General features: G+C 45.0%; 1 protein-coding gene and 1 pseudogene across 3 annotated transcripts; both read left to right on the top strand.

Moving 5' to 3' along the window:
- Positions 1 to 39,258: 39,258 nt before the first annotated feature.
- On the top strand, positions 39,259 to 124,958 carry LOC148345720 (uncharacterized). 3 transcript variants are annotated; one of them, XM_088325826.1, is made up of 7 exons: positions 39,259 to 39,372; positions 96,806 to 96,966; positions 110,208 to 110,390; positions 110,849 to 110,996; positions 111,096 to 111,142; positions 111,301 to 111,422; positions 124,659 to 124,958. In XM_088325826.1, exons 1-7 carry the CDS (start codon positions 39,324 to 39,326, stop codon positions 124,771 to 124,773), a joined length of 825 nt encoding a protein of 274 aa, XP_088181952.1. In that variant the 5' UTR covers positions 39,259 to 39,323; the 3' UTR covers positions 124,774 to 124,958. The 3 variants fall into 3 exon arrangements, with proteins under 3 accessions (XP_088181952.1, XP_088181951.1, XP_088181953.1); XM_088325825.1 differs by having other exon boundaries at positions 111,093 to 111,142; XM_088325827.1 differs by lacking the exon at positions 124,659 to 124,958 and adding an exon at positions 111,526 to 111,940 and having other exon boundaries at positions 111,093 to 111,142.
- LOC148345721 (uncharacterized) lies at positions 96,979 to 99,636 on the top strand (annotated as a pseudogene).
- Positions 124,959 to 144,179: the final 19,221 nt, after the last annotated feature.

Genomic DNA, 144,179 nt, shown 5'->3' with positions numbered 1-144,179 from the left:
CTAGATTGCCCCAAAAACGCAACCGAAGTGCACTCATTAAATCGGTGGGCGTTAATTTCGAACGGCTGCATGTATTTCCAGTGGTAGATGCATTGCCGCAAGAACGCCACCGGAGGGCACTCATTAAATTGGCGGCCGTTCTTTTCCAACGGCTGGATGTATTTCCAATGGTAGCTGCATTGCCGCAAAAACGCCACCGGAGGGAGCTCATTAAATCGGCGGCCGTTCATTTCCAATGGCTCAATGTATTTTCAATGGTAGCTGCATTGCCCCAACAACACCACCGGAAGGCACTCTTTTAGTCGGCAGCCATCCATTTCGAACGGCTGGATGTATTTCCAATGGTAGCTGCATTGCCACGAAAACGCCAACTGAGGGGACTCATTAAATCGGTGGCCGTTAATTTTGAATGGCTGGATATATATCCAATGGTAGCTGCATTGCTGCGAAAACGCCACCGGAGGGAGCTCATTAAATCGACGGCCGTTCATTTCCAACGGCTCTATGTATTTTCAATGGTAGCTGCATTGCCCAAACAACACCTCCAGAGGGCACTCTAAGTCAGCTGCCATTCATTGTGAACGGCTGGATGTATTTGCAATGGTTGCTGCATTGCCGCAAAAACGCCACTGGAGGGCACTCATTGAATTGGCGGCCGTTCATTTCCAACGGCTGGATGTATTTCAAATGGTTGCTGCATTTCCACAGAAACGCCACCGGAGGGTACTCATTAAATTGGCGGCCGTTCATTTTGAACGGCTAAATGTATTACCAATGGTAACTGCATTGCCGCAAAACGCCACCGTAGGACACTCAAAAAATTGGCGGTTGTTCATTTCGAACGGCGGGATGTACTTCCAATGGACGCTGCATTGCCGCAAAAACACCACCTGAGGGCACTCATTAAATTGGCAGGCATTCATATCCAACGGCTGGATGTATTTCCGATGATAGCTGCATTGCCGCAAAAACTCCACCGGAGGACAGTCATTAAATCGGCGGCCGTTAATTTCCAAAGGCTGGATGAATTTCCATAGGTAGCTACATTGCCGCAAAAACGCCACCGGAGGGCACTCATTAAATCGTCGGCCGTTCATCTTGAACGGCTGGATGTTTTTCCAATGGTAGCTGCATTTCCTCAAACACGCCACCGAAGTGAACTCATTAAATCGGCAGCTGTTCATTTCCGACGGCTGGATGTATTTCCAATGGTACCTGTATTGGGGCAAATATGCCAACAGAGGGCACTCATTAAATCGATGGCCGTTAATTTCCAACGGCTCAATGTATTTCCAATGGTAGCTGCATTGCCACAAAAACGCCAACTGAGGGGACTCATTAAACTGGTGGCCGTTCATTTTGAATGGCTGGATGTATTTCCGATGGTAGCTGCATTGCTGCAAAAACGCCACCTGAGGGCACTCATTAAATTGGCGAGCATTCATTTCCAACGGCTGGATGTATATAATAATAATAATAATAATAATAATTTCCTTGTATTGTCATTCTGTGTAACAATGTACACAGAACGAAATGTCGATTGCACCTGACCCGTTGTAGCGAGCCGATGCAGCCGCAGCCAACAGAGGGCGCCGCCGACCACGTTATCCAATGGTAGCTGCATTGCCACAAAAACGCCACCGGAGGAGACTCTTTAAATCGGCGGCTGTTCATTTCCGACGGTTGGATGTATTTCCAATGGTAGCTGTATTGGGGCAAAAATGCCAACGGATGGCACTCAATAAATCGGAACCGTTAATTTTTAACGGCTCAATGTAATTCCAATTGTAGCTGCATTGCCACAAAAACGCCAACTGAGGGGACTCATTAAATCGGTGGCCGTTCAATTCGAATGGCTGGATGTATTTGCAATGGTTGCTGCATTGCCGCAAAAACGCCACCGGAGGGCACTCATAAAAATGGCGGCCGTTTAATTCCAACGGCGGGATTATTTCAAATGGTTGCTGCATTTCCGCAAAAACGCCACCGAAGGGTACTCATTAAATCGGCGGCCGTTCATTTCGAACGGTTTGATATATTACCAATGGTAGCTGCATTGCCGCAAGAACACCACTGGAGGGCACTCAGTAAATTGGCGGCCGTTCATTTCCAAAGGCTAAATGTATTTTTAAAGCTAGCTAGATTGCCCCAAAAACGCAACCGAAGTGCACTCATTAAATCGGTGGGCGTTAATTTCGAACGGCTGCATGTATTTCCAGTGGTAGATGCATTGCCGCAAGAACGCCACCGGAGGGCACTCATTAAATTGGCGGCCGTTCTTTTCCAACGGCTGGATGTATTTCCAATGGTAGCTGCATTGCCGCAAGAACGCCACCGGAGGGCACTCATTAAATCGGCGGCTGTTCTTTTCGAACAGCTTGACGAATTTCCAATGGTAGTTTCATTGCCCCAAAAACGCCACCGGAGGGCACTCATTAAATCGGCGGCGGTTAATTTCAAACGGCTCGATGTATTTCCAATGGTAGCTGCATTGCCGCAAGAACGCCACCGGAGGGCACTCATTAAATCGGCGGTCGTTCATTTCCAACGGCTCGATGTAATTCCAACAGTAGCTGCATTGCCGCAAAAACGCCACCGGAGGGCACTCATTAAGTCGGCGGCCGTTCATTTTGAATGGCTGGATGTATTTCAAATGGTAGCTGCATTGCCGCAAGAACGCCACCGGAGGGCACTCATTCAATTGGCGGCCATTCATTTCCAACGGCTTATTACATTTCCAATGGTAGCTGCATTGCTGCAAAAACGCCACCAGAGACACTCATTAAAATGGCTGCCATTCATTTTCAACGGCTCGATGTAGTTCCAATGGTAGCTGCATTGCCGCAAAAAGCGACCGGAGGGCAGTCATTAAATCGGCAGATGTTCATTTCCAACAGCTCGATGTATTTCCAATGGTAGCTGCATTGCCGCAAAAACGCCACCGGAGGGCACTCACTAAATCGGCGGGCGTTCATTTCGAATGGCTGGATGTATATCCAATTGTACCTGCATTGCCGCAAAAAGGCCACCGGAGAGCACTCATTAAATCGGCGGCTGTCCATTTCGGATGACTGGATGTATTTCCAATGGTAGCTGCATTGCCGCAAAATACCACTATAGGGAACACATTGAATGGGCAGGTGTTCATTTCGAAAGGTTGGATGTATTTCCAATGGTAGCTGCATTGCCACAAAAACGCCACCGGAGGGCACTCATTAATTCGGCGGCCGTTCATTTCAAATGGCTAGATGTATTTCCAATGGTAGCTGCATATCCGCAAAAACACCACCGCAGGGAGCTTATTAAATCGGCGGCCGTTCATTTCCAACGGCTCAATGTATTTTTAACGGTGGCTGCATTGCCCCAACAACGCCACCGGAAGGCAATCTTTTAGTCAGCAGCCATTCATTTCGAACGGCTGGATGTATTACCAATGGTAGCTGCATTGCCCCAAAAACGCCACCGGAGGGCACTCATTAAATCGGCAGACGTTCATTTCCAACAGCTCGATGTATTACCAATGGTAGTTGCATTGCCCCAAAAACGCCACCGGAGGGCACTCATTAAATCAGCAGCGATTCATTTCCAACTCCTCGATGTATTTCCAATGGTAGCTGCATTGCCGCAAAAACAAAACCGGAGGGCACTCATTAAATCGGCGGCCGTTCATTTCGAATGGCTGGATGTATTTCCAATGGTAGCTGCATTGCCGCAAAAACGCCACCGGAGGGAACTCACTAAATCGGTGGGCGTTGATTTCGAATGGCTGGATGCATTTCCAATGGTAGCTGCATTGCCGCAAAAACGCCACCGGATGGAACTCACTAAATCGGCGGGCGTTCATTTCCAACGTCTCAATGTATTTTCAATGGTAGCTGCATTGCAGGAAAAAGGCAACCGGGGGGCTCTCATTAAATTGGCGGCCGTTCATTTCCAACGGCTGGATGTATTTCCATTGGTAGCTGCATTGCCGCATAAACGCCACCCGAGGGCACTCATTTAATCGGCGGGCGTTCATTTCGAACGGCTGCATGTATTTCCAATGGTAGCTGCATTGCCGCAAAAACGCCACCGGATGGAACTCACTAAATCGGCGGGCGTTCATTTCCAACGTCTCAATGTATTTTCAATGGTAGCTGCATTGCAGGAAAAAGGCAACCGGGGGGCTCTCATTAAATTGGCGGCCGTTCATTTCCAACGGCTGGATGTATTTCCATTGGTAGCTGCATTGCCGCATAAACGCCACCCGAGGGCACTCATTTAATCGGCGGGCGTTCATTTCGAACGGCTGGATGTATTTCCGATGATAGCTGCATTGACGCAAAAACTCCACCGGGGGGCAGTCATTAAATCGGCGGCCGTTATTTTCCAACTGAGGGGACTCATTAAACTGATGGCTGTTCATTTTGAATTGCTGGATGTATTTCAAACGGTAGCTGCAATGACGCAAAAACGCCACCTGAGGGCACTCATTAAATCGGCTGGCATTCATTTCCAACGGCTGGATGTATATCCAATGGTAGCTGCATTGCCACAAAAACGCCACCGGAGGGCAGTCATTAAATCGGCGGCCATTAATTTCCAACGGCTGGATGAATTTCCAATAGTAGCTGCATTGCCGCAAGAACGCCACCGGGGGGCACTCATTAAATCGGCGGCCGTTCATTTTGAACGGCTTGATGTATTTCCATATGTAGCTGCAATGCCGCAAAAACGCCACCGGAAGGCACTCTTTAAATCGGCGGCTGTTCATTTCCGACGGCTGGATGTATTTCCAATGGTAGCTGTTTTTGGGCAAAAATGCCAACGGATGGCACTCATTAAATGGCGGCCGTTCATTTCCATCGGCTCAATGTATTTTTAATGGTAGTTGCATTGCCCCAACAAAGCCACCGGAGGGCACTCATTAAATCGGCGGCTGTTCATTTCCGACGGCTGGATGTTTTCCAGTGGTAGCTGATTTGGGGCAAAAATGCCAACGGAGGGCAAACATTAAATGGGCGGTTGTTCATTTCCAAAGGCTGGTTGTTATTCCAATGGTAGCTGCATTGCCGCAAAACGCCACCGGAGGACACTCATTGAATTGGCGGTTGTTCATTTCGAACGGCGGGATGTACTTCCAATGGTAACTGCATTGCTGCAAAAACGCCACCTGAGGGAACTCATTAAATGGGCAGGCGTTCATTTCGAAAGATTGGATGTATTTCCAATGGTAGCTGCATTTCCCTAACAATGCCACAGAGGGCACTCATTATATAGGCGGCCATTTATTTCGAATGGCTGGATGTATTTCCAATGGTAGCTGCATTGCCGCAAAAACACCACGAAAAGGTCACTCATTAAATCAGCGGCCGTTCATTTCGAACGGCTGGATGTATTTCCAATGGTAGCTGCATTGCCACAAAAACGCCAACTGAGGGGACTCATTAAATCGGTGGCCGTTCATTTTGAATGGCTGGATGTATTTCCAATGGTAGCTGCATTGCTGCGAAAACGCCACGGGAGGGAGTTCATTAAATCGGCGGCCGTTCATTTCCAACGGCTCTATGTATTTTCAATGGTAGCTGCATTGCCCAAACAACGCCACCAGAGGGCACTCTTTAAGTCAGCTGCCATTCATTTCGAACGGCTGGATGTATTTGCAATGGTTGCTGCATTGCCGCAAAAACGCCACCGGAGGGCACTCATTAAATTGGCGGCCGTTCAATTCCAACGGCTGGATGTATTTCAAATGGTTGCTGCATTTCCGCAAAAACGCCACCGGAGGATCCTCATTAAATCGGCGGCCGTTCATTTCGAACGGCTGGATGTTATTTCAATGGTAGCTGCATTGCCGCAAAACGCCATCGGAGGACACTCATTGAATTGGTGGTTGTTCATTTCGAACGGCGGGATGTACTTCCAATGGTAACTGCATTGCCGCAAAAATGCCACCTGAGGGAACTCATTAAATTGGCAGGCATTCATTTCCAACGGCTGGATGTATTTCCAATGGTAGTTCTATTTGGGCAAAAATGCCAACGGATGGCACTCATTAAATCGGAGCCGTTCATTTCCAACGGCTCAATGTATTTCCAATGGTAGCTGCATTGCCACAACAACGCCAACTAAGGGGACCCATTAAATCGGTGGCCGTTCATTTTGAATGACTGGATGTATTTCCAATGGTAGCTGCATTGCCGCAAAAAAGCCACTGGAGGGAGCTCATTAAATGGCGGCCATTCATTTCCAACAACTCAATGTATTTTTAATGGTAGCTGCATCGCCCCAACAATGCCACCGGAGGGCACTCATTAATTCGGCTGCCGTTCATTTCCAACGGCTCATTGTATTTCCGATGGTAGCTGCATTGCCGCAAATACGCCACCCAGGGCACTCATTAAATCGGCTGCCGTTCATTTAAAACGGCTCGATGTATTTCCGATGCTAGCTGCATTTCCGCAAATACGCCACCCAGGGCACTCATTAAATTGGCTGCCGTTCATTTACAACGGCTCGATGTATTTCCAATGGTAGCTGCATTGCTGCAAAAACGCCATCGGAGGGCACTCATTAAATCAAATGCCGTTCATTTCCAACGGCTCGATGTATTTCCATTGGTAGCTGCATTGCCGCAATAATGCAACCGAAGTGCACTCATTAAATCGGTGGGCGATAATTTCGAACGGCTGGATGTATTTCCAATGGAAGCTGCATTGCCGCAAGAACACCACTGGAGGGCACTCAGTAAATTGGCGGCCGTTCATTTCCAAAGGCTAAATGTATTTTTAAAGCTAGCTAGATTGCCCCAAAAACGCAACAGAAGTGCACTCATTAAATCGGTGGGCGTTAATTTCGAACGGCTGCATGTATTTCCAGTGGTAGATGCATTGCCGCAAGAACGCCACCGGAGGGCACTCATTAAATTGGCGGCCGTTCTTTTCCAACGGCTGGATGTATTTCCAATGGTAGCTGCATTGCCGCAAGAACGCCACCGGAGGGCACTCATTAAATCGGCGGCTGTTCTTTTCGAACAGCTTGACGAATTTCCAATGGTAGTTTCATTGCCCCAAAAACGCCACCGGAGGGCACTCATTAAATCGGCGGCGGTTAATTTCAAACGGCTCGATGTATTTCCAATGGTAGCTGCATTGCCGCAAGAACGCCACCGGAGGGCACTCATTAAATCGGCGGTCGTTCATTTCCAACGGCTCGATGTAATTCCAACAGTAGCTGCATTGCCGCAAAAACGCCACCGGAGGGCACTCATTAAGTCGGCGGCCGTTCATTTTGAATGGCTGGATGTATTTCAAATGGTAGCTGCATTGCCGCAAGAACGCCACCGGAGGGCACTCATTCAATTGGCGGCCATTCATTTCCAACGGCTTATTACATTTCCAATGGTAGCTGCATTGCTGCAAAAACGCCACCAGAGACACTCATTAAAATGGCTGCCATTCATTTTCAACGGCTCGATGTAGTTCCAATGGTAGCTGCATTGCCGCAAAAAGCGACCGGAGGGCAGTCATTAAATCGGCAGATGTTCATTTCCAACAGCTCGATGTATTTCCAATGGTAGCTGCATTGCCGCAAAAACGCCACCGGAGGGCACTCACTAAATCGGCGGGCGTTCATTTCGAATGGCTGGATGTATATCCAATTGTACCTGCATTGCTGCAAAAACGCCACCGGAGAGCACTCATTAAATCGGCGGCTGTCCATTTCGGATGACTGGATGTATTTCCAATGGTAGCTGCATTGCCGCAAAATACCACTATAGGGAACACATTGAATGGGCAGGTGTTCATTTCGAAAGGTTGGATGTATTTCCAATGGTAGCTGCATTGCCACAAAAACGCCACCGGAGGGCACTCATTAATTCGGCGGCCGTTCATTTCAAATGGCTAGATGTATTTCCAATGGTAGCTGCATATCCGCAAAAACGCCACCGCAGGGAGCTTATTAAATCGGCGGCCGTTCATTTCCAACGGCTCAATGTATTTTTAACGGTGGCTGCATTGCCCCAACAACGCCACCGGAAGGCAATCTTTTAGTCAGCAGCCATTCATTTCGAACGGCTGGATGTATTACCAATGGTAGCTGCATTGCCCCAAAAACGCCACCGGAGGGCACTCATTAAATCGGCAGACGTTCATTTCCAACAGCTCGATGTATTACCAATGGTAGTTGCATTGCCCCAAAAACGCCACCGGAGGGCACTCATTAAATCAGCAGCGATTCATTTCCAACTCCTCGATGTATTTCCAATGGTAGCTGCATTGCCGCAAAAACAAAACCGGAGGGCACTCATTAAATCGGCGGCCGTTCATTTCGAATGGCTGGATGTATTTCCAATGGTAGCTGCATTGCCGCAAAAACGCCACCGGAGGGAACTCACTAAATCGGTGGGCGTTGATTTCGATTGGCTGGATGCATTTCCAATGGTAGCTGCATTGCCGCAAAAACGCCACCGGATGGAACTCACTAAATCGGCGGGCGTTCATTTCCAACGTCTCAATGTATTTTCAATGGTAGCTGCATTGCAGGAAAAAGGCAACCGGGGGGCTCTCATTAAATTGGCGGCCGTTCATTTCCAACGGCTGGATGTATTTCCATTGGTAGCTGCATTGCCGCATAAACGCCACCCGAGGGCACTCATTTAATCGGCGGGCGTTCATTTCGAACGGCTGCATGTATTTCCAATGGTAGCTGCATTGCCGCAAAAACGCCACCGGATGGAACTCACTAAATCGGCGGGCGTTCATTTCCAACGTCTCAATGTATTTTCAATGGTAGCTGCATTGCAGGAAAAAGGCAACCGGGGGGCTCTCATTAAATTGGCGGCCGTTCATTTCCAACGGCTGGATGTATTTCCATTGGTAGCTGCATTGCCGCATAAACGCCACCCGAGGGCACTCATTTAATCGGCAGGCGTTCATTTCGAACGGCTGGATGTATTTCCGATGATAGCTGCATTGACGCAAAAACTCCACCGGGGGGCAGTCATTAAATCGGCGGCCGTTATTTTCCAACTGAGGGGACTCATTAAACTGATGGCTGTTCATTTTGAATTGCTGGATGTATTTCAAACGGTAGCTGCAATGACGCAAAAACGCCACCTGAGGGCACTCATTAAATCGGCTGGCATTCATTTCCAACGGCTGGATGTATATCCAATGGTAGCTGCATTGCCACAAAAACGCCACCGGAGGGCAGTCATTAAATCGGCGGCCATTAATTTCCAACGGCTGGATGAATTTCCAATAGTAGCTGCATTGCCGCAAGAACGCCACCGGGGGGCACTCATTAAATCGGCGGCCGTTCATTTTGAACGGCTTGATGTATTTCCATATGTATCTGCAATGCCGCAAAAACGCCACCGGAAGGCACTCTTTAAATCGGCGGCTGTTCATTTCCGACGGCTGGATGTATTTCCAATGGTAGCTGTTTTTGGGCAAAAATGCCAACGGATGGCACTCATTAAATGGCGGCCGTTCATTTCCATCGGCTCAATGTATTTTTAATGGTAGTTGCATTGCCCCAACAAAGCCACCGGAGGGCACTCATTAAATCGGCGGCTGTTCATTTCCGACGGCTGGATGTTTTCCAGTGGTAGCTGATTTGGGGCAAAAATGCCAACGGAGGGCAAACATTAAATGGGCGGTTGTTCATTTCCAAAGGCTGGTTGTTATTCCAATGGTAGCTGCATTGCCGCAAAACGCCACCGGAGGACACTCATTGAATTGGCGGTTGTTCATTTCGAACGGCGGGATGTACTTCCAATGGTAACTGCATTGCTGCAAAAACGCCACCTGAGGGAACTCATTAAATGGGCAGGCGTTCATTTCGAAAGATTGGATGTATTTCCAATGGTAGCTGCATTTCCCTAACAATGCCACAGAGGGCACTCATTATATAGGCGGCCATTTATTTCGAATGGCTGGATGTATTTCCAATGGTAGCTGCATTGCCGCAAAAACACCACGAAAAGGTCACTCATTAAATCAGCGGCCGTTCATTTCGAACGGCTGGATGTATTTCCAATGGTAGCTGCATTGCCACAAAAACGCCAACTGAGGGGACTCATTAAATCGGTGGCCGTTCATTTTGAATGGCTGGATGTATTTCCAATGGTAGCTGCATTGCTGCGAAAACGCCACGGGAGGGAGTTCATTAAATCGGCGGCCGTTCATTTCCAACGGCTCTATGTATTTTCAATGGTAGCTGCATTGCCCAAACAACGCCACCAGAGGGCACTCTTTAAGTCAGCTGCCATTCATTTCGAACGGCTGGATGTATTTGCAATGGTTGCTGCATTGCCGCAAAAACGCCACCGGAGGGCACTCATTAAATTGGCGGCCGTTCAATTCCAACGGCTGGATGTATTTCAAATGGTTGCTGCATTTCCGCAAAAACGCCACCGGAGGATCCTCATTAAATCGGCGGCCGTTCATTTCGAACGGCTGGATGTTATTTCAATGGTAGCTGCATTGCCGCAAAACGCCATCGGAGGACACTCATTGAATTGGTGGTTGTTCATTTCGAACGGCGGGATGTACTTCCAATGGTAACTGCATTGCCGCAAAAATGCCACCTGAGGGAACTCATTAAATTGGCAGGCATTCATTTCCAACGGCTGGATGTATTTCCAATGGTAGTTCTATTTGGGCAAAAATGCCAACGGATGGCACTCATTAAATCTGAGCCGTTCATTTCCAACGGCTCAATGTATTTCCAATGGTAGCTGCATTGCCACAACAACGCCAACTAAGGGGACCCATTAAATCGGTGGCCGTTCATTTTGAATGACTGGATGTATTTCCAATGGTAGCTGCATTGCCGCAAAAAAGCCACTGGAGGGAGCTCATTAAATGGCGGCCATTCATTTCCAACGGCTCAATGTATTTTTAATGGTAGCTGCATCGCCCCAACAATGCCACCGGAGGGCACTCATTAATTCGGCTGCCGTTCATTTCCAACGGCTCATTGTATTTCCGATGGTAGCTGCATTGCCGCAAATACGCCACCCAGGGCACTCATTAAATCGGCTGCCGTTCATTTAAAACGGCTCGATGTATTTCCGATGCTAGCTGCATTTCCGCAAATACGCCACCCAGGGCACTCATTAAATCGGCTGCCGTTCATTTACAACGGCTCGATGTATTTCCAATGGTAGCTGCATTGCTGCAAAAACGCCATCGGAGGGCACTCATTAAATCAAATGCCGTTCATTTCCAACGGCTCGATGTATTTCCATTGGTAGCTGCATTGCCGCAATAATGCAACCGAAGTGCACTCATTAAATTGGCGGCCGTTCTTTTCCAACGGCTGGATGTATTTCCAATGGTAGCTGCATTGCCGCAAGAACGCCACCGGAGGGCACTCATTAAATCGGCGGCTGTTCTTTTCGAACAGCTTGACGAATTTCCAATGGTAGTTTCATTGCCCCAAAAACGCCACCGGAGGGCACTCATTAAATCGGCGGCGGTTAATTTCAAACGGCTCGATGTATTTCCAATGGTAGCTGCATTGCCGCAAGAACGCCACCGGAGGGCACTCATTAAATCGGCGGTCGTTCATTTCCAACGGCTCGATGTAATTCCAACAGTAGCTGCATTGCCGCAAAAACGCCACCGGAGGGCACTCATTAAGTCGGCGGCCGTTCATTTTGAATGGCTGGATGTATTTCAAATGGTAGCTGCATTGCCGCAAGAACGCCACCGGAGGGCACTCATTCAATTGGCGGCCATTCATTTCCAACGGCTTATTACATTTCCAATGGTAGCTGCATTGCTGCAAAAACGCCACCAGAGACACTCATTAAAATGGCTGCCATTCATTTTCAACGGCTCGATGTAGTTCCAATGGTAGCTGCATTGCCGCAAAAAGCGACCGGAGGGCAGTCATTAAATCGGCAGATGTTCATTTCCAACAGCTCGATGTATTTCCAATGGTAGCTGCATTGCCGCAAAAACGCCACCGGAGGGCACTCACTAAATCGGCGGGCGTTCATTTCGAATGGCTGGATGTATATCCAATTGTACCTGCATTGCCGCAAAAACGCCACCGGAGAGCACTCATTAAATCGGCGGCTGTCCATTTCGGATGACTGGATGTATTTCCAATGGTAGCTGCATTGCCGCAAAATACCACTATAGGGAACACATTGAATGGGCAGGTGTTCATTTCGAAAGGTTGGATGTATTTCCAATGGTAGCTGCATTGCCACAAAAACGCCACCGGAGGGCACTCATTAATTCGGCGGCCGTTCATTTCAAATGGCTAGATGTATTTCCAATGGTAGCTGCATATCCGCAAAAACGCCACCGCAGGGAGTTTATTAAATCGGCGGCCGTTCATTTCCAACGGCTCAATGTATTTTTAACGGTGGCTGCATTGCCCCAACAACGCCACCGGAAGGCAATCTTTTAGTCAGCAGCCATTCATTTCGAACGGCTGGATGTATTACCAATGGTAGCTGCATTGCCCCAAAAACGCCACCGGAGGGCACTCATTAAATCGGCAGACGTTCATTTCCAACAGCTCGATGTATTACCAATGGTAGTTGCATTGCCCCAAAAACGCCACCGGAGGGCACTCATTAAATCAGCAGCGATTCATTTCCAACTCCTCGATGTATTTCCAATGGTAGCTGCATTGCCGCAAAAACAAAACCGGAGGGCACTCATTAAATCGGCGGCCGTTCATTTCGAATGGCTGGATGTATTTCCAATGGTAGCTGCATTGCCGCAAAAACGCCACCGGAGGGAACTCACTAAATCGGTGGGCGTTGATTTCGAATGGCTGGATGTATTTCCAATGGTAGCTGCATTGCCGCAAAAACGCCACCGGATGGAACTCACTAAATCGGCGGGCGTTCATTTCCAACGTCTCAATGTATTTTCAATGGTAGCTGCATTGCAGGAAAAAGGCAACCGGGGGGCTCTCATTAAATTGGCGGCCGTTCATTTCCAACGGCTGGATGTATTTCCATTGGTAGCTGCATTGCCGCATAAACGCCACCCGAGGGCACTCATTTAATCGGCGGGCGTTCATTTCGAACGGCTGCATGTATTTCCAATGGTAGCTGCATTGCCGCAAAAACGCCACCGGATGGAACTCACTAAATCGGCGGGCGTTCATTTCCAACGTCTCAATGTATTTTCAATGGTAGCTGCATTGCAGGAAAAAGGCAACCGGGGGGCTCTCATTAAATTGGCGGCCGTTCATTTCCAACGGCTGGATGTATTTCCATTGGTAGCTGCATTGCCGCATAAACGCCACCCGAGGGCACTCATTTAATCGGCGGGCGTTCATTTCGAACGGCTGGATGTATTTCCGATGATAGCTGCATTGACGCAAAAACTCCACCGGGGGGCAGTCATTAAATCGGCGGCCGTTATTTTCCAACTGAGGGGACTCATTAAACTGATGGCTGTTCATTTTGAATTGCTGGATGTATTTCAAACGGTAGCTGCAATGACGCAAAAACGCCACCTGAGGGCACTCATTAAATCGGCTGGCATTCATTTCCAACGGCTGGATGTATATCCAATGGTAGCTGCATTGCCACAAAAACGCCACCGGAGGGCAGTCATTAAATCGGCGGCCATTAATTTCCAACGGCTTGATGAATTTCCAATAGTAGCTGCATTGCCGCAAGAACGCCACCGGGGGGCACTCATTAAATCGGCGGCCGTTCATTTTGAACGGCTTGATGTATTTCCTTATGTAGCTGCAATGCCGCAAAAACGCCACCGGAAGGCACTCTTTAAATCGGCGGCTGTTCATTTCCGACGGCTGGATGTATTTCCAATGGTAGCTGTTTTTGGGCAAAAATGCCAACGGATGGCACTCATTAAATGGCGGCCGTTCATTTCCATCGGCTCAATGTATTTTTAATGGTAGTTGCATTGCCCCAACAAAGCCACCGGAGGGCACTCATTAAATCGGCGGCTGTTCATTTCCGACGGCTGGATGTTTTCCAGTGGTAGCTGATTTGGGGCAAAAATGCCAACGGAGGGCAAACATTAAATGGGCGGTTGTTCATTTCCAAAGGCTGGTTGTTATTCCAATGGTAGCTGCATTGCCGCAAAACGCCACCGGAGGACACTCATTGAATTGGCGGTTGTTCATTTCGAACGGCGGGATGTACTTCCAATGGTAACTGCATTGCTGCAAAAACGCCACCTGAGGGAACTCATTAAATGGGCAGGCGTTCATTTCGAAAGATTGGATGTATTTCCAATGGTAGCTGCATTTCCCTAACAATGCCACAGAGGGCACTCATTATATAGGCGGCCATTTATTTCGAATGGCTGGATGTATTTCCAATGGTAGCTGCATTGCCGCAAAAACACCACGAAAAGGTCACTCATTAAATCAGCGGCCGTTCATTTCGAATGGCTAAGTGTATTTCCAATGGTAGCTGCATTGCCGCAAAAACGCCACCGGAGGGAGCTCATTAAATCGGCGGCCGTTCATTTCCAACAGCTCAATGTATTTTCAATGGTAGCTGCATTGCCCCAACAACACCACCGGAAGGCACTCTTTTAGTCGGCAGCCATCCATTTCGAACGGCTGGATGTATTTCCAATGGTAGCTGCATTGCCACAAAAACGCCAACTGAGGGGACTCATTAAATCGGTGGCCGTTCATTTTGAATGGCTGGATGTATTTCCAATGGTAGCTGCATTGCTGCGAAAACGCCACGGGAGGGAGTTCATTAAATCGGCGGGCGTTCATTTCCAACGGCTCTATGTATTATCAATGGTAGCTGCATTGCCCAAACAACGCCACCAGAGGGCACTCTTTAAGTCAGCTGCCATTCATTTCGAACGGCTGGATGTATTTGCAATGGTTGCTGCATTGCCGCAAAAACGCCACCGGAGGGCACTCATTAAATTGGCGGCCGTTCAATTCCAACGGCTGGATGTATTTCAAATGGTTGCTGCATTTCCGCAAAAACGCCACCGGAGGATCCTCATTAAATCGGCGGCCGTTCATTTCGAACGGCTGGATGTTATTTCAATGGTAGCTGCATTGCCGCAAAACGCCATCGGAGGACACTCATTGAATTGGTGGTTGTTCATTTCGAACGGCGGGATGTACTTCCAATGGTAACTGCATTGCCGCAAAAATGCCACCTCAGGGAACTCATTAAATTGGCAGGCATTCATTTCCAACGGCTGGATGTATTTCCAATGGTAGTTCTATTTGGGCAAAAATGCCAACGGATGGCACTCATTAAATCGGAGCCGTTCATTTCCAACGGCTCAATGTATTTCCAATGGTAGCTGCATTGCCACAACAACGCCAACTAAGGGGACCCATTAAATCGGTGGCCGTTCATTTTGAATGACTGGATGTATTTCCAATGGTAGCTGCATTGCCACAAAAAAGCCACTGGAGGGAGCTCATTAAATGGCGGCCATTCATTTCCAACGGCTCAATGTATTTTTAATGGTAGCTGCATCGCCCCAACAATGCCACCGGAGGGCACTCATTAATTCGGCTGCTGTTCATTTCCGACGGCTGGATGTATTTCCAATGGTAGCTGCATTGCCCTAACAACGCCACAGAGGTCAATCATGATATAGGCGGCCATTCATTTCGAATGGCTGGATGTATTCCCAATGGTAGCCACATTGCCGCAGAAACGCAACCGGAGGGCACTTATTAAATAAGCAGCCGTTCATTTCCAACGGCTGGATGTATTTTCAATGGTAGCTGCATTGCCCCAAAATACCACTGGAGGGAACACATTAAAAGGGCAGGCGTTCATTTCGAAAGGCTGGATGTTTTTCCAATGGTAGCTGCATTGCCGCAAAAACGCCACCGGAGGGCACTCATTAATTCGGCGGCTGTTCATTTCGAATGGCTAGATGTATTTCTAATGTTAGCTGCATTGCCGCAAAAACGCCACCGGAGGGAGCTCATTAAATCGGTGGCCATTCATTTCCAACGGCTCAATGTATTTTTAATGGTGGCTGCATTGCCCCAACAACGCCACCAGAGGGCACTCTTTAAGTCAGCTGCCATTCATTTCGAACGGCACGATGTAATTGCAATGGTTGCTGCATTGCCGCAAAAACGCCACCGGAGGGCACTCATTAAATTGGCGGCCGTTTAATTCCAACGGCTGGATGTATTTCAAATGGTTGCTGCATTTCCGCAAAAACGCCACCCGAGGGTACTCATTAAATTGGCGGCCGTTCATTTCGAACGGCTTGATATATTACCAATGGTAGCTGCATTGCCGAAAAACGCCACCGTAGGACACTCAAAAAATTGGCGGTGTTTCATTTTGAACGGCGGGATGTACTTCCAATGGACGCTGCATTGCTGCAAAAACGCCACCTGAGGGCGCTCATTAAATTGGCAGGCATTCATTTCCAACGGCTGGATGTATTTCCGATGATAGCTGCATTGCCGCAAAAACTCCACCGGAGGACAGTCATTAAATTGGCGGCCGTTAATTTCGAATGGCTAGATGTATTTCCAATGGTAGCTGCATTGCCGCAAAAACGCCACCGGAGGGAGCTCATTAAATCGGCGGCCGTTCATTTCCAATGGCTCAATGTATTTTCAATGGTAGCTGCATTGCCCCAACAACACCACCGGAAGGCACTCTTTTAGTCGGCAGCCATCCATTTCGAACGGCTGGATGTATTTCCAATGGTAGCTGCATTGCCACGAAAACGCCAACTGAGGGGACTCATTAAATCGGTGGCCGTTAATTTTGAATGGCTGGATATATTTCAATGGTAGCTGCATTGCTGCGAAAACGCCACCGGAGGGAGCTCATTAAATCGACGGCCGTTCATTTCCAACGGCTCTATGTATTTTCAATGGTAGCTGCATTGCCCAAACAACACCTCCAGAGGGCACTCTAAGTCAGCTGCCATTCATTGTGAACGGCTGGATGTATTTGCAATGGTTGCTGCATTGCCGCAAAAACGCCACTGGAGGGCACTCATTGAATTGGCGGCCGTTCAATTCCAACGGCTGGATGTATTTCAAATGGTTGCTGCATTTCCACAGAAACGCCACCGGAGGGTACTCATTAAATTGGCGGCCGTTCATTTTGAACGGCTAAATGTATTACCAATGGTAACTGCATTGCCGCAAAACGCCACCGTAGGACACTCAAAAAATTGGCGGTTGTTCATTTCGAACGGCGGGATGTACTTCCAATGGACGCTGCATTGCCGCAAAAACACCACCTGAGGGCACTCATTAAATTGGCAGGCATTCATATCCAACGGCTGGATGTATTTCCGATGATAGCTGCATTGCCGCAAAAACTCCACCGGAGGACAGTCATTAAATCGGCGGCCGTTAATTTCCAAAGGCTGGATGAATTTCCATAGGTAGCTACATTGCCGCAAAAACGCCACCGGAGGGCACTCATTAAATCGTCGGCCGTTCATCTTGAACGGCTGGATGTTTTTCCAATGGTAGCTGCATTTCCTCAAACACGCCACCGAAGTGAACTCATTAAATCGGCAGCTGTTCATTTCCGACGGCTGGATGTATTTCCAATGGTACCTGTATTGGGGCAAATATGCCAACAGAGGGCACTCATTAAATCGATGGCCGTTAATTTCCAACGGCTCAATGTTTTTCCAATGGTAGCTGCATTGCCACAAAAACGCCAACTGAGGGGACTCATTAAACTGGTGGCCGTTCATTTTGAATGGCTGGATGTATTTCCGATGGTAGCTGCATTGCTGCAAAAACGCCACCTGAGGGCACTCATTAAATTGGCGAGCATTCATTTCCAACGGCTGGATGTATATAATAATAATAATAATAATAATAATTTCCTTGTATTGTCATTCTGTGTAACAATGTACACAGAACGAAATGTCGATTGCACCTGACCCGTTGTAGCGAGCCGATGCAGCCGCAGCCAACAGAGGGCGCCGCCGACCACGTTATCCAATGGTAGCTGCATTGCCACAAAAACGCCACCGGAGGAGACTCTTTAAATCGGCGGCTGTTCATTTCCGACGGTTGGATGTATTTCCAATGGTAGCTGTATTGGGGCAAAAATGCCAACGGATGGCACTCAATAAATCGGAACCGTTGATTTTCAACGGCTCAATGTAATTCCAATTGTAGCTGCATTGCCACAAAAACGCCAACTGAGGGGACTCATTAAATCGGTGGCCGTTCAATTCGAATGGCTGGATGTATTTGCAATGGTTGCTGCATTGCCGCAAAAACGCCACCGGAGGGCACTCATAAAAATGGCGGCCGTTTAATTCCAACGGCGGGATTATTTCAAATGGTTGCTGCATTTCCGCAAAAACGCCACCGAAGGGTACTCATTAAATCGGCGGCCGTTCATTTCGAACGGTTTGATATATTACCAATGGTAGCTGCATTGCCGCAAAACGCCACCGTAGGACACTCAAAAAATTGGCGGTTGTTCATTTCGAACGGCGGGATGTACTTCCAATGGACGCTGCATTGCCGCAAAAACGCCACCTGAGGGCACTCATTAAATTCGCAGGCATTCATTTCCAACGGCTGGATGTATTTACGATGATAGCTGCATTGCCGCAAAAACTCCACCGGAGGACAGTCATTAAATCGGCGGCCGTTAATTTTCAAAGGCTGGATGAATTTCCAAAGGTAGCTACATTGCCGCAAAAACGCCACTAAAAGGTCACTAATTAAATCAGCGGCCGTTCATTTCGAATGGCTAGATGTATTTTCAATGGTAGCTGCATTGCCCCAACAACACCACCGGAAGCCACTCTTTTAGTCGGCAGCCATCCATTTCGAACGGCTGGATGTATTTCCAATGGTAGCTGTATTGGGGCAAAAATGCCAACGGATGGCACTCATTAAATCGGAACCGTTGATTTTCAACGGCTCAATGTAATTCCAATGGTAACTGCATTGCCGCAAAACGCCACCGTAGGACACTCAAAAAATTGGCGGTTGTTCATTTCGAACGGCGGGATGTACTTCCAATGGACGCTGCATTGCCGCTAAAACGCCACCTGAGGGCACTCATTAAATTGGCAGGCATTCATTTCCAACGGCTGGAAGTATTTCCGATGATAGCTGCATTGCCGCAAAAACTCCACCGGAGGACAGTCATTAATTTGGCGGCCGTTAATTTCCAAAGGCTGGATGAATTTCCAAAGGTAGCTACATTGCCGCAAAAACGCCACCGGAGGGCATTCATTAAATCGGCGGCCGTTCATTTTGAACGGCTGGATGTATTTCCAATGGTAGCTGCATTTCCGCAAACACGCCACCAAAGTGCACTCATTAAATCGGCAGCTGTTCATTTCCGACGGCTGGATGTAATTCCAATGGTACCTGTATTGGGGCAAAAATGCCAACAGAGGGCACTCATTAAATCGGTTGCCGTTAATTTCCAACGGCTCAATGTATTTCCAATGGTAGCTGCATTGCCACAAAAACGCAACCGAAGGGCACTCATTAAATCGGCGGCCGTTCATTTTGAACTAATTAAATAAGCAGCCGTTTATTTCCAACGGCTGACTGTATTTCCAATGGTAGCTGCATTGCCCCAAAATACCACTGGAGGGAACACATTGAATGGGCAGGCGTTCATTTCCAACGGCTGGATGTATTTCCAATAGTAGCTGCATTGCCGCAAAAACTCCACCGGAGGGCACTCATTGAATTGGGCGCTGTTCATCTCCAAAGGATCGATTTATTTCCAATGGTAGCAGTGTGGCCGCAAAAACGCCACCAGAGGGCACTCATTAAATAGGCGGTTGTTCATTTCAAACGGCGGGATGTACTTCCAAGGGTAGCTGCACTGCCGCAAAAACGCCACCTGAGGGCACTCATTAAATTGGCGGGCGTTCATTTCCAACGGCTGGATGTATTTCCAATGGTAGCTGCATTGCCGCAAAAACGCCACCGGAGGGAGCTCATTAAATCGGCAGCCGTTCATTTCCAACGGTTCAATATATTTCCAATGGTAGCTGCATTGCCCCATCAACGCCAACAGAGGGAACTCTTTAAGTCAGCTGCCATTCATTTCGAAACGGCTGGATGTATTTGCAATGGTAGCTGCATTGCCACAAAAATGCCACCGGAGGGCACTCATTAAATTGGCGGTCGTTCAATTCCAACGGCTGGATGTTTTTCCAATGGTTGCTGCATTTCCGCAAAAACGGCATCAGAGGGCACACATTAAATGGGCGGGCGTTCATTTCGAAAGATTGGATGTATTTCCAATGGTAGCTGCATTGCCCCAACAACACCACAGAGGGCACTCATTATATGGGCGGCCATTCATTTCGAATGGCTGGATGTATTTCCAATGGTAGCTGCATTGCCCCAAAAACGTCACCGGAGGGCACTCATTAAATAAGCAGCCGTTCATTTCCAATGGATGGATGTATTTCCAATGGTAGCTGCATTGCCCCAAAATACCACTGGAGGGAACACATTAAATGGGTAGGCGTTCATTTCGAAAGGCTGGATGTATTTCCAATGGTAGCTGCATTGCCGCAAAAACGCCACCGAAAGGCACTCTTTTAGTCGGCAGCCATTCATTTCGAACGGCTGGATGTATTTCCAATGGTAGCTGCATTGCCACAAAAATGCCAACTGAGGGGACTCTTTAAATCGGCGGCTGTTCATTTCCGACGGTTGGATGTATTTCCAATGGTAGCTGTATTGGGGCAAAAATGCCAACGGATGGCACTCATTAAATCGGAACCGTTGATTTTCAACGGCTCAATGTAATTCCAAATGTAGCTGCATTGCCACAAAAACGCCAACTGAGGGGACTCATTAAATCGGTGGCCGTTCATTTCGAATGGCTGGATGTATTTGCAATGGTTGCTGCATTGCCGCAAAAACGCCACCGGAGGGCACTCATTAAAATGGCGGCCGATTAATTCCAACGGCTGGATGTATTTCAAATGGTTGCTGCATTTCCGCAAAAACGCCACCGAAGGGTACTCATTAAATCGGCGGCCGTTCATTTCGAACGGCTTGATATATTACCAATGGTAGCTGCATTGCCGCAAAAACACCTCCGGAGGGCACACATTAAATGGGCGGGCGTTCATTTCCGAAGGCTGGATGTATTTCCAATGGTAGCTGCATTGCCGCAAAGCGCCACCGTAGGACACTCAAAAAATTGGCGGTTGTTCATTTCGAACGGCGGGATGTACTTCCAATGGACGCTGCATTGCCGCAAAAATGCCACCTGAGGGCACTCATTAAATTCGCAGGCATTCATTTCCAACGGCTGGATGTATTTACGATGATAGCTGCATTGCCGCAAAAACTCCACCGGAGGACAGTCATTAAATCGGCGGCTGTTAATTTTCAAAGGCTGGATGAATTTCCAAAGGTAGCTACATTGCCGCAAAAACTCCACCAAAAGGTCACTCATTAAATCAGCGGCCGTTCATTTCGAATGGCTAGATGTATTTTCAATGGTAGCTGCATTGCCCCAACAACACCACCGGAAGGCACTCTTTTAGTCGGCAGCCATCCATTTCGAACGGCTGGATGTATTTCCAATGGTAGCTGTATTGGGGCAAAAATGCCAACGGATGGCACTCATTAAATCGGAACCATTGATTTTCAACGGCTCAATGTAATTCCAATGGTAACTGCATTTCCGCAAAACGCCACCGTAGGACACTCAAAAAATTGGCGGTTGTTCATTTCGAACGGCGGGATGTACTTCCAATGGACGCTGCATTGCCGCAAAAACGCCACCTGAGGGCACTCATTAAATTGGCAGGCATTCATTTCCAACGGCTGGATGTATTTCCGATGATAGCTGCATTGCCGCAAAAACTCCACCGGAGGACAGTCATTAAATCGGCGGCCGTTAATTTCCAAAGGCTGGATGAATTTACAAAGGTAGCTACATTGCCGCAAAAACGCCACCGGAGGGCATTCATTAAATCGGTGGCCGTTCATTTTGAACGGCTGGATGTATTTCCAATGGTAGCTGCATTTCCGCAAACACGCCGCCGAAGTGCACTCATTAAATCGGCAGCTGTTCATTTCCGACGGCTGGATATATTTCCAATGGTACCTGTATTGGGGCAAAAATGCCAACAGAGGGCACTCATTAAATCGGTTGCCGTTAATTTCAAACGGCTCAATGTATTTCCAATGGTAGCTGCATTGCCACAAAAACGCAACCGAAGGGCACTCATTAAATCGGCGGCCGTTCATTTTGAACGGCTTGATGTATTTCCAATGATAGCTGCATTGCCGCAAAAATGCCACTGGAGGAGACTCTTTAAATCGGCGGCTGTTCATTTCCGACGGCTGGATGTATTTCCAATGGTAGCTATATTGGGGCAAAAATGCCAACGGATGGCACTCATTAAATCGAAACCGTTGATTTTCAACGGCTCAATGTAATTCCAATTCTAGCTGCATTGCCACAAAAACGCCAACTGACTGGACTCATTAAATCGGTGGCCGTTCATTTCGAATGGCTGGATGTAATTCCAATGGTAGCTGCATTGCCGCAAACAGGCCACCGGAGGGAGCTCATTAAATGGCGGCCGTTCATTACCATCGGCTCAATGTATTTTTAATGGTAGCTGCATTGCCCAAACAAAGCCACCGGAGGGCACTCATTTAATCGGCGGCTGTTCATTTCCGATGGCTGGATGTATTTCCAATGGTAGCTGTATTGGGGCAAAAATGCCAACGGATGGCACTCAATAAATCGGAACCGTTGATTTTCAACGGCTCAATGTAATTCCAATTGTAGCTGCATTGCCACAAAAACGCCAACTGAGGGGACTCATTAAATCGGTGGCCGTTCAATTCGAATGGCTGGATGTATTTGCAATGGTTGCTGCATTGCCGCAAAAACGCCACCGGAGGGCACTCATAAAAATGGCGGCCGTTTAATTCCAACGGCGGGATTATTTCAAATGGTTGCTGCATTTCCGCAAAAACGCCACCGAAGGGTACTCATTAAATCGGCGGCCGTTCATTTCGAACGGTTTGATATATTATCAATGGTAGCTGCATTGCCGCAAAACGCCACCGTAGGACACTCAAAAAATTGGCGGTTGTTCATTTCGAACGGCGGGATGTACTTCCAATGGACGCTGCATTGCCGCAAAAACGCCACCTGAGGGCACTCATTAAATTCGCAGGCATTCATTTCCAACGGCTGGATGTATTTACGATGATAGCTGCATTGCCGCAAAAACTCCACCGGAGGACAGTCATTAAATCGGCGGCCGTTAATTTTCAAAGGCTGGATGAATTTCCAAAGGTAGCTACATTGCCGCAAAAACGCCACCAAAAAGTCACTAATTAAATCAGCGGCCGTTCATTTCGAATGGCTAGATGTATTTTCAATGGTAGCTGCATTGCCCCAACAACACCACCGGAAGCCACTCTTTTAGTCGGCAGCCATCCATTTCGAACGGCTGGATGTATTTCCAATGGTAGCTGTATTGGGGCAAAAATGCCAACGGATGGCACTCATTAAATCGGAACCGTTGATTTTCAACGGCTCAATGTAATTCCAATGGTAACTGCATTGCCGCAAAACGCCACCGTAGGACACTCAAAAAATTGGCGGTTGTTCATTTCGAACGGCGGGATGTACTTCCAATGGACGCTGCATTGCCGCAAAAACGCCACCTGAGGGCACTCATTAAATTGGCAGGCATTCATTTCCAACGGCTGGAAGTATTTCCGATGATAGCTGCATTGCCGCAAAAACTCCACCGGAGGACAGTCATTAATTTGGCGGCCGTTAATTTCCAAAGGCTGGATGAATTTCCAAAGGTAGCTACATTGCCGCAAAAACGCCACCGGAGGGCATTCATTAAATCGGCGGCCGTTCATTTTGAACGGCTGGATGTATTTCCAATGGTAGCTGCATTTCCGCAAACACGCCACCAAAGTGCACTCATTAAATCGGCAGCTGTTCATTTCCGACGGCTGGATGTAATTCCAATGGTACCTGTATTGGGGCAAAAATGCCAACAGAGGGCACTCATTAAATCGGTTGCCGTTAATTTCCAACGGCTCAATGTATTTCCAATGGTAGCTGCATTGCCACAAAAACGCAACCGAAGGGCACTCATTAAATCGGCGGCCGTTCATTTTGAACTAATTAAATAAGCAGCCGTTTATTTCCAACGGCTGACTGTATTTCCAATGGTAGCTGCATTGCCCCAAAATACCACTGGAGGGAACACATTGAATGGGCAGGCGTTCATTTCCAACGGCTGGATGTATTTCCAATGGTAGCTGCATTGCCGCAAAAACTCCACCGGAGGGCACTCATTGAATTGGGCGCTGTTCATCTCCAAAGGATCGATTTATTTCCAATGGTAGCAGTGTGGCCGCAAAAACGCCACCAGAGGGCACTCATTAAATAGGCGGTTGTTCATTTCAAACGGCGGGATGTACTTCCAAGGGTAGCTGCACTGCCGCAAAAACGCCACCTGAGGGCACTCATTAAATTGGCGGGCGTTCATTTCCAACGGCTGGATGTATTTCCAATGGTAGCTGCATTGCCGCAAAAACGCCACCGGAGGGAGCTCATTAAATCGGCAGCCGTTCATTTCCAACGGTTCAATATATTTCCAATGGTAGCTGCATTGCCCCATCAACGCCAACAGAGGGAACTCTTTAAGTCAGCTGCCATTCATTTCGAAACGGCTGGATGTATTTGCAATGGTAGCTGCATTGCCACAAAAATGCCACCGGAGGGCACTCATTAAATTGGCGGTCGTTCAATTCCAACGGCTGGATGTTTTTCCAATGGTTGCTGTATTTCCGCAAAAACGCCATCAGAGGGCACACATTAAATGGGCGGGCGTTCATTTCGAAAGATTGGATATATTTCCAATGGTAGCTGCATTGCCCCAACAACACCACAGAGGGCACTCATTATATGGGCGGCCATTCATTTCGAATGGCTGGATGTATTTCCAATGGTAGCTGCATTGCCCCAAAAACGTCACCGGAGGGCACTCATTAAATAAGCAGCCGTTCATTTCCAATGGATGGATGTATTTCCAATGGTAGCTGCATTGCCCCAAAATACCACTGGAGGGAACACATTAAATGGGTAGGCGTTCATTTCGAAAGGCTGGATGTATTTCCAATGGTAGCTGCATTGCCGCAAAAACGCCACCGAAAGGCACTCTTTTAGTCGGCAGCCATTCATTTCGAACGGCTGGATGTATTTCCAATGGTAGCTGCATTGCCACAAAAATGCCAACTGAGGGGACTCTTTAAATCGGCGGCTGTTCATTTCCGACGGTTGGATGTATTTCCAATGGTAGCTGTATTGAGGCAAAAATGCCAACGGATGGCACTCATTAAATCGGAACCGTTGATTTTCAACGGCTCAATGTAATTCCAAATGTAGCTGCATTGCCACAAAAACGCCAACTGAGGGGACTCATTAAATCGGTGGCCGTTCATTTCGAATGGCTGGATGTATTTGCAATGGTTGCTGCATTGCCGCAAAAACGCCACCGGAGGGCACTCATTAAAATGGCGGCCGATTAATTCCAACGGCTGGATGTATTTCAAATGGTTGCTGCATTTCCGCAAAAACGCCACCGAAGGGTACTCATTAAATCGGCGGCCGTTCATTTCGAACGGCTTGATATATTACCAATGGTAGCTGCATTGCCGCAAAAACACCTCCGGAGGGCACACATTAAATGGGTGGGCGTTCATTTCCGAAGGCTGGATGTATTTCCAATGGTAGCTGCATTGCCGCAAAACGCCACCGTAGGACACTCAAAAAATTGGCGGTTGTTCATTTCGAACGGCGGGATGTACTTCCAATGGACGCTGCATTGCCGCAAAAATGCCACCTGAGGGCACTCATTAAATTCGCAGGCATTCATTTCCAACGGCTGGATGTATTTACGATGATAGCTGCATTGCCGCAAAAACTCCACCGGAGGACAGTCATTAAATCGGCGGCTGTTAATTTTCAAAGACTGGATGAATTTCCAAAGGTAGCTACATTGCCGCAAAAACTCCACCAAAAGGTCACTCATTAAATCAGCGGCCGTTCATTTCGAATGGCTAGATGTATTTTCAATTGTAGCTGCATTGCCCCAACAACACCACCGGAAGGCACTCTTTTAGTCGGCAGCCATCCATTTCGAACGGCTGGATGTATTTCCAATGGTAGCTGTATTGGGGCAAAAATGCCAACGGATGGCACTCATTAAATCGGAACCATTGATTTTCAACGGCTCAATGTAATTCCAATGGTAACTGCATTCCCGCAAAACGCCACCGTAGGACACTCCAAAAATTGGCGGTTGTTCATTTCGAACGGCGGGATGTACTTCCAATGGACGCTGCATTGCCGCAAAAACGCCACCTGAGGGCACTCATTAAATTGGCAGGCATTCATTTCCAACGGCTGGATGTATTTCCGATGATAGCTGCATTGCCGCAAAAACTCCACCGGAGGACAGTCATTAAATCGGCGGCCGTTAATTTCCAAAGGCTGGATGAATTTCCAAAGGTAGCTACATTGCCGCAAAAACGCCACCGGAGGGCATTCATTAAATCGGTGGCCGTTCATTTTGAACGGCTGGATGTATTTCCAATGGTAGCTGCATTTCCGCAAACACGCCGCCGAAGTGCACTCATTAAATCGGCAGCTGTTCATTTCCGACGGCTGGATATATTTCCAATGGTACCTGTATTGGGGCAAAAATGCCAACAGAGGGCACTCATTAAATCGGTTGCCGTTAATTTCAAACGGCTCAATGTATTTCCAATGGTAGCTGCATTGCCACAAAAACGCAACCGAAGGGCACTCATTAAATCGGCGGCCGTTCATTTTGAACGGCTTGATGTATTTCCAATGATAGCTGCATTGCCGCAAAAATGCCACTGGAGGAGACTCTTTAAATCGGCGGCTGTTCATTTCCGACGGCTGGATGTATTTCCAATGGTAGCTATATTGGGGCAAAAATGCCAACGGATGGCACTCATTAAATCGAAACCGTTGATTTTCAACGGCTCAATGTAATTCCAATTGTAGCTGCATTGCCACAAAAACGCCAACTGACTGGACTCATTAAATCGGTGGCTGTTCATTTCGAATGGCTGGATGTAATTCCAATGGTAGCTGCATTGCCGCAAACAGGCCACCGGAGGGAGCTCATTAAATGGCGGCCGTTCATTTCCATCGGCTTAATGTATTTTTAATGGTAGCTGCATTGCCCAAACAAAGCCACCGGAGGGCACTCATTTAATCGGCGGCTGTTCATTTCCGATGGCTGGATGTATTTCCAATGGTAGCTGTATTGGGGCAAAAATGCCAACGGAGGGCACTCATTAAATCGGTGGCCGTTACTTTCCAACGGCTCAATGTATTTCCAATGGTAGCTGCATTGCCACAAAAACGCCAACTGAGGGGATTCATTAAATCGGTGGCCGTTCATTTCGAATGGCTGGATGTATTTCCAATGGTAGCTGCATTGACCCAAAAACGCCACCTGAGAGCACTCATTAAATGGGCGGCTGTTCATTTCGAATGGCTGGATGTATTTCCAATGGTAGCTGCATTGCCGCAAAAACGCCACCGGGGGGGTATCATTCAATCGGCTGCCGTTCATTTCCAACGGCTGGATGTATTTCCAATGGTAGCTGCATTGCCCCAAAATACCACTGGAGGGAACACATTGAATGGGCAGGCGTTCATTTCCAACGGCTGGATGTATTTCCAATGGTAGCTGCATTGCCGCAAAAACTGCACCGGAGGGCACTCATTGAATTGGGCGCTGTTCATCTCCAAAGGCTCGATTTATTTCCAATGGTAGCAGTGTGGCCGCAAAAACGCCACCAGAGGGCACTCATTAAATAGGCGGTTGTTCATTTCAAACGGCGGGATGTACTTCCAAGGGTAGCTGCACTGCCGCAAAAACGCCACCTGAGGGCACTCATTAAATTGGCGGGCGTTCATTTCCAACGGCTGGATGTATTTCCAATGGTAGCTGCATTGCCGCAAAAACGCCACCGGAGGGAGCTCATTAAATCGGCAGCCGTTCATTTCCAACGGTTCAATATATTTCCAATGGTAGCTGCATTGCCCCATCAACGCCAACAGAGGGAACTCTTTAAGTCAGCTGCCATTCATTTCGAAACGGCTGGATGTATTTGCAATGGTAGCTGCATTGCCACAAAAATGCCACCGGAGGGCACTCATTAAATTGGCGGTCGTTCAATTCCAACGGCTGGATGTTTTTCCAATGGTTGCTGCATTTCCGCAAAAACGCCATCAGAGGGCACACATTAAATGGGCGGGCGTTCATTTCGAAAGATTGGATGTATTTCCAATGGTAGCTGCATTGCCCCAACAACACCACAGAGGGCACTCATTATATGGGCGGCCATTCATTTCGAATGGCTGGATGTATTTCCAATGGTAGCTGCATTGCCCCAAAAACGTCACCGGAGGGCACTCATTAAATAAGCAGCCGTTCATTTCCAATGGATGGATGTATTTCCAATGGTAGCTGCATTGCCCCAAAATACCACTGGAGGGAACACATTAAATGGGTAGGCGTTCATTTCGAAAGGCTGGATGTATTTCCAATGGTAGCTGCATTGCCGCAAAAACGCCACCGAAAGGCACTCTTTTAGTCGGCAGCCATTCATTTCGAACGGCTGGATGTATTTCCAATGGTAGCTGCATTGCCACAAAAATGCCAACTGAGGGGACTCTTTAAATCGGCGGCTGTTCATTTCCGACGGTTGGATGTATTTCCAATGGTAGCTGTATTGGGGCAAAAATGCCAACGGATGGCACTCATTAAATCGGAACCGTTGATTTTCAACGGCTCAATGTAATTCCAAATGTAGCTGCATTGCCACAAAAACGCCAACTGAGGGGACTCATTAAATCGGTGGCCGTTCATTTCGAATGGCTGGATGTATTTGCAATGGTTGCTGCATTGCCGCAAAAACGCCACCGGAGGGCACTCATTAAAATGGCGGCCGATTAATTCCAACGGCTGGATGTATTTCAAATGGTTGCTGCATTTCCGCAAAAACGCCACCGAAGGGTACTCATTAAATCGGCGGCCGTTCATTTCGAACGGCTTGATATATTACCAATGGTAGCTGCATTGCCGCAAAAACACCTCCGGAGGGCACACATTAAATGGGTGGGCGTTCATTTCCGAAGGCTGGATGTATTTCCAATGGTAGCTGCATTGCCGCAAAACGCCACCGTAGGACACTCAAAAAATTGGCGGTTGTTCATTTCGAACGGCGGGATGTACTTCCAATGGACGCTGCATTGCCGCAAAAATGCCACCTGAGGGCACTCATTAAATTCGCAGGCATTCATTTCCAACGGCTGGATGTATTTACGATGATAGCTGCATTGCCGCAAAAACTCCACCGGAGGACAGTCATTAAATCGGCGGCTGTTAATTTTCAAAGACTGGATGAATTTCCAAAGGTAGCTACATTGCCGCAAAAACTCCACCAAAAGGTCACTCATTAAATCAGCGGCCGTTCATTTCGAATGGCTAGATGTATTTTCAATTGTAGCTGCATTGCCCCAACAACACCACCGGAAGGCACTCTTTTAGTCGGCAGCCATCCATTTCGAACGGCTGGATGTATTTCCAATGGTAGCTGTATTGGGGCAAAAATGCCAACGGATGGCACTCATTAAATCGGAACCATTGATTTTCAACGGCTCAATGTAATTCCAATGGTAACTGCATTCCCGCAAAACGCCACCGTAGGACACTCCAAAAATTGGCGGTTGTTCATTTCGAACGGCGGGATGTACTTCCAATGGACGCTGCATTGCCGCAAAAACGCCACCTGAGGGCACTCATTAAATTGGCAGGCATTCATTTCCAACGGCTGGATGTATTTCCGATGATAGCTGCATTGCCGCAAAAACTCCACCGGAGGACAGTCATTAAATCGGCGGCCGTTAATTTCCAAAGGCTGGATGAATTTCCAAAGGTAGCTACATTGCCGCAAAAACGCCACCGGAGGGCATTCATTAAATCGGTGGCCGTTCATTTTGAACGGCTGGATGTATTTCCAATGGTAGCTGCATTTCCGCAAACACGCCGCCGAAGTGCACTCATTAAATCGGCAGCTGTTCATTTCCGACGGCTGGATATATTTCCAATGGTACCTGTATTGGGGCAAAAATGCCAACAGAGGGCACTCATTAAATCGGTTGCCGTTAATTTCAAACGGCTCAATGTATTTCCAATGGTAGCTGCATTGCCACAAAAACGCAACCGAAGGGCACTCATTAAATCGGCGGCCGTTCATTTTGAACGGCTTGATGTATTTCCAATGATAGCTGCATTGCCGCAAAAATGCCACTGGAGGAGACTCTTTAAATCGGCGGCTGTTCATTTCCGACGGCTGGATGTATTTCCAATGGTAGCTATATTGGGGCAAAAATGCCAACGGATGGCACTCATTAAATCGAAACCGTTGATTTTCAACGGCTCAATGTAATTCCAATTGTAGCTGCATTGCCACAAAAACGCCAACTGACTGGACTCATTAAATCGGTGGCTGTTCATTTCGAATGGCTGGATGTAATTCCAATGGTAGCTGCATTGCCGCAAACAGGCCACCGGAGGGAGCTCATTAAATGGCGGCCGTTCATTTCCATCGGCTTAATGTATTTTTAATGGTAGCTGCATTGCCCAAACAAAGCCACCGGAGGGCACTCATTTAATCGGCGGCTGTTCATTTCCGATGGCTGGATGTATTTCCAATGGTAGCTGTATTGGGGCAAAAATGCCAACGGAGGGCACTCATTAAATCGGTGGCCGTTACTTTCCAACGGCTCAATGTATTTCCAATGGTAGCTGCATTGCCACAAAAACGCCAACTGAGGGGATTCATTAAATCGGTGGCCGTTCATTTCGAATGGCTGGATGTATTTCCAATGGTAGCTGCATTGACCCAAAAACGCCACCTGAGAGCACTCATTAAATGGGCGGCTGTTCATTTCGAATGGCTGGATGTATTTCCAATGGTAGCTGCATTGCCGCAAAAACGCCACCGGGGGGGTATCATTCAATCGGCTGCCGTTCATTTCCAACGGCTGGATGTATTTCCAATGGTAGCTGCATTGCCCCAAAATACCACTGGAGGGAACACATTGAATGGGCAGGCGTTCATTTCCAACGGCTGGATGTATTTCCAATGGTAGCTGCATTGCCGCAAAAACTGCACCGGAGGGCACTCATTGAATTGGGCGCTGTTCATCTCCAAAGGCTCGATTTATTTCCAATGGTAGCAGTGTGGCCGCAAAAACGCCACCAGAGGGCACTCATTAAATAGGCGGTTGTTCATTTCAAACGGCGGGATGTACTTCCAAGGGTAGCTGCACTGCCGCAAAAACGCCACCTGAGGGCACTCATTAAATTGGCGGGCGTTCATTTCCAACGGCTGGATGTATTTCCAATGGTAGCTGCATTGCCGCAAAAACGCCACCGGAGGGAGCTCATTAAATCGGCAGCCGTTCATTTCCAACGGTTCAATATATTTCCAATGGTAGCTGCATTGCCCCATCAACGCCAACAGAGGGAACTCTTTAAGTCAGCTGCCATTCATTTCGAAACGGCTGGATGTATTTGCAATGGTAGCTGCATTGCCACAAAAATGCCACCGGAGGGCACTCATTAAATTGGCGGTCGTTCAATTCCAACGGCTGGATGTTTTTCCAATGGTTGCTGCATTTCCGCAAAAACGCCATCAGAGGGCACACATTAAATGGGCGGGCGTTCATTTCGAAAGATTGGATGTATTTCCAATGGTAGCTGCATTGCCCCAACAACACCACAGAGGGCACTCATTATATGGGCGGCCATTCATTTCGAATGGCTGGATGTATTTCCAATGGTAGCTGCATTGCCCCAAAAACGTCACCGGAGGGCACTCATTAAATAAGCAGCCGTTCATTTCCAATGGATGGATGTATTTCCAATGGTAGCTGCATTGCCCCAAAATACCACTGGAGGGAACACATTAAATGGGTAGGCGTTCATTTCGAAAGGCTGGATGTATTTCCAATGGTAGCTGCATTGCCGCAAAAACGCCACCGAAAGGCACTCTTTTAGTCGGCAGCCATTCATTTCGAACGGCTGGATGTATTTCCAATGGTAGCTGCATTGCCACAAAAATGCCAACTGAGGGGACTCTTTAAATCGGCGGCTGTTCATTTCCGACGGTTGGATGTATTTCCAATGGTAGCTGTATTGGGGCAAAAATGCCAACGGATGGCACTCATTAAATCGGAACCGTTGATTTTCAACGGCTCAATGTAATTCCAAATGTAGCTGCATTGCCACAAAAACGCCAACTGAGGGGACTCATTAAATCGGTGGCCGTTCATTTCGAATGGCTGGATGTATTTGCAATGGTTGCTGCATTGCCGCAAAAACGCCACCGGAGGGCACTCATTAAAATGGCGGCCGATTAATTCCAACGGCTGGATGTATTTCAAATGGTTGCTGCATTTCCGCAAAAACGCCACCGAAGGGTACTCATTAAATCGGCGGCCGTTCATTTCGAACGGCTTGATATATTACCAATGGTAGCTGCATTGCCGCAAAAACACCTCCGGAGGGCACACATTAAATGGGCGGGCGTTCATTTCCGAAGGCTGGATGTATTTCCAATGGTAGCTGCATTGCCGCAAAACGCCACCGTAGGACACTCAAAAAATTGGCGGTTGTTCATTTCGAACGGCGGGATGTACTTCCAATGGACGCTGCATTGCCGCAAAAATGCCACCTGAGGGCACTCATTAAATTTGCAGGCATTCATTTCCAACGGCTGGATGTATTTACGATGATAGCTGCATTGCCGCAAAAACTCCACCGGAGGACAGTCATTAAATCGGCGGCCGTTAATTTCCAAAGGCTGGATGAATTTCCAAAGGTAGCTACATTGCCCCAAAAACGCCACCGGAGGGCATTCATTAAATCGGTGGCCGTTCATTTTGAACGGCTGGATGTATTTCCAATGGTAGCTGCATTTCCGCAAACACGCCGCCGAAGTGCACTCATTAAATCGGCAGCTGTTCATTTCCGACGGCTGGATATATTTCCAATGGTACCTGTATTGGGGCAAAAATGCCAACAGAGGGCACTCATTAAATCGGTTGCCGTTAATTTCAAACGGCTCAATGTATTTCCAATGGTAGCTGCATTGCCACAAAAACGCAACCGAAGGGGACTCATTAAATCGGCGGCCGTTCATTTTGAACGGCTTGATGTATTTCCAATGATAGCTGCATTGCCGCAAAAATGCCACTGGAGGAGACTCTTTAAATCGGCGGCTGTTCATTTCCGACGGCTGGATGTATTTCCAATGGTAGCTATATTGGGGCAAAAATGCCAACGGATGGCACTCATTAAATCGAAACCGTTGATTTTCAACGGCTCAATGTAATTCCAATTGTAGCTGCATTGCCACAAAAACGCCAACTGACTGGACTCATTAAATCGGTGGCCGTTCATTTCGAATGGCTGGATGTAATTCCAATGGTAGCTGCATTGCCGCAAACAGGCCACCGGAGGGAGCTCATTAAATGGCGGCCGTTCATTTCCATCGGCTCAATGTATTTTTAATGGTAGCTGCATTGCCCAAACAAAGCCACCGGAGGGCACTCATTTAATTGGCGGCTGTTCATTTCCGATGGCTGGATGTATTTCCAATGGTAGCTGTATTGGGGCAAAAATGCCAACGGAGGGCACTCATTAAATCGGTGGCCGTTACTTTCCAACGGCTCAATGTATTTCCAATGGTAGCTGCATTGCCACAAAAACGCCAACTGAGGGGATTCATTAAATCGGTGGCCGTTCATTTCGAATGGCTGGATGTATTTCCAATGGTAGCTGCATTGACCCAAAAACGCCACCTGAGAGCACTCATTAAATGGGCGGCTGTTCATTTCGAATGGCTGGATGTATTTCCAATGGTAGCTGCATTGCCGCAAAAACGCCACCGGGGGGGTATCATTCAATCGGCTGCCGTTCATTTCCAACGGCTGGATGTATTTCCAATGGTAGCTGCATTGCCCCAAAATACCACTGGAGGGAACACATTGAATGGGCAGGCGTTCATTTCCAACGGCTGGATGTATTTCCAATGGTAGCTGCATTGCCGCAAAAACTGCACCGGAGGGCACTCATTGAATTGGGCGCTGTTCATCTCCAAAGGCTCGATTTATTTCCAATGGTAGCAGTGTGGCCGCAAAAACGCCACCAGAGGGCACTCATTAAATAGGCGGTTGTTCATTTCAAACGGCGGGATGTACTTCCAAGGGTAGCTGCACTGCCGCAAAAACGCCACCTGAGGGCACTCATTAAATTGGCGGGCGTTCATTTCCAACGGCTGGATGTATTTCCAATGGTAGCTGCATTGCCGCAAAAACGCCACCGGAGGGAGCTCATTAAATCGGCGGCCGTTCATTTCGAATGGCTGGATGTATTTCCAATGGTAGCTGCATTGACCCAAAAACGCCACCTGAGAGCACTCATTAAATGGGCAGCTGTTCATTTCGAATGGCTGGATGTATTTCCAATGGTAGCTGCATTGCCGCAAAAACGCCACCGGGGGGGTATCATTCAATCGGCTGCCGTTCATTTCCAACGGCTGGATGTATTTCCAATGGTAGCTGCATTGCCCCAAAATACCACTGGAGGGAACACATTGAATGGGCAGGCGTTCATTTCCAACGGCTGGATGTATTTCCAATGGTAGCTGCATTGCCGCAAAAACTGCACCGGAGGGCACTCATTGAATTGGGCGCTGTTCATCTCCAAAGGCTCGATTTATTTCCAATGGTAGCAGTGTGGCCGCAAAAACGCCACCAGAGGGCACTCATTAAATAGGCGGTTGTTCATTTCAAACGGCGGGATGTACTTCCAAGGGTAGCTGCACTGCCGCAAAAACGCCACCTGAGGGCACTCATTAAATTGGCGGGCGTTCATTTCCAACGGCTGGATGTATTTCCAATGGTAGCTGCATTGCCGCAAAAACGCCACCGGAGGGAGCTCATTAAATCGGCGGCCGTTCATTTCCAACGGCTCAATATATTTCCAATGGTAGCTGCATTGCCCCATCAACGCCAACAGAGGGCACTCTTTAAGTCAGCTGCCATTCATTTCGAAACGGCTGGATGTATTTGCAATGGTAGCTGCATTGCCCCATCAACGCCAACAGAGGGCACTCTTTAAGTCAGCTGCCATTCATTTCGAAACGGCTGGATGTATTTGCAATGGTAGCTGCATTGCCGCAAAAACGCCACCGGAGGGCACTCATTAAATAAGCAGCCGTTCATTTCCAACGGATGGATGTATTTCCAATGGTAGCTGCATTGCCCCAAAATACCACTGGAGGGAACACATTAAATGGGCAGGCGTTCATTTCGAAAGGCTGGATGTATTTCCAATGGTAGCTGCATTGCCGCAAAAACGCCACCGAAAGGCACTCTTTTAGTCGGCAGCCATTCATTTCGAACGGCTGGATGTATTTCCAATGGTAGCTGCATTGCCACAAAAATGCCAACTGAGGGGACTCATTAAATCGGTGGCCGTTCATTTTGAATGGCTGGATGATTTCCAATGGTAGCTGCATTGCTGCGAAAACGCCACCGAAGGGAGTTCATTAAATCGGCGGCCGTTCATTTCCACCGGCTCAATGTATTTTCAATGGTAGCTGCATTGCCCCAACAACGCCACCAGAGGGCACTCTTTAAGTAGCTGCCATTCATTTCGAACGGCTGGATGTATTTGCAATGGTTGCTGCATTGCCGCAAAAACGCCACCGGAGGGCACTCATTAAATTGGCAGCCATTCAATTCTAACGGCTGGATGTATTTAAAATGGTTTCTGCATTTCCGCGAAAACGCCACCGGTGGGTCCTCATTAAATCGGCGGCCGTTAATTTCGAACGGCTGGATGTATTACCAATGGTAGCTGCATTGCCGCAAAAACGCCTCCGGAGGACACACATTAAATGGGCGGGCGTGTATTTCCAATGGCTGGATGCATTTCCAATTGTAGCTGCATTGCCGCAAAATGCCACCGGAGGGCACTCATTAAATTGGGGGTTGTTCATTTCGAACGGCGGGATGTACTTCCAATGTTAGCTGCATTGCCGCAAAAACGCCACCTGAGGGCACTCATTAAATTGGCGCGCAATAATTTCCAACGGCTGGATGTATTTCCAATGGTAGCTGCATTGCTAAAAACGCCACCGGAGGGCAGTCATTAAATCGGCGGCCGTTAAATTCCAACGGCTGGATATATTTCCAATGGTAGCTACATTACCAGAAAATACGCCACCGGAGGGCACTCATTAAATCGGCGGCTGTTCATTTCCGACGGCTGGATGTATTTCCAATGAAGCTGTATTGGGGCAAAAATGCTAACGGAGGGCACTCATTAAATCGGTGGCTTATAATTTCCAACGGCTCAATGTATTTCCAATGGTAGCTGCATTGCCACAAAAACGCCAACTGAGGGCACTGATTAAATCGGTGGCCGTTCATTTCGAACGGCTGGATGTATGCTAATGGTAGCTGCATTGCCGCAAAAACGCCACCGGAGGGCACTCATTAAATCGGCGGCCGTTCATTTTGAATGGCTGGATGTCTTTCCAATGGTAGCTGCATTGCCGCAAAAACGCCACCGGAGGGAACTCATTGGTGGCCGTTGTTTGCCCAATTCCGACTCCCGTACAGAATCCCACCTCTCGCGTGAACGCACATTCTGCTCCGCTTCCAACAAAAGCGATCGTATTCTATATAAAACGCTTATTAAAACAATAAAGCGAGCTATTCATAACAATGGGGGTTGTCTAGATAACGCGTTTATTTAAACATTAAAGCGTGATCGTATTCTACAAAATGCGTTTGTTCATGCGGATGAAAAAGTCACCAACGTCAATGGACGCTTCCGACAAATGCAATCGTATTCTATATAATACGCTTTTTAAAAAAATAAAGCGAGCTAATTGTAATAATTGGGAGATCCTAGTCTATATAACGCGTGTATTCAAATAATAAAGTGCGATCGTATTCTACAAAATGCGATTGTTATCGTGGATGAAAAATTCACCAACGTCAATGTACGCTATGATTTCCGCAATCACAACTAATTGTACACAAATAGCATTTATTTGATGTACTATAATAGCCTTATGTAATGTCTTTTTTATTGTGAATGAAACCGTGGTTGCATTGGATCCCGCGGTGTAAACAAATGGTTGTTGTTTTTTTCATTTAAAATTGGACTTCCCTGCCTATACTGTTTGCAAAATAAGACACGCTTTAAACCTTATGTTTTGGGGTTTTGGGATCCAACTACAGAGGAATACCTCCACTTTGCGATGTGTTACTGAATAGGTGTTCGACAGATCTAGTTCGTTTTTATTACTACTATTAATAATAATAATAGTAGTATTATGAGAAACGTCTGAAAGTTTTCAAATTCACTGTGCTGACATATTGATGCCACAGAAGGTTACTCTACAAGTTACAAGTCTGTATCTCCAACAGAGTCTATTTTAGCAAGGTAGTCAGATTTTTGCCTGCCCAAATTCCCCCCGCTAACTCCTGAATAAAAACTCCAAATGACCACAAATTCACTGTGATGACTTATTGATGCCACAGGAGGTTGCTCTTGAAAGTACAAGTCTGTATCTCCAACAGAGTCTATTTTAGCAGGGGAGTCAGATTTTGGTGGGTATGATGCCTGCCCATCCCCCCCCCTGCTAACTCCTGAATTAAAACTCCAAATGACCCCAAATTCACTGTGCTGACTTATTGATGCCACAGAAGGTTACTCTAGAAATTACAAGTCTGTATCTCCAACAGAGTCTATTTTAGCAGGGGAGTCAGATTTTGGTAGGTAAGATGCCTGCCCATCCCCCCCCCCCCTGCTAACTCCTGAATTAAAACTCAAAATGACCCCAAATTCACTGTGCTGACTTATTGATGCCACAGAAGGTTACTCTAGAACAGGGGTCGGGAACCTATGGCTGGCGAGCCATATATGGCTCTTTCTATGAGTATCTGTGGCTCAGAGACCAATTTGATTGCATGCAAAATTTCTCCATCTTGTTCAAAACCGGAGTTGTCTATCCTATTCAGGTACACGTAGACCAAATCAAAACTAAATCCGAAGGTAACACTTCACAGTATATATAGGGCACGTTTTTCACTACAATTTACAGTCAAAGTGTCACACAAAAAAAGGGGGAAAAAAAACTCGTTTTGGCTGTACAACGCTAAAGAATCCTTTATTTAAAAGTTCACTATACAATCTGTGTTCAGTGTTCAGATACTTTATGATGAATCCACAGAACTGTAAATACGCCAAAACACCGGAAGAGAACTTAGTCATTTGATTGGGTGAGTGGGAGGGATGGGTGGAGCTATGCAAAAAGTACAAGCATTCCCTCCCATCTCTCGCCAAAGGTAAGCACATAAGGCTCCCTATTCTCAGAATGTTGTGACGTTTTTACAAAATAAATGCTTGCATCTGGTTTTGAAACCAATATGTATGAAAAAAAAAGGTCAAAAGGAGTTGAACCGATCTTGAGTAATTGCAAGAAAGAGACAAGTTTAAAGTGGTCTGTTTGTTGAATTTGGGACAGGGGCTCTGGCATTATTCTCTTTTCATAATTTTTATCAAATCATCAAAAATAAATGTGCTGAAGACTAAGCTTTTGTCTGGGGCGCCAGTTTAGCAATTTAGTAAATTTGTCTTATAATATATGGTGTGGCTCTTTCCCAAAATAAAATTAATATTTTTTGCTTTTATGGCTCTTTGAGTCAAAAAGGTTCCCGACCCCTGCTCTAGAAGTTACAAGTTTGTATCTCCAACAGAGTCTATTTTAGCAGGGGTGTCAGATTTTTTTGCCTGCCCAAATCCTACCACCAATGCTAACTCCTGACTAAAAACTCCAAATGACCCCAAATTCACTGTGCTTACTTATTTATGCCACAGAAGGTTACTCTTCAAGTCACAAGTCTGTATCTCAAACAGGATCTATTTTAGCAGGGGAGTCAGATTTTGGCAGGTAAAATGCCTGCCCAATTTCTCCCCCCCCATGCTAACTCCTGAATTAAACCTCGGAATGACCCCAAGTGTGGTGTCGTGTAATACACTTCCTTTCCTGCGGTGTCGCTGTATACTAATGTGCAGCCTTGTACTTGTGCTTGAGAACTACCGAGGAAGAAGTTAAGTAGACACTCTATGGATGTACCGTCCGTGCCTGTCCTGAATCTATTACTACAATCCTACTACATAAACAACATATCGGCGACGAAGATGACTTGGATCAGAATCTCACAACCACTTGCTTTGCTTGAAACCCCAGGTGAGCGTACAATGTTGTACATCACGTGGATTTAGATGTTCGAAAATTAGCTGCTAGCATTGACTGCAAACAACATACCGGACAAACGAAAACGTGCACTACTGCTGCACTGTTCAGGCACAGAAGGTCAGAGAATTTTTCTTTCCCTTCCCGACACTGGCACTTCTTACAAATCCGCCTGTGATGCGCCAGAAAACTTTCTTTGTACCGAAGATGAATGTCGTGGCTGAGAGTAGCAAGTTCCGTCAGCGTGTTCAGAGACCGGGCGAGACGACTGGTCAGTTCATTGCTGCATTGAGGGAATTAATTACAAACTGTGACTTGGCACGTTTGCTGATGATATGATTAGGGATCAATTCATTGATCGAGGATCAGAGAACGCTTGCATTGCAGCAAAAACGCCACCGGAGGGCACTCATTAAATCGGCAGCCATTCATTTCCAACGGCTGGATCTATTTCCAATGGTAGCTGCATAGCAGCATAAACGCCACCGGAGGGATCTCATTAAATCGGTGGCCATTCATTTCAAACGGCTGGATGTATTTCCAATGGTAGCTGGCATGCCGCAAAAACGCCACCAGAAGGCACTCATCAAATTGGGCGCCGTTGATTTCCAGAGGCTCGATGTATTTCGAATGGTAGCTGCATTGCCGCAAAACGCCACCGAAGGGCACTCATTAAATCCGCGGTTGTTCATTTCGAACGGCGGGATGTACTTTCAATGGTAGCTGCATTGTAGCAAAAACGCCACCTGAGGGCACTCATTAAATCAGCGGTTGTTCATTTCCAGCGGCTGGATGTAATTCCAATGGTAGCTGCATTGCCGCAAAAACGCCACCGGAGGGCACTCATTAAATCGGCGGTTGTTCATTTCGAACGGCGGGATGTACTTCCAATGGTAGCTGCATTGCCGCAAAAACGCCACCTGAGGGCACTCATTAAATTGGCGGGCATTTATTTCCAACGGCTGGATGTATTTCCAATGGTAGCTGCATTGCCGCAAAAACGCCACCGGAGGGCAGTCATTAAATCGGAGGCCGTTAATTTCCAACGGCTGGTTGAATTTCCAATTGTAGCTGCATTGCCGCAAAAACACCACCGGAGGGTACTCATTAAATTGGTGGCCGTTCATTTCGAATGGCTGGATGTATTTCCAATGTTAGCTGCATTGCCGCGAAAACGCAACCGGAGGGAGCTCATTAAATAGCGGCCGTTCATTTCCAACGGCTCAATGTATTTTCAATGCTACCTGCATTTCCCCAACAACACCACCGGAGGGCACTCTTTAAGTCAGCTGCCATTCATTTCGAATGGCTGGATCTATTTCCAATGGCAGCTGCATTGCCGCAAAAACGTTACCGGAGGGCACTCATTAAATCGGCGGCCGTTCATTTCGAACGGCTGGATCTATTTCCAATGGTAGTTGCATTGCCGCAAAGACGCCACCGGAGGGCATACATTACATGGGCGGGCGTTCATTTCGAAAGATTGGATGTATTTCCAATGGTAGCTGCATTGCCCCAAAAATGCCACCGGAGGTACCTCATTATAGAGGCGGCCGTTCATTTCGAATCGCTGGATGTATTTCCAATGGTAGCTGTATTGCCAAAAAACGCCACCGGAGGGCACTCATTAAATAGGCGGCCGTTCATTTCGAAAGCCTGGATGTATTTCCAATGGTAGCTGCATTGCCTCAAAAACGTCACCGGAGGGCACTCATTAAATTGGTGGGTGTTCATTTCCAACAGCTCAATGTAGTTCCAAAGGTAGCTGCATTGCTGCAAAAACGCCACCGGGGGGTCTCATTCAATCGGTTGCTGTTAGTTTCCAACGGCTTGATGTATTTCCAATTGTAGCTGCATTGCAACAAAAACGCCACCGGAGGGAACTCATTAAAACGGCAGCTGTTCATTTCCAACGGCTGGATGTATTTCCAATGGTTGCACAGCATTGCCGCAAAAACTCCACCGGAGGGAACACATTAAATAGGCGGGCGTTCATTTCGAATCGCTGCATGCATTTCCAATGGTAGCTGCATTATCGCAAAAACGCCCCCGAAGGGCACTCATTAAATCGGCGGCCGTTCATTTCGAATGGCTGGATGTATTTCCAATGGTAGCTGCATTGCTGCAAAAATGCCACCGGAGGGCACTCATTAAATCGGCTGCCGTTCATTTCCAACGGATGGATGTATTTCCAATGGTAGCTGCATTGCCGCAAAAATGCCACCGGAGGAAACTGATTAAATTGACGGCCGTTCATTTCGAACGGCTGGATGTATTTCCAATGGTATCTGCATTGCTTCAAAAACGCCAACAGAGGGCACTCATAAAATCGACGGCTGTTTATTTCCAACGGCTGGATGTATTTCCAATGGTCGCTGTATTGCCACAAAACGCCACCGGAGGGCACTCATTAAATCGGCGGTTGTTCATTTCGAACGGCGGGATGTACTTCCAATGGTAGCTGCATTGCCGCAAAAACGCCACCTGAGGGCACTCATTAAATTGGCGGTTGTTCATTTCCAACGGCTGGATGTATTTCCAATGGTAGCTGCATTGCCGCAAAAACACCACCGGGGGCACTAATTAAATCGGCGGCAGTTCATTTTGAATGGCTGGATGTATTTCCAATGGTGGCTGAATTGACGCAAAAACGCCACCTGAGGGCACTCATTAAATCGACGGTTGTTCATTTCCAACGGCTCAATGTATTTCCAATGGTAGCTGGCATGCCGCAAAAACGCCACCAGAAGGCACTCATCAAATTGGGCGCCGTTGATTTCCAGAGGCTCGATGTATTTCGAATGGTAGCTGCATTGCCGCAAAACGCCACCGAAGGGCACTCATTAAATCCGCGGTTGTTCATTTCGAACGGCGGGATGTACTTTCAATGGTAGCTGCATTGTAGCAAAAACGCCACCTGAGGGCACTCATTAAATCAGCGGTTGTTCATTTCCAGCGGCTGGATGTAATTCCAATGGTAGCTGCATTGCCGCAAAAACGCCACCGGAGGGCACTCATTAAATCGGCGGTTGTTCATTTCGAACGGCGGGATGTACTTCCAATGGTAGCTGCATTGCCGCAAAAACGCCACCTGAGGGCACTCATTAAATTGGCGGGCATTTATTTCCAACGGCTGGATGTATTTCCAATGGTAGCTGCATTGCCGCAAAAACGCCACCGGAGGGCAGTCATTAAATCGGAGGCCGTTAATTTCCAACGGCTGGTTGAATTTCCAATTGTAGCTGCATTGCCGCAAAAACACCACCGGAGGGTACTCATTAAATTGGTGGCCGTTCATTTCGAATGGCTGGATGTATTTCCAATGTTAGCTGCATTGCCGCGAAAACGCAACCGGAGGGAGCTCATTAAATAGCGGCCGTTCATTTCCAACGGCTCAATGTATTTTCAATGCTACCTGCATTTCCCCAACAACACCACCGGAGGGCACTCTTTAAGTCAGCTGCCATTCATTTCGAATGGCTGGATCTATTTCCAATGGCAGCTGCATTGCCGCAAAAACGTTACCGGAGGGCACTCATTAAATCGGCGGCCGTTCATTTCGAACGGCTGGATCTATTTCCAATGGTAGTTGCATTGCCGCAAAGACGCCACCGGAGGGCATACATTACATGGGCGGGCGTTCATTTCGAAAGATTGGATGTATTTCCAATGGTAGCTGCATTGCCCCAAAAATGCCACCGGAGGTACCTCATTATAGAGGCGGCCGTTCATTTCGAATCGCTGGATGTATTTCCAATGGTAGCTGTATTGCCAAAAAACGCCACCGGAGGGCACTCATTAAATAGGCGGCCGTTCATTTCGAAAGCCTGGATGTATTTCCAATGGTAGCTGCATTGCCTCAAAAACGTCACCGGAGGGCACTCATTAAATTGGTGGGTGTTCATTTCCAACAGCTCAATGTAGTTCCAAAGGTAGCTGCATTGCTGCAAAAACGCCACCGGGGGGTCTCATTCAATCGGTTGCTGTTAGTTTCCAACTGCTTGATGTATTTCCAATTGTAGCTGCATTGCAACAAAAACGCCACCGGAGGGAACTCATTAAAACGGCAGCTGTTCATTTCCAACGGCTGGATGTATTTCCAATGGTTGCACAGCATTGCCGCAAAAACTCCACCGGAGGGAACACATTAAATAGGCGGGCGTTCATTTCGAATCGCTGCATGCATTTCCAATGGTAGCTGCATTATCGCAAAAACGCCCCCGAAGGGCACTCATTAAATCGGCGGCCGTTCATTTCGAATGGCTGGATGTATTTCCAATGGTAGCTGCATTGCTGCAAAAATGCCACCGGAGGGCACTCATTAAATCGGCTGCCGTTCATTTCCAACGGATGGATGTATTTCCAATGGTAGCTGCATTGCCGCAAAAATGCCACCGGAGGAAACTGATTAAATTGACGGCCGTTCATTTCGAACGGCTGGATGTATTTCCAATGGTATCTGCATTGCTTCAAAAACGCCAACAGAGGGCACTCATAAAATCGACGGCTGTTTATTTCCAACGGCTGGATGTATTTCCAATGGTCGCTGTATTGCCACAAAACGCCACCGGAGGGCACTCATTAAATCGGCGGTTGTTCATTTCGAACGGCGGGATGTACTTCCAATGGTAGCTGCATTGCCGCAAAAAGGCCACGTGAGGGCACTCATTAAATTGGCAGTTGTTCATTTCCAACGGCTGGATGTATTTCCAATGGTAGCTGCATTGCCGCAAAAACACCACCGGGGACACTAATTAAATCGGCGGCAGTTCATTTTGAATGGCTGGATGTATTTCCAATGGTGGCTGAATTGACGCAAAAACGCCACCTGAGGGCACTCATTAAATCGACGGTTGTTCATTTCCAACGGCTCAATGTGTTTCCAATGGTAGCTGCATTGCCGCAAAAACGCCACCGGAGGGTTATCATTAAATCGGTGGGCATTCATTTCCAAATACTGAATGTATTTCCAATGTTAACTGCATTGCCGCAAAAACGCCACTGAGGGCATTCATTAAATTGGCGTCCGTTCATTTCCAACGGCTCAATGTATTTCCAATGGTAGCTGCATTGCCGCAAAAACACCACCAGAGAGCACTCATTAAATCGGTGGGCGTTCATTTCCAACGGCTCAATGAATTTCCAATGGTAACTGCATTGCCACAAAAATGCCACCAGGGGGCACTCATTCAATTGGCTGCCGTTCATTCCGAACGGCTGGAGGTATTTCAGTTGGTAGCTGCATTGCCGCATAATGCCACCGGAGGGCACTCATTAAATCGGCGGTTGTTCATTTCGAACGGCGGGATGTACTTCCAATAATAATAATAATAATAATAATTTCCTTGTATTGTCATTCTGTGTAACAATGTACACAGAACGAAATGTCGATTGCACCTGACGTTGTAGCGAGCCGATGCAGCCGCAGCCAACAGAGGGCGCCGCCGACCACTTTTTAAGTCTTAGGAATGACTCGGCCGGGGCGCGAACCACCGACCTCCCAGTCTCAAAGCGGGCGCCTTACCATCTAGGCTACTGAGCTGGTATAGCTGCATTGCCGCAAAAACGCCACGGGAGGGCACTCATTAAATCGGCGGGCGTTCATTTCAAGCGGCGGGATGTACTTCCAATGGTAGCTGCATTGCCGCAAAAACGCCACCGGAGGGCACTCATTAAATCGGTGGCCGTTAATTTCCAACGGCTCAATGTATTTCCAATGGTAGCTGCATTGCCGCAAAAACGCAAATTGAGGGCACTCATTAAATTGGTGGCCGTTCATTTCGAATGGCTGGATGTATTTCCATGGTAGCTGCATTGCCGCAAAGACACCACCGAGGGCACTCATTAAATAGGCAGGCGTTCATTTCCAACAATTCAATGTATTTCCAATGGTATCTGCATTGCCGCAAAAACGCCACCGGAGGGAACTCATTAAATCGGCGGCCGGTCATTTCCAACGACTCAATGTATTTCCAACGGTAGCTGCATTGCCGCAAAGACGCCACCTGAGGGCACTCATTAAATCGGTCGCCGTTCTTTTCGAACGGCTCAATGTGTTTCCAAACGTAGCTGCATTGCCGCAAAAACGCCACCTAAGGGCACTCATTAAATCGGCGGTTGTTCATTTCCAACGGCAGGATGTATTTCCAATGGTAGCTGCATTGCCGCAAAAACGCCAATGGAGGGCAGTCATTAAATCGGCAGCCGTTCATTTCCAACGGCTCAATGTATTTCCAATGGTTGCTGCATTGCCCCAAAAACGCCAACTGAGGGAACTCATTAAATCGGCAGACGTTCATTTCGAATGGCTGGATGTATTTCAGATGGTAGCTACATTGCCGCAAAAACGCCACCTGAGGGAGCTCATAAGTCGGCAGACGTTCATTTCCTACGGCTCAATGTATTTTCAATGGTAGCTGCATTGCCTCAAAAACGCCATCGGAGGGCACTCATTAAATAGGCGGCTGTTCGGTTTCAAACGGCTGGATGTATTTCCAATGGTAGCTGCATTGCTGCAAAAATGCCACCGGAGAGCACTCATTAAATCAGTGGGCGTTCATTTCCAACAGTTCAATGTATTTCCAATGGTAGCTGCATTGCCACAAAAACTTCACCGGGGGGCACTCATTCAATTGGCTGCCGTTCATTTCGAACGGCTGGAGGTATATCAGTTGGTAGCTTCATTGCCGCAAAATGCCACCGGAGGGCACTCATTAAATCGGCGGTTGTTCATTTCGAACGGCGGGATGTACTTCCAATGGTAGCTGCATTGCCGCAAAAACGCCACCTGAGGGCACTCATTAAATTGTCGGTTGTTCATTTCCAGCGGCTGGATGTATTTCCAATGGTAGCTGCATTGCCGCAAAAACGCAACGGAGGGCATTTATTTAATTGGCTGTCATTGATTTCCAACGGCTCAATGTGTTTCCAATGATAGCTGCATTGCCGCAACAAGGCCACCGGTGGGCACTCATTAAATCGGCGGCCGTTCATTTCCAACGGCTTAATGTATTTCCAATGGTAGCTGCATTGCCACAAAAACGCCACCGGAGGGCACTTATTAAATCGGCCGCCCTTCATTTCCAAAGGCTCGATATATTTCCAATGGTAGCTGCATTGCAACAAAAACACCACCGGAGGCACTATTAAATCGGCAGCCGTTCATTTCAAACGGCTGGATGTATTTCCAATGGTAGCTGCATTGCCGCAAAAACGCCAATGGAGGGCAGTCATTAAATCGGCAGCCGTTCATTTCCAACGGCTCAATGTATTTCCAATGGTAGCTGCATTGCCCCAAAAACGCCAACTGAGGGAACTCATTAAATCGGCAGACGTTCATTTCGAATGGCTGGATGTAATTCAGATGGTAGCTACATTGCCGCAAAAACGCCACCTGAGGGAGCTCATAAGTCGGCAGACGTTCATTTCCTACGGGTCAATGTATTTTCAATGGTAGCTGCATTGCCTCAAAAACGCCATCGGAGGGCACTCATTAAATAGGCGGCTGTTCGGTTTCAAACGGCTAGATGTATTTCCAATGGTAGCTGCATTGCTGCAAAAATGCCACCGAGAGCACTCATTAAATCAGTGGGCGTTCATTTCCAACGGTTCAATGTATTTCCAACGGTAGCTGCATTGCCACAAAAACTTCACCGGGGGGCACTCATTCAATTGGCTGCCGTTCATTTCGAACGGCTGGAGGTATATCAGTTGGTAGCTGCATTGCCGCAAAATGCCACCGGAGGGCATTTATTTAATTGGCTGTCATTGATTTCCAACGGCTCAATGTGTTTCCAATGATAGCTGCATTGCCGCAACAAGGCCACCGGGGGGCACTCATTAAATCGGCGGCCGTTCATTTCCAACGGCTCAATGTATTTCCAATGGTAGCTGCATTGCCACAAAAACGCCACCGGAGGGCACTTATTAAATCGGCCGCCTTTCATTTCCAAAGGCTCGATATATATCCAATGGTAGCTGCATTGCAACAAAAACACCACCGGAGGCACTATTAAATCGGCAGCCGTTCATTTCAAACGGCTGGATGTATTTCCAATGGTAGCTGCATTGCCGCAAAAACGCCACCGGGGGCTCTCATTAAATCGGCGGCAGTTCATTTTCAATGGCTGGATGTGTTTCCAATGGTAGCTGCATTGCCTCAAAAACGCCACCGGAGGGTTCTCATTAAATCGGTGGGCATTCATTTCCAAAAGCTGAATGTATTTCCGATGTTAGCTGCATTGCCGCAAAAACGCCACCGAGGGCATCTATTAAATTGGCGGCCGTTCATTTCCAACGGCTCAATGTATTTCCAATGGTAGCTGCATTGCCGCAAAAATGCCACCGGAGGGCACTGATTAAATCAGCCGCCTTTCATTTCCAAAGGTTAGATATATTTCCAATGGTAGCAGCATTGCCCCAACAACGCCACCGGAGGGCACTCTTTAGGTCAGCGGCTATTCATTTCGAGCGGCTGGATGTATTTCCAATGGTAGCTGCATTGCCGCAAAAACACCACCGGAGATTAATCATTAAATCGGCAGCCGTTCATTTCGAACGGCTGAATGTATTTCAAATGGTAGCTGCATTAGCGCAAAAACGCCACCAGAGAGCACTCATTAAATCGGTGGGCGTTCATTTCCAACGGCTCAATGTATTTCCAATGGTAGCTGCATTGCCACAAAAATGCCACCAGGGGGCTCTCATTCAATTGGCTGCCGTTCATTTCGAACGGCTGGAGGTATTTCAGTTGGTAGCTGCATTGCCGCTTAATGCCACCGGAGGGCACTCATTAAATCGGCGGTTGTTCATTTCGAACGGCGGGATGTACTTCCAATGGTAGCTGCATTGCCGCAAAAACGCCACCGGAGGGCACTCATTAAATCGGCGGGCGTTCATTTCAAGCGGCGGGATGTACTTCCAATGGTAGCTGCATTGCCGCAAAAACTTCACCGGAGGGCACTCATTAAATCGGTGGCCGTTAATTTCCAACGGCTCAATGTATTTCCAATGGTAGCTGCATTGCCGCAAAAACGCAAACTGAGGGCACTCATTAAATTGGCGGCCGTTCATTTCGAATGGCTGGATGTATTTCCAATGGTAGCTGCATTGCCGCAAAGACGCCACCTGAGGGCACTCATTAAATCGGTCGCCATTCTTTTCGAACGGCTCAATGTGTTTCCAATGGTAGCTGCATTGCCGCAACAACGCCACCGGGGGGCACTCATTAAATCGGCGGCCGTTTATTTTGAATGGCTGGATGTATTTCCAATGGTGGCTGAATTGCCGCAAAAACGCCACCAGGGGCACTCATTAAATAGGCAGGCGTTCATTTCCAACAATTCAATGTATTTCCAATGGTATCTGCATTGCCGCAAAAACGCCACCGGAGGGAACTCATTAAATCGGCGGCCGGTCATTTTGAATGGCTGGATGTATTTCAGATGGTAGCTACATTGCCGCAAAAACGCCACCTAAGGGAGCTAATAAGTCGGCAGACGTTCATTTCCTACGGCTCAATGTACTTTCAATGGTAGCTGCATCGCCGCAAAAACGCCATCGGAGGGCACTCATTAAATAGGCGGCTGTTCGGTTTCAAACGGCTGGATGTATTTCCAATGGTAGCTGCATTGCTGCAAAAATGCCACCGGAGAGCACTCATTAAATCAGTGGGCGTTCATTTCCAACGGTTCAATGTATTTCCAATGGTAGCTGCATTGCCACAAAAACTTCACCGGGGGGCACTCATTCAATTGGCTGCCGTTCATTTCAAACGGCTGGAGGTATATCAGTTGTTAGCTGCATTGCCGCAAAATGCCACCGGAGGGCACTCTTAAATCGGCGGTTGTTCATTTCGAACGGCGGGATGTACTTCCAATGGTAGCTGCATTGCCGCAAAAACGCCACCTGAGGGCACTCATTAAATTGGCGGTTGTTCATTTCCAACGGCTGGATGTATTTCCAATGGTAGCTGCATTGCCGCAAAAACGCCACCTGAGGGTACTCATTAAATCGACGGTTGTTCATTTCCGACGGCTGGATGTATTTCCAATGGTAGCTGAATTGCCGCAAAAACGCAACCGGAGGGCACTCATTAAATTGGCGGCCGTTCATTTCGAAAGGCTGGATGTATTTCCAATGGTAGCTGCATTGCAGCAAAAACGCAACGGAGGGCATTTATTTAATTGGCTGTCATTGATTTCCAACAGCTCAATGTGTTTCCAATGATAGCTGCATTGCCGCAACAAGGCCACCGGGGGGCACTCATTAAATCGGCGGCCGTTCATTTCCAACGGCTCAATTTATTTCCAATGGTAGCTGCATTGCCACAAAAACGCCACCGGAGGGCACTTATTAAATCGGCCGCCTTTCATTTCCAAAGGCTCGATATATATCCAATGGTAGCTGCATTGCAACAAAAACACCACCGGAGGCACTATTAAATCGGCAGCCGTTCATTTCAAACGGCTGGATGTATTTCCAATGGTAGCTGCATTGCCGCAAAAACGCCACCGGGGGCTCTCATTAAATCGGCGGCAGTTCATTTTCAATGGCTGGATGTGTTTCCAATGGTAGCTGCATTGCCTCAAAAACGCCACCGGAGGGTTCTCATTAAATCGGTGGGCATTCATTTCCAAAAGCTGAATGTATTTCCGATGTTAGCTGCATTGCCGCAAAAACGCCACCGAGGGCATCTATTAAATTGGCGGCCGTTCATTTCCAACGGCTCAATGTATTTCCAATGGTAGCTGCATTGCCGCAAAAATGCCACCGGAGGGCACTGATTAAATCAGCCGCCTTTCATTTCCAAAGGTTAGATATATTTCCAATGGTAGCAGCATTGCCCCAACAACGCCACCGGAGGGCACTCTTTAGGTCAGCGGCTATTCATTTCGAGCGGCTGGATGTATTTCCAATGGTAGCTGCATTGCCGCAAAAACACCACCGGAGATTAATCATTAAATCGGCAGCCGTTCATTTCGAACGGCTGAATGTATTTCAAATGGTAGCTGCATTAGCGCAAAAACGCCACCAGAGAGCACTCATTAAATCGGTGGGCGTTCATTTCCAACGGCTCAATGTATTTCCAATGGTAGCTGCATTGCCACAAAAATGCCACCAGGGGGCTCTCATTCAATTGGCTGCCGTTCATTTCGAACGGCTGGAGGTATTTCAGTTGGTAGCTGCATTGCCGCTTAATGCCACCGGAGGGCACTCATTAAATCGGCGGTTGTTCATTTCGAACGGCGGGATGTACTTCCAATGGTAGCTGCATTGCCGCAAAAACGCCACCGGAGGGCACTCATTAAATCGGCGGGCGTTCATTTCAAGCGGCGGGATGTACTTCCAATGGTAGCTGCATTGCCGCAAAAACTTCACCGGAGGGCACTCATTAAATCGGTGGCCGTTAATTTCCAACGGCTCAATGTATTTCCAATGGTAGCTGCATTGCCGCAAAAACGCAAACTGAGGGCACTCATTAAATTGGCGGCCGTTCATTTCGAATGGCTGGATGTATTTCCAATGGTAGCTGCATTGCCGCAAAGACGCCACCTGAGGGCACTCATTAAATCGGTCGCCATTCTTTTCGAACGGCTCAATGTGTTTCCAATGGTAGCTGCATTGCCGCAACAACGCCACCGGGGGGCACTCATTAAATCGGCGGCCGTTTATTTTGAATGGCTGGATGTATTTCCAATGGTGGCTTAATTGCCGCAAAAACGCCACCAGGGGCACTCATTAAATAGGCAGGCGTTCATTTCCAACAATTCAATGTATTTCCAATGGTATCTGCATTGCCGCAAAAACGCCACCGGAGGGAACTCATTAAATCGGCGGCCGGTCATTTTGAATGGCTGGATGTATTTCAGATGGTAGCTACATTGCCGCAAAAACGCCACCTGAGGGAGCTAATAAGTCGGCAGACGTTCATTTCCTACGGCTCAATGTATTTTCAATGGTAGCTGCATCGCCGCAAAAACGCCATCGGAGGGCACTCATTAAATAGGCGGCTGTTCGGTTTCAAACGGCTGGATGTATTTCCAATGGTAGCTGCATTGCTGCAAAAATGCCACCGGAGAGCACTCATTAAATCAGTGGGCGTTCATTTCCAACGGTTCAATGTATTTCCAATGGTAGCTGCATTGCCACAAAAACTTCACCGGGGGGCACTCATTCAATTGGCTGCCGTTCATTTCGAACGGCTGGAGGTATATCAATTGTTAGCTGCATTGCCGCAAAATGCCACCGGAGGGCACTCTTAAATCGGCGGTTGTTCATTTCGAACGGCGGGATGTACTTCCAATGGTAGCTGCATTGCCGCAAAAACGCCACCTGAGGGCACTCATTAAATTGGCGGTTGTTCATTTCCAACGGCTGGATGTATTTCCAATGGTAGCTGCATTGCCGCAAAAACGCCACCTGAGGGTACTCATTAAATCGACGGTTGTTTATTTCCGACGGCTGGATGTATTTCCAATGGTAGCTGAATTGCCGCAAAAACGCAACCGGAGGGCACTCATTAAATTGGCGGCCGTTCATTTCGAAAGGCTGGATGTATTTCCAATGGTAGCTGCATTGCAGCAAAAACGCAACGGAGCGCATTTATTTAATTGGCTGTCATTGATTTCCAACGGCTCAATGTGTTTCCAATGATAGCTGCATTGCCGCAACAAGGCCACCGGGGGGCACTCATTAAATCGGCGGCCGTTCATTTCCAACGGCTCAATGTATTTCCAATGGTAGCTGCATTGCCGCAAAAACGCCACCTGAGGGCACTCATTAAATTGGCGGTTGTTCATTTCCAACGGCTGGATGTATTTCCAATGGTAGCTGCATTGCCGCAAAAACGCCACCTGAGGGTACTCATTAAATCGACGGTTGTTCATTTCCGACGGCTGGATGTATTTCCAATGGTAGCTGAATTGCCGCAAAAACGCAACCGGAGGGCACTCATTAAATTGGGGGCCGTTCATTCCGAACGGCTGGAGGTATTTCAGTTGGTAGCTGCATTGCCGCATAATGCCACCGGAGGGCACTCATTAAATCGGCGGTTGTTCATTTCGAACGGCGGGATGTACTTCCAACAATAATAATAATAATAATAATTTCCTTGTATTGTCATTCTGTGTAACAATGTACACAGAACGAAATGTCGATTGCACCTGACCCGTTGTAGCGAGCCGATGCAGCCGCAGCCAACAGAGGGCGCCGCCGACCACTTTTTAAGTCTTAGGAATGACTCGGCCGGGGCGCGAACCACCGACCTCCCAGTCTCAAAGCGGGCGCCTTACCATCTAGGCTACTGAGCTGCTATAGCTGCATTGCCGCAAAAACGCCACGGGAGGGCACTCATTAAATCGGCGGGCGTTCATTTCAAGCGGCGGGATGTACTTCCAATGGTAGCTGCATTGCCGCAAAAACGCCACCGGAGGGCACTCATTAAATCGGTGGCCGTTAATTTCCAACGGCTCAATGTATTTCCAATGGTAGCTGCATTGCCGCAAAAACGCAAATTGAGGGCACTCATTAAATTGGTGGCCGTTCATTTCGAATGGCTGGATGTATTTCCATGGTAGCTGCATTGCCGCAAAGACACCACCGAGGGCACTCATTAAATAGGCAGGCGTTCATTTCCAACAATTCAATGTATTTCCAATGGTATCTGCATTGCCGCAAAAACGCCACCGGAGGGAACTCATTAAATCGGCGGCCGGTCATTTCCAACGACTCAATGTATTTCCAACGGTAGCTGCATTGCCGCAAAGACGCCACCTGAGGGCACTCATTAAATCGGTCGCCGTTCTTTTCGAACGGCTCAATGTGTTTCCAAACGTAGCTGCATTGCCGCAAAAACGCCACCTAAGGGCACTCATTAAATCGGCGGTTGTTCATTTCCAACGGCAGGATGTATTTCCAATGGTAGCTGCATTGCCGCAAAAACGCCAATGGAGGGCAGTCATTAAATCGGCAGACGTTCATTTCCTACGGCTCAATGTATTTTCAATGGTAGCTGCATTGCCTCAAAAACGCCATCGGAGGGCACTCATTAAATAGGCGGCTGTTCGGTTTCAAACGGCTGGATGTATTTCCAATGGTAGCTGCATTGCTGCAAAAATGCCACCGGAGAGCACTCATTAAATCAGTGGGCGTTCATTTCCAACAGTTCAATGTATTTCCAATGGTAGCTGCATTGCCACAAAAACTTCACCGGGGGGCACTCATTCAATTGGCTGCCGTTCATTTCGAACGGCTGGAGGTATATCAGTTGGTAGCTTCATTGCCGCAAAACGCCACCGGAGGGCACTCATTAAATCGGCGGTTGTTCATTTCGAACGGTGGGATGTATTTCCAATGGTAGCTGCATTGCCGCAAAAACGCAACGGAGGGCATTTATTTAATTGGCTGTCATTGATTTCCAACGGCTCAATGTGTTTCCAATGATAGCTGCATTGCCGCAACAAGGCCACCGGGGGGCACTCATTAAATCGGCGGCCGTTCATTTCCAACGGCTCAATGTATTTCCAATGGTAGCTGCATTGCCACAAAAACACCACCGGAGATTAATCATTAAATCGGCAACCGTTCATTTCGAACGGCTGAATGTATTTCAAATGGTAGCTGCATTAGCGCAAAAACGCCACCAGAGAGCACTCATTAAATCGGTGGGCGTTCATTTCCAACGGCTCAATGTATTTCCAATGGTAGCTGCATTGCCACAAAAATGCCACCAGGGGGCTCTCATTCAATTGGCTGCCGTTCATTTCGAACGGCTGGAGGTATTTCAGTTGGTAGCTGCATTGCCGCTTAATGCCACCGGAGGGCATTCATTAAATCGGCGGTTGTTCATTTCGAACGGCGGGATGTACTTCCAATGGTAGCTGCATTGCCGCAAAAACGCCACCGGAGGGCACTCATTAAATCGGCGGGCGTTCATTTCAAGCGGCGGGATGTACTTCCAATGGTAGCTGCATTGCCGCAAAAACTTCACCGGAGGGCACTCATTAAATCGGTGGCCGTTAATTTCCAACGGCTCAATGTATTTCCAATGGTAGCTGCATTGCCGCAAAAACGCAAACTGAGGGCACTCATTAAATTGGCGGCCGTTCATTTCGAATGGCTGGATGTATTTCCAATGGTAGCTGCATTGCCGCAACAACGCCACCGGGGGGCACTCATTAAATCGGCGGCCGTTTATTTTGAATGGCTGGATGTATTTCCAATGGTGGCTGAATTGCCGCAAAAACGCCACCAGGGGCACTCATTAAATAGGCAGGCGTTCATTTCCAACAATTCAATGTATTTCCAATGGTAGCTTCATTGCCGCAAAACGCCACCGGAGGGCACTCATTAAATCGGCGGTTGTTCATTTCGAACGGTGGGATGTATTTCCAATGGTAGCTGCATTGCCGCAAAAACGCAACGGAGGGCATTTATTTAATTGGCTGTCATTGATTTCCAACGGCTCAATGTGTTTCCAATGATAGCTGCATTGCCGCAACAAGGCCACCGGGGGGCACTCATTAAATCGGCGGCCGTTCATTTCCAACGGCTCAATGTATTTCCAATGGTAGCTGCATTGCCACAAAAACACCACCGGAGATTAATCATTAAATCGGCAACCGTTCATTTCGAACGGCTGAATGTATTTCAAATGGTAGCTGCATTAGCGCAAAAACGCCACCAGAGAGCACTCATTAAATCGGTGGGCGTTCATTTCCAACGGCTCAATGTATTTCCAATGGTAGCTGCATTGCCACAAAAATGCCACCAGGGGGCTCTCATTCAATTGGCTGCCGTTCATTTCGAACGGCTGGAGGTATTTCAGTTGGTAGCTGCATTGCCGCTTAATGCCACCGGAGGGCATTCATTAAATCGGCGGTTGTTCATTTCGAACGGCGGGATGTACTTCCAATGGTAGCTGCATTGCCGCAAAAACGCCACCGGAGGGCACTCATTAAATCGGCGGGCGTTCATTTCAAGCGGCGGGATGTACTTCCAATGGTAGCTGCATTGCCGCAAAAACTTCACCGGAGGGCACTCATTAAATCGGTGGCCGTTAATTTCCAACGGCTCAATGTATTTCCAATGGTAGCTGCATTGCCGCAAAAACGCAAACTGAGGGCACTCATTAAATTGGCGGCCGTTCATTTCGAATGGCTGGATGTATTTCCAATGGTAGCTGCATTGCCGCAACAACGCCACCGGGGGGCACTCATTAAATCGGCGGCCGTTTATTTTGAATGGCTGGATGTATTTCCAATGGTGGCTGAATTGCCGCAAAAACGCCACCAGGGGCACTCATTAAATAGGCAGGCGTTCATTTCCAACAATTCAATGTATTTCCAATGGTATCTGCATTGCCGCAAAAACGCCACCGGAGGGAACTCATTAAATCGGCGGCCGGTCATTTTGAATGGCTGGATGTATTTCAGATGGTAGCTACATTGCCGCAAAAACGCCACCTAAGGGAGCTAATAAGTCGGCAGACGTTCATTTCCTACGGCTCAATGTACTTTCAATGGTAGCTGCATCGCCGCAAAAACGCCATCGGAGGGCACTCATTAAATAGGCGGCTGTTCGGTTTCAAACGGCTGGATGTATTTCCAATGGTAGCTGCATTGCTGCAAAAATGCCACCGGAGAGCACTCATTAAATCAGTGGGCGTTCATTTCCAACGGTTCAATGTATTTCCAATGGTAGCTGCATTGCCACAAAAACTTCACCGGGGGGCACTCATTCAATTGGCTGCCGTTCATTTCAAACGGCTGGAGGTATATCAGTTGTTAGCTGCATTGCCGCAAAATGCCACCGGAGGGCACTCTTAAATCGGCGGTTGTTCATTTCGAACGGCGGGATGTACTTCCAATGGTAGCTGCATTGCCGCAAAAACGCCACCTGAGGGCACTCATTAAATTGGCGGTTGTTCATTTCCAACGGCTGGATGTATTTCCAATGGTAGCTGCATTGCCGCAAAAACGCCACCTGAGGGTACTCATTAAATCGACGGTTGTTCATTTCCGACGGCTGGATGTATTTCCAATGGTAGCTGAATTGCCGCAAAAACGCAACCGGAGGGCACTCATTAAATTGGCGGCCGTTCATTTCGAAAGGCTGGATGTATTTCCAATGGTAGCTGCATTGCAGCAAAAACGCAACGGAGGGCATTTATTTAATTGGCTGTCATTGATTTCCAACGGCTCAATGTGTTTCCAATGATAGCTGCATTGCCGCAACAAGGCCACCGGGGGGCACTCATTAAATCGGCGGCCGTTCATTTCCAACGGCTCAATTTATTTCCAATGGTAGCTGCATTGCCACAAAAACGCCACCGGAGGGCACTTATTAAATCGGCCGCCTTTCATTTCCAAAGGCTCGATATATATCCAATGGTAGCTGCATTGCAACAAAAACACCACCGGAGGCACTATTAAATCGGCAGCCGTTCATTTCAAACGGCTGGATGTATTTCCAATGGTAGCTGCATTGCCGCAAAAACGCCACCGGGGGCTCTCATAAAATCGGCGGCAGTTCATTTTCAATGGCTGGATGTGTTTCCAATGGTAGCTGCATTGCCTCAAAAACGCCACCGGAGGGTTCTCATTAAATCGGTGGGCATTCATTTCCAAAAGCTGAATGTATTTCCGATGTTAGCTGCATTGCCGCAAAAACGCCACCGAGGGCATCTATTAAATTGGCGGCCGTTCATTTCCAACGGCTCAATGTATTTCCAATGGTAGCTGCATTGCCGCAAAAATGCCACCGGAGGGCACTGATTAAATCGGCCGCCTTTCATTTCCAAAGGTTAGATATATTTCCAATGGTAGCAGCATTGCCCCAACAACGCCACCGGAGGGCACTCTTTAGGTCAGCGGCTATTCATTTCGAGCGGCTGGATGTATTTCCAATGGTAGCTGCATTGCCGCAAAAACACCACCGGAGATTAATCATTAAATCGGCAGCCGTTCATTTCGAACGGCTGAATGTATTTCAAATGGTAGCTGCATTAGCGCAAAAACGCCACCAGAGAGCACTCATTAAATCGGTGGGCGTTCATTTCCAACGGCTCAATGTATTTCCAATGGTAGCTGCATTGCCACAAAAATGCCACCAGGGGGCTCTCATTCAATTGGCTGCCGTTCATTTCGAACGGCTGGAGGTATTTCAGTTGGTAGCTGCATTGCCGCTTAATGCCACCGGAGGGCATTCATTAAATCGGCGGTTGTTCATTTCGAACGGCGGGATGTACTTCCAATGGTAGCTGCATTGCCGCAAAAACGCCACCGGAGGGCACTCATTAAATCGGCGGGCGTTCATTTCAAGCGGCGGGATGTACTTCCAATGGTAGCTGCATTGCCGCAAAAACTTCACCGGAGGGCACTCATTAAATCGGTGGCCGTTAATTTCCAACGGCTCAATGTATTTCCAATGGTAGCTGCATTGCCGCAAAAACGCAAACTGAGGGCACTCATTAAATTGGCGGCCGTTCATTTCGAACGGCTGGATGTATTTCCAATGGTAGCTGCATTGCCGCAACAACGCCACCGGGGGGCACTCATTAAATCGGCGGCCGTTTATTTTGAATGGCTGGATGTATTTCCAATGGTGGCTGAATTGCCGCAAAAACGCCACCAGGGGCACTCATTAAATAGGCAGGCGTTCATTTCCAACAATTCAATGTATTTCCAATGGTATCTGCATTGCCGCAAAAACGCCACCGGAGGGAACTCATTAAATCGGCGGCCGGTCATTTTGAATGGCTGGATGTATTTCAGATGGTAGCTACATTGCCGCAAAAACGCCACCTGAGGGAGCTAATAAGTCGGCAGACGTTCATTTCCTACGGCTCAATGTATTTTCAATGGTAGCTGCATCGCCGCAAAAACGCCATCGGAGGGCACTCATTAAATAGGCGGCTGTTCGGTTTCAAACGGCTGGATGTATTTCCAATGGTAGCTGCATTGCTGCAAAAATGCCACCGGAGAGCACTCATTAAATCAGTGGGCGTTCATTTCCAACGGTTCAATGTATTTCCAATGGTAGCTGCATTGCCACAAAAACTTCACCGGGGGGCACTCATTCAATTGGCTGCCGTTCATTTCGAACGGCTGGAGGTATATCAGTTGTTAGCTGCATTGCCGCAAAATGCCACCGGAGGGCACTCTTAAATCGGCGGTTGTTCATTTCGAACGGCGGGATGTACTTCCAATGGTAGCTGCATTGCCGCAAAAACGCCACCTGAGGGCACTCATTAAATTGGCGGTTGTTCATTTCCAACGGCTGGATGTATTTCCAATGGTAGCTGCATTGCCGCAAAAACGCCACCTGAGGGTACTCATTAAATCGACGGTTGTTCATTTCCGACGGCTGGATGTATTTCCAATGGTAGCTGAATTGCCGCAAAAACGCAACCGGAGGGCACTCATTAAATTGGCGGCCGTTCATTTCGAAAGGCTGGATGTATTTCCAATGGTAGCTGCATTGCAGCAAAAACGCAACGGAGGGCATTTATTAAATTGGCTGTCATTGATTTCCAACGGCTCAATGTGTTTCCAATGATAGCTGCATTGCCGCAACAAGGCCACTGGGGGGCACTCATTAAATCGGCGGCCGTTCATTTCCAACGGCTCAATGTATTTCCAATGGTAGCTGCATTGCCGCAAAAACGCCACCTGAGGGCACTCATTAAATTGGCGGTTGTTCATTTCCAATGGCTGGATGTATTTCCAATGGTAGCTGCATTGCCGCAAAAACGCCACCTGAGGGTACTCATTAAATCGACGGTTGTTCATTTCCGACGGCTGGATGTATTTCCAATGGTAGCTGAATTGCCGCAAAAACGCAACCGGAGGGCACTCATTAAATTGGCGGCCGTTCATTCCGAACGGCTGGAGGTATTTCAGTTGGTAGCTGCATTGCCGCATAATGCCACCGGAGGGCACTCATTAAATCGGCGGTTGTTTATTTCGAACGGCGGGATGTACTTCCAACAATAATAATAATAATAATAATTTCCTTGTATTGTCATTCTGTGTAACAATGTACACAGAACGAAATGTCGATTGCACCTGACCCGTTGTAGCGAGCCGATGCAGCCGCAGCCAAAAGAGGGCGCCGCCGACCACTTTTTAAGTCTTAGGAATGACTCGGCCGGGGCGCGAACCACCGACCTCCCAGTCTCAAAGCGGGCGACTTACCATCTAGGCTACTGAGCTGGTATAGCTGCATTGCCGCAAAAACGCCACGGGAGGGCACTCATTAAATCGGCGGGCGTTCATTTCAAGCGGCGGGATGTACTTCCAATGGTAGCTGCATTGCCGCAAAAACGCCACCGTAGGGCACTCATTAAATCGGTGGCCGTTAATTTCCAACGGCTCAATGTATTTCCAATGGTAGCTGCATTGCCGCAAAAACGCAAATTGAGGGCACTCATTAAATTGGTGGCCGTTCATTTCGAATGGCTGGATGTATTTCCATGGTAGCTGCATTGCCGCAAAGACACCACCGAGGGCACTCATTAAATAGGCAGGCGTTCATTTCCAACAATTCAATGTATTTCCAATGGTATCTGCATTGCCGCAAAAACGCCACCGGAGGGAACTCATTAAATCGGCGGCCGGTCATTTCCAACGACTCAATGTATTTCCAACGGTAGCTGCATTGCCGCAAAGACGCCACCTGAGGGCACTCATTAAATCGGTCGCCGTTCTTTTCGAACGGCTCAATTGTTTCCAAACGTAGCTGCATTGCCGCAAAAACGCCACCTAAGGGCACTCATTAAATCGGCGGTTGTTCATTTCCAACGGCAGGATGTATTTCCAATGGTAGCTGCATTGCCGCAAAAACGCCAATGGAGGGCAGTCATTAAATCGGCAGCCGTTCATTTCCAACGGCTCAATGTATTTCCAATGGTTGCTGCATTGCCCCAAAAACGCCAACTGAGGGAACTCATTAAATCGGCAGACGTTCATTTCGAATGGCTGGATGTATTTCAGATGGTAGCTACATTGCCGCAAAAACGCCACCTGAGGGAGCTCATAAGTCGGCAGACGTTCATTTCCTACGGCTCAATGTATTTTCAATGGTAGCTGCATTGCCTCAAAAACGCCATCGGAGGGCACTCATTAAATAGGCGGCTGTTCGGTTTCAAACGGCTGGATGTATTTCCAATGGTAGCTGCATTGCTGCAAAAATGCCACCGGAGAGCACTCATTAAATCAGTGGGCGTTCATTTCCAACAGTTCAATGTATTTCCAATGGTAGCTGCATTGCCACAAAAACTTCACCGGGGGGCACTCATTCAATTGGCTGCCGTTCATTTCGAACGGCTGGAGGTATATCAGTTGGTAGCTTCATTGCCGCAAAATGCCACCGGAGGGCACTCATTAAATCGGCGGTTGTTCATTTCGAACGGCGGGATGTACTTCCAATGGTAGCTGCATTGCCGCAAAAACGCCACCTGAGGGCACTCATTAAATTGTCGGTTGTTCATTTCCAGTGGCTGGATGTATTTCCAATGGTAGCTGCATTGCCGCAAAAACGCAACGGAGGGCATTTATTTAATTGGCTGTCATTGATTTCCAACGGCTCAATGTGTTTCCAATGATAGCTGCAATGCCGCAACAAGGCCACCGGGGGGCACTCATTAAATCGGCGGCCGTTCATTTCCAACGGCTCAATGTATTTCCAATGGTAGCTGCATTGCCACAAAAACGCCACCGGAGGGCACTTATTAAATCGGCCGCCCTTCATTTCCAAAGGCTCGATATATTTCCAATGGTAGCTGCATTGCAACAAAAACACCACCGGAGGCACTATTAAATCGGCAGCCGTTCATTTCAAACGGCTGGATGTATTTCCAATGGTAGCTGCATTGCCGCAAAAACGCCAATGGAGGGCAGTCATTAAATCGGCAGCCGTTCATTTCCAACGGCTCAATGTATTTCCAATGGTAGCTGCATTGCCCCAAAAACGCCAACTGAGGGAACTCATTAAATCGGCAGACGTTCATTTCGAATGGCTGGATGTATTTCAGATGGTAGCTACATTGCCGCAAAAACGCCACCTGAGGGAGCTCATAAGTCGGCAGACGTTCATTTCCTACGGGTCAATGTATTTTCAATGGTAGCTGCATTGCCTCAAAAACGCCATCGGAGGGCACTCATTAAATAGGCGGCTGTTCGGTTTCAAACGGCTAGATGTATTTCCAATGGTAGCTGCATTGCTGCAAAAATGCCACCGAGAGCACTCATTAAATCAGTGGGCGTTCATTTCCAACGGTTCAATGTATTTCCAATGGTAGCTGCATTGCCACAAAAACTTCACCGGGGGGCACTCATTCAATTGGCTGCCGTTCATTTCGAACGGCTGGAGGTATATCAGTTGGTAGCTGCATTGCCGCAAATTGCCACCGGAGGGCATTTATTTAATTGGCTGTCATTGATTTCCAACGGCTCAATGTGTTTCCAATGATAGCTGCATTGCCGCAACAAGGCCACCGGGGGGCACTCATTAAATCGGCGGCCGTTCATTTCCAACGGCTCAATGTATTTCCAATGGTAGCTGCATTGCCACAAAAACGCCACCGGAGGGCACTTATTAAATCGGCCGCCTTTCATTTCCAAAGGCTCGATATATATCCATTGGTAGCTGCATTGCAACAAAAACACCACCGGAGGCACTATTAAATCGGCAGCCGTTCATTTCAAACGGCTGGATGTATTTCCAATGGTAGCTGCATTGCCGCAAAAACGCCACCGGGGGCTCTCATTAAATCGGCGGCAGTTCATTTTCAATGGCTGGATGTGTTTCCAATGGTAGCTGCATTGCCTCAAAAACGCCACCGGAGGGTTCTCATTAAATCGGTGGGCATTCATTTCCAAAAGCTGAATGTATTTCCGATGTTAGCTGCATTGCCGCAAAAACGCCACCGAGGGCATCTATTAAATTGGCGGCCGTTCATTTCCAACAGCTCAATGTATTTCCAATGGTAGCTGCATTGCCGCAAAAATGCCACCGGAGGGCACTGATTAAATCGGCCGCCTTTCATTTCCAAAGGTTAGATGTATTTCCAATGGTAGCAGCATTGCCCCCACAACGCCACCGGAGGGCACTCTTTAGGTCAGCGGCTATTCATTTCGAGCGGCTGGATGTATTTCCAATGGTAGCTGCATTGCCGCAAAAACACCACCGGAGATTAATCATTAAATCGGCAGCCGTTCATTTCGAACGGCTGAATGTATTTCAAATGGTAGCTGCATTAGCGCAAAAACGCCACCAGAGAGCACTCATTAAATCGGTGGGCGTTCATTTCCAACGGCTCAATGTATTTCCAATGGTAGCTGCATTGCCACAAAAATGCCACCAGGGGGCTCTCATTCAATTGGCTGCCGTTCATTTCGAACGGCTGGAGGTATTTCAGTTGGTAGCTGCATTGCCGCTTAGTGCCACCGGAGGGCACTCATTAAATCGGCGGTTGTTCATTTCGAACGGCGGGATGTACTTCCAATGGTAGCTGCATTGCCGCAAAAACGCCACCGGAGGGCACTCATTAAATCGGCGGGCGTTCATTTCAAGCGGCGGGATGTACTTCCAATGGTAGCTGCATTGCCGCAAAAACTTCACCGGAGGGCACTCATTAAATCGGTGGCCGTTAATTTCCAACGGCTCATTGTATTTCCAATGGTAGCTGCATTGCCGCAAAAACGCAAACTGAGGGCACTCATTAAATTGGCGGCCGTTCATTTCGAATGGCTGGATGTATTTCCAATGGTAGCTGCATTGCCGCAAAGACGCCACCTGAGGGCACTCATTAAATCGGTCGCCATTCTTTTCGAACGGCTCAATGTGTTTCCAATGGTAGCTGCATTGCCGCAACAACGCCACCGGGGGGCACTCATTAAATCGGCGGCCGTTTATTTTGAATGGCTGGATGTATTTCCAATGGTGGCTGAATTGCCGCAAAAACGCCACCAGGGGCACTCATTAAATAGGCAGGCGTTCATTTCCAACAATTCAATGTATTTCCAATGGTATCTGCATTGCCGCAAAAACGCCACCGGAGGGAACTCATTAAATCGGCGGCCGGTCATTTTGAATGGCTGGATGTATTTCAGATGGTAGCTACATTGCCGCAAAAAGGCCACCTGAGGGAGCTAATAAGTCGGCAGACGTTCATTTCCTACGGCTCAATGTATTTTCAATGGTAGCTGCATCGCCGCAAAAACGCCATCGGAGGGCACTCATTAAATAGGCGGCTGTTCGGTTTCAAACGGCTGGATGTATTTCCAATGGTAGCTGCATTGCTGCAAAAATGCCACCGGAGAGCACTCATTAAATCAGTGGGCGTTCATTTCCAACGGTTCAATGTATTTCCAATGGTAGCTGCATTGCCACAAAAACTTCACCGGGGGGCACTCATTCAATTGGCTGCCGTTCATTTCGAACGGCTGGAGGTATATCAGTTGTTAGCTGCATTGCCGCAAAATGCCACCGGAGGGCACTCTTAAATCGGCGGTTGTTCATTTCGAACGGCGGGATGTACTTCCAATGGTAGCTGCATTGCCGCAAAAACGCCACCTGAGGGCACTCATTAAATTGGCGGTTGTTCATTTCCAACGGCTGGATGTATTTCCAATGGTAGCTGCATTGCCGCAAAAACGCCACCTGAGGGTACTCATTAAATCGACGGTTGTTCATTTCCGACGGCTGGATGTATTTCCAATGGTAGCTGAATTGCCGCAAAAACGCAACCGGAGGGCACTCATTAAATTGGCGGCCGTTCATTTCGAAAGGCTGGATGTATTTCCAATGGTAGCTGCATTGCAGCAAAAACGCAACGGAGGGCATTTATTTAATTGGCTGTCATTGATTTCCAACGGCTCAATGTGTTTCCAATGATAGCTGCATTGCCGCAACAAGGCCACCGGGGGGCACTCATTAAATCGGCGGCCGTTCATTTCCAACGGCTCAATGTATTTCCAATGGTAGCTGCATTGCCGCAAAAACGCCACCGGAGGGCACTCATTAAATCGGCCGCCTTTCATTTCCAAAGGCTCGATATATTTTCAATGGTAGCTGCATTGCAACAAAAACACCACCGGAGGCACTATTAAATCGGCAGTCGTTCATTTCAAACGGCTGGATGTATTTCCAATGGTAGCTGCATTGCCGCAAAAACGCCACCGGGGGCACTCATTAAATCGGCGGCAGTTCATTTTGAATGGCTGGATGTGTTTCCAATGGTAGCTGCATTGCCTCAAAAACGCCACCGGAGGGTTCTCATTAAATCGGTGGGCATTCATTTCCAAAAGCTGAATGTATTTCCAATGTTAGCTGCATTGCCGCAAAAACGCCAACGAGGGCATCTATTATATTGGCGGCCGTTCATTTCCAACGGCTCAATGTATTTCCAATGGTAGCTGCATTGCCGCAAAAATGCCACCGGAGGGCACTGATTAAATCGGCCGCCTTTCATTTCCAAAGGTTAGATATATTTCCAATGGTAGCAGCATTGCCCCAACAACGCCACCGGAGGGCACTCTTTAGGTCAGCGGCTATTCATTTCGAGCGGCTGGATGTATTTCCAATGGTAGCTGCATTGCCGCAAAAACACCACCGGAGATTAATCATTAAATCGGCAGCCGTTCCTTTCGAACGGCTGAATGTATTTCCAATAGTAGCTGCATTAGCGCAAAAACGCCACCAGAGAGCACTCATTAAATCGGTGGGCGTTCATTTCCAACGGCTCAATGTATTTCCAATGGTAGCTGCATTGCCACAAAAATGCCACCAGGGGGCTCTCATTCAATTGGCTGCCGTTCATTTTGAACGGCTGGAGGTATTTCAGTTGTTAGCTGCATTGCCGCTTAATGCCACCGGAGGGCACTCATTAAATCGGCGGTTGTTCATTTCGAACGGCGGGATTTACTTCCAATGGTAGCCGCATTGCCGCAAAAACGCCACCAGAGAGCACTCATTAAATCGGTGGGCGTTCATTTCCAACGGCTCAATGTATTTCCAATGGTAGCTGCATTGCCCCAAAAACGCCAACTAAGGGGACCCATTAAATCGGTAGACGTTCATTTCGAATGGCTGGATGTATTTCAGATGGTAGCTACATTGCCGCAAAAACGCTACATGAGGGAGCTCATAAGTCGGCAGACGTTCATTTCCTACGGCTCAATGTATTTTCAATGGCAGCTGCATTGCCGCAAAAACGCCATCGGAGGGCACTCATTAAATAGGCGGCTGTTCGGTTTCAAACGGCTGGATGTATTTCCAATGGTAGCTGCATTGCTGCAAAAATGCCACCGGAGAGCACTCATTAAATGAGTGGGCGTTCATTTCCAACGGTTCAATGTATTTCCAATGGTAGCTGCATTGCCACAAAAACTTCACTGGGGGCACTCATTCAATTGGCTGCCGTTCATTTCGAACGGCTGGAGTTATATCAGTTGGTAGCTGCATTGCCGCAAAATGCCACCGGAGGGCACTCATTAAATCGGCGGTTGTTCATTTCGAACGGCGGGATGTACTTCCAATGGTAGCTGCATTGCCGCAAAAACGCCACCTGAGGGCACTCATTAAATTGGCGGTTGTTAATTTCCAACGGCTGGATGTATTTCCAATGGTAGCTGCATTGCCGCAAAAACGCCACCTGAGGGTACTCATTAAATCGACGGTTGTTCATTTCCGACGGCTGGATGTATTTCCAATGGTAGCTGAATTGCCGCAAAAACGCAACGGAGGGCATTTATTTAATTGGCTGTCATTGATTTCCAACGGCTCAATGTGTTTCCAATGATAGCTGCATTGCCGCAACAAGGCCACCGGGGGGCACTTATTAAATCGGCGGCCGTTCATTTCCAACGGCTCAATGTATTTCCAATGGTAGCTGCATTGCCGCAAAAACGCCACCGGAGGGCACTCATTAAATCGGCCGCCTTTCATTTCCAAAGGCTCGATATATTTCCAATGGTAGCTGCATTGCAACAAAAACACCACCGGAGGCACTATTAAATCGGCAGCCGTTCATTTCAAACGGCTGGATGTATTTCCAATGGTAGCTGCATTGCCGCAAAAACGCCACCGGGGGCACTCATTAAATCGGCGGCAGTTCATTTTGAATGGCTGGATGTGTTTCCAATGGTAGCTGCATTGCCGCAAAAACGCCACCGGAGGGTTCTCATTAAATCGGTGGGCATTCATTTCCAAAAGCTGAATGTATTTCCAATGTTAGCTGCATTGCCGCAAAAACGCCAACGAGGGCATTTATTAAATTGGCGGCCGTTCATTTCCAACGGCTCAATGTATTTCCAATGGTAGCTGCATTGCCGCAAAAATGCCACCGGAGGGCACTGATTAAATCGGCCGCCTTTCATTTCCAAAGGTTAGATATATTTCCAATGGTAGCAGCATTGCCCCAACAACGCCACCGGAGGGCACTCTTTAGGTCAGCGGCTATTCATTTCGAGCGGCTGGATGTATTTCCAATGGTAGCTGCATTGCCGCAAAAACACCACCGGAGATTAATCATTAAATCGGCAAACGTTCCTTTCGAACGGCTGAATGTATTTCCAATAGTAGCTGCATTAGCGCAAAAACGCCACCAGAGAGCACTCATTAAATCGGTGGGCGTTCATTTCCAACGGCTCAATGTATTTCCAATGGTAGCTGCATTGCCACAAAAATGCCACCAGGGGGCTCTCATTCAATTGGCTGCCGTTCATTTTGAACGGCTGGAGGTATTTCAGTTGGTAGCTGCATTGCCGCTTAATGCCACCGGAGGGCACTCATTAAATCGGCGGTTGTTCATTTCCAACGACTCAATGTATTTCCAATGGTAGCTGCATTGCCACAAAAACGCCACCGGGGGGCACTCATTCAATTGGCTGCCGTTCATTTCGAACGGCTGGATGTATTTCAGTTGGTAGCTGCATTCCGCAAAATGCCACCGGAGGGCACTCATTAAATTGGAGGTTGTTCATTTCCAATGGCTCGATGTATTTCCAATGTTAGCTGCAGTGCCGCAAAAACGCCACCAGAGAGCACTCATTAAATCGGTGGGCGTTCATTTCCAACGGCTCAATGTATTTCCAATGGTAGCTGCATTGCCCCAAAAACGCCAACTGAGGGAACTCATTAAATCGGTAGACGTTCATTTCGAATGGCTGGATGTATTTCAGATGGTAGCTACATTGCCGCAAAAACGCCACCTGAGGGAGCTCATAAGTAGGCAGACGTTCATTTCCTACGGCTCAATGTATTTTCAATGGAAGCTGCATTGCCGCAAAAACGCCATCGGAGGGCACTCATTAAATAGGCGGCTGTTCGGTTTCAAACGGCTGGATATATTTCCAATGGTAGCTTCATTGCTGCAAAAATGCCACCGGAGAGCACTCATTAAATCAGTGGGCGTTCATTTCCAACGGTTCAATGTATTTCCAATGGTAGCTGCATTGCCACAAAAACTTCACCGGGGGGCACTCATTCAATTGGCTGCCGTTCATTTCGAACGGCTAGAGGTATATCAGTTGGTAGCTGCATTGCCGCAAAATGCCACCGGAGGGCACTCATTAAATCGGCGGTTGTTCATTTCGAACGGCGGGATGTACTTCCAATGGTAGCTGCATTGCCGCAAAAACGCCACCTGAGGGCACTCATTAAATTGGCGGTTGTTCATTTCCAACGGCTGGATGTATTTCCAATGGTAGCTGCACTGCCGCAAAAACGCCACCTGAGGGTACTCATTAAATCGACGGTTGTTCATTTCCGACGGCTGGATGTATTTCCAATGGTAGCTGAATTGCCGCAAAAACGCAACTGGAGGGCACTCATTAAATTGGCGGCCGTTCATTTCCAACGGCTCAATGTATTTCCAATGGTAGCTGCATTGCCGCAAAAATGCCACCGGAGGGCACTGATTAAATCGGCCGCCTTTCATTTCCAAAGGTTAGATATATTTCCAATGGTAGCAGCATTGCCCCAACAACGCCACCGGAGGGCACTCTTTAGGTCAGCGGCTATTCATTTCGAGCGGCTGGATGTATTTCCAATGGTAGCTGCATTGCCGCAAAAACACCACCGGAGATTAATCATTAAATCGGCAGCCGTTCATTTCGAACGGCTGAATGTATTTCCAATGGTAGCTGCATTAGCGCAAAAACGCCACCAGAGAGCACTCATTAAATCGGTGGGCGTTCATTTCCAACGGCTCAATGTATTTCCAATGGTAGCTGCATTGCCACAAAAATGCCACCAGGGGGCTCTCATTCATATGGCTGCCGTTCATTTCGAACGGCTGGAGGTATTTCAGTTGGTAGCTGCATTGCCGCTTAATGCCACCGGAGGGCACTCATTAAATCGGCGGTTGTTCATTTCGAACGGCGGGATGTACTTCCAATGGTAGCTGCATTGCCGCAAAAACGCCACCGGAGGGCACTCATTAAATCGGCAGGCGTTCATTTCAAGCGGCGGGATGTACTTCCAATGGTAGCTGCATTGCCGCAAAAACTTCACCGGAGGGCACTCATTAAATCGGTGGCCGTTAATTTCCAACGGCTCAATGTATTTCCAATGGTAGCTGCATTGCCGCAAAAACGCAAACTGAGGGCACTCATTAAATTGGCGGCCGTTCATTTCGAATGGCTGGATGTATTTCCAATGGTAACTGCATTGCCGCAAAAACGCCACCGAGGGCACTCATTAAATAGGCATGCGTTCATTTCCAACAATTCAATGTATTTCCAATGGTATCTGCATTGCCGCAAAATGCCACCAGAGAGCACTCATTAAATCGGTGGGCGTTCATTTCCAACGGCTCAATGTATTTCCAATGGTAGCTGCATTGCCCCAAAAACGCCAACTGAGGGAACTCATTAAATCGGTAGACATTCATTTCGAATGGCTGGATGTATTTCAGATGGTAGCTACATTGCCGCAAAAACGCCACCTGAGGGAGCTATTAAGTCGGCAGACGTTCATTTCCTACGGCTCAATGTATTTTCAATGGCAGCTGCATTGCCGCAAAAACGCCATCGGAGGGCACTCATTAAATAGGCGGCTGTTCGGTTTCAAACGGCTGGATGTATTTCCAATGGTAGCTGCATCGCTGCAAAAATGCCACCGGAGAGCACTCATTAAATCAGTGGGCGTTCATTTCCAACGGTTCAATGTATTTCCAATGGTAGCTGCATTGCCACAAAAACTTCACCGGGGGGCACTCATTCAATTGGCTGCCGTTCATTTCGAACGGCTGGAGGTATATCAGTTGGTAGCTGCATTGCCGCAAAATGCCACCGGAGGGCACTCATTAAATCGGCGGCAGTTCATTTTGAATGGCTGGATGTGTTTCCAATGGTAGCTGCATTGCCGCAAAAACGCCACCGGAGGGTTCTCATTAAATCGGTGGGCATTCATTTCCAAAAGCTGAATGTATTTCCAATGTTAGCTGCATTGCCGCAAAAACGCCAACGAGGGCATCTATTAAATTGGCGGCCGTTCATTTCCAACGGCTCAATGTATTTCCAATGGTAGCTGCATTGCCGCAAAAATGCCACCGGAGGGCACTGATTAAATCGGCCGCCTTTCATTTCCAAAGGTTAGATATATTTCCAATGGTAGCAGCATTGCCCCAACAACGCCACCGGAGGGCACTCTTTAGGTCAGCGGCTATTCATTTCGAGCGGCTGGATGTATTTCCAATGGTAGCTGCATTGCCGCAAAAACACCACCGGAGATTAATCATTAAATCGGCAAACGTTCCTTTCGAACGGCTGAATGTATTTCCAATAGTAGCTGCATTAGCGCAAAAACGCCACCAGAGAGCACTCATTAAATCGGTGGGCGTTCATTTCCAACGGCTCAATGTATTTCCAATGGTAGCTGCATTGCCACAAAAATGCCACCAGGGGGCTCTCATTCAATTGGCTGCCGTTCATTTTGAACGGCTGGAGGTATTTCAGTTGGTAGCTGCATTGCCGCTTAATGCCACCGGAGGGCACTCATTAAATCGGCGGTTGTTCATTTCCAACGACTCAATGTATTTCCAATGGTAGCTGCATTGCCACAAAAACGCCACCGGGGGGCACTCATTCAATTGGCTGCCGTTCATTTCGAACGGCTGGATGTATTTGAGTTGGTAGCTGCATTCCGCAAAATGCCACCGGAGGGCACTCATTAAATTGGAGGTTGTTCATTTCCAATGGCTCGATGTATTTCCAATGTTAGCTGCAGTGCCGCAAAAACGCCACCAGAGAGCACTCATTAAATCGGTGGGCGTTCATTTCCAACGGCTCAATGTATTTCCAATGGTAGCTGCATTGCCCCAAAAACGCCAACTGAGGGAACTCATTAAATCGGTAGACGTTCATTTCGAATGGCTGGATGTATTTCAGATGGTAGCTACATTGCCGCAAAAACGCCACCTGAGGGAGCTCATAAGTAGGCAGACGTTCATTTCCTACGGCTCAATGTATTTTCAATGGAAGCTGCATTGCCGCAAAAACGCCATCGGAGGGCACTCATTAAATAGGCGGCTGTTCGGTTTCAAACGGCTGGATATATTTCCAATGGTAGCTTCATTGCTGCAAAAATGCCACCGGAGAGCACTCATTAAATCAGTGGGCGTTCATTTCCAACGGTTCAATGTATTTCCAATGGTAGCTGCATTGCCACAAAAACTTCACCGGGGGGCACTCATTCAATTGGCTGCCGTTCATTTCGAACGGCTAGAGGTATATCAGTTGGTAGCTGCATTGCCGCAAAATGCCACCGGAGGGCACTCATTAAATCGGCGGTTGTTCATTTCGAACGGCGGGATGTACTTCCAATGGTAGCTGCATTGCCGCAAAAACGCCACCTGAGGGCACTCATTAAATTGGCGGTTGTTCATTTCCAACGGCTGGATGTATTTCCAATGGTAGCTGCACTGCCGCAAAAACGCCACCTGAGGGTACTCATTAAATCGACGGTTGTTCATTTCCGACGGCTGGATGTATTTCCAATGGTAGCTGAATTGCCGCAAAAACGCAACTGGAGGGCACTCATTAAATTGGCGGCCGTTCATTTCCAACGGCTCAATGTATTTCCAATGGTAGCTGCATTGCCGCAAAAATGCCACCGGAGGGCACTGATTAAATCGGCCGCCTTTCATTTCCAAAGGTTAGATATATTTCCAATGGTAGCAGCATTGCCCCAACAACGCCACCGGAGGGCACTCTTTAGGTCAGCGGCTATTCATTTCGAGCGGCTGGATGTATTTCCAATGGTAGCTGCATTGCCGCAAAAACACCACCGGAGATTAATCATTAAATCGGCAGCCGTTCATTTCGAACGGCTGAATGTATTTCCAATGGTAGCTGCATTAGCGCAAAAACGCCACCAGAGAGCACTCATTAAATCGGTGGGCGTTCATTTCCAACGGCTCAATGTATTTCCAATGGTAGCTGCATTGCCACAAAAATGCCACCAGGGGGCTCTCATTCATATGGCTGCCGTTCATTTCGAACGGCTGGAGGTATTTCAGTTGGTAGCTGCATTGCCGCTTAATGCCACCGGAGGGCACTCATTAAATCGGCGGTTGTTCATTTCGAACGGCGGGATGTACTTCCAATGGTAGCTGCATTGCCGCAAAAACGCCACCGGAGGGCACTCATTAAATCGGCAGGCGTTCATTTCAAGCGGCGGGATGTACTTCCAATGGTAGCTGCATTGCCGCAAAAACTTCACCGGAGGGCACTCATTAAATCGGTGGCCGTTAATTTCCAACGGCTCAATGTATTTCCAATGGTAGCTGCATTGCCGCAAAAACGCAAACTGAGGGCACTCATTAAATTGGCGGCCGTTCATTTCGAATGGCTGGATGTATTTCCAATGGTAACTGCATTGCCGCAAAAACGCCACCGAGGGCACTCATTAAATAGGCATGCGTTCATTTCCAACAATTCAATGTATTTCCAATGGTATCTGCATTGCCGCAAAATGCCACCAGAGAGCACTCATTAAATCGGTGGGCGTTCATTTCCAACGGCTCAATGTATTTCCAATGGTAGCTGCATTGCCCCAAAAACGCCAACTGAGGGAACTCATTAAATCGGTAGACATTCATTTCGAATGGCTGGATGTATTTCAGATGGTAGCTACATTGCCGCAAAAACGCCACCTGAGGGAGCTATTAAGTCGGCAGACGTTCATTTCCTACGGCTCAATGTATTTTCAATGGCAGCTGCATTGCCGCAAAAACGCCATCGGAGGGCACTCATTAAATAGGCGGCTGTTCGGTTTCAAACGGCTGGATGTATTTCCAATGGTAGCTGCATCGCTGCAAAAATGCCACCGGAGAGCACTCATTAAATCAGTGGGCGTTCACTTCCAACGGTTCAATGTATTTCCAATGGTAGCTGCATTGCCACAAAAACTTCACCGGGGGGCACTCATTCAATTGGCTGCCGTTCATTTCGAACGGCTGGAGGTATATCAGTTGGTAGCTGCATTGCCGCAAAATGCCACCGGAGGGCACTCATTAAATCGGCGGTTGTTCATTTCGAACGGCGGGATGTACTTCCAATGGTAGCTGCATTGCCGCAAAAACGCCACCTGAGGGCACTCATTAAATCGACGGTTGTTCATTTCCGACGGCTGGATGTATTTCCAATGGTAGCTGAATTGCCGCAAAAACGCAACCGGAGGGCACTCATTAAATTGGCGGCCGTTCATTTCGAATGGCTGGATGTATTTCCAATGGTAGCTGCATTGCCGCAAAAACGCAACGGAGGGCATTTATTTAATTGGCTGTCATTGATTTCCAACGTCTCAATGTGTTTCCAATGATAGTTGCATTGCCGCAACAAGGCCACCGGGGGGCACACATTAAATCGGCGGCCGTTCATTTCCAACGGCTCAATGTATTTCCAATGGTAGCTGCATTGCCGCAAAAACGCCACCGGAGGACACTCATTAAATCGGCCGCCTTTCATTTCCAAAGGCTCGATATATTTCCAATGGTAGCTGCATTGCAACAAAAACACCACCGGAGGCACTATTCAATCGGCAGCCGTTCATTTCAAACGGCTGGATGTATTTCCAATGGTAGCTGCATTGCCGCAAAAACGCCACCGGGGGCACTCATTAAATCGGCGGCAGTTCATTTTGAATGGCTGGATGTGTTTCCAATGGTAGCTGCATTGCCGCAAAAACGCCACCGGAGGGTTCTCATTAAATCGGTGGGCATTCATTTCCAAAAGCTGAATGTATTTCCAATGTTAGCTGCATTGCCGCAAAAACGCCACCGAGGATATCTATTAAATTGGCGGCCGTTCATTTCCAACGGCTCAATGTATTTCCAATGTTAGCTGCATTGCCGCAAAAACGCCACCGAGGGCATCTATTAAATTGGCGGCCGTTCATTTCCAACGGCTCAATGTATTTCCAATGGATAGATAGATAGATAGATAGATAGATAGATAGATAGATAGATAGATAGATAGATAGATACTTTATTCATCCCCGAAGGGAAAGTAGCAGCATTGCCCCAACAACGCCACCGGAGGGCACTCTTTAGGTCAGCGGCTATATTCATTTCGAGCGGCTGGATGTATTTCCAATGGTAGCTGCATTGCCGCAAAAAAACCACCGGAGATTAATCATTAAATCAGCAGCCGTTCATTTCGAACGGCTGAATGTATTTCCAATGGTAGCTGCATTAGCGCAAAAACGCCACCAGCGAGCACTCATTAAATCGGTGGGCGTTCATTTCCAACGGCTCAATGTATTTCCAATGGTAGCTGCTTTGCCACAAAAATGCCACCAGGGGCCTCTCATTCAATTGGCTGCCGTTCATTTCGAACGGCTGGAGGTATTTCAGTTGGTAGCTGCATTGCCGCTTAATGCCACCGGAGGGCACTCATTAAATCGGCGGTTGTTCATTTCGAACGGCGTGATGTACTTCCAGTGCTAGCTGCATTGCCGCAAAAACGCCACCGGAGGGCACTCATTAAATCGGCGGGCGTTCATTTCAAGCGGCGGGATGTACTTCCAATGGTAGCTGCATTGCCGCAAAAACGCAACCGGAGGGCACTCATTAAATTGGCGGCCGTTCATTTCGAATGGCTGGATGTATTTCCAATGGTAGCTGCATTGCCGCAAAAACGCAACGGAGGGCATTTATTTAATTGGCTGTCATTGATTTCCAACGTCTCAATGTGTTTCCAATGATAGCTGCATTGCCGCAACAAGGCCACCGGGGGGCACACATTAAATCGGCGGCCGTTCATTTCCAACGGCTCAATGTATTTCCAATGGTAGCTGCATTGCCGCAAAAACGCCACCGGAGGACACTCATTAAATCGGCCGCCTTTCATTTCCAAAGGCTCGATATATTTCCAATGGTAGCTGCATTGCAACAAAAACACCACCGGAGGCACTATTAAATCGGCAGCCGTTCATTTCAAACGGCTGGATGTATTTCCAATGGTAGCTGCATTGCCGCAAAAACGCCACCGGGGGCACTCATTAAATCGGCGGCAGTTCATTTTGAATGGCTGGATGTGTTTCCAATGGTAGCTGCATTGCCGCAAAAACGCCACCGGAGGGTTCTCATTAAATCGGTGGGCATTCATTTCCAAAAGCTGAATGTATTTCCAATGTTAGCTGCATTGCCGCAAAAACGCCACCGAGGGCATCTATTAAATTGGCGGCCGTTCATTTCCAACGGCTCAATGTATTTCCAATGTTAGCTGCATTGCCGCAAAAACGCCACCGAGGGCATCTATTAAATTGGCGGCCGTTCATTTCCAACGGCTCAATGTATTTCCAATGGATAGATAGATAGATAGATAGATAGATAGATAGATAGATAGATAGATAGATACTTTATTCATCCCCGAAGGGAAAGTAGCAGCATTGCCCCAACAACGCCACCGGAGGGCACTCTTTAGGTCAGCGGCTATATTCATTTCGAGCGGCTGGATGTATTTCCAATGGTAGCTGCATTGCCGCAAAAAAACCACCGGAGATTAATCATTAAATCAGCAGCCGTTCATTTCGAACGGCTGAATGTATTTCCAATGGTAGCTGCATTAGCGCAAAAACGCCACCAGCGAGCACTCATTAAATCGGTGGGCGTTCATTTCCAACGGCTCAATGTATTTCCAATGGTAGCTGCTTTGCCACAAAAATGCCACCAGGGGCCTCTCATTCAATTGGCTGCCGTTCATTTCGAACGGCTGGAGGTATTTCAGTTGGTAGCTGCATTGCCGCTTAATGCCACCGGAGGGCACTCATTAAATCGGCGGTTGTTCATTTCGAACGGCGTGATGTACTTCCAGTGCTAGCTGCATTGCCGCAAAAACGCCACCGGAGGGCACTCATTAAATCGGCGGGCGTTCATTTCAAGCGGCGGGATGTACTTCCAATGGTAGCTGCATTGCCGCAAAAACTTCACCGGAGGGCACTCATTAAATCGGTGGCCGTTAATTTCCAACGGCTCAATGTATTTCCAATGGTAGCTGCATTGCCGCAAAAACGCAAACTGAGGGCACTCATTAAATCGATCGCCATTCTTTTCGAACGGCTCAATGTGTTTCCAATGGTAGCTGCATTGCCGCAACAACGCCACCGGGGGGCACTCATTAAATCGGCGGCCGTTTATTTTGAATGGCTGGATGTATTTCCAATGGTGGCTGAATTGCCGCAAAAACGCCACTGAGGGCACTCATTAAATAGGCAGGCGTTCATTTCCAACAATTCAATGTATTTCCAATGGTATCTGCATTGCCGCAAAAACGCCACCGGAGGGAACTCATTAAATCGGCGGCCGGTCATTTCCAACGACTCAATGTATTTCCAATGGTAGCTGCATTGCCACAAAAACGCCACCGGGGGGCACTCATTCAATTGGCTGCCGTTCATTTCGAACGGCTGGATGTATTTCAGTTGGTAGCTGCATTGCCGCAAAATGCCACCGGAGGGCACTCATTAAATTGGAGGTTGTTCATTTCCAATGGCTGGATGTATTTCCAATGGTAGCTGCATTGCCGCAAAAACGCCACCAGAGAGCAGTCATTAAATCGGTGGGCGTTCATTTCCAACGGCTCAATGTATTTCCAATGGTAACTGCATTGCCACAAAAATGCCACCAGGGGGCACTCATTCAATTGGCTGCCGTTCATTCCGAACGGCTGGAGGTATTTCAGTTGGTAGCTGCATTGCCGCATAATGCCACCGGAGGGCACTCATTAAATCGGTGGTTGTTCATTTCGAACGGCGGGATGTACTTCCAATGGTAGCTGCATTGCCGCAAAAACGCCACCAGAGGGCACTCATTAAATCGGCGGGCGTTCATTTCAAGCGGCGGGATGTACTTCCAATGGTAGCTGCATTGCCGCAAAAACGCCACCGGAGGGCACTCATTAAATCGGTGGCCGTTCATTTCCAACGGCTCAATGTATTTCCAATGTTAGCTGCATTGCCCCAAAAACGCCAACTGAGGGAACTCATTAAAACGGTAGACGTTCATTTCGAATGGCTGGATGTATTTCAGATGGTATCTACATTGCCGCAAAAACGCCACCTGAGGGAACTCATAAGTCGGCAGACGTTCATTTCCTACGGCTCAATGTATTTTCAATGGCAGCTGCATTGCCGCAAAAACGCCATCGGAGGGCACTCATTAAATAGGCGGCTGTTCGGTTTCAAACGGCTGGATGTATTTCCAATGGTAGCTGCATTGCTGCAAAAATGCCACCGGAGAGCACTCATTAAATCAGTGGGCGTTCATTTCCAACGGTTCAATGTATTTCCAATGGTAGCTGCATTGCCACAAAAACTTCACCGGGGGGCACTCATTCAATTGGCTGCCGTTCATTTCGAACGGCTGGAGGTATATCAGTTGGTAGCTGCATTGCCGCAAAATGCCACCGGAGGGCACTCATTAAATCGGCAGTTGTTCATTTCGAACGGCGGGATGTACTTCCAATGGTAGCTGCATTGCCGCAAAAACGCCACCTGAGGGCACTCATTAAATTGGCGGTTGTTCATTTCCAACGGCTGGATGTATTTCCAATGGTAGCTGCATTGCCGCAAAAACGCCACCTGAGGGTACTCATTAAATCGACGGTTGTTCATTTCCGACGGCTGGATGTATTTCCAATGGTAGCTGAATTGCCGCAAAAACGCAACAAAGGGCACTCATTAAATTGGCAGCCGTTCATTTCAAATGGCTGGATGTATTTCCAATGGTAGCTGCATTGCCGCAAAAACGCAACGGAGGGCATTTATTTAATTGGCTGTCATTGATTTCCAACGTCTCAATGTGTTTCCAATGATAGCTGCATTGCCGCAACAAGGCCACCGGGGGGCACTCATTAAATCGGCGGCCGTTCATTTCCAACGGCTCAATGTATTTCCAATGGTAGCTGCATTGCCGCAAAAACGCCACCGGAGGGCACTCATTAAATCGGCCGCTTTTCATTTCCAAAGGCTCGATATATTTCCAATGGTAGCTGCATTGCAACAAAAACACCAAAGGAGGCACTATTAAATCGGCAGCCGTTCATTTCAAACGGCTGGATGTATTTCCAATGGTAGCTGCATTGCCGCAAAAACGCCACCGGGGGCACTCATTAAATCGGCGGCAGTTCATTTTGAATGGCTGGATGTGTTTCCAATGGTAGCTGCATTGCCGCAAAAACGCCACCGGAGGGTTCTCATTAAATCGGTGGGCATTCATTTCCAAAAGCTGAATGTATTTCCAATGTTAGCTGCATTGCCGCAAAAACGCCACCGAGGGCATCTATTAAATTGGCGGCCGTTCATTTCCAACGGCTCAATGTATTTCCAATGTTAGCTGCATTGCCGCAAAAACGCCACCGAGGGCATCTATTAAATTGGCGGCCATTCATTTCCAACGGCTCAATGTATTTCCAATGGTAGCAGCATTGCCCCAACAACGCCACCGGAGGGCACTCTTTAGGTCAGCGGCTATATTCATTTCGAGCGGCTGGATGTATTTCCAATGGTAGCTGCATTGCCGCAAAAAAACCACCGGAGATTAATCATTAAATCGGCAGCCGTTCATTTCGAACGGCTGAATGTATTTCCAATGGTAGCTGCATTGCCGCAAAAACGCAAATTGAGGGCACTCATTAAATCGATCGCCATTCTTTTCGAACGGCTCAATGTGTTTCCAATGGTAGCTGCATTGCCGCAACAACGCCACCGGGGGGCACTCATTAAATCGGCGGCCGTTTATTTTGAATGGCTGGATGTATTTCCAATGGTGGCTGAATTGCCGGAAACACGCCACTGAGGGCACTCATTAAATAGGTAGGCGTTCATTTCCAACAATTCAATGTATTTCCAATGGTATCTGCATTGCCGCAAAAACGCCACCGGAGGGAACTCATTAAATCGGCGGCCGGTCATTTCCAACGACTCAATGTATTTCCAATGGTAGCTGCATTGCCACAAAAACGCCACCGGGGGGCACTCATTCAATTGGCTGCCGTTCATTTCGAACGGCTGGATGTATTTCAGTTGGTAGCTGCATTGCCGCAAAATGCCACCGGAGGGCACTCATTAAATTGGAGGTTGTTCATTTCCAATGGCTGGATGTATTTCCAATGGTAGCTGCATTGCCGCAAAAACGCCACCAGAGAGCAGTCATTAAATCGGTGGGCGTTCATTTCCAACGGCTCATCGTATTTCCAATGGTAACTGCATTGCCACAAAAATGCCACCAGGGGGCACTCATTCAATTGGCTGCCGTTCATTCTGAACGGCTGGAGGTATTTCAGTTGGTAGCTGCATTGCCGCATAATGCCACCGGAGGGCACTCATTAAATCGGCGGTTGTTCATTTCGAACGGCGGGATGTACTTCCAATGGTAGCTGCATTGCCGCAAAAACGCCACCAGAGGGCACTCATTAAATCGGCAGGCGTTCATTTCAAGCGGCGGGATGTACTTCCAATGGTAGCTGCATTGCCGCAAAAACGCCACCGGAGGGCACTCATTAAATCGGTGGCCGTTCATTTCCAACGGCTCAATGTATTTCCAATGGTAGCTGCATTGCCCCAAAAACGCCAACTGAGGGAACTCATTAAATCGGTAGACGTTCATTTCGAATGGCTGGATGTATTTCAGATGGTAGCTACATTGCCGCAAAAACGCCACCTGAGGGAGCTCATAAGTCGGCAGACGTTCATTTCCTACGGCTCAATGTATTTTCAATGGCAGCTGCATTGCCGCAAAAACGCCATCGGAGGGCACTCATTAAATAGGCGGCTGTTCGGTTTCAAACGGCTGGATGTATTTCCAATGGTAGCTGCATTGCTGCAAAAATGCCACCGGAGAGCACTCATTAAATCAGTGGGCGTTCATTTCCAACGGTTCAATGTATTTCCAATGGTAGCTGCATTGCCACAAAAACTTCACCGGGGGGCACTCATTCAATTGGCTGCCGTTCATTTCGAACGGCTGGAGGTATATCAGTTGGTAGCTGCATTGCCGCAAAATGCCACCGGAGGGCACTCATTAAATCGGCGGTTGTTAATTTCGAACGGCGGGATGTACTTCCAATGGTAGCTGCATTGCCGCAAAAACGCCACCTGAGGGCACTCATTAAATTGGCGGTTGTTCATTTCCAACGGCTGGATGTATTTCCAATGGTAGCTGCATTGCCGCAAAAACGCCACCTGAGGGTACTCATTAAATCGACGGTTGTTCATTTCCGACGGCTGGATGTATTTCCAATGGTAGCTGAATTGCCGCAAAAACGCAACCGGAGGGCACTCATTAAATTGGCGGCCGTTCATTTCGAATGGCTGGATGTATTTCCAATGGTAGCTGCATTGCCGCAAAAACGCAACGGAGGGCATTTATTTAATTGGCTGTCATTGATTTCCAACGTCTCAATGTGTTTCCAATGATAGCTGCATTGCCGCAACAAGGCCACCGGGGGGCACTCATTAAATCGGCGGCCGTTCATTTCCAACGGCTCAATGTATTTCCAATGGTAGCTGCATTGCCGCAAAAACGCCACCGGAGGTCACTCATTAAATCGGCCGCCTTTCATTTCCAAAGGCTCGATATATTTCCAATGGTAGCTGCATTGCAACAAAAACACCACCGGAGGCACTATTAAATCGGCAGCCGTTCATTTCAAACGGCTGGATGTATTTCCAATGGTAGCTGCATTGCCGCAAAAACTTCACCGGGGGCACTCATTAAATCGGCGGCAGTTCATTTTGAATGGCTGGATGTGTTTCCAATGGTAGCTGCATTGCCGCAAAAACGCCACCGGAGGGTTCTCATTAAATCGGTGGGCATTCATTTCCAAAAGCTGAATGTATTTCCAATGTTAGCTGCATTGCCGCAAAAACGCCACCGAGGGCATCTATTAAATTGGCGGCCGTTCATTTCCAACGGCTCAATGTATTTCCAATGTTAGCTGCATTGCCGCAAAAACGCCACCGAGGGCATCTATTAAATTGGCGGCCGTTCATTTCCAACGGCTCAATGTATTTCCAATGGTAGCAGCATTGCCCCAACAACGCCACCGGAGGGCACTCTTTAGGTCAGCGGCTATATTCATTTCAAGCGGCTGGATGTATTTCCAATGGTAGATAGATAGATAGATAGATAGATAGATAGATACTTTATTCATCCCCGAAGGGAAATTCACTTTTCCAGCAGCATCCCTAAGCTGAGAACAATCGAAAATAACTGAGAACAATCGAAAATAACACGGGAGCTGCTGGAGTGGCTGCCATTCGTGACGGCGCCGGAGAAACGATTCAATTTGAATCATGTACAAACAAACAATTGAATCATGTACAAGAAACGATTCAATCTGAATCATGTACAAACAAACAAACAATTGAATCATGTACAACAAACAAACAAAATATTTATGTTTCAATAAGTGGAGTGTTAATAAAATGGGGGGAAAATAATTTCTGATACTGAGCTGCATTGCCGCAAAAAAACCACCGGAGATTAATCATTAAATCAGCAGCCGTTCATTTCGAACGGCTGAATGTATTTCCAATGGTAGCTGCATTAGCGCAAAAACGCCACCAGAGAGCACTCATTAAATCGGTGGGCGTTCATTTCCAACGGCTCAATGTATTTCCAATGGTAGCTGCTTTGCCACAAAAATGCCACCAGGGGGCTCTCATTCAATTGGCTGCCGTTCATTTCGAACGGCTCGAGGTATTTCAGTTGGTAGCTGCATTGCCGCTTAATGCCACCGGAGGGCACTCATTAAATCGGCGGTTGTTCATTTCGAACGGCGTGATGTACTTCCAGTGCTAGCTGCATTGCCGCAAAAACGCCACCGGAGGGCACTCATTAAATCGGCGGGCGTTCATTTCAAGCGGCGGGATGTACTTCCAATGGTAGCTGCATTGCCGCAAAAACTTCACCGGAGGGCACTCATTAAATCGGTCGCCTTTCTTTTCGAACGGCTCAATGTGTTTCCAATGGTAGATGCATTGCCACAAAAATGCCACCAGGGGGCTCTCATTCAATTGGCTGCCGTTCATTTAAACGGCTGGAGGTATTTCAGTTGGTAGCTGCATTGCCGCTTAATGCCACCGGAGGGCACTCATTAAATCGGCGGTTGTTCATTTCGAACGGCGGGATGTACTTCCAATGGTAGCTGCATTGCCGCAAAAACGCCACCGGAGGGCACTCATTAAATCGGCGGGCGTTCATTTCAAGCGGCGGGATGTACTTCCAATGGTAGCTGCATTGCCGCAAAAACTTCACCGGAGGGCACTCATTAAATCGGTGGCCGGTAATTTCCAACGGCTCAATGTATTTCCAATGGTAGCTGCATTGCTGCAAAAAACGCAAACTGAGGGCACTCATTAAATTGGCGGCCGTTCATTTCGAATGGCTGGATGTATTTCCAATGGTAGCTGCATTGCCGCAAAGACGCCACCGGGGGACACTCATTAAATCGGCGGCCGTTTATTTTGAATGGCTGAATGTATTTCCAATGGTGGCTGAATTGCCGCAAAAACGCCACTGAGGGCACTCATTAAATAGGCAGGCGTTCATTTCCAACAATTCAATGTATTTCCAATGGTATCTGCATTGCCGCAAAAACGCCACCGGAGGGAACTCATTAAATCGGCGGCCGGTCATTTCCAACGACTCAATGTATTTCCAATGGTAGCTGCATTGCCACAAAAACGCCACCGGGGGGCACTCATTCAATTGGCTGCCGTTCATTTCGAACGGCTGGATGTATTTCAGTTGGTAGCTGCATTGCCGCAAAATGCCACCGGAGGGCACTCATTAAATTGGAGGTTGTTCATTTCCAATGGCTGGATGTATTTCCAATGGTAGCTGCATTGCCGCAAAAACGCCACCAGAGAGCAGTCATTAAATCGGTGGGCGTTCATTTCCAACGGCTCAATGTATTTCCAATGGTAACTGCATTGCCACAAAAATGCCACCAGGGGGCACTCATTCAATTGGCTGCCGTTCATTCCGAACGGCTGGAGGTATTTCAGTTGGTAGCTGCATTGCCGCATAATGCCACCGGAGGGCACTCATTAAATCGGCGGTTGTTCATTTCGAACGGCTGGATGTACTTCCAATCGTAGCTGCATTGCCGCAAAAACGCCACCGGAGGGCACTCATTAAATCGGCGGGCGTTCATTTCAAGCGGCGGGATGTACTTCCAATGGTAGCTGCATTGCCGCAAAAACGCCACCGGAGGGCACTCATTAAATCGGTGGCCGTTGATTTCCGACGGCTCAATGTATTTCCAAGGGTAGCTGCATTGCCGCAAAAACGCAAACTGAGGGCACTCATTAAATTGGTGGCCGTTCATTTCGAATGGCTGGATGTATTTCCATGGTAGCTGCATTGCCGCAAAGACGCCACCTGAGGGCACTCATTAAATCGGTCGCCTTTCTTTTCGAACGGCTCAATGTGTTTCCAATGGTAGCTGCATTGCCACAAAAATGCCACCAGGGGGCTCTCATTCAATTGGCTGCCGTTCATTTAAACGGCTGGAGGTATTTCAGTTGGTAGCTGCATTGCCGCTTAATGCCACTGGAGGGCACTCATTAAATCGGCGGTTGTTCATTTCGAACGGCGGGATGTACTTCCAATGGTAGCTGCATTGCCGCAAAAACGCCACCGGAGGGCACTCATTAAATCGGCGGGCGTTCATTTCAACCGGCGGGATGTACTTCCAATGGTAGCTGCATTGCCGCAAAAACTTCACCGGAGGGCACTCATTAAATCGGTGGCCGGTAATTTCCAACGGCTCAATGTATTTCCAATGGTAGCTGCATTGCTGCAAAAACGCAAACTGAGGGCACTCATTAAATTGGCGGCCGTTCATTTCGAATGGCTGGATGTATTTCCAATGGTAGCTGCATTGCCGCAAAGACGCCACCGGGGGACACTCATTAAATCGGCGGCCGTTTATTTTGAATGGCTGGATGTATTTCCAATGGTGGCTGAATTGCCGCAAAAACGCCACTGAGGGCACTCATTAAATAGGCAGGCGTTCATTTCCAACAATTCAATGTATTTCCAATGGTATCTGCATTGCCGCAAAAACGCCACCGGAGGGAACTCATTAAATCGGCGGCCGGTCATTTCCAACGACTCAATGTATTTCCAATGGTAGCTGCATTGCCACAAAAACGCCACCGGGGGGCACTCATTCAATTGGCTGCCGTTCATTTCGAACGGCTGGATGTATTTCAGTTGGTAGCTGCATTGCCGCAAAATGCCACCGGAGGGCACTCATTAAATTGGAGGTTGTTCATTTCCAATGGCTGGATGTACTTCCAATCGTAGCTGCATTGCCGCAAAAACGCCACCGGAGGGCACTCATTAAATCGGCGGGCGTTCATTTCAAGCGGCGGGATGTACTTCCAATGGTAGCTGCATTGCTGCAAAAACGCCACCGGAGGGCACTCATTAAATCGGTGGCCGTTGATTTCCGACGGCTCAATGTATTTCCAAGGGTAGCTGCATTGCCGCAAAAACGCAAACTGAGGGCACTCATTAAATTGGTGGCCGTTCATTTCGAATGGCTGGATGTATTTCCATGGTAGCTGCATTGCCGCAAAGACGCCACCTGAGGGCACTCATTAAATCGGTCGCCTTTCTTTTCGAACGGCTCAATGTGTTTCCAATGGTAGCTGCATTGCCACAAAAATGCCACCAGGGGGCTCTCATTCAATTGGCTGCCGTTCATTTAAACGGCTGGAGGTATTTCAGTTGGTAGCTGCATTGCCGCTTAATGCCACCGGAGGGCACTCATTAAATCGGCGGTTGTTCATTTCGAACGGCGGGATGTACTTCCAATGGTAGCTGCATTGCCGCAAAAACGCCACCGGAGGGCACTCATTAAATCGGCGGGCGTTCATTTCAACCGGCGGGATGTACTTCCAATGGTAGCTGCATTGCCGCAAAAACTTCACCGGAGGGCACTCATTAAATCGGTGGCCGGTAATTTCCAACGGCTCAATGTATTTCCAATGGTAGCTGCATTGCTGCAAAAACGCAAACTGAGGGCACTCATTAAATTGGCGGCCGTTCATTTCGAATGGCTGGATGTATTTCCAATGGTAGCTGCATTGCCGCAAAGACGCCACCGGGGGACACTCATTAAATCGGCGGCCGTTTATTTTGAATGGCTGGATGTATTTCCAATGGTGGCTGAATTGCCGCAAAAACGCCACTGAGGGCACTCATTAAATAGGCAGGCGTTCATTTCCAACAATTCAATGTATTTCCAATGGTATCTGCATTGCCGCAAAAACGCCACCGGAGGGAACTCATTAAATCGGCGGCCGGTCATTTCCAACGACTCAATGTATTTCCAATGGTAGCTGCATTGCCACAAAAACGCCACCGGGGGGCACTCATTCAATTGGCTGCCGTTCATTTCGAACGGCTGGATGTATTTCAGTTGGTAGCTGCATTGCCGCAAAATGCCACCGGAGGGCACTCATTAAATTGGAGGTTGTTCATTTCCAATGGCTGGATGTACTTCCAATCGTAGCTGCATTGCCGCAAAAACGCCACCGGAGGGCACTCATTAAATCGGCGGGCGTTCATTTCAAGCGGCGGGATGTACTTCCAATGGTAGCTGCATTGCCGCAAAAACGCCACCGGAGGGCACTCATTAAATCGGTGGCCGTTGATTTCCGACGGCTCAATGTATTTCCAAGGGTAGCTGCATTGCCGCAAAAACGCAAACTGAGGGCACTCATTAAATTGGTGGCCGTTCATTTCGAATGGCTGGATGTATTTCCATGGTAGCTGCATTGCCGCAAAGACGCCACCTGAGGGCACTCATTAAATCGGTCGCCTTTCTTTTCGAACGGCTCAATGTGTTTCCAATGGTAGCTGCATTGCCACAAAAATGCCACCAGGGGGCTCTCATTCAATTGGCTGCCGTTCATTTAAACGGCTGGAGGTATTTCAGTTGGTAGCTGCATTGCCGCTTAATGCCACCGGAGGGCACTCATTAAATCGGCGGTTGTTCATTTCGAACGGCGGGATGTACTTCCAATGGTAGCTGCATTGCCGCAAAAACGCCACCGGAGGGCACTCATTAAATCGGCGGGCGTTCATTTCAACCGGCGGGATGTACTTCCAATGGTAGCTGCATTGCCGCAAAAACTTCACCGGAGGGCACTCATTAAATCGGTGGCCGGTAATTTCCAACGGCTCAATGTATTTCCAATGGTAGCTGCATTGCTGCAAAAACGCAAACTGAGGGCACTCATTAAATTGGCGGCCGTTCATTTCGAATGGCTGGATGTATTTCCAATGGTAGCTGCATTGCCGCAAAGACGCCACCGGGGGACACTCATTAAATCGGCGGCCGTTTATTTTGAATGGCTGGATGTATTTCCAATGGTGGCTGAATTGCCGCAAAAACGCCACTGAGGGCACTCATTAAATAGGCAGGCGTTCATTTCCAACAATTCAATGTATTTCCAATGGTATCTGCATTGCCGCAAAAACGCCACCGGAGGGAACTCATTAAATCGGCGGCCGGTCATTTCCAACGACTCAATGTATTTCCAATGGTAGCTGCATTGCCACAAAAACGCCACCGGGGGGCACTCATTCAATTGGCTGCCGTTCATTTCGAACGGCTGGATGTATTTCAGTTGGTAGCTGCATTGCCGCAAAATGCCACCGGAGGGCACTCATTAAATTGGAGGTTGTTCATTTCCAATGGCTGGATGTATTTCCAATGGTAGCTGCATTGCCGCAAAAACGCCACCAGAGAGCAGTCATTAAATCGGTGGGCGTTCATTTCCAACGGCTCAATGTATTTCCAATGGTAACTGCATTGCCACAAAAATGCCACCAGGGGGCACTCATTCAATTGGCTGCCGTTCATTCTGAACGGCTGGAGGTATTTCAGTTGGTAGCTGCATTGCCGCATAATGCCACCGGAGGGCACTCATTAAATCGGCGGTTGTTCATTTCGAACGGCGGGATGTACTTCCAATGGTAGCTGCATTGCCGCAAAAACGCCACCGGAGGGCACTCATTAAATCGGCGGGCGTTCATTTCAAGCGGCGGGATGTACTTCCAATGGTAGCTGCATTGCCGCAAAAACGCCACCGGAGGGCACTCATTAAATCGGTGGCCGTTGATTTCCAACGGCTCAATGTATTTCCAAGGGTAGCTGCATTGCCGCAAAAACGCAAACTGAGGGCACTCATTAAATTGGTGGCCGTTCATTTCGAATGGCTGGATGTATTTCCATGGTAGCTGCATTGCCGCAAAGACGCCACCTGAGGGCACTCATTAAATCGGTCGCCTTTCTTTTCGAACGGCTCAATGTGTTTCCAATGGTAGCTGCATTGCCACAAAAATGCCACCAGGGCGCTCTCATTCAATTGGCTGCCGTTCATTTAAACGGCTGGAGGTATTTCAGTTGGTAGCTGCATTGCCGCTTAATGCCACCGGAGGGCACTCATTAAATCGGCGGTTGTTCATTTCGAACGGCGGGATGTACTTCCAATGGTAGCTGCATTGCCGCCAAAACGCCACCGGAGGGAGCTCATTAAATCGGCGGGCGTTCATTTCAAGCGGCGGGATGTACTTCCAATGGTAGCTGCATTGCCGCAAAAACTTCACCGGAGGGCACTCATTAAATCGGTGGCCGGTAATTTCCAACGGCTCAATGTATTTCCAATGGTAGCTGCATTGCTGCAAAAACGCAAACTGAGGGCACTCATTAAATTGGCGGCCGTTCATTTCGAATGGCTGGATGTATTTCCAATGGTAGCTGCATTGCCGCAAAGACGCCACCTCAGGGCACTCATTAAATCGGTCGCCGTTCTTTTCGAACGGCTCAATGTGTTTCCAATGGTAGCTGCATTGCAGCAACAACGCCACCGGGGGGCACTCATTAAATCGGCGGCCGTTTATTTTGAATGGCTGGATGTATTTCCAATGGTGGCATAATTGCCGCAAAAACGCCACCGAGGGCACTCATTAAATAGGCAGGCGTTCATTTCAACAATTCAATGTATTTCCAATGGTATCTGCATTGCCGCAAAAACGCCACCGGAGGGAACTCATTAAATCGGCGGCCGGTCATTTCCAACGACTCAATGTATTTCCAATGGTAGCTGCATTGCCACAAAAACGCCACCGGGGGGCACTCATTCAATTGGCTGCCGTTCATTTCGAACGGCTGGATGTATTTCAGTTGGTAGCTGCATTGCCGCAAAATGCCACCGGAGGGCACTCATTAAATTGGAGGTTGTTCATTTCCAATGGCTGGATGCAATTCCAATGGTAGCTGCATTGCTGCAAAACGCCACCGGATTGCACTCATTAAATCGGCGGTTGTTTATTTCCAACGGCAGGATCTATTTCCAATGGTAGCTGCATTGCCGCAAAAACGCCACCGGAGGGCACTCATTAAATCGGCGGGCGATCATTTCGAGCGGCGGGATGTACTTCCATTGGTAGCTGCATTGCCGCAAAAACGCCACCGGAGGGCACTCATTAAATCGGTGGCCGTTAATTTCCAACAGCTCAATGTATTTCCAATGGTAGCTGCATTGCCGCAAAAACGCAAACCGAGGGCACTCATTAAATTGGCGGCCGTTCATTTCGAATGGCCTGATGTATTTCCAATGGTAGCTGCATTGCCGCAAAGACGCCACCCGAGGGCACTCATTAAATCGGTCGCCGTTCATTTAGAACGGCTCAATGTGTTTCCAATGGTAGCTGCATTGCCGCAAAGACGCCACCTGAGGGCACTCATTAAATCGGTCGCCGTTCATTTAGAACGGCTCAATGTATTTCCAATGGTGGCTGAATTGCCGCAAAAACGCCACCGAGGGCACTCATTAAATAGGCAGGCGTTCATTTCCAACAATTCAATGTATTTCCAATGGTATCTGCATTGCCGCAAAAACGCCACCGGAGGGAACTCATTAAATCGGCGGCCGTTTATTTCCAACGACTCAATGAATTTCCAATGGTAGCTGCATTGCCACAAAAACGCCACCGGGGGGCACTCATTCAATTGGCTGCCGTTCATTTCGAACGGCTGGATGTATTTCAGTTGGTAGCTGCATTGCCGCAAAATGCCACCGGAGGGCACTCATTAAATTTGAGGTTGTTCATTTCCAATGGCTGGATGCAATTCCAATGGTAGCGGCAATGCCGCAAAACGCCACCGGATTGCACTCATTAAATCGGCGGTTGTTCATTTCGAACGGCGGGATGTACTTCCAGTCGTAGCTGCATTGCCGCAAAAACACCACCTAAGGGCACTCATTAAATCAGCGGTTGTTCACTTCCAACGGCAGGATGTATTTCCAATGGTAGCTGCATTGCCGCAAAACGCCACTGGAGGGCACTCATTAAATCGGCGGGCGATCATTTTGAGCGGCGGGATGTACTTCCAATGGTAGCTGCATTGCCGCAAAAACGCCACCGGAGGGAACTCATTAAATCGGTGGCCGTTAATTTCCAACGGCTGAATGTATTTCCAATGGTAGCTGCATTGCCGCAAAAACGCCAACTGAGGGAACTCATTAAATCGGTGGCCCTTCATTTCGAATGGCTGGATGTTTTTCCAATGGTAGCTGCATTGCCGCTAAAACGCCACCTGAGGGAGCTCATAAGTCGGCGGCCGTTCATTTCCAACGGCTCAATGTATTTTTTAATGGTAGCTTCATTGCCGCAAAAACGCCACCGGAGGGCACTCATTAAATCGTCGGCCGTTAATTTCCAACAGCTGGATGTATTTCCAATGGTAGCTGTATTGCCGCAAAAACGCCATCGGAGGGCACTCATTAAATAGGCGGCTGTTCGGTTTCAAACGGCTGGATGTATTTCCAATGGTAGCTGCATTGCTGCAAAAATGCCACCGGAGGGCATTCATTAAATCGGTGGCCGTTAATTTCCAACGGCTCAATGTATTTCCAATGGCAGTTGCAGTGCCGAAAATCCCCAACTGAGTGCACTCATTAAATCGGCGGCTGTTCATTTCCAACGGCTCAATGTATTTTCAATGGTAGCTGCATTGCCCCAACAATGCCACCGGAGGGCACTCTTTAAGTCAGATGCCATTCATTTCGAACGGCTGGATGTATTTTCAATGGTAGCTGCATTGCCGCAAAAACGCCACCGGAGGGTTCTCATTAAATCGGCGGCCGTTCATTTCGAACGGCTGGATGGATTTCCAATGCTAGCTGCATTGCCGCAAAAACGCCACCGGAGGGCACTCATAAATCGGTGGCCGTTCATTTCCAACGGCTGAATGTATTTCCAATGTTAGCTGCATTGCCGCAAAAACGCCACCAAGGGCATTTCTAAATTGGCAGCCGTTCATTTCCAACGGCTCAATGTGTTTCCAACGGTAGCTGCATTGCCGCAAAAAACGCCACCGAGGGGCACTCATTAAATTGGCGGCCGTTCATTTTGAATGGCTGGATATATTTCCTATGGTGGCTGAATTGCTGCAAAAACGCCACCGAGGGCACTCATTGAATTGGCAGGCGTTCATTTCCAACAATTCAATGTATTCCCAATCGTAGCAGCATTGCCGCAAAAACGCCACCGGAGGGAACTCATTAAATTGGCGGCCGTTCATTTCCAACGGCTCAATGTATTTTCAATGGTAGCTGCATTTCCCCAACAACGCCACTGGAGGGCACTCTTTAAGTCAGCGGCCATTCATTTCGAACGGCTGGATGTATTTCCAATGGTAGCTGCATTGCCCCAACAACGCCACCGGAGGGCACTCTTTAAGTCAGCGGCCATTCATTTCGAACAGCTGGATGTATTTCCAATGGTAGATGCATTGCGGCAAAAACGCCACCGAAGGGCATTCATGAAATCGGCAGCCGTTCATTTCGATTGGCTGGATGTATTTTCAATGGTAGCTGCATTGCCGCAAAAACGCCACCGGAGGGTTCTCATTAAATCGGTGGGCCTTCATTTCCAACGGCTGAATGTATTTCCAATGTTAGCTGCATTCCCGCAAAAACGCCACCGAGGGCATTCATTAAATTGGCGGCCGTTCATTTCCAACGGCTCAATGTTTTTCCAATGGTAGCTGCATTGACGCAAAAAAGCCACCAGAGGGCACTCATTAAATCGGCCGCCTTTCATTTCCAAAGGTTCGATGTATTTCCAATGGTAGCTGCATTGCCGCTAAAACGCCACCGGGGGGCAGTCATTAAATCGGCGGCCCTTCATTTTGAATGGCTCGATGTATTTCCAATGCTGGCTGAATTGCCGCAAAAACGCCACCGGAGGGCACTCATTGAATTGGCAGGCGTTCATTTCCAACAATTCAATGTATTTCCGATGGGTAGCTGCATTGCCGCAAAAACGCCACCGGAGGGAACTCATTAAATCGGTGGCCGTTCATTTCCAACGGCTCAATGTATTTTCAATGGTAGCTGCATTGCCCCAACAACGCCACTGGAGGGCACTCTTTAAGTCAGCGGCCATTCATTTCGAACGGCTGGATGTATTTCCAATGGTAGCTGCATTGCCGCAAAAACGCCACCGGAGGGCATTCGTTAAATCGGCAGCCGTTCATTTCGAACGGCTGGATGTATTACCAATGCTAGCTTCATTGCCGCTGTAGGAGAAAATGTAGGTTCGATAATCTTTTAAGTCTTCTTTCGTGATTGAATTAAGTACATCGGAAACCAGCCATGAGGGGGAGCCTTTTATTTCGTCATCCCAAAAGAACTCAGAGAACTCCAGACATAACAATGCTTTTATAGCTTCAGTTTGAGTACAACCCATAAGCGGCCCTAGTCCTCAGTAATCAACAAGGAAGATGCTGTCGTACCCTTATTAGGACATGTTGTTCGCCTCAGTTTGCTCAGAGAGTCCTTGAAGAAGGGCCTTGCAGGTCTCATGCCCTTTTAGGGAAACTCAACTGTCTTGCCAAGGATCTTCTCGAATGATGTCAACATTCCCTCACTACTGAAAGCAATGTAAGCAAGTCTTTCTACATTTCTAAATGTATGCAACTCTATTCTACAAATGCAAGTCTATTTTCCACAACACCGCAAAAATGCCACCGGAGGGCACTCATTAAATCGGCGGCTGTTCATTTCCAACGGCTGGATGTATTTCCAATGGTAGCTGCATTGCCGCAAAAATGCCACCGGAGGGCACTCATTAAATCGGTGGCCGTTAATTTCCATTGGCTCAATGTCTTTCCAATGGTAGATGCATTGCCACAAAAACGCCAACTGAGGGGACACATTAAATCGGTTGCCGTTCATTTCCAACGGCTGGATGTATTTCCAATGGTAGTTGCATTGCCGCAAAAACGCCACCTGGGCGCTGTTCATTTCGAACGGCTTGATGTATTTCCAATGGTAGCTGCATTGCTGCAAAAACGCCACCGGAGGGTACTCATTAAATCGGCGGCTGTTCATTTCCAATGGGCGGATGTATTTCCAATGGTAGCTGCCTTGCTGCAAAAACGCCATCGAGGGCATTCATTAAATAGGCGGCCGTTCATTTCCAACTTCTCATTGTATTTCCAATGGTAGCTGCATTGCTGCAAACACGCAACCGGAGACACTCATTAAATCGGCTGCCGTTCATTTCCAACGGCTCGATGTAGTTCCAATGGGTGCTGCATTGCCCCAAAAACGCCACTGGAGGGAACTCGTTAAATTGGCGACCGTTCATTTCCAATGACTCATTGTATTTCCAATGGTAGCTGCATTGCTGCAAAAACGCAACCGGAGACACTCATTAAATCGGCTGCTGTTCATTTCCAACAGCTTGATGTATTTGTTAGCCCATTTGTAGCAATGACAATAAAGGTATGTTCTATTCTATTCTATTCTATTTCCAATGGTAGTTGCATTGCCGCAAAAAGCGACCGGAGGGATCTCATTAAATCGGCGGCCGTTCATTTCCAACGGCTCGATGTATTTCCAATGCTAAGTGCATTGCTGCAAGAATGCCACCGGAGGGCACTCATTAAATCGGCGGCTGTTCATTTCGAACAGCTGGATGTATTGTAGCTGCATTGCCGCAAAAACGCCACCGGAGGGCACTCATTAAATCAGCGGCCGTTCATTTCGAATGGCTGGATGTATTTCCAACGGTAGCTGCATTGCCGCAAAAATGCCACTGGAGGGCACACCTTTTAATCGGCGGCCGTTCATTTCCAACGGCTGGATGTAGTTCCAATGGTAGTTGCATTGCCGCAAATACGCCACCTGGGCGCTCATTAAATCTGCGGCTGTTCATTTCGAACGGCTTGATGTATTTCCAATGGTAGCTGCATTGCTGCAAAAACGCCACCGGAGGGTACTCATTAAATCGGCGGCTGTTCATTTCCAATGGGCGGATGTATTTCCAATGGTAGCTGCCTTGCTGCAAAAACGCCATCGAGGGCATTCATTAAATAGGCGGCCGTTCATTTCCAACTGCTCATTGTATTTCCAATGGTAACTGCATTGCTGCAAAAACGCAACCGGAGACACTCATTAAATCGGCTGCCGTTCATTTCCAACGGCTCGATGTAGTTCCAATGGGTGCTGCATTGCCCCAAAAACGCTACTGGAGGGAACTCATTAAATTGGTGACCGTTCATTTCCAATGATTCATTGTATTTCCAATGGTAGCTGCATTGCTGCAAAAACGCAAGCGGAGACATTCATTAAATCGGCTGCCGTTCATTTCCAACAGCTTGATGTATTTCCAATGGTTGTTGCATTGCCGCAAAAAGCGACCGGAGGGATCTCATTAAATCGGCGGCTATTCATTTCCAACGGCTCGATGTATTTCCAATGCTAAGTGCATTGCTGCAAGAATGCCACCGGAGGGCACTCATTAAATCGGCGGCTGTTCATTTCGAACAGCTTGACGTATTTCCAATGGTGGCTTCATTGCCCCAAAAACGCCACCGGAGGGATTTCATTAAATCGGCGGACGTTCATTTCCAACAGCTCATTGTATTTCCATTGGTAGCTGCATTTCCTCAAAAACGCCACCGAGGGCACACATTTATTCGGCGGCCGTTCATTTCCAACGGCACGAAGTATTTCCAATGGTAGTTGCATTGCCCCAAAGACGCCACCGGAGGGCATTCATTAAATCGGTGGCTGTTCATATCCAACGGCTCATTGTATTTCCAATGGTAGCTGCATTGCCGCAAAAACGCCACCGGAGACAGTCATTAAATCGGCTTCCGTTCATTTTCAACGGCTGGATGTATTTCCAATGGTAGCTGCATTGCCGCAAAAATGCCACCGGAGGGAACTCATTAAATCGGCAGCTGTTCATTTCGAACAGCTTGACGTATTTCCAATGGTGACTTAATTGCCGCAAAAACGCCACCGGTGGGCACTCATTAAATCGGCGGCCGTTCATTTCCAACGGCTCGATGTATTTCCAATGGTAAGTGCATTGCCGCATGAACGCCACCGGAGGGCACTCATTAAATCGGGGGCTGTTCATTTCGAACAGCTCGATGTATTTCCAATGGTAGCTAAATTGCCGCAAGAACGCCACCGGAGGGCACTCATTAAATCGGCGGCTGTTCATTTCGAACAGCTTGACATATTTCCAATGGTGGCTTCATTGCCCCCAAAACGCCACCGGAGAGCACTCATTAAATCGGCGGCGGTTCATTTCCAACGGCACGAAGTATTTCCAATGGTAGTTGCATTCTCCCAAAAACGCCACCGGAGGGCACTCATTAAATCGGTGGCTGTTCATATCCAACGGCTCATTGTATTTCCAATGGTAGCTGCATTGCCGCAAAAACGCCACTGGAGACAGTCATTAAATCGGCTTCCGTTCATTTTCAACGGCTGGATGTATTTCCAATGGTAGCTGCATTGCCGAAAAAACGCCACCGGAGGGCACTCATTAAGTAGGCGGCAGTTGTTGTGCCCAAATCCGACTCCTGTGCAAATTCCTCCCCCCCTTCGCGTGAACGCGCATTCTGCTGCGCTTCCAACAAAAGCGATCTTATTCTATATAAAACGCTTATTAAAACAATAAAGCGAGCTAATTATAACAATTGGGAGATCCTTGTCAATATAACGCGTTTATTTAAACAATAAAGCGCTATTGTATTCTACAAATTGCGTCCGTCAACGCGGATGCAAAAGTTACAATTGTAAATGTACACTTCCGACAAAAGCGATCGTATTCTATATAATACGCTATTTTAAAAAATAAAGTGAGCTAATCATAACAATTGGGAGATCCTAGTCTATATAACGTGTTTATTCAAACAATAAAGTGCGATCGTATTCTACAAAATGCGTTTGTTAACGCAGATGAAAAATTCACCAACGTCAATGTACGCCAGACCTGGGCACTCCGGTCCTGGAGGGCCATATGTTCTGCATGATTTTTGAGGTTTCTCTGATCCAATACAGGGGATTCCAATCACCAGTATCGTTAACGAGCACTTGCTAGCTTGCTAACGAGGTTATAATTTGTATCACCTGAGTTAAAGAAGAGCAAACTTCAAAATCTGGCAGGACGTATGCCCCTCCAGGACCGGAGTGCCCAGGTCTGATATACGCTCACATTTAGGCCAATCCCCTAAAATAGTTTAAAAAAACTGTAGGAGCTAAGAATCACACTATCACAGCAAAGACACTCCGCAATCATTTTGTCTCGGGCTTAAAATGACACAAAGATTTCCCTTTCCATTTCTGAGTTCCGTCCAAAATGTTCCCTTTTTTTTTTGTCCAAGCAATTTGTACTGAAAAAATATTTGACCAAAAAGACCAACATTTAGCACTTTTGAGGTAAAATATTTTATTTAAGTTTATAAGTGCTCCATATGTGTATGTAGATAGATGGATAGACTGGCTGGCTGGCTGGCTGGCTGGCTGCTAGACAGACAGATAGAAAGACAGACAGATAGAAAGACAGATGGACAGACGGACAGACGGACGGACGGATGGACAGGCACATAGATTGACAGACATATACAAAGATTGACGGACAGACAGACACAAAATAGCCCTTCTAGAGGGACGTGTCCCTGAGCTAGAGCAGTTTAAAAGGAAAATGTTAGGTGCCGCGGACACCACTGCTAGCGTGGGTTGTAGCGAACCTGCTAGTCCGGTTAGCATTAGCCCTAAACGGCATGCTAATCGAGGTTAGCCAATCCAGTCACATAATAAGTTCAGCCCCCTAGCTAGTCCCACTCCACCCCGGTCTACTGGAGCCCGCACCCTAGTTATAGGTGACTCCATCACCCGTAACATAAAGATTAGCACCCCAGCCACAATTATGTGTATATCTGGGGCCAGAGCACCCGACATTGAGGCTAATTTGAGGGAGCTGACATGCAAATCTAGACACCAGGACAGGGCTAGCTACACCGATATAGTCATTCACGTCGGCTCTAATGATACTAAAATGAGGCAATCTGAGATTACAAAGGAAAATATTGCTAGGACCTGTAATCTCGCCAGAAAGATGACTCTGCATCTGTAATTGTCTCTGGCCCCTTGCCTGCGAGAGGCAATGATGAGAGGTTTAGCAGACTAGTCTCACTAAACCGGTGGCTGGCAAGTTTCTGTAGTCAGCAGGGATTTAGGTATGTGGATAACTGGCCTGCTTTCTGGGGCCGACCTGACCTGCTTAGGAGAAACGGCCTTCACCCTAACTGGGAAGGTGCTCTCACTCTTTCTAAAAATATATTACTGTTTAAGCCTTCCATGACAGGGTACACTAGTGCAGGCCAGGTCACAGGTGATGAACCTGAGTGAACCTGTGATCACGGGTGTGGAGTCTGTATTGCTAGGGCTAACTAGCGCTATGCTAGATTCACATAGTTTTTGTAGTTTAGAGCGTTCCATTGCCTGCACCACACACCCTGAACTGTACTGTGTTCAATAGCATCTTCTTCTGTGCTTCTTACCTCTGATTTTCCCTTGTTAGGTGAGGAGGGAGAAGAAATAACATTATTTTCTACCACTAGTCATCCTGCTACTCCACCTGTCAACAATATTCCTGTGGTATGGAATTCGGGCCGCATCTGCCGCCATGCAAAGCACAAGACGCAGGACTGGCAGTATAATCCTGTGGAGGTTACCACCAAGGTAACCATAAGGTTCAAAACTCGGGAAAGTGCTCAGCTCAGTCCACAGTGCTGAAGCTTGGCCTTCTGAATATTAGATCACTAGCCTCCAAAGCTTTACTTGTCAACGACCTTATTAATGAAAACAATCATAAACTTGTTGGCCCTTGTGAGACCTGGTTAAAACCAAATGAGTTTGTAGTGTTAAATGAGGCTTCTCCCTCTAACTTTGTCGGAAAGTAAGTTGAAATTTACTCCTGGTACCCCTACTGTTATTAAAACGTTTTAAGCACTTGTTATGAGGTCTTTTATGTCAACACCAATTTATGTAGTTGTTGTGTATCGCCCACCCTGACCATACTTAAATTTTTTGGATGAATTTTCGGAACTGTTAGTAACTTATGCGGACAATGTTGTAATTATTGGTGATTTTAATGTTCACATAAAATCAAATTCACTTGCAAATTCTTTTAAGTCACTGATTGATACATTTGGTTTCAATCAAATAGTTGATGTGCCCACTCATAAAGATGGGAACACTCTAGATCTTGTTCTGACCCGGGGCGTAGTAGCCTCAAATGTTACAGTGTTACCTTATCCTAATGCCATCTCTGATCACGATCTTGTTAAGTGAGAGGTGCTGTTCAATGTTTACAGTAATAAGGAAAATTTAGGTTTTAGCAGTCGCAATATCCGCCCTGCAGTGGGATTAACTTTAAAAGAACTATTACCTACGGTAACTGCAGCCTTCCCTTCGTACACTGGGTCTGTTGACTCACTCACAAACAACTTTAATACTGCTTTGGTTAATGTTCTTGTTTCTGTGGCGCCCCTAAGGCATACATTTCGACCTAAGAAGCATACACCTTGGTTTACTGAAGAAACCAGGTCACTCAAACAAGGTTGCAGGAAACTTAAACGAAATTGACGCACTACAAAGCTGGAGGTCTTCCGACTGGCCTGGTGTGACAGCTTGCTGAAATATAAAGTAGCTCTTGCCTCAGCTAAAGCATCGTTTTTCTCTAAGATTATCGTTATACATAAGAGTAATCTGAAATTTTTGTTTGTCACAATTGCGAAACCTTCCAGACAACAACTTAACCCAAATAGCTCTACTTATTCTGCTGATGACTTTATGGAATGTTTTAATAGAAATATTCAACTCATTAGGAATGAAATTTTAAATGTACGCTCTACAACCTCGTCCTACCTCAAAAATGTGGAGGTGTTAAGAAAGGAATGTGTCGGCGGTTGTTTAGAAACATTCTCCAGTTTCAATGATTTGTCCTTTGATAGTCTAACACAGATGGTTAGTAGGGCCAAACAAACTACTTGCCTGCTTGATCCGTTTCCAGTTTCATTGGTGAAGGATCTGTTTGGGATCTTAGGACCATCAGTTTAAAATATTATTAATATATCGCTATCCTTGGGTATTATTCCTTTAGCTTTCAAGTCTGCCGTCATTAAACCCTTGCTTAAGCAACCTAACCTTGATCCAGAAAGCCTAGGTAATTATAGGCCAGTGTCAAATCTGCCATTTTTACTTGAAAAGGTCGTTGCACAGCAGCTAAATGACTTCGTGTCAGAAAATACCCTCTTTTGAACTGGCCAGTCAGCATTTAGGGCAAATCACTCTTCTGAGACAGCCCTGGCTAAAGTAACCAATGATCTCCTTTTAGCAATATATTCCGGTGCCTCATCAATGTTACTGCTACTGGATCTCAGTGCTGCTTTTGATACTGTCGACCACAACATATTGCTTGTTCGTCTGGAATGCATTGGTATCTCAGGAACTGTACTCTGGTGTTTTAGGTCCGACCTGTCAGACAGGATGCAACGTGTTAACTAAGGCAATCTGACCTCTAAACACTCTGATGTCCCCTGTGGAACACCACTTGGTGACATTATCTGCAAGTATAATCTTAGTTTCCATTTCTATGCAGATGGCACTCAACTGTATGTGCCACTGGAGACAACTGGACAGTTAAATTTTCAAAATCTGGAGGCTTGCCTTACTGAGATTCAAAGATGGATGTCACTTATTTTTTTGCGCCTTAACCGAGAAAAAAACTGAAATGTCGATTATTGGTCCAGCTCACTGTTGTGAGTTTTTTTTTCAAACACTGCCCTGAACCTAGACAAATGTAATATCACCCATAGTGACTCGGGTCAAAAATCTAGGTGTTATATTTGATCCTAATCCGTCGTTTCAGTCACACGTGAAAAATATTACTAGAATAGTTTTCTACCACCTCCGTAATATTGCGAAGATTCGTTTGATGCTGTCCAAATCAGATGCAGAGGTTTTAATTCATGCGTTTATTACTTCTCGGCTTGATGACTGTAATGCAGGGGTCGGGAACCTTTTTGACTCAAAGAGCCATAAAAGCAAAAAATATTAATTTTATTTTGGGAAAGAGCCACGCCATATATTATGAGACAAATGTACTAAATTGCTAAACCCGCACCCCAGACAAAAGCTTAGTCTTCAGCACATTTATTTTTGATGATTTGATAAAAATTATGAAAAGAGAATAATGCCAGAGCCCCTGTCCCAAAATCAACAAACATACCACTTGTCTCTTTCTTGCAATTACTCAAGATCGGTTAAACTCCTTTTGACCCTTTTTTTCATATATATTGGTTTCAAAACCAGATGCAAGCAGTTATTGTGTAAAAACGTCACAACATTCTGCAAATAGGGAGCCTGATGAGCTCACTTTTGGCACAGACAGCGTAGGGCGAGAGATGGGAGGGAGTGCTTGCACTTTTTGCATAGCTCCACCCATCCCTCCCACTCACCCAATCAAATGACTAAGTTCTCTTCCGGTGTTTTAGCGTATTTACAGTTCTGTGGATTCATCATAAGGTATCTGAACACTGAACACAGATTATATAGTGAACTTTTATATAAAGGATTCTTTAGCGTTGTAAAACCAAAACGAGTTTTTTTTCCCCCTTTTTTTGTGTGTTACTTGACTGTAAATTGTAGTGAAAAACGTGCCCTATATATACTGCAAAGTAATATCCTGTTATTTAGCTTTGGTTTGGCTTTGCGTGTATCAAAATAGGATAGACAACTCAAGTTTTAAGCAAGATGGAGAAATTTTGCATGCAATCAAATTTGTCTCTGAGCCACAGATACTCATAGAAAGAGCCATATATGGCTCGTGAGCCATAGGTTCCCGACCCCTGCTGTAATGTATTGCTTTCTGGTCTCCCCATGTCTAGGTTCAGAATGCGGCAGCTAGACTTTTGACTAAGACGAAAAAGTTTGAGCATATTACTCCTGTATTGGCCAACTTACACTGGCTCCCAGTCCACTTAAGATGTGACTTTAAGGTTCTCTTATTAACATACAAATGTTTGCATGGACTTGCACCCTCTTATCTGATTTGATTTCCCCCTATGTTCCTGCACGGAGTCTCCTCTCGGAAAATGCCGGTTTACTTGTGACTCCGAGAGCCAAGAAGTCTGCAGGCTTGAGAGCGTTCTCCATCCGGGCCTCGGTGCTATTGAATGCCCTGCCTCCGGAGATAAGATCTGCAACCTCAATGGAAGTTTTTAAATCAAGGCTTAAGACACACTTCTTTTCCAAAGCTTATGATTGATGCCCACCTCATATTCTGTACTGTTCTGTCTTTTTCCGACTGCCTGGCTGGTGGTGATACGAAGGAGAAGGACGATTTGAGATGAGTCAGTGGACCAGCGTTTGACCTGAAGCATGTCAACGCCTGCATTGACCAGCTGGCAGAGATGGGAAGCTGCGTCGTGGCCGTCATAGACTTTCTGGACTAATTTACAGGCTGGGGGCGTCGTTGCTGTCATGCACTTTCCGGACAAATTTTCAACATGTTACCTAGTGTTTACTATGTTTGTGTACTGTAATGCTAAATCTAATTCACCCTGGTCATCCTGAAAGGGGGATTACCACTTGTGAGGTCCCATCTCAAGGTTTCTCTTTTTCCTCACGCTGAGGTTTTGAGTTGTTCCTTGCCCGCATGTTGGTTTAAGATCAGGTAATTAGTTTTGATTGCTTCAGCAAGGCACGATTACATTGCCAAGTGCTGTAAGCACAGGGCAATGTAGTTGTGCTTGCAACTATTATAATCCTCCGAGATATTATTATTATATCTATCTTCTTCCGCCGACTTTTAACGGGGAACTCCTCCCAGAGCTTTTAGAATACCCCATCGATTCATATATCAAAAATTTCGGCCCGACCGGGACTCTTGTTGTGTGTCTATTCACAGCGATAGGAGTCCCCATCCGGAATAATGGGTTTTGAAATTCTCCCATCCGTAATACATGGGCCCATTCATTTCTATGGGTAGTCATGGAAACGAGGGCTTTTCCAGACGGTAGTCATAGTAAGCAGGGACTGTCCAGGGTGGCCCGACCCAAATTTCCTTTAACCATGGGTAAATGGTGAATTCCTAAGAGTGGATGCTAGCGAGAGGATGCTAACTATGTGCGCCGCTAGCAAAGTGTTGGGCTGGCATAGCCAGCCACAACATTAGCGCAAGCTAGCTGTAAACACTGTTGGTGATCAGTTGCCAGCCCAAGTATTAGCGATGAGAGGTTGATGCTATGCTTACTAATGCTAGCAGTAAAAACTGTTGGTGACAAGTTGGGCTGGCTAAGCCAGCCCAAGTATTCGCTCAAGCTAGCTGTAAACACTGCCAGCAATGGGTTAGGCTGGCACAGCCAGCCCAAGTATTAGCGCAAGCTAGCTGTAAACACTGTCGGCAATGCTAACTTCTTCATAGTAAAATTTTTTGGTAATTTTGGCTACATTTTAACGACTTCATATTTACAACTTATGCTAATGGCCTCATGTTAATGAGTTATGCTAACAGGTACATTTTAAAAAGTGATGCTAACGGCTAAATGCTAACTTTTTCATGCTAAAATTTTTTGGTAAAGGCAATATTTTAATGACTTCATATTTACAAATTATGCCAATGGTCTCATGTTCACTGCAAAAATTGAAAGTATGGACTAGTGTAATTTACTTGAATTCAGTGTATTTATCTGATCACAATTTTTTGGGACTTATTTACTTATTCAGGCTGAAGATAGTTAAGATACTATCACTTGTTTCAAGAAAATTAATATTGTGCCAACTAACTTATATTATTCAAGTAATTGTAAGCAAATGTATCTTAAATTGTCGAAGAGATAGCCTAGAGGCATATTAACAACTCAGCTTAAGGATATTTTTTACTTGTTTCAAGACTCACATCAACTTGTTTTAAGAATGGAACCCAACTCATTGAGATAATGTAAGAATTGATTTTATGAATCATCATATGTATTCATTTACTCAGGTACAATTCAGTGTCGCAGTGTGAATGGTTGTTTGTCTGTTTGTGTTAGCCATGTGATGAGGTGGCGACTCAACCAGGGTGTACCCTGCCTTACGCCCGAGGTAAATGGGATAGGCTCCAGCCCTCCCACCCGTGACCCCGAAAGGGACAAAGCGGTAGAAGATGGGTGGATGGATGGACAATTTAGTGTTCAATATTAAACCTTTTACTCTTGGTACGATGTTTTAAGAATAGACATTAGCCAGTTAAGGTAGCAGGTGTAGCCTTAACTATAAAGCAATGTGGGAAACAATGTCTAGTCTGTAAATGTCACTAAACTTAAACATGATTTTATCAATTTAGTCGACCATTAACAATAACAAAGCATGAACTTTTCTCAAAACACTGTGGGGAATACCTCAACTACTTTAAGTTATAGCTATGGTTACATGTTTGGTAGACGCCTTCATCCAACATGACATACCCATCAAAACACCAATATAATGTTAAAAAAAAAATAATCAGGAGATTTGTGTAAGAGGTCCTTAAGTTTGATTGGCTTGTAGGCACAACAGCACTCATGCAGTTTCCATCTTAATCCCCAGCTCTGCATTTCACCACATGGTTTGTTCACATATTTACATTGTATCCGCTTGGCAGGGGCTAAACACACACAAATATCTTGCCAATCACATGCACAAAGTGGCAACATAGAACGAACATGTTAAAATTGCATAGAATCACATTTAATTCTGCGTCCAAAGTCCGGAGCCAGCTAGGCCTTGCTCATACAGATAGCCCCCACAAACCTCAGTCCAAATATCAAATATATTTAGTGTTTGTCAAAATGTAAACTCATGCATAAATGAGCACAATTTCTGCCGTTCATAATGTGTCATTTTAAACACTCGAATTCAAGAGCACACCAGTTAAGTCATATTTTCTAAAAACGTATATCTTTTCATTAAATGGTGCAAAGTGGTATGCAGTGTAATCAGCTAATTTCTCCAAATCTATGAACTCTGTTGCCAGGGCAGCATTTGGTACAGCGATTTCATAAGACAATAAATCTCGAATGAAATCCAATGTATCATATATTTGATATTCGCAACAAAATAAAGATGAATCTACAACAAAAATATTATTTATCAAACCTAAAAGTAAGAAGCGTGTCTTTTGAATCCGTGATGATGAAAGTATTATTATTTAGTTATTGCGGTTAATGGGGACCAAAACCACCCCCAAAAATTGAAAATCCGCGAAGTAGCGACGCCCCTTCCAAAATGCTTGAAAAAATAAAAATAAAATAATATATATATTTTTTTATTATTTTATTTTATTATTATTTTTTAGACCTGCAAAGCTCTGAACCTGCGAACGTGGAACCACGAAGTAGCGACGCCCCTTCAAAAATGCTTTAAAAAAAAAATATATATATATATACATATATATATATATATATATATATATATATATATATATATATATATATAGATATATAGATATATAGATATATAGATATATATATATAGATATACACGGGGGGACAGACATCTCACTCGCTCATTCACACCTAGGGACAATTTGGACTGGCCAATTCACCTGAAATGCATGTTTTTGGAATGTGGGAGGAAACCGGAGTGCCCGGAGGAAACCCACGCAAGCAGTGGGAGAATATACAAACTCCGCACAGGAAGTCTGGAGCTGGATTTGAACCCACGCAGGAGGTTCCCATGACTTGCCGCGCATATATATATATATATATATATATATATATATATATATATGTATACCGTATTTTCCGCACTATAAGGCACGATGTGTTAAGAATAGACATTTAAGCCTTTATTTTTTTTTAAAGCTGACCATGCGCCTTATAATACAGTGCGCCTTATTTATTGATCAATATTAGTTCGCAAAGTCTTGCAACTAACTTGCAGCCGCCAACTAGTTTTCCCCCGAACATCAAGTAGTCCGCGGTGTATGCTGAGATTTATTTACCGGCGTTTCATTGGCTAACCAATGTGTCAATCGTCATTTGAATCGATCACTATTGGCCAAAGTTATTCGGAGGTCAAGGGGCGGATCCTTTTTATCATTTACAGGCTAGCATTGGCTTAAACGGCAAAACAAAGCCTGCAATTGGCCAAAAAAGATGCGTCAATCATCAGTTGAATCGATCACTATTGGCTAAAGTTATTCGGAGGTCAAGAGGCGGATCCTTTTTATCATTTACAGGCTGGCATTGGCTTTCACGGCTGAACAAAGCCTGCATTTGGCCGAAAAAGATGAATTTGTATAGCACGTGGCTGACGGCATACAGAAAGCATTTTTTACTATACTGTATTTGTAAATATTTTATTCTGGATTTACTACATTCACGGATATAAGAGGACCACGGCTGCACATTATCATGAACACAACGACTTCGGTGAGCTACTCCGGCTATATATCTTGTTTCAGACTGAACTAGATTTTTCTGTGATAAGCGGTGCAGATAATGGATGGAATAGAGTGTCTATTTTTAAATTAAACTCAATTCCAAGTGTTTATTGTCATATGCACAGTAAAGTTGCGAGTGAAAAAGAAAATATAAACTAGGGAATGGTTGGCATTTCTTGAATCCCAAGACTTTAACCTTCTGAATGATGGAACGATGCATTTGAGTGACATCGTACGGACACAGCATCCGCACGTGTTCTCGACACGTATTTGCGTCTTTGCAAGCTTTGGGAATATTAAGGGGGTAATAAGTTGGACTGAACTATCTGACTGTTTTGTCCACGTTCCCATTGTAGCGCCTTATAATCGGGTGCGTCTTATGTATCTCAAAAATAGGACCAAAAACTATTTTTTCGGGGTGCACCCTATAACCCGGTGCGCCTTATAGTGCGGAAAATACGGTATATATAAATACAGTGCATCCGGAAAGTATGCACAACGCTTCACTTTTTCCACATTTTGTTATGTTACAGCCTCATTCCAAATTGTATTAATTTAATCTCTTATCTAAAAATTCTACACAAAACTTTTTTTTAAAACTTTTTTTGAATTTTTTAAAAATAGAAATCTCAGAAATCACATTTACATAAGTATTCACAGCCTTTGCCATGAAGCTCAAAATTGAGCTCAGGTGCATCTTTTTTCGACTGATCATCCTTGAGATCTTTCTACAGCTTAACTGGAGTCCACCTGCAGTAAATTCAGTTGATTGGACATGATTTGGAAAGGCACACACCTGTCTATATAAGGTCCCACAGTTGAGTGTGCATGTCAGAGCACAAACACCAAGCATGAAGTCAAAAGAACTGTCTGCAGACCTGCGAGACAGGATTGTCCTGAGGCACAAATCTGGGGAGGGATACAAAAAAAATTCTGATGCTTTGAAGGTCCCAATGAGCACAGTGGCCTCCATTTTTTGTAAATGAAAGACATTTGGAACCACCAGGACTCTTCCTAGAGCTGGCCGGCCTTTCTAAACTGAGCGATCGGGGAAGAAGGGCCTTAGTCAGGGAGGTGACCAAGAACCCGATGGTCACTCTGTCAGAGCTCCAGCGTTCCTCTGTGGAGAGAGGAGAGCCTTCCAGATGGACAACCATCTCTGCAGCAATCCACCAATCAGGCCTGTATGGTAGAGTTGCCAGACGAAAGCCACTCTTTAGTAAAAGAAACATGGAAGCCCGTCTGGAATTTGCCAAAAAGCACCTGAATGACTCTCGGACCATGGGAAACAAAATTGTCTGGTCTGATGAGACAAAGATTGAACTCTTTGGTGTGAATGCCAGGCGCCATGTTTGGAGGAAACCAGGCACCGCTCATCACCAGGCCAATACCATCCCTACAGTGAAGCATGGTGGTGGCAGCATCATGCTGTGGGGATGTTTTTCAGCAGCAGGAACTGGCAGACTAGTCAGGGTAGAAGGAAAAATGAATGCATATAGAGATATTCTGGATGAAAACCTGCTCCAGAGCGCTCTTGACCTCAGGCTGGGGCGAAGGTTCATTTTTCAGCAGGACAACGACCCAAAGCACACAGCCAAGATCTCAAAAGATTGGCTTCAGAACCACTCCGTGAATGTCCTGGAGTGGCCCAGCCAGAGTCCAGACTTGAATCCGATCGAACATCTCTGGAGAGATCTGATAATGGCTGTGCACAAACGTCTCCCATCCAACCTGACTGAGCTTGAGACTGTATTTGCTGCCAAAGGTGGATCAACAAAGTATTAAGCAAAGGCTGTGAATACTTATGTAAATATGATTTCTTAGTTTTTCTATTTTTAATAAATTCAAAAAAAAACTTTTTCACATTGTCATAATGGAGTATTTTGTGTAGAATTTTGAGATAAGAGATTAAATTAATACAATTTGGAATGAGGCTGTAACATAACAAAATGTGGAAAAAGTGAAGCACTGTGAATACTTTCCGGATGCACTGTACATATATGCTTTATATATATAAAGCACGGTGGGGCAGTGGTTAGCGCATGTGCGGCACAGTTCAAGTCATGGGAACCTCCTGCGTGGGTTCAAATCCAGCTCCAGACTTCCTGTGCGGAGTTTGTATGTTCTCCCCCTGCTTGCGTGGGTTTCCTCTGGGGACTCCGTTTTCCTCCCACATTCCAAAAACATGCATTTCATGTGAATTGGTCCAAATTGTCCCTAGGTGTGAAAAGAGCGAGTGAGATGTCTGTCCCCGTGTGCCCTGCGATTGGCTGGCAACCAGTTCAGGGTGACCCCTGCCCACTGCCCGGAGATGGCTGGGATGGGCTCCAGCCCCCCCGCGACCCTAATGAGGATAAGCGGTACGGCTAATGAGATGAGATGAGATATATATATATATATATATATATATATATATATATATATATATATATATATATACAAATATAATTTATATTATTTTTTTAGACCCGCGAAGCTCTGAACCCGCGAACGTCAAACCGCGAGTAGTAGTAAGTAAGTAGCGAGGTCCCACTGTACTCTAATCAAATCGAGTTTGGTTGTGTTGATGGTGTCGTCGTCGTTAAGTCACTCAAGGCGCATAAGGTAATCCATAGTAGCGCCAGACTCGCTCGTGGGAGGCTCCGTAGTTCTCCGAAGGAGAGGGGGCTGCAACTGTCCTGTGCCGCCAGGCCTGACGGGGTGCGACCCAAGCAAACCAAGCAGACGAAGCCTCTAAAGTCCTTAGTACGTTCGGACAGGGCGGTGCATGATTTATGGAAGCCCCTTGGGCAGATAGCACAGGTGATTGGGGTGTGGTCGGAGTGAATGGTTCGAAAGCACCACTGGCATTTGGACTGGAGGCCAGGATTGCTCTCGAAGTCGCCCGCCCTAAGAAGAACAGAGAGAGGAGAGTAGAAGAGAGAGAAAGAGAGGGACAGATAGAAAGAGAGAAAGACAGACAGAGTAAAACGCAAAAAGGGGGAAAAGAGAGTGAGAGAGGTGGGGAGAGAGTAGGAAAGAGAGGGATAGAGAAAATGAGAGACAAGAGTGTAAAGGGGGAAGAGAGAAAAGGAGAGACAAAGAAGGAGAGAGGACCAAGAAAGAAAGAAAGAGCGAGTCTGAGTGGACTGAGTTGGATTCGTAAGGCTCCCCCTGGAGAGAGCCCTTCGCAGGACACCACGGGAAGGTTCCTAGTCTTTGTCCTCTGTTGATGGTGTTGCACACGTTAGGTGCTAGTTTCCGCCTTTTTCGCGCTGGAGAATTTTATATCAAAACAATAGGGATGCCATTTTCAATGCAAGTGACTGACCCGTACAGTGTTCTAACTAAAACTGGATAGTCTTTACTTCGAAACACAAATGTAATATTTATAAATGAGAACACTATATTTTTCCCCTGAGATAGTTCATGGATTTTGTTTAATAATTGTATATTGCGTTCCTTTATATGGTTCCGCCCATTTATTCAGACCTACTTGGACTCGCTTATACAACCCCAACGTTCGACGAACTCCATTCGGTATTTTGACTTCGAGAGAAGTGAAAACACTTTTACAATTAAAAGGTTTGTATTGTCTTAACATTTAACAAGAAACAATGTGATTAAAAATAAAATATTATACTTAACGGTATTTATGCAAAGTTAACGGTTTAAATCAATGATCGTTTTGTAAGGGGTTAGCTCGAGTTTTAAGCTAACCCCTTAAAAAACGGTCGTTGATTTAAACCGTTAACTATGGAATTGAGCTAACCCCTTACAAAATGGTCGTTGATTTAAACTGTTAACTATAATATATAACGTTAAAACTAGTCCACATTACGACAAGAGCCTGTACTAATCTAAGCGACCAGGATTACATGTTACACAGTTTCTCTCTTTGTTCAGCATGAATATAAATTCATATACAGTATCCAGACATGCATATTCTGATTTTGCAAAACATCAGGACTCCATGCAAAACGCAGGGGGCTACACCAGCAAGGGCAAAAAAAGAGACGCCTTGAGTTTGGCATCACAGAGAAAGAAGATGAGGGGGATTTTGACTCCAGCACTTTCACTGTCATTGTCTCCCCAATCTGAAGTAGCACCATCAGCAGCCCAGAAAGTGAAGGGGACCCCCAAGTCATAACCAGCACTCCAGCAAAACAAGCTGATGCTTAGTTTCCGCCTTTTTCGCGCTGGATAATTCCATATCAAAAAAATAGGGATGCCATTTACAATGCAAGTGGCTGACCCGTACAGTGTCCTAACTAAAACTGGATAGTCTTTACTTCGAAACACAAATTTAATATTTATAAATGAGAACACTATATTTTTTCCCTGAGATAGTTCATAGATTTTGTTTAATAATTGTATATTGCGTTCCTTTATATGGTTCCGCCCATTTATTCGGAAATACTTGGACTCGCTCACACTACCTCAACGTTCGACGAACTCCATTCGGTATTTTGACTTGGAGAGAAGTGAAAATACTTTTACAATTAAAAGGTTTGTATTGTCTTAACATTTAACAAGAAACAATGTGATTAAAAGTAAAATATGATTCTTAACGGTATTTATGCGTAGTTAACGGTTTAAATCAATGACCATTTTGTAAGGGGTGAGCTCAAGTTTTAAGCTAACCCCTTAATAAACGGTCGTTGATTTAAACCGTTAACTATGGAATTGAGCTAACCCCTTACAAAATGGTCGTTGATTTAAACTGTTAACTATAATATATAACGTTAAAACTAGTCAACATTACGACAAGAGCCCTGTACTAATCTAAGCGACCAGGATTACATGTTACACAGTTTCTCTCTTTGTTCAGCATGAACATAAATTCATATACAGTATCCACACATGCATATCCTGCTTTTGCAAAACATCAGGACTCCACGCAAAACGCAGGGGGCTACACCGGCAAGGGGAAAAAAAGAGACGCCTTGAGTTTGGCGCCACAGAGAAAAGATGAGGGGGATTTTGACTCCAGCATTTTCACTTTCATTGTCTCCCCAAGCTGCAGTAGCACCATCAGCAGCCCAGAAAGTGAAGGGGACCCCCAAGTCATAACCAGCACTCCAGCAAAACAAGCTGATGCTCTCTGTAATTTTATAAAACAAAATGTAGCATTCACAATGGAGTAGACCCATTCATTGAAATTACACAAAATACAAGATAAATCAGCACTGCACATAGTTCTACTTCTTTTAGGAGGGCACAGACAACATCTCCAGCTTTTATTGAAATTTTCAACTGGTGGGCTGAACAGAAACAAGAAAAAGCAGAAAAGGACAAGGCCAGGCACCACAAAACTCTCATAAATACTATTGTTTTACAGGGGGGTGAAAATGTTGACCTTGTAATGTTTGCCTTTTCCTGTTTCTAATCAAGTAATATTAATGAATGTCTTCATTAGCTGTAGTGGACATTTTGTCTTTGTTCCAGTAGAAACAATAGCATGAATAACATTAGCAAGAAGCAAATAATTTTGACCTCAACTGTGTTGTGATATTTTCTTTTACCTTTTTAGAATGTAGGCAGGACAGCCGCATGGCCATATCGCAATACCAAACAGAACAGAGCTGATGTGGCACAACTTCTTGACCTTGAGTTTGAGGGGAAGAGGGCCTTCATTGATTCGGACACAATAAGGGAACAAGACAGACCGGCAAAAATATTGAAGGCATATCCATGCTTTCGAGATATTGATCATGTAAGTATGATCACAATTCACACTTTGATTCAGTTGAACAGTGAAATTGTTCTTTTGAACATTGGGTGCATACTGCTTTGATACATTAAATAGCTGTTTCAGACCCCATTTCCATGCAGGAAAACCTTTCATGTATTTTCTCTGAAAAATGAAAATGAGCAATCTGGTTTTATTTCTGCATGTAGACAGGGAAAACAGCATTTATGCATTGTGGTGTGATTTTTCCTTCTTTAGAATATCTGATAGTCCATCTGTTTCGCATGTTATTTGCAACACACCTGTCTATTAGCGTTTTATCATCAGTGTGAATAGAATTATTTTCACAAATGGAGGAGGGGAAGGGGAACATAGTTTTTCAGAATACCTCTCTACATATAATTGTTGTTTTCAAGTGATGCTTTAACTACTATGTGTTGGATATTTCCATACAACACTTCTTTGTGTCTTCCCCACCAAAGGTTCTTGATGAACTAAGACGAATAATAGACAACAACAACTCCAACTACGTGCAAGAGCTGAGGGAGCGGTGGCTCGAATTCAAATCTAGATTATGCCTCTATGGGGTTTACAAGAGGGCAATGAAACCTCCAATGTCACTTTCAGCTGGTAAGAACAGCCAACATAATACCAATAGAATCTGTATCCTTGTTTGTTTCTGTATACTGAGAGACAAATATTTGATTTGATTTTTTTTTTTTTTAGAAGAGCAAGCAATAAACCTCTTGACCATGCTGCTCATTCATGTTCTTCTGGTAAGTCACAAACTTTTACATAAGTGCATACTAAACTTTCTCAAATATGGCTGCTCCTTTTGTTGGTCCTCTATTCTGTTCATACTAAATTGTCATGTTTAGTCGGGGAATGGAGGGATGTGATTGCTGTCCTACTGATGTTGTGTTTTTCTGTTAAGCCCACAGAGGACCCCGAGACGTTCCTGAACAGAAGGCCACTCACCACACCACTCCTTTTGGTGGATGAAAATCTCGACTCCTTTCTCTGCCTTGGAACCGAAGCAATCCCATCACCCAAAAGGTACCTAGGGGATGCAGTATTCTACATAATTGCATACTATTATGTATTAAATATGACCTACCCTAAATGTGTGGCCTCTGTTCTTTCCCTTCTACAAACTGAGGTCCTGGGGGACTCAATCCATGACAAAGATGCCACACCAGCTTTCAAACGAGCAAGAAGTGATTGGATGGCCTTTTTTGCATAACTTTGTATAATGCTGCCTCCCCTCGGGAACACACCCACACACCCATCCATGGACGTACTTTGAGAACTTTTTCTGTTATAAACATTTGTGACCCCTTACGCTTTGGCCTCTCAGTCTCCCTGTAAGTGTGTGTTTTAATTGCCTTGTTTTGAGTTTAAGCATTGATTTAAAAAAAACAACCCAACTGATGTTCTTAAAATTAGACAAAAAAGAATGTTTGCAGTTCTCTTTTAGAAATTGGTAACTTGCACTCTATATTCTGTAGGCAAAAAAATGTGTTGTCTGTTTGACAGTTCACTGATACATGTGTAAGTGATAACTTTGATTTAGATTCAGATTCAGATCTACTTTATTGTCGTTCTAGTACACGTGTATACAGAACGAAATGTCGATGCATTGTTGTGGCAAATCCTCAAAAGCATTTGCACTTGCATATATAGAAATAGATTTGCATACATGTCTACATTAACTTACAATACATTACTTGCTTGTGGGAAAAGGTCGGGGTGACCTCGGTTGAAGATACCGTTGCCAGACGGCGTGCAAGGACTGGTCACGTACTCATACGTGATACAGGACCGCCTTTTGGGGTGTATCCAGCGTAATCGTCACTACTGCTTAAAACCATTGTCATGTTCACCGTTCTCTGAGAGAAACTTCGTTGCAATAAACGTCTCTCCCTCCACGCTGGCTTCTGTTTATCTGTTCCCTTATCTACTTATCTATCGAACCGACAAATTCTCCAATGTTGAATTCTACAACAAATCAATGGCGCCCAACGTGGTGATCTGGCAAATAGATAAACGGAAAAGGGAAAGGACTTCTCAATGGAATGGTCTCGAGCGGGCGACTGAGGTAAGGAAAGTTTTTTTTTCTCTTCCTTATTTCAGTTTGCTCGTCCGGGATTCGTGGGAAGTACGGGAGCCACTGTTGGAGCTAAATTATGAGAAAACGTGCACGTGGATTTCCGTCTTAAAGTCTGGCCCCCAAGTTAGGACGGATGAGATATGTAAACTGAGTTGAGATTTTTTGTCCGAACGGGAATTATGAGCTCAGATAATCCTGTTTTTATGGGACTGGCTGCGTGTAAAACATAACAAGGCTAATTTTATCTGGATAAAAGATGGGCAGCGGCGTCAGGTTTTTTATATTTATGATTGTCTTGAGATCTGTGTAAAGCTGTGATAAGACGTCGTCATTGGCTAGTGACAGTTCAAAATAGACGATTTATATATTGTTAATACGGGAAATATTTATTTGTTTCCCTAGTGGATTTATGATTTGGGAGTCCGACATGTGACCTTGCATTTAACAAGAAGTGTGGTGCATGAAAGATCGCCATTTTCTAAAATCTGATTTTGTTAGACCGACGCTAAAAAATGAGCAGTAATCGATGTTTTATTATTAAAATACTTTCGCATAGAACAGGCGATACAAAGAATGTGTGGGAATTGATGACATGTTTTAAGTGTGGGAGATGTCTCATTCGGGAATGTTGGTGTGTGCCAGCTAGCGAGAATTGTGCGTGTGTCTTTCTGTCTGTGGATGTGTGTTCTCCCCCGCCCGGCTAGCTCAGTCGGTAGAGCATGAGATTCTTAATCTCAGGGTCGTGGGCTTCGCTGAGTGATTTTTATTTCAATGGCAGATAACATCGCCTGCTTAAATGTGATTTCTCTTTATTTAAATAATAACAGTCATTAAAAAAATGTTACCAATGAGCAAACGTTACTGCTTTTATATTTAATATTAAAAAGAGGTAATTATATAATAAAATAAATACAAGTAAAAGTGTCCTAAACGTTTGTTAAAGACCCTTTTGAAATGTAATATTTATTTGACTGTTTATGCAAATTATATTCTGTATTTTTGTAAAAAAGGAAATAAAATATCTTATTTTGTACGCGGGTGATTTATAGTTAACTGTTTAAGGGCTAGGACGACGCTGCGCGGAGGAGAACCTTTGATGTTTTTGTCTTTTTTGTTTTTTCTTTTGTTTGGCGTTGGGTGTGGAGTTATGGATGCATGGATGAATGATGGAGTGACTGCTTCTTGGTTTTTGTGGGTTATTAGCGCAAACCGTTGGTTCTTTTGGTCTTTTTTCTTTTTTGTTTTTGTTTTTTACCCCCCCCTCCTTACCCCCACCACTCTGTCTTTCTCCGTGTGTAAGTTGAGCTCGACCGTGTGTATTGTTTTCCCTTTACTTTATGTGACGTTATGTTAAGTGGTGTCATAAAAATAAAAAAATGGAGGGATTACTTAATTCGTCAAGTCAAGTGCTCCGTTTGCGTGCGGCCTTTTGATTTGTGAGATCTTGTTCCGATAAACGTAATAAGTATAGTTTGGGTAAATTGAGGACAATTTGGCAAGCTTTTTCAAAATACAATGAAGAGCAGATTACTCAATCTTGAGGAAGACCATGAAAAATTTAAGAATTTAATTGCTAAGGTGATGTCTTCATTCATTCATTCAGTCATTTAACCTAGACTAAACATCCGAGTTTGTAAACATGACCGATTTAACAGGATTCAGAAGTCAGACGATCGTTGAAAAGGGCTGAGGATGGACAGAAAAACGAGCAAAGAACAAACAAAGACGTTCACTAATCCATTGTCTGGCCGCTTGTCTACAGAAGGGTCGTGGGGACACTGGAGCACATCCAGGCTTTCCTCAAACAGTGCTGATTGCAGCCAGTTACGAGGGGAAAAAGGTAGACAGCTGAGCACCAAGGTCAGTTTGGTACTGATAAGCTCACGAAAACATTCCGGCGGCAGACTGCGAGTGAACGTCACAAGGGACTGAGCCAGACGGCCAAGGCCGTCGACAGGGCGGTGATAACAACACAAGTCTGCTTTGAATCACGCTAGAATCTTGTTGATTGACGTAGTGTTTACAAATCTGAGGAATATTGATACGTTTGGATTGTGAATTATTTTATTTTTAACACAGAAATACTGCTAAAATTGTATTTTGAATCTGCTTTCCAGGAAATCGGTGATTGTGTCTCCAGAGGCATGGAGAATAGGTAACAGGGAAATACCTTTGACTTTATATCAGATAAATTTGTTTGTTCAAAAGGTCGTGAAGGGCATCTTACAAAAACTACACATTAAACAATGGTTCCATGGGTGAATTAGGTACAACCCACTACAGTACTTTCATTTATAGATAAACTCTTCTGCCATAACAAAGACATTAGAGGTATGTTCTAATGAGTTACTTTTCATTTGGTCATGATACAATTATTTGTTCATGAAATTTGAACTCTTCAACATGATTTATGTGTTAACTTAGTAATCACATGAGTTAGATATGATGGTATTCTCAGTGATAGTTTTTAAAAGCAAAGGTAGTCCAATGTTTTTTAATGTGACTGATTTTGAGTTGACTTAAACTGTAATTTTCTATGGGATAGTTCGAACTACATTGAAAATTGATGCTGTTGTTTTGTCTATTTCTTTGTCATCTGAATGCATTGAAAGTACTTAAAAACACGGAAAACCCATGAGCTCCGGGGGGGACTTCGCCCCACTAGTCCCCCCACCGGGGCACTGCCCTGGACCCAGTTGGGGGCCCGCGCCCCCCAGACCCTCACCTCATTTTCAGATAATTTCACTTTGGTCAAATCATATCCCTGTAACAGGCAGACCAGCACCGCATCTGGGCCACTTGAGCAACTACAAAACACTACAAACTGAACTGAGAGACTGAATGTGGCAATTGACGGCTGTCATCTACTAGCTGGTTAAGAGACAGGAGTCCAAGGTCGAACAACCATTTGAAAAGACGTCCCAGGGGATCTCGTGTACATCAAGGTCGACGAAAGAGGAACCATCCGAGGCGTGAGGGACCGTACACCGTCGTGAGGGCAACGCTGGCCGCAGTCCAGGTCGAGGGCTCACGCTGCCACCCAGGGGTCATCATTAATTGATTTTTGGAAGAAAAATAATATTTAAGTGCGAAAAAATTAAAATTATTTTTTTTTTGCGGCAAGGCCAATTGATGGGTATTTATTGGATTTCTAGCCATTAATTGGTAATTTAATGGTATACTAGCCGTGTCAATGTGGTCGAACAAACTGGTCCTTTAATCTTTACTTTTAGTACAAAAAATATCTTCTGAGTTATTGGTGATCACATCAGCTACCGTCATGTTGGGGCTTGTTTTATAATTATAATTTGTCGATTCCTCCTAAATTAATATGCGAATTGACGGAACACTAACTGAGGTTAGATGAACAGTGAATGATAGAACATTCACGCCAACATTATCATGCGCAGTAAGACACCTTAGTAATGAGAGGTTTTGCTATTTATTACACATTCATTTATGAACAAAATGTGTACAACATAGAAACATCGGATATAGTGAAAATGTTAGAGATTTTCATTAGATGAAACGATGTGGGAAACAAATTCGCTGTCCCAGAAGCGGTTGTTAGAAAACAAAAAAAGTTGGGCTTTTAGGCAATTTGTTGACAAGGTTGAATTTCATTTCTCATAAAAAGCTGGGCCTTATAATGGGGGAAACACGGTAGCTTACGCGTATACATGCACTGTCCCGATTGTGCGTGTATGTGCCCTTGACCGCATACGAAATGCTCGCGCGGCGAGAGAATTTGCACGTTTGTTGACGCAATCGACTAACAAAAAAACCCGAATAATTTCGCAATTAATGGGTCGCAAACTCGCAATAGTTGCTAATTATTTAAATTTTGCAATAAATGGATTTATGAATTTAAGCAACCATTCCATTAATTTTTCGCAATTAATGGCATTAATTTTTCACCAATCATTTATTGCTGACCCCTGCTGCCACCGTCAACGAGACCAAGCAAGATCAACAGGACAGTAACGTTCAAATTAGGAAAACAAGATGTGGGTGACAAAGCTGTGTGTGATAATAAATTGTCTGATATGGTTGTTACTAGGAGCAGAGCTCGAGAAATCGCAGCGGCGAATGAAAATTGCGGTTCCGAAAGTGCAACCGGAGATCCGAAAAGCGACGCTGACGACCATGACGCATCCTAGAGACAGCGACCCGGTTAAGTGTGACACTACTGTATAACATGCCAAAACGGTTGGTGATTTGGAAAGTACAAGTACACTTTACCTCATGAAGGGCTCACTGGCCCTGAGGTAGATAAGCTCTAAAGTACCAAAATCAAAAACATTACAGGAAAAAAGAAAAATGTGAGATGTGACGAAAATGTGTAAAATATAATTTTTAGAATATGGTTTCATAAGAGACATGCACTCGAAATTTTTTAAAGGGACAGTGTGTATAAATTGACCGCAAGAAGTCTTTGCACTGTGGAGTGCAACCAAAATAAAAGTGCTTAACAGGATAATAAAGGGGGGTCACAGCACCCACATAAGCACTATTTTTCACTGCCTCTAGGTGATGCTCATGTTATGTTATGGAAAACTCCAGTAACTCCAGTTTACAATCGCGTAGTCATTACAGCAGTACCTGTTTTGGATATAAATTGCTAAAAATACTTTATAAAAAAGCTAATTAAACGATTTAGGTTCACTATCAAGACATTTCTAATAAAAACTCGCAGGATAAAACCTTAACCGACAACGAACGTTTTATCCAGAAGCTGTAGCAAAGAGACTCAAACGTTTAGATTGGGTAAGTGTAAAGAAATAAAGACATGACATAGAGCTAAGATCGGCGTGCAGAAAAATAAAATCTCATACAGCAAAACCAAGAATCTTTGTTAAAGAGGAATTAAATGATAATGAAAATTTACAGGAAATGGTTGCGTCCCCAACATAGATGATGCGTCTGGGACACAGGAACAGGGTGAACTGTGAACACTGAGTGTATACTAGATAATTATACAGAATAGTTTAAAAAGAAAGAATGTTTAAGTAACAAAACTATTCATCTCTCGTTGAATATGCGAATGTAAAAAGGGTAAGAACTTTTTAGACGTGTAGTTTTGCTAAAGCAGAGGCGTGTAAAACAAAGAAGACGACTGGAAACCATCCATAATTTTAGTGTCCATCTTTTCGTTGGTTATAAACGGACATATTCAAAAGAGGCGTAATACATAAAAAGATTGTTTCCTTAGTTTTTCTCATATTCAATAATAGATTACTAGTGGTGTGAATGATTTCGAATTATCAAAAATTGAAAGAAGTTTGAAGATGACGACATAGTATCACAGGGAAGAAAATTGGAGACTAGAAATCATTAATAACGTAGCTGAAGCTATTCCAGTCACTGAATGAAATATTTCTTTTAAAAAGAAAAGAAAAAGAAAAACAAAGGGAACTAAGACAGTTAAGTAAAAACGAAGATTGTTGCGCGGAATAAAAGATTAAGATAGTAATATAAAATAAATACGATTCAACAAGGTAATTCATAAGTGACAAGTAGGTATTGCTTTATATCGAATCAACAATAAGAGATTATGATTACAGAGGGATGAAAAGACAACTAGAAATTTTTGACATTGAGTTCGAGTTGGCAGTTTTTTAGGACAATTGATTCCACACTGAATTTTGGCCGGACTAGTACATTAGAGAGAAAGAAAATGAGAAAGTGCAAAAGAGAGGGTGGGACGAAAGGAAGAGAGGGAAAGATTGTATAAATACAGCGATTGTGAGAGCCACATCAAGTTGACATATTTCAGCCTACAGCTTGTTTTTCTCTTGCGCTTCACTAAGTGTTGTCGCGGGCCGGATTCAATCCCCCCTGGTGCTGATAACGCCAAGGTCGCGGGCCGCCTGTTTGCACTAAAACATCTCAGTACGTAAGCACGATAAAACTTAACGAGACTCTAAGTGCCCCTGAATTCCACAAAAAGTTAACCTAGTATATTTTATGCTTTAATTCTGAAAGAAAAGAAAAAGAAACACTAAGACAAACATACAACATAAGTTATTTAAATAAGGATAATTTGCTGAAAATTGGGTATGAAAAACTTGCGACGAAAGTATGAAAGACAACACATTATGTAGTGTTTTTGGAGTTCCTCAGGGTATTGGAAGGCACTACATATATGCGCATCATTTATGATAAGAAGGAATATAACTTTACGGACATAGTTACAAAACGGGTGCACATATTGTAACTGACAATTAAATTTGGCATGACACTCCATCTTCAAAGTTAGGTAAAGGAACGGAAAAGATAAGGTTATAGTTATAATTAATACAATATGTACACAAGAATGTGCATTTAAAATGTTACATACGGTTGAGGTTTGTGTAAATATGCATTTGGTGAAAAATAGTCAATATAGTGCAAAAGAAAGTTGTACACAGTTGTACCTCTACTTATACGTTTAATTGGTTCTAGCAGTAAATATGAAATGATGAAACTATTGTAAATCGAAACACATTATCAATTTGAATCAATTGGATTGAAACGGGATTAGTCCGTTCCGAAAGCAAACGAACCTTGTTGAGTCAACTGCAATTGCCCTGAAGGTATACTGATGTTCAGTAGAGGTTCGTACATAAACAAAATCTAAAATAATATGTTTTAAAACTAACAATATAAATGTGTTAGAATAGCCAAGCCCAAGTCCAGACATAAATAGTGTTTGTGGAAAGATCTGAAAAATGGTGTATCCAAACGATCAGCGTCGTACGTTTGGGAACTGGGGAGCGGTTTTGTAAGGAACAATGGAAAAAATAACAAGGAACAAAGGGCTAATATTTCAGTTTGATGTGCAAAGCTTACACAAAGTAAATAAACAGGAATTAAATATAATGAAATACAACATCATAATTGTAAATGAGAAAAACTGGATGTGTCCCTAGGCCGTGACGACAAAAGTTTGCCCACCATTGACTTAAAACAATTGTTTTTGGGACGATAGACTGGTGGTTAATTGCGCTTTTAATGACTGATTTTTTTTTAGGTTCTTTTAAGAAGCAGAATGTTGGAAAAATTTTAAGCTGATTGTAGGCGATGATGAAATAGGTTGGTAAATTCTCTATAGAGCGTGACGTCTCGTTTGGTTTCATGTTATAGTCGTCATAGTTCCATTCCACTCCTTGTAGTTATTAGTATCGATACGACGACACACACACACACACACACACACACACTGCTGTCGTCTTAATAAAACTGAATCGACTCTGCACGGCACAACACAGTAGCCACGATCACACTCTCAGTCCACTCTTGGCGCCCATTCTCAGTCATCCCTCTCCTCAGAGCGCCCTAAGCCTTGCTTCCTTGATTGAGTAGAAGGACGTGTATAAATAGTGCAATTTGCGATAGAAGACAAGTTTGAATTACTGAAATTCCGGGTATCATGGGATGAGTCAGAGAAACGTGCAACCAGTCGGAGTGCCGACGGCCTACCAGAAACCAAATATGTTAACGACAGTACAGACTAAAGTGACGGATAATAGGGTAAACCTTAATGTGACGGTACAGGCGAGAAGAGTTCCGACGACCAAAGTCCAGGGAAACCTACACCCACGGCGGCAGCACTAAAGAGTGAGGTTACAACGCCGACAGCCAAAAATGAGTGCACGGCCAGTACGTAAAATTCGGGAAATTGTGTAGAAGAGGAAAACCGTAACCCTAACTCGGTAGTTGTGTAGGCGCATGGTCTCAATGTGCACTGACTTAATTTGACTAAACAACTTAAATTTTTGTGGGCCATTTGTCTTGTCATATGTTTTATGTTTGTTCAATGTTGTAAACGTTTGTATTCTTTCCTGTATTCTCTTTTTTCTTTGTCTTATGTTTGTCTTGCGCTCGCGTTTAAGCGGCCCACGTAACTGAAAAGGAAAAATAGAAAAATACGAAGGAAAATTGCCGCGGACGAGAGCGCGTGCGTTTTTAACAAAGAAGAAAAAGGATGCGAATTTAAGTGCACAATGCAACGACAAAAACGTTTTGTTATCAACAGTAAGACCGTTTAAAAATATTGTTTTTGGGTGGAACCGAGAGCACATCGCGTCAGGAATCGAAAACGTTCGTTTTCTGGGAAATCAGCGTTTGACGCAAAGGGTGTACAACATAACGCATAGGGGCCTAAGGGGTTCCAATAAATATTTTTTACGGTCCAAATTTTTTCTGTTTTTTCAATTGGAAAACGATAAATTTAGGAGTGGTAAGTTTAGATAATTATGTAGAGTTATTTCAGATTCATAGAGGTAATGCCAAAACCACACCATAGAAAGATGGAATAGTGACAGAAAATGAATTAAAATGTTTCGTTTTCAGTAAAAATTTGAAAATAAAGGAATGTGAAGATGATGAAGAATCCAATTGAGTGGAATAAATGGAGTAATTTGAGAATGAAAAGCATTGTTGTACGAGAGTAGTGGAAAAGCGTGAGTAAATACTTTTTTTCATTGAATATGGAGGAAATATTCATTGAATGGAATACAAATGAGTAAGATGAATCGTTGTAGATCAATGCACGTCGTTTTCAAATGAAGTAGGTGGAGCTAGGATAGCAGATTTAATTGGTTTGGAAAAAATAAATAAATGAATTGAAAGATTAAGTGAGATGGTTATATGTCAATTTCCCATTAAACTAGTGGGCTAAAAAGCATGTGTTAGGGGGCGTAGGAGAAGGGAAAGTTATGTAGAAAATGGTTTGTTGGCAGAGCAAGTAAGGAAGTTACAAATACAGAAAGATAAGAGTTAGCAAAGGAAGAAGTAAAAAGGCGAAAAGAAAGTAGGCGTTGAGGAAAAGAGAAGAGAGGGGTATACAAGTGGTAAAGGAAGAAGTGAAAAGGGGAAAAAGCAATTAAATGAAATATCTTTGTTGACAATTGGCCGGAGTAAAGAAAACATATGTATGTGGACGGGTATGGCTAAATAACATCGGACAACCGAGAGTAATTCCAGAGTAATTTATAGCTAGCAATGAAATTAAGTCTGGATTAGGATCGGTGTTTATCTGGATAACTCAGAATAAGAACGCAAAATGGATTAACTACATTTATTACAACCAACAACGTTTATTAATTACATTAACGAGGCCTTTAGTGCAGTAGGAGAGCAATTACATGAGACGTCTAGGATGGCCTGGCAGAATCATCAGGCCTTCGATTTTCTTTTAGCCAGTATAGGTGTGTCATATGATAAAGGAGGAAGGCTGTACGTATATACCTTTAAATTCATCCGAAGCAGGAAGCTTCACAAAAGCACTGACTGTTATGTCAGTGAGTTGAGCAATGAAGTGACAGTAAATACTGAAAAGAACAGTATCTCTTGATTGGTACTGGGGTAGTATGTTAGCAAAGGGGGAAATTTTCGTACTAACTATCGTAATAATTATGTATTTGTTGTGTTTCTGTGCCATACCTATTCTTAAAAGAGTAATTCTTAAGACTTTTGGAGAACAAATGACAGTAGTGGCTAATACTAGGGTGGTAAGAAGCTAAATGAGCACAGTTAGTGATTAAATATCCAAGCCTATTCCTTAGTGAGGGAGAACAGATGACTCAACTGAATTCAGAACCTTGAATTTTATTTGGCAACGTTAATAGTCAGTCTAAATTACATTAAATAATGGAGCATCTGCTGAAAGAGACACATATGATGATCTGGTCTGAATACGATATCAATTGGCACTATTGTTAAACATGCAACACACTGTATAGCACTAGGAATAACAGCAACAAATATATTGGTTTCTAATTGTGATTCTTTTGTTGGTATGTCACACTGCCGGGGAACAAGCTGCTGCCTGGGATGGTCATCGTCGCTTCCGGGTTTTTGGCTGCATGGAAACTGAGCGTGATGCCTGCTGGGATAACACTCACTCCAACATCTGACTTCACGCCACCCGTTGACGAATACGACAGTGCATGGTCTTCAAATTATGCACAGGGGTCAGGCCAAAGGCCGATGTATATGCTGTATCACTATCCAGTCATGCACTCATCTTGAAATGTATCGACGGCTGTTACCAAAATTTGTTATCGCTGATCAGTTTAATTATTCATTTACCTTTATCACGTACCGATCAACCGTCGACGGTCCACGTGTATAATACAGTATGTACGGATAAAGATAAATGAAGGGGGGGTTAGTGCATGGGTCAGATGTTTGGAGTGTTAGGGGTTTTTTCTTTTTTATTTAATGAAACATGAACAATGAAAGTTAGAGTAATCACAGCAGGCTGACCGCCAGAATTTTATTTTATTTTCGATTCGCGTAAACTCTGTCCTGTATTGATATCTACGATTGGTAATAATTTGCCACTACTCTGTTTTCCTTTTCAATTTTAATTTCCATTCAAAGGAAAAAAAAAAAAAAAAGGGGGGGATTATGTTGTGGCAAATCCTCAAAAGCATTTGCACTTGCATATATAGAAATAGATTTGCATACATGTCTACATTAACTTACAATACATTACTTGCTTGTGGGAAAAGGTCGGGGTGACCTCGGTTGAAGATACCGTTGCCAGACGGCGTGCAAGGACTGGTCACGTACTCATACGTGATACAGGACCGCCTTTTGGGGTGTATCCAGCGTAATCGTCACTACTGCTTAAAACCATTGTCATGTTCACCGTTCTCTGAGAGAAACTTCGTTGCAATAAACGTCTCTCCCTCCACGCTGGCTTCTGTTTATCTGTTCCCTTATCTACTTATCTATCGAACCGACAAATTCTCCAATGTTGAATTCTACAACAGCATCTGACCCCCACAGATTTACAGTTCGCCAACAAACGTTTCAAGATCTTGTCAAGAAAATGAGTATTTTTGTTACTGGTATGTCAATTGTGTTTTGTGATAATGACAAAGGTTTGTGGTTTGCCAATAAAATGGTAATTTTCACATTAAAACTATTTTTGCATTTGTATAGTATATCGAAACGTAGAGAATTTCTTGAAACAAGACTTCCTCGCCTAAGATTTTTATTACTTATTACAAGCAAATGTATCTTGTTTTTGACCCATTTTCTAATTTATTTTCAACTTAATACAAGAATATTGATCTTGTTGTAACCTTCATGCTAACTACTTTTGAGCAATCCTGGCTTAAACCCAGTTTGTTTCTAAACAATAATTCTCCAAAACAAGCACAAATATCTTAAAATGAGACAAAAAAAAAAATTGACAAGTACACTTAATAGTATTACTGCATATAATAACATTTTTAGGTATCTTATTTTCTTTTTTTTTTTTTCTTGTTTCAAGAAAACTTTATGAGTCGGATTTTCTTGCTGCACTGGCAGATAATTTTGCTTGAAACAAGTAAATTTCCTGCAATAGTGGCTAGATTTTCTTGTTTTTTTAGAGGCAGTTTTTGCAGTGTTGACGAGTTATGTTAATGGGTAACTGCTAAAGAGTGATTCTAACGGCTAAATGCTAACTTCATGCAAAAAGATTTTGGTAATGGCAATATTGTAACGAATTAATATTTAAAAATTATGCTAATGGCCTCATTTGATGAGTTATGTTAACGGATACATGCTAAAAAGTGATGCTAAAGGCTAAATGCTAACTTCTTCATGCTGCAAAATTATTCTAATGCTAACATGCTAACGACTCAGCAAATTGAATGGGCTCAATGCATTCCGGATGGGCCAATTAAAATCGAACGGCCCATTCTATTTGAACATGTATATTTCAAAAGTTTTTAAAGTGTAATAACAGTGTTATTACTATGGTTTTTACCATGAATGTGTTTTTTAGACCTCCACAAGGCATATCCTTGTTGCTAACGGTTGTGGGCCCATCTCAAATGAACTTGCCAGTACCGGTGTGGGGGGGCAGAGTCCCCCCACATAACCAAGTAAAAAATAACAGAAACATCTCTCTGAGCTAAAAACTTTATGCTAACTCATAATGCTAACAACCGGGGTTATATATACATACCGGGATCATCTTCCAGATCAATCACAACTCTTACAATTGCCGCGGGAATTGTCTAGTTGTGTAATTGTAATCCTGTGCAGTCCTTGTCATGATTGCCGAAGTGAAGACACCTGTGGCAATCGTTTGGCACGCCGGAGCGCGCTCTCTAATTTGCCGACGTTCACTTCTTAACCAGTCAGCGTCCAGACAAGGACGTCCGATTGTACTCCTGTGTTCCTGTGTGTTTCGCCAGATTAGCAAGTACCAAAGACTACTCTCCTGTTTTGATTCCTGCCTTCGGTTCCGACCTGTTTCTGCCCCATGTTTACGAGCTACTCTCCTGCCCTGGCCATCGACCTCCCCGCTAAGACGTATTGATTCTGCCTACCTGTCACGGGACTGCCGTCCGTCCAATCGCTGCGAGCCTTCAGCTCCCGCTAAGAGAAGTGCGACTTCCGCATCACGAAGCGACCTGCTCCCCACAATCAACGATCACTGGATCGTGGGTGCCAGCTTACATCTCTTTTCAAATAAAACTTAGAAACTAACGCAATTGGGTTCCCGTCTCCGTTCCTGGTTCCTGACAGTCCTTTGAGACATTTTTGTGATTAAGGGCTTTATAAATGAATCTGACTTGACTCGACAAGGCTTAAAACACACTTATATTATAAATTATAAGAATGACCTATATACCATTTTGACAGTATCTGTGTACTGTTTGTTAATGCTACATCCATTGCAACCCGGTCAACCTTTTTATTTTAAATTTTTATTCTTCATTATATATTGTACTTTTCTTTTTTTAAATAAAAAAAAATTAACGTGACAATTTGTTAATGCAACATCCATTACAGCCTCGTCATTCTGGAAGGGGGATTACCTCATTTGCGGTACCTTCTCAAGGTTTCTTCATTTTCCTCATGCTGAGATATTTGAGTTTTTCCTTGCCCTAATGGATGTTTAAATCAGATGGTGCAATGATAGTCTGTATTTTGCAATAGTCTGATCTCTGCAGCCCTTTGAGACTACTTATGATTAAGGGATATACAAAAAACATTACTTGGCCAGCCATCTCCGGGCAGTGGGCAGGAGACACCCTGAACTGGTTGCCAGCCAATCACAGGGCACACAGGGACAGACAACTCATTCGCTCATTCACACCTAGGGACAATTTGGACCGGCCAATTCACCTGAAATGCATGTTTGGGTGTAAATTACTGTTCGATTACATTCCCAACAAATACAAAGACTGAATGGTTTAAGTTGTATTACATTCCCAAAAAATGAAGACGAAGTGGTTTTGGTAAATCGAAATGACGGTTAAACCCGGAGCAGTCGAGGCGACGTAGGTACACCCCCATTTCATGTTTTCCCTTTATTTTTTAGATTTGTTGGGTTGGTGATCGTTTATATGTGATTTATTGATCGAATCATATGACAGATGTATCGCAAAATAGTCAGTAGAACAACGCAGACACATCTGGGTCATGCTCAGACCTGAGTCTCATAGGAGCAGTGTCATTTGGGTGCCCTAAGCACAAATGCTTTATGGTGCCCCCCATCACCACCACACAAAAAAATTGAAATTGAAGTTCTCAGTGCAATTTTTTTATTCACAAAACACCGCAACAAACACGAGAATTAAATGAGAAATGTTCCTTGTGTTTCTTTTGGATTAATAGGGTGAGGACGTTTTCATTTGTTATTTTTAAAATATTGTTTTAACATGCTTTGTATGTGATTTGTGTTAGTAATTTAGTGCTGTTAAAATAACGCCCAACTATCTGAGTTTGAGAGCTTTGTTTAGAAAAATGTGATTACCAAACTGTTTAATCTTTTTTTAAATTTCTGTTTTGTTTTTACAATTCGGTTGTATTCTTGCTTTAAAAAAAAAAATCTAATACGCAGAATAGTTTTCATATTATAGGGCGGTCGCGTGAGACCCGCATCTAAGAGGCCAGTGCGCCGGAGCGGTCACATCTAATAGGCCATATGAGCCAGTGTTATGCCGAGAAATGCATCCCTGCCGAGATTTGCATCCTCTCGCTACCATATCCATTTTTACCTCGTTTTTTCTCACTTTTATATCACTTTTCGGGAATGTAGTGGCGAATATATAACCAAAACCTCTTTGTCTTGCATTTGTTGGGAATGTAATACAACTTAAAGCATTCCGTCTTTGTGTTTGTTGTGAATGTAATCGAACGGTAATGCACACCGTATACAATACACTTTTGAGCAGGTAACATGTTTATTTTGCCTTTTTCTATTCAAATCGCTTGTATTTAAACTGTTATGCCCTCTATTATGAAGCTTATTTCAGCATAATAAGCTTTACTGTAGAGTGCATAACAGTTCTCAAAAGTGACTCAAAAGTACCAGGGTTGCTGGGGTGCTCGAACCCCCCCCAACTATCTTTTAGTAGTGGGCAGAGAAAACTATGAACTGATGGCTAGCCAAATTGCATGTCACAGAATCAAGAAACTCACTCACTCATTTACATCTAGGGACAATTTGGACCGGCGAACTAACTATGCATGCATGTCCTTGGAATATGGGAAACCAGAGTGCCTAGGGAGAATATGCAAACCCCGCGGCACCTGGACTTGAACCCTAAATCTCCGCACTGTGGGTTGTACGCTAACCGCCCACTTGCTGTGCCGCCTCTAAAAAAAAAAAACTGCGCTGATTAAACATTCCACTTGTCATGGTCGCCTTGGCGACCGGTCTGCCCCGCCCCCTGGGCCCAGCTGAAGCAGTTCAACTAATCGAGTGTCTGCTATTTAAGGCTGGATTGTGGGCTTTGCGGGTGCGGGCTCATTACATATACACACTCCCGGTCTGTTATGCCTTGTCCTGTTTTAGTTTAAAACATTGTCCGTTCTGTTATGCCTTGTCCTGTTTAGTTGGGTTGGAAGAATCAACTGTTTTTTTCGTCATGTCCCAGAGTTTTGGACAACTTTTATTTTGTTAAATAAAACTTTTGGATCGTTACGCAATTGAGTTCTCCCTTCCTGCCTCCTGCCTCCGTTCTGGTCCGATCATTCCTTCCACTCCACTCCGTCTCGTGACAGAATGAGCCCGCCAACATTTGAACTCAGCGAACGATCCCTGCGCGATTTGGGGAGAGCTGGAGGACGCCGTTTGGCAAGCAGAGGTAACCTTCCCTGCCCGTTCGAACCACGGCCCGCCCGTCGTGGCCATTGCTGTGCCTCGAATGGGGTCCCGGGAAGAATTGACGCCTGCCTGTTCGACTCTCATGCCTGCCTGCCCGACTCCCGTGCCGATTGCCTGCTATTCCGTCTCCCCTGCGTGCCAGTCCGACTCCGACTCCGCGGCCTGCCAGTCCGACTCCGACTCCGTGGCCTGCCAGTCCGACTCCGACTCCGCGGCCTGCCAGTCCAACTCCGACTCCGCGGCCTGCCAGTCCGACTCCGACTCCGCGGCCTGCCAGTCCGACTCCGACGCCTGCCAGTCCGACTCCGACTCTGCCGCCTGCCAGTCCGACTCCGACTCTGCCGCCTGCCAGTCCGACTCCGACTCTGCCGCCTGCCAGTCCGACTCCGACTCTGCTGCCTGCCAGTCCGACTCCGACTCTGCTGCCTGCCAGTCCGACTCCGTCTCTGCTGCCTGCCAGTCCGACTCCGACTCCGCGGCCTGCCTGCCTGTTCGACTCTCCGGTCTGCCTGCCTGTTCGACTCTCCGGCCTTGTTTGTCTGTCTGTTTTCGCCTGTCCAGTTTGCCCGCCGGACCCCCCCTGCCGAGCGCCGATTCCGATCCGCCCGACGCAGATGGCGCCTGCCTCTCCCCGTTCCTGCGTGTTCGGAGGAGGGAGCGGGGTTGCCCCAATCGTGAGCGTCGAACCATTCCGGGGCGCGAGGTAGTAATTTTTTTTTTCTTTTTGGGACCTCGGGAGCTGTCCCTTAAAGGGGGGGCTCTGTCATGGTCGCCTTGGCGACCGGTCTGCCCCGCCCCCTGGGCCCAGCTGAAGCAGTTCAACTAATCGAGTGTCTGCTATTTAAGGCTTGATTGTGGGCTTTGCGGGTGCGGGCTCATTACATATACACACTCCCGGTCTGTTATGCCTTGTCCTGTTTTAGTTTAAAACATTGTCCGTTCTGTTATGCCTTGTCCTGTTTAGTTGAGTTGGAAGAATCAACTGTTTTTTTCGTCATGTCCCAGAGTTTTGCACAACTTTTATTTTGTTAAATAAAACTTTTGGATCGTTACGCAATTGAGTTCTCCCTTCCTGCCTCCTGCCTCCGTTCTGGTCCGATCATTCCTTCCACTCCACTCCGTCTCGTGACACCACTGGTCCTGTCCCCTAGATGTTGCTGTCATGTGTAGTGCAGACAGAAATGAGTCCCAGGAAGACTACAAACTACGTAGAAGGAATGGGAGCAAAAAAACACCTATTTTCTTTCAGCATTTCTCAAGGAAAGTCAAAAAGTAGGGAATATATATATTAGACATATTTTTTGTACCACTCGTTTGGTGAGTGAGTCCCTTAAGCACACCATTGCATCATTTCCTGAGATTCGGCCTGCAACCTCAGTGGAACTGTTTAAATCTAGTTTTAAACACACAATTCTATTCTCTAGTTTATGAATGACCTTTTTATCCTGTTGACAACTTCAGTGTATTATTTGTTATTGCAACATCCATTGCGGCCTGGTCATCCTGGAAGGGGGATTACCTCATGTGCAGTATCTTCTCAAGGTTTCTTTATTTTTGAGTTTTTCCTTGCCCTCATGTAGGTTTTAGATCAGGGGATGGTGTCGTAATAGTCTGGTTTGCAATAATCGGTGGTCTGTGCAGCTCTTTGAGACTCCTTATCATCATAGATCAAGGGTTATACAAACAAACATGACTTGAGTTGACTATGTTCTGTCTTGGGTAAGTACAGCCTGAGCGCGCCCGTCCATCTCTCTCCAGACCAACAGGTGTTTCCACCAAGCAGTAAATATTACACACTGTCCCTTTAAAATATTTCAAAAAGGTAATCACCTTTTGGCTGACAAAGCATTGACTTTTCTGTACTTTCGGGTTGAGTGCCATCTTGTGGGATTTTTCCCGTACTGCAGGTCTGATTGTAAATACATTGAGCCTTTGAAATGGATGGGCGTCTTAACGAGTGCCCTCCGGTGGCGTTTTTGCGGTACTGCCGCTCACAGAAACACAATGGAGTTGAATGTGTCTCAAGTTTTTTCACACTGTCCCTTTAAGTTCTGACTAAACGTGACTGTTTTCAACGGTTCCGAGGGCTGCAATTAAAAATGCTTAGAGTCAATTTACGTAAAATTACTTCTTTTTATTTACAGATTGTCCCTTTATGTCCGAGGCAAGCAGGGGCATTTCTGAGGCACTGCAACCTGAAATTTGAAAAAACGCTTTGAGCCAAAGTCATTAAATGGGTTTCACGTTTTTCCACTCACTGTGCCTTTAATTTTTGACAAAACTTGGCTGTTTCAACTGTTCTGCAGGCAGTAATAAAAACAAAACCCTATGAGTCAATTTAAATAAAAATACTTTTTTCAATTTAAACATTGTCTCTTTATGGCTGACAAAGCATTGACTTTTCTGATACAAATTCTCCCATACAAATGAATTGGCACCTATTTAACAGTGTTGCACTTTTGGGTTGAGTGCCATCTTGTGGGATTTTTGCCGTACTGCAGCTCCCGTTGTAAATACATTGAGCCGTTGGAAAAGAATGGGCGCCTATTTAACGAGGGCCTTCCGGTGGCGATATTGCGGTGCTGCAGCTCACATTAGAAAAATGCTTTGAGACAATGGAGTTGAATGTGTCTCAAGTTTTTTCACACACTGTCCCTTTAAATTCTGACAAAACTTGGCTGCTTTTAAGGGTTCTGTGGGCACAAATTAAATACAATTTGAGTCAATATAATTTCATGGGACTCAGGTTTGTTCACACGGTGTCCCTTTATGGATAACACCCTTGTGCCCGCCAATAGTGGATGTTCCCGGCTTGTGTTTGGGAACTTGTCGGCCGAACTCCGGAGCTTGTGTTTGCGGACTTGTGCCCGCCACTAGTGAATGTAGACCTGGCTTGTGTTTGGGGACGAGTGGGCCGAGCACCGGGTCTTGAGTTTGGGGACTGGTGCCCGCCACCAGTGGATGTTTTCCCGGCTTGTGTTTGGGGACTAGTGGGCCGAACCCCGGGCTGGTGTTTGAGGACTTGTGCCTGCCACCAGTGGATGTTTTATTATGCAATTCTCAGCCTGAAACGCTCACAGAAACAATCATTTAATAATGACAATAACTTTGTAACCATACATACTAGAATCATAAATCTTGCTTTCCCGGGTTAGAAAACTTGTGAATTGTATATATTTAGTGCAGGAATGGTGGAAAATTTCTACTCTTTTAGTTATGCAAACTTTTAAAAAAGTGTGTCTGGCATCCTAAATACCGCTTTATTATGCGTTTCTCAGCTTGAAACTTCGAAAATAACATCATTTAATAATGACAACAACTTTGTAACCATACATGCCACAATCATAAAACTTGCTTTCCTGGGTAGGAAAACCTGAAAATGGTATATATTTAGTGCAGGAATGGTGGAAAATTTTAACTTTTTTAGTTATGCAAACTTTTAAAAAAGTGTTACTGGCATCCGAAATACCTCTTTATAATGCGTTTTTCAGCTTGAAACTCCAAAAATAACATCATTTAACAATGACGATAACTTTGTAACCGTACAAGCTAGAATCATTGAACTTGCTTTCCCGGGTTGGAAAACTTGTGAATTTTATATATTCTGTGCAGGAATGGTGTAAAAAGTTCAACTTTTTAATTATGCAAATTTAAAAAAATGTGACTGGCAAACTAAATACTGCTTTATTATGCGTTTCTCAGCCTAAAATGTTTTAAAATATCATCATTTAATAATGACGATAACTTTGTAAACGTTGTGACTTTTTTTCAAAATCCCCCGATAGAAATGAATTGGCACGTTAACGGTGTTGTACTTTCGGGTTGAGTGCCATCTTGTGGGATTTTTCCCGTACTGCAGGTCCTATTGAAAACACATTGTGCCTTTGGAAATGAATGGGTGTCTATTTAACGAGTTTCCTCCGGTGGCGTTTTTGCGGTACTGCAGCTCACAGAAACACTTTAAGAAAATTGAGTTGAATGTTTCTCAAGTTTTTTCGGACTGTCCCTTTAAGTTCCGACTAAACTTGACTGTTTTCAACGGATCTGAGGGCTGCAATTAAAAATGCTCAGAGTCAATTTACGTAAAATTACTTCTTTTTATATACACATTGTCCCTTTATGTCGAGGCAAGCAGGGGCATTTCTGAGGCACTGCAACCTGAAATTTGAAAAAACGCTTTGAGCCAAAGTCATTAAATGGGTTTCACGTTTTTTCACTCACTGTGCCTTTAATTTTTGACAAAACGTGGCTGTTTCAACTGTTCTTCATGCAATAGTAAAAACAAAACCTTATGATTCAATGTAAATAAAAAGCCTTTTTTTCAATTTAAACACTGTCTCTTTATGGCTGACAAAGCATTGACTTTTCTGATACAAATGCTCCCATACATATGAATTGGCACCTATTTGACGGTGTTGCACTTTTGAGTTGAGTGCCATCTTGTGGGATTTTTGCCGTACTGCAGCTCCCGTTGTAAATACATTGAGCCATTGGAAATGAATGGGCGCCTATTTAACGAGGGCCCTCCGGGTGCGATATTGTGGTACTGCAGCTCACATTAGAAAAATGCTTTGAGACAATGGAGTTGAATGTGTCTCAAGTTTTTTCACACACTGTCCCTTTACATTCTGTCAAAACTTGGCTGCTTTTAAGGGTTCTGTGGGCACAAATTAAATACAATTTGAGTCAATATAATTTCATGGGACTCAGGTTTGTTCACACGGTGTCCCTTTATGGATAACACTCTTGTGCCCGCCAATAGTGGATGTTCCCGGCTTGTGTTTGGGAACTTGTCGGCCGAACTCCGGGGCTTGTGTTTGGGGACTTGTGCCCGCCACTAGTGGATGTAGACCTGGCTTGTGTTTGGGGACAAGTGGGCCGAGCACCGGGTCTTGAGTTTGGGGACTGGTGCCCGCCACGAGTGGATGTTTTCCCGGCTTGTGTTTGGGGACTAGTGGGCCGAACCCCAGGCTGGTGTTTGCCCGCCACTTGTGGATGTTTTATTATGCATTTCTCAGCCTGAAACGCTCAAAGAAACAATAATTTAATAATGACAATAACTTTGTAACCATACATACTAAAATCATAAATCTTGCTTTCCCGGAAAACTTGTGAATTGTATGTATTTAGTGCAGGGATGGTGGAAAATTTCAACTCTTTTCCTTATGCAAACTTTTAAAAAAGTGTGTCTGGCATCCTAAATACCGCTTTATTATGCGTTTATCAGCTTGAAACTTCGAAAATAACATCATTTAATAATGACAACAACTTTGTAACCATACATGCCAGAATCATAAAACTTGCTTTCCTGGGTAGGAAAACCTGAAAATGGTATATATTTAGTGCAGGAAATTTTTTGGTTTGAACAAATTTATTGACACTAAAAACAGAAAACAATCATGACAATCTCAACAGCAATTAAGCACATTCACAATATTATATTCCAATATTACGTTTTTAACAGCAAACACAAAGTGAGGTTTGAACAAACCTTCTCGAAAATCAAACATATTCACAATTTCATTATACAACATCTTTGTTAGTGTCAATAGATCCGTCCAGGCCAAAGTCGATTGTCCTCGGTCTGAACAAATCCACTGACACCAACAGCAGCAAAACACAGCCATCAAGCATATTCACAATTTAGTGCAGGAATGGTGGAAAATTTTAACTTTTTTCGTTATGCAAACTTTTAATAATGTGTGACTGGCATCCTAAATACCTCTTTATAATGCGTTTTTCAGCTTGAATCTCCAAAAATAACATCATTTATAATGACAATAACTTTGTAACCGTACAAGCTAGAATCATTGAACTTGCTTTCCCGGGTTGGAAAACTTGTGAATTTTATATATTCTGTGCAGGAATGGTGTAAAAAGTTGGAGTTGAATGTGTCTCAAGTTTTTTCACACTCTGTCCCTTTAAATTCTGTCAAAACTTGGCTGCTTTTAAGGGTTCTGTGGGCACAAATTAAATACAATTTGAGTCATTATAATTAATATAACTTTTTGAGTTATGCAAGTTTTCATAAAAGTGTGACTTGCAGGCTGGAAAGCCCATTTTTAAGCTTATCTGCGCCTGAAACGTCCGAAAAAGCAATCATTTAATAATGACAATAACTTTTGAACCATGCATGCTAGAATCATAATTCTTGCTTTCCTGGGTTGGAAATCTTCTGAATTTTCTATATTTAGTGCAGATTTGGTGAAAAAAGCTCAACTTTTTGAGTTATGCAAGTTTTCATAAAAGTGTGACTTGCAGGCTGGAAAGCCCATTTTTAAGCTTATCTGCGCCTGAAACGTCCGAAAAAGCAATCATTTAATAATGACAATAACTTTGGAACCATGCATGCTAAAATCATAATTCTTGCTTTTCTAGGTTGGAAATCTTCTGAATTTTCTATATTTAGTGCAGATTTGGTGAAAAAAGCTCAAGTTTTTGAGTTATGCAAGTTTTCATAAAAGTGTGACTTGCAGGCTGGAAAGCCCATTTTTGCACTTCTCTGAGCCTAAAACGTCCGAAAAAGCAATCATTTAATAATGACAATAACTTTTGAACCATGCATGCTAGAATCATAAATCTTGCTTTCCTGGGTTGGAAATCTTCTGAATTTTCTATATTTAGTGCAGATTTGGTGAAAAAAGCTCAACTTTTTGAGTTATGCAAGTTTTCATAAAAGTGTGACTTGCAGGCTGGAAAGCCCATTTTTAAGCTTATCTGCGCCTGAAACGTCCGAAAAAGCAATCATTTAATAATGACAATAACTTTTGAACCATGCATGCTAGAATCATAATTCTTGCTTTCCTGGGTTGGAAATCTTCTGAATTTTCTCTTTTTAGTGCAGATTTGGTGAAAAAAGCTCAACTTTTTGAGTTATGCAAGTTTTCATAAAAGTGTGACTTGCAGGCTGGAAAGCCCATTTTTAAGCTTATCTGCGCCTGAAACGTCCGAAAAAGCAATCATTTAATAATGACAATAACTTTGGAACCATGCATGCTAGAATCATAATTCTTGCTTTTCTAGGTTGGAAATCTTCTGAATTTTCTATATTTAGTGCAGATTTGGTGAAAAAAGCTCAAGTTTTTGAGTTATGCAAGTTTTCATAAAAGTGTGACTTGCAGGCTGGAAAGCCCATTTTTGCACTTCTCTGAGCCTAAAACGTCCGAAAAAGCAATCATTTAATAATGACAATAACTTTTGAACCATGCATGCTAGAATCATAAATCTTGCTTTCCTGGGTTGGAAATCTTCTGAATTTTCTATATTTAGTGCAGATTTGGTGAAAAAAGCTCAACTTTTTGAGTTATGCAAGTTTTCATAAAAGTGTGACTTGCAGGCTGGAAAGCCCATTTTTAAGCTTATCTGCGCCTGAAACGTCCGAAAAAGCAATCATTTAATAATGACAATAACTTTTGAACCATGCATGCTAGAATCATAATTCTTGCTTTCCTGGGTTGGAAATCTTCTGAATTTTCTATATTTAGTGCAGATTTGGTGAAAAAAGCTCAACTTTTTGAGTTATGCAAGTTTTCATAAAAGTGTGACTTGCAGGCTGGAAAGCCCATTTTTAAGCTTATCTGCGCCTGAAACGTCCGAAAAAGCAATCATTTAATAATGACAATAACTTTGGAACCATGCATGCTAGAATCATAATTCTTGCTTTTCTAGGTTGGAAATCTTCTGAATTTTCTATATTTAGTGCAGATTTGATGAAAAAAGCTCAAGTTTTTGAGTTATGCAAGTTTTCATAAAAGTGTGACTTGCAGGCTGGAAAGCCCATTTTTGCACTTCTCTGAGCCTAAAACGTCCGAAAAAGCAATCATTTAATAATGACAATAACTTTTGAACCATGCATGCTAGAATCATAAATCTTGCTTTCCTGGGTTGGAAATCTTCTGAATTTTCTATATTTAGTGCAGATTTGGTGAAAAAAGCTCAACTTTTTGAGTTATGCAAGTTTTCATAAAAGTGTGACTTGCAGGCTGGAAAGCCCATTTTTAAGCTTATCTGCGCCTGAAACGTCCGAAAAAGCAATCATTTAATAATGACAATAACTTTTGAACCATGCATGCTAGAATCATAATTCTTGCTTTCCTGGGTTGGAAATCTTCTGAATTTTCTATATATAGTGCAGATTTGGTAAAAAAAAACTGAACTTTTTGAGTTATGCAAGTTTTCATAAAAGTGTGACTTGCAGGCTGGAAAGCCCATTTTTAAGCTTATCTGCGCCTGAAACGTCCGAAAAAGCAATCATTTAATAATGACAATAACTTTGGAACCATGCATGCTAGAATCATAATTCTTGCTTTTCTAGGTTGGAAATCTTCTGAATTTTCTATATTTAGTGCAGATTTGGTGAAAAAAGCTCAAGTTTTTGAGTTATGCAAGTTTTCATAAAAGTGTGACTTGCAGGCTGGAAAGCCCATTTTTAAGCTTATCTGCGCCTGAAACGTCCGAAAAAGCAATCATTTAATAATGACAATAACTTTGGAACCATGCATGCTAGAATCATAATTCTTGCTTTTCTAGGTTGGAAATCTTCTGAATTTTCTATATTTAGTGCAGATTTGGTGAAAAAAGCTCAAGTTTTTGAGTTATGCAAGTTTTCATAAAAGTGTGACTTGCAGGCTGGAAAGCCCATTTTTGCACTTCTCTGAGCCTAAAACGTCCGAAAAAGCAATCATTTAATAATGACAATAACTTTTGAACCATGCATGCTAGAATCATAAATCTTGCTTTCCTGGGTTGGAAATCTTCTGAATTTTCTATATTTAGTGCAGATTTGGTGAAAAAAGCTCAACTTTTTGAGTTATGCAAGTTTTCATAAAAGTGTGACTTGCAGGCTGGAAAGCCCATTTTTAAGCTTATCTGCGCCTGAAACGTCCGAAAAAGCAATCATTTAATAATGACAATAACTTTTGAACCATGCATGCTAGAATCATAATTCTTGCTTTCCTGGGTTGGAAATCTTCTGAATTTTCTATATTTAGTGCAGATTTGGTGAAAAAAGCTCAAGTTTTTGAGTTATGCAAGTTTTCATAAAAGTGTGACTTGCAGGCTGGAAAGCCCATTTTTGCACTTCTCTGAGCCTAAAACGTCCGAAAAAGCAATCATTTAATAATGACAATAACTTTTGAACCATGCATGCTAGAATCATAAATCTTGCTTTCCTGGGTTGGAAATCTTCTGAATTTTCTATATTTAGTGCAGATTTGGTGAAAAAAGCTCAACTTTTTGAGTTATGCAAGTTTTCATAAAAGTGTGACTTGCAGGCTGGAAAGCCAATTTTTAAGCTTATCTGCGCCTGAAACGTCCGAAAAAGCAATCATTTAATAATGACAATAACTTTTGAACCATGCATGCTAGAATCATAATTCTTGCTTTTCTGGGTTGGAAATCTTCTGAATTTTCTATATTTAGTGCAGATTTGGTGAAAAAAGCTCAAGTTTTTGAGTTATGCAAGTTTTCATAAAAGTGTGACTTGCAGGCTGGAAAGCCCATTTTTGCACTTCTCTGAGCCTAAAACGTCCGAAAAAGCAATCATTTAATAATGACAATAACTTTTGAACCATGCACGCTAGAATCATAAATCTTGCTTTCCTGGGTTGGAAATCTTCTGAATTTTCTATATTTAGTGCAGATTTGGTGAAAAAAGCTCAACTTTTTGAGTTATGCAAGTTTTCATAAAAGTGTGACTTGCAGGCTGGAAAGCCCATTTTTAAGCTTATCTGCGCCTGAAACGTCCGAAAAAGCAATCATTTAATAATGACAATAACTTTTGAACCATGCATGCTAGAATCATAATTCTTGCTTTCCTGGGTTGGAAATCTTCTGAATTTTCTATATTTAGTGCAGATTTGGTGAAAAACGCTCAACTTTTTGAGTTATGCAAGTTTTCATAAAAGTGTGACTTGCAGGCTGGAAAGCCCATTTTTAAGCTTATCTGCGCCTGAAACGTCCGAAAAAGCAATCATTTAATAATGACAATAACTTTGGAACCATGCATGCTAGAATCATAATTCTTGCTTTTCTAGGTTGGAAATCTTCTGAATTTTCTATATTTAGTGCAGATTTGGTGAAAAAAGCTCAAGTTTTTGAGTTATGCAAGTTTTCATAAAAGTGTGACTTGCAGGCTGGAAAGCCCATTTTTAAGCTTATCTGCGCCTGAAACGTCCGAAAAAGCAATCATTTAATAATGACAATAACTTTGGAACCATGCATGCTAGAATCATAATTCTTGCTTTTCTAGGTTGGAAATCTTCTGAATTTTCTATATTTAGTGCAGATTTGGTGAAAAAAGCTCAACTTTTTGAGTTATGCAAGTTTTCATAAAAGTGTGACTTGCAGGCTGGAAAGCCCATTTTTAAGCTTATCTGCGCCTGAAACGTCCGAAAAAGCAATCATTTAATAATGACAATAACTTTTGAACCATGCATGCTAGAATCATAATTCTTGCTTTCCTGGGTTGGAAATCTTCTGAATTTTCTATATTTAGTGCAGATTTGGTGAAAAAAGCTCAACTTTTTGAGTTATGCAAGTTTTCATAAAAGTGTGACTTGCAGGCTGGAAAGCCCATTTTTAAGCTTATCTGCGCCTGAAACGTCCGAAAAAGCAATCATTTAATAATGACAATAACTTTTGAACCATGCATGCTAGAATCATAATTCTTGCTTTCCTGGGTTGGAAATCTTCTGAATTTTCTATATTTAGTGCAGATTTGGTGAAAAAAGCTCAAGTTTTTGAGTTATGCAAGTTTTCATAAAAGTGTGACTTGCAGGCTGGAAAGCCCATTTTTGCACTTCTCTGAGCCTAAAACGTCCGAAAAAGCAATCATTTAATAATGACAATAACTTTTGAACCATGCATGCTAGAATCATAAATCTTGCTTTCCTGGGTTGGAAATCTTCTGAATTTTCTATATTTAGTGCAGATTTGGTGAAAAAAGCTCAACTTTTTGAGTTATGCAAGTTTTCATAAAAGTCTGACTTGCAGGCTGGAAAGCCCATTTTTAAGCTTATCTGCGCCTGAAACGTCCGAAAAAGCAATCATTTAATAATGACAATAACTTTTGAACCATGCATGCTAGAATCATAATTCTTGCTTTCCTGGGTTGGAAATCTTCTGAATTTTCTATATTTAGTGCAGATTTGGTGAAAAACGCTCAACTTTTTGAGTTATGCAAGTTTTCATAAAAGTGTGACTTGCAGGCTGGAAAGCCCATTTTTAAGCTTATCTGCGCCTGAAACGTCCGAAAAAGCAATCATTTAATAATGACAATAACTTTGGAACCATGCATGCTAGAATCATAATTCTTGCTTTTCTAGGTTGGAAATCTTCTGAATTTTCTATATTTAGTGCAGATTTGGTGAAAAAAGCTCAAGTTTTTGAGTTATGCAAGTTTTCATAAAAGTGTGACTTGCAGGCTGGAAAGCCCATTTTTGCACTTCTCTGAGCCTAAAACGTCCGAAAAAGCAATCATTTAATAATGACAATAACTTTTGAACCATGCATGCTAGAATCATAAATCTTGCTTTCCTGGGTTGGAAATCTTCTGAATTTTCTATATTTAGTGCAGATTTGGTGAAAAAAGCTCAACTTTTTGAGTTATGCAAGTTTTCATAAAAGTGTGACTTGCAGGCTGGAAAGCCCATTTTTAAGCTTATCTGCGCCTGAAACGTCCGAAAAAGCAATCATTTAATAATGACAATAACTTTTGAACCATGCATGCTAGAATCATAATTCTTGCTTTCCTGGGTTGGAAATCTTCTGAATTTTCTATATTTAGTGCAGATTTGGTGAAAAAAGCTCAACTTTTTGAGTTATGCAAGTTTTCATAAAAGTGTGACTTGCAGGCTGGAAAGCCCATTTTTAAGCTTATCTGCGCCTGAAACGTCCGAAAAAGCAATCATTTAATAATGACAATAACTTTGGAACCATGCATGCTAGAATCATAATTCTTGCTTTTCTAGGTTGGAAATCTTCTGAATTTTCTATATTTAGTGCAGATTTGGTGAAAAAAGCTCAACTTTTTGAGTTATGCAAGTTTTCATAAAAGTGTGACTTGCAGGCTGGAAAGCCCATTTTTAAGCTTATCTGCGCCTGAAACGTCCGAAAAAGCAATCATTTAATAATGACAATAACTTTGGAACCATGCATGCTAGAATCATAATTCTTGCTTTTCTAGGTTGGAAATCTTCTGAATTTTCTATATTTAGTGCAGATTTGGTGAAAAAAGCTCAAGTTTTTGAGTTATGCAAGTTTTCATAAAAGTGTGACTTGCAGGCTGGAAAGCCCATTTTTGCACTTCTCTGAGCCTAAAACGTCCGAAAAAGCAATCATTTAATAATGACAATAACTTTTGAACCATGCATGCTAGAATCATAAATCTTGCTTTCCTGGGTTGGAAATCTTCTGAATTTTCTATATTTAGTGCAGATTTGGTGAAAAAAGCTCAACTTTTTGAGTTATGCAAGTTTTCATAAAAGTGTGACTTGCAGGCTGGAAAGCCCATTTTTAAGCTTATCTGCGCCTGAAACGTCCGAAAAAGCAATCATTTAATAATGACAATAACTTTTGAACCATGCATGCTAGAATCATAATTCTTGCTTTCCTGGGTTGGAAATCTTCTGAATTTTCTATATTTAGTGCAGATTTGGTGAAAAAAGCTCAACTTTTTGAGTTATGCAAGTTTTCATAAAAGTGTGACTTGCAGGCTGGAAAGCCCATTTTTAAGCTTATCTGCGCCTGAAACGTCCGAAAAAGCAATCATTTAATAATGACAATAACTTTGGAACCATGCATGCTAGAATCATAATTCTTGCTTTTCTAGGTTGGAAATCTTCTGAATTTTCTATATTTAGTGCAGATTTGGTGAAAAAAGCTCAAGTTTTTGAGTTATGCAAGTTTTCATAAAAGTGTGACTTGCAGGCTGGAAAGCCCATTTTTGCACTTCTCTGAGCCTAAAACGTCCGAAAAAGCAATCATTTAATAATGACAATAACTTTGGAACCATGCATGCTAGAATCATAATTCTTGCTTTTCTAGGTTGGAAATCTTCTGAATTTTCTATATTTAGTGCAGATTTGGTGAAAAAAGCTCAAGTTTTTGAGTTATGCAAGTTTTCATAAAAGTGTGACTTGCAGGCTGGAAAGCCCATTTTTGCACTTCTCTGAGCCTAAAACGTCCGAAAAAGCAATCATTTAATAATGACAATAACTTTGGAACCATGCATGCTAGAATCATAATTCTTGCTTTTCTAGGTTGGAAATCTTCTGAATTTTCTATATTTAGTGCAGATTTGGTGAAAAAAGCTCAAGTTTTTGAGTTATGCAAGTTTTCATAAAAGTGTGACTTGCAGGCTGGAAAGCCCATTTTTGCACTTCTCTGAGCCTAAAACGTCCGAAAAAGCAATCATTTAATAATGACAATAACTTTTGAACCATGCATGCTAGAATCATAAATCTTGCTTTCCTGGGTTGGAAATCTTCTGAATTTTCTATATTTAGTGTAGATTTGGTGAAAAAAGCTCAACTTTTTGAGTTATGCAAGTTTTCATAAAAGTGTGACTTGCAGGCTGGAAAGCCCATTTTTAAGCTTATCTGCGCCTGAAACGTCCGAAAAAGCAATCATTTAATAATGACAATAACTTTTGAACCATGCATGCTAGAATCATAATTCTTGCTTTCCTGGGTTGGAAATCTTCTGAATTTTCTATATTTAGTGCAGATTTGGTGAAAAAAGCTCAACTTTTTGAGTTATGCAAGTTTTCATAAAAGTGTGACTTGCAGGCTGGAAAGCCCATTTTTAAGCTTATCTGCGCCTGAAACGTCCGAAAAAGCAATCATTTAATAATGACAATAACTTTGGAACCATGCATGCTAGAATCATAATTCTTGCTTTTCTAGGTTGGAAATCTTCTGAATTTTCTATATTTAGTGCAGATTTGGTGAAAAAAGCTCAAGTTTTTGAGTTATGCAAGTTTTCATAAAAGTGTGACTTGCAGGCTGGAAAGCCCATTTTTGCACTTCTCTGAGCCTAAAACGTCCGAAAAAGCAATCATTTAATAATGACAATAACTTTTGAACCATGCATGCTAGAATCATAAATCTTGCTTTCCTGGGTTGGAAATCTTCTGAATTTTCTATATTTAGTGCAGATTTGGTGAAAAAAGCTCAACTTTTTGAGTTATGCAAGTTTTCATAAAAGTGTGACTTGCAGGCTGGAAAGCCCATTTTTAAGCTTATCTGCGCCTGAAACGTCCGAAAAAGCAATCATTTAAGAATGACAATAACTTTTGAACCATGCATGCTAGAATCATAATTCTTGCTTTCCTGGGTTGGAAATATTCTGAATTTTCTATATTTAGTGCAGATTTGGTGAAAAAAGCTCAACTTTTTGAGTTATGCAAGTTTTCATAAAAGTGTGACTTGCAGGCTGGAAAGCCCATTTTTAAGCTTATCTGCGCCTGAAACGTCCGAAAAAGCAATCATTTAATAATGACAATAACTTTGGAACCATGCATGCTAGAATCATAATTCTTGCTTTTCTAGGTTGGAAATCTTCTGAATTTTCTATATTTAGTGCAGATTTGGTGAAAAAAGCTCAAGTTTTTGAGTTATGCAAGTTTTCATAAAAGTGTGACTTGCAGGCTGGAAAGCCCATTTTTGCACTTCTCTGAGCCTAAAACGTCCGAAAAAGCAATCATTTAATAATGACAATAACCTTTGAACCATGCATGCTAGAATCATAAATCTTGCTTTCCTGGGTTGGAAATCTTCTGAATTTTCTATATTTAGTGCAGATTTGGTGAAAAAAGCTCAACTTTTTGAGTTATGCAAGTTTTCATAAAAGTGTGACTTGCAGGCTGGAAAGCCCATTTTTAAGCTTATCTGCGCCTGAAACGTCCGAAAAAGCAATCATTTAATAATGACAATAACTTTTGAACCATGCATGCTAGAATCATAATTCTTGCTTTCCTGGGTTGGAAATCTTCTGAATTTTCTATATTTAGTGCAGATTTGGTGAAAAAAGCTCAACTTTTTGAGTTATGCAAGTTTTCATAAAAGTGTGACTTGCAGGCTGGAAAGCCCATTTTTAAGCTTATCTGCGCCTGAAACGTCCGAAAAAGCAATCATTTAATAATGACAATAACTTTGGAACCATGCATGCTAGAATCATAATTCTTGCTTTTCTAGGTTGGAAATCTTCTGAATTTTCTATATTTAGTGCAGATTTGGTGAAAAAAGCTCAAGTTTTTGAGTTATGCAAGTTTTCATAAAAGTGTGACTTGCAGGCTGGAAAGCCCATTTTTGCACTTCTCTGAGCCTAAAACGTCCGAAAAAGCAATCATTTAATAATGACAATAACTTTTGAACCATGCATGCTAGAATCATAAATCTTGCTTTCCTGGGTTGGAAATCTTCTGAATTTTCTATATTTAGTGTAGATTTGGTGAAAAAAGCTCAACTTTTTGAGTTATGCAAGTTTTCATAAAAGTGTGACTTGCAGGCTGGAAAGCCCATTTTTAAGCTTATCTGCGCCTGAAACGTCCGAAAAAGCAATCATTTAATAATGACAATAACTTTTGAACCATGCATGCTAGAATCATAATTCTTGCTTTCCTGGGTTGGAAATCTTCTGAATTTTCTATATTTAGTGCAGATTTGGTGAAAAAAGCTCAACTTTTTGAGTTATGCAAGTTTTCATAAAAGTGTGACTTGCAGGCTGGAAAGCCCATTTTTAAGCTTATCTGCGCCTGAAACGTCCGAAAAAGCAATCATTTAATAATGACAATAACTTTGGAACCATGCATGCTAGAATCATAATTCTTGCTTTTCTAGGTTGGAAATCTTCTGAATTTTCTATATTTAGTGCAGATTTGGTGAAAAAAGCTCAAGTTTTTGAGTTATGCAAGTTTTCATAAAAGTGTGACTTGCAGGCTGGAAAGCCCATTTTTGCACTTCTCTGAGCCTAAAACGTCCGAAAAAGCAATCATTTAATAATGACAATAACTTTTGAACCATGCATGCTAGAATCATAAATCTTGCTTTCCTGGGTTGGAAATCTTCTGAATTTTCTATATTTAGTGCAGATTTGGTGAAAAAAGCTCAACTTTTTGAGTTATGCAAGTTTTCATAAAAGTGTGACTTGCAGGCTGGAAAGCCCATTTTTAAGCTTATCTGCGCCTGAAACGTCCGAAAAAGCAATCATTTAATAATGACAATAACTTTTGAACCATGCATGCTAGAATCATAATTCTTGCTTTCCTGGGTTGGAAATCTTCTGAATTTTCTATATTTAGTGCAGATTTGGTGAAAAAAGCTCAACTTTTTGAGTTATGCAAGTTTTCATAAAAGTGTGACTTGCAGGCTGGAAAGCCCATTTTTAAGCTTATCTGCGCCTGAAACGTCCGAAAAAGCAATCATTTAATAATGACAATAACTTTGGAACCATGCATGCTAGAATCATAATTCTTGCTTTTCTAGGTTGGAAATCTTCTGAATTTTCTATATTTAGTGCAGATTTGGTGAAAAAAGCTCAAGTTTTTGAGTTATGCAAGTTTTCATAAAAGTGTGACTTGCAGGCTGGAAAGCCCATT

The sequence above is a fragment of the Urocampus carinirostris genome, unplaced genomic scaffold (genome assembly GCF_059441175.1).
Source record: "Urocampus carinirostris isolate Australia breed hairy pipefish unplaced genomic scaffold, RoL_Ucar_1.0 HiC_scaffold_30, whole genome shotgun sequence".
NCBI classification, from domain to species: Eukaryota; Metazoa; Chordata; class Actinopteri; order Syngnathiformes; family Syngnathidae; genus Urocampus; species Urocampus carinirostris.
The sequence above is the reverse complement of the archived record's forward strand: the minus strand, read 5'-3'. Positions and strand labels throughout refer to the sequence as shown.

Excerpts from the sequence above, each read along its gene's own strand:
- LOC148345720 (XM_088325825.1), top strand. The coding sequence starts at position 39,324 with ATGACTTGGATCAGAATCTCACAACCACTTGCTTTGCTTGAAACCCCA. Across the intron at positions 39,373-96,805 it reads TGCTTTGCTTGAAACCCCAG|GTGAGGAGGGAGAAGAAATA; the intron begins GTGAGCGTACAA and ends TTCCCTTGTTAG. Across the intron at positions 96,967-110,207 it reads CTGTGGAGGTTACCACCAAG|AATGTAGGCAGGACAGCCGC; the intron begins GTAACCATAAGG and ends TTACCTTTTTAG.